The sequence below is a fragment of the Musa acuminata genome, unplaced genomic scaffold (assembly GCF_036884655.1).
Source record: "Musa acuminata AAA Group cultivar baxijiao unplaced genomic scaffold, Cavendish_Baxijiao_AAA HiC_scaffold_1139, whole genome shotgun sequence".
Classification (NCBI taxonomy): domain Eukaryota; kingdom Viridiplantae; phylum Streptophyta; class Magnoliopsida; order Zingiberales; family Musaceae; genus Musa; species Musa acuminata.
Genome location: NW_027021351.1, coordinates 2,986,636 through 3,130,814, shown reverse-complemented (window position 1 = coordinate 3,130,814; position 144,179 = coordinate 2,986,636). Strand labels below are relative to the sequence as shown.

At 40.4% G+C, this 144,179-nt stretch overlaps 7 protein-coding genes across 16 annotated transcripts; 3 read left to right on the top strand and 4 right to left on the bottom strand.

Moving 5' to 3' along the window:
* Window positions 1-5,400: 5,400 nt before the first annotated feature.
* On the top strand, window positions 5,401-7,387 carry LOC135671400 (receptor-like protein EIX2). Its single transcript, XM_065179504.1, has 2 exons — window positions 5,401-7,219; window positions 7,296-7,387. The coding sequence occupies exons 1-2, from the start codon at window positions 5,401-5,403 to the stop codon at window positions 7,385-7,387; spliced, it is 1,911 nt and encodes a 636-aa protein (XP_065035576.1).
* A 35,418-nt stretch (window positions 7,388-42,805) lies between these two features.
* On the bottom strand, window positions 42,806-45,371 carry LOC135671359 (protein IQ-domain 26-like). 2 transcript variants are annotated; one of them, XM_065179420.1, is made up of 4 exons: window positions 45,246-45,371; window positions 43,953-44,405; window positions 43,669-43,854; window positions 42,806-43,589 (listed from the first exon to the last, which is right to left on the bottom strand). In XM_065179420.1, exons 2-4 carry the CDS (start codon window positions 44,325-44,327, stop codon window positions 42,930-42,932), a joined length of 1,221 nt encoding a protein of 406 aa, XP_065035492.1. In that variant the 5' UTR covers window positions 44,328-44,405; window positions 45,246-45,371; the 3' UTR covers window positions 42,806-42,929. The 2 variants fall into 2 exon arrangements, with proteins under 2 accessions (XP_065035492.1, XP_065035493.1); XM_065179421.1 differs by lacking the exon at window positions 45,246-45,371 and adding an exon at window positions 44,593-44,699.
* Window positions 45,372-55,282: 9,911 nt separating this feature from the next.
* LOC103973039 (auxin-responsive protein IAA16) lies at window positions 55,283-59,274 on the bottom strand. Of its 2 annotated transcripts, XR_010512734.1 has the most exons (7): window positions 58,168-58,624; window positions 57,881-58,073; window positions 56,627-56,886; window positions 56,215-56,362; window positions 55,714-55,777; window positions 55,499-55,615; window positions 55,283-55,448 (listed from the first exon to the last, which is right to left on the bottom strand). XR_010512734.1 is itself a non-coding variant. In XM_009387503.3 (6 exons), the coding sequence occupies exons 1-6, from the start codon at window positions 58,451-58,453 to the stop codon at window positions 55,577-55,579; spliced, it is 990 nt and encodes a 329-aa protein (XP_009385778.2). In that variant the 5' UTR covers window positions 58,454-59,274; the 3' UTR covers window positions 55,283-55,576. The 2 variants fall into 2 exon arrangements, 1 of the variants encoding a protein (XP_009385778.2); XM_009387503.3 differs by having other exon boundaries at window positions 55,283-55,615; window positions 58,168-59,274.
* Window positions 59,275-64,542: 5,268 nt separating this feature from the next.
* On the bottom strand, window positions 64,543-69,010 carry LOC135671426 (small ribosomal subunit protein eS24z-like). The gene is made up of 5 exons (XM_065179536.1): window positions 68,854-69,010; window positions 68,707-68,748; window positions 68,426-68,596; window positions 64,994-65,080; window positions 64,543-64,838 (listed from the first exon to the last, which is right to left on the bottom strand). The coding sequence occupies exons 1-5, from the start codon at window positions 68,926-68,928 to the stop codon at window positions 64,797-64,799; spliced, it is 417 nt and encodes a 138-aa protein (XP_065035608.1). The 5' UTR covers window positions 68,929-69,010; the 3' UTR covers window positions 64,543-64,796.
* A 2,532-nt stretch (window positions 69,011-71,542) lies between these two features.
* On the top strand, window positions 71,543-76,008 carry LOC135671382 (transcription factor MYBS3-like). Of its 2 annotated transcripts, XM_065179465.1 has the most exons (4): window positions 71,567-71,854; window positions 71,885-72,011; window positions 75,020-75,228; window positions 75,334-76,008. In XM_065179465.1, exons 1-4 carry the CDS (start codon window positions 71,681-71,683, stop codon window positions 75,856-75,858), a joined length of 1,035 nt encoding a protein of 344 aa, XP_065035537.1. In that variant the 5' UTR covers window positions 71,567-71,680; the 3' UTR covers window positions 75,859-76,008. The 2 variants fall into 2 exon arrangements, with proteins under 2 accessions (XP_065035536.1, XP_065035537.1); XM_065179464.1 differs by having other exon boundaries at window positions 71,543-72,011.
* Window positions 76,009-76,629: 621 nt separating this feature from the next.
* LOC135671381 (probable RNA-dependent RNA polymerase 5) lies at window positions 76,630-115,473 on the bottom strand. 5 transcript variants are annotated; one of them, XM_065179459.1, is made up of 19 exons: window positions 115,061-115,468; window positions 114,785-114,917; window positions 113,104-113,233; window positions 112,478-112,552; window positions 111,078-111,270; window positions 108,378-108,573; window positions 108,141-108,228; window positions 107,896-108,039; window positions 84,183-84,257; window positions 84,012-84,083; window positions 83,473-83,579; window positions 82,620-82,768; window positions 82,153-82,375; window positions 81,769-81,994; window positions 80,195-80,343; window positions 78,729-78,891; window positions 78,003-78,141; window positions 77,108-77,280; window positions 76,630-77,027 (listed from the first exon to the last, which is right to left on the bottom strand). In XM_065179459.1, exons 1-19 carry the CDS (start codon window positions 115,374-115,376, stop codon window positions 76,788-76,790), a joined length of 2,991 nt encoding a protein of 996 aa, XP_065035531.1. In that variant the 5' UTR covers window positions 115,377-115,468; the 3' UTR covers window positions 76,630-76,787. The 5 variants fall into 5 exon arrangements, 4 of the variants coding, with proteins under 4 accessions (XP_065035531.1, XP_065035532.1, XP_065035535.1 ...); XM_065179460.1 differs by having other exon boundaries at window positions 114,785-114,914; window positions 115,061-115,467; XR_010512738.1 differs by lacking the exon at window positions 78,003-78,141 and having other exon boundaries at window positions 76,890-77,027; window positions 115,061-115,473.
* Window positions 115,474-130,012: 14,539 nt separating this feature from the next.
* On the top strand, window positions 130,013-134,545 carry LOC135671356 (receptor-like protein EIX2). Of its 3 annotated transcripts, XR_010512731.1 has the most exons (3): window positions 130,014-130,373; window positions 130,453-132,828; window positions 134,291-134,545. XR_010512731.1 is itself a non-coding variant. In XM_065179414.1 (2 exons), exon 2 carries the CDS (start codon window positions 130,460-130,462, stop codon window positions 132,755-132,757), a length of 2,298 nt encoding a protein of 765 aa, XP_065035486.1. In that variant the 5' UTR covers window positions 130,013-130,373; window positions 130,450-130,459; the 3' UTR covers window positions 132,758-132,961. The 3 variants fall into 3 exon arrangements, 2 of the variants coding, with proteins under 2 accessions (XP_065035486.1, XP_065035485.1); XM_065179414.1 differs by lacking the exon at window positions 134,291-134,545 and having other exon boundaries at window positions 130,013-130,373; window positions 130,450-132,961; XM_065179413.1 differs by lacking the exon at window positions 134,291-134,545 and having other exon boundaries at window positions 130,453-132,961.
* Window positions 134,546-144,179: the final 9,634 nt, after the last annotated feature.

Below are 144,179 nucleotides of genomic sequence, written 5' to 3'. Positions count from 1 at the left end.
AGATGTGTATTGGCTAAACCTTTGGAGATGGTCGGAGGGTACCGAGTGCCCTTCCTCTTAGACTTGTGATTGACTTAAACTATGATAGTCACTCCAGGCAGCTTGTTCTCACGCTTCAAATACGTCTCATAATCAATCAACTTATCATAGAGTTCTTTAAATGATACTGGCGTGTCATGTGCCTGAATTGCAGCTGCCAACTCTTTGTAATTGTCTTCAAGACCATTAAGGGTATAGATGATGATCTCTTCATCACATAGGGAATGACCTATCAAAGCCAAATCATCGATGATAACTTTGGTATTTTGTAAATAATCAGTGATAGTACTTTCCTCTTGTTTTGTCACCATTAGCTTGGACAGAAGATTGAGCTTGCGAGTGTGCGAATGATTTGCCAAGGTAGTTTACAATTTAGACCACACTTCGACAGTAGTCCAACATGAGGATATCAATGGAGCGACTGATCCAGCAACTGAACTGGGTTCTCCGGGGATGTTGATTATGGCTGGCGGATAACTAAAGGAGCCGTCAACATAACTGAGCAAGTTGTATCCAAATAAAATATTAGAAAATTGAGCCCGCCAGGATGCATAGTTGCCACCCTTTAATAACTTGAAAAAGATTAGCGTGGCAGCATTGATGGAGATAAGTCCTATAGGAAAAGTACTATGAGTCCCTGCAGAAATAGTAACTGTAATATCAGAAGAAGATAAGGAAGACATCCCAAACATTTTATCTTTTTGTTTTTATTTTTTTTCTCTCTTTTTTTTTTTTTTTGCTTAAGAGTGATCTTTACAGAAAAGGAGGGAGGGAGGAGGCTTGTGAGAAGCAAGAGTATATCGTTGCTATTATGGTTGCTACTACGCCTACGGCTACTACTGCAGCTACGGTTGCTACTGCTGCTCCGAGCCAACTACAACAACGGGTGGAGTTAGCAGATGGCCAAGACCCGCAGCTCGCTCAACGATGCTAGGTCAGGCCCAGCGAGGTTAATGATTTGGGGTTGGGGTTAGTGGTGCAGGGTGGCACGGCAGGGTCGCGAGCGATGCAGATTAGTTGGCCAATTGAGGATGGCGAGGCAGAACAGTCGCGACCCTTCTAGCTCGAGCGAGATGCGAGAACGAGGAGGAGAGGCCGCTGGCCGGGGAGCAATCGCGAGGCTGCGGCGGCTCTGCTTTTGTAGGAAGCAGCAGAGGAAAGGCAGCAGGAAAGAATGCCGCCGACATAGGGAGGAGAGGAGGGAAGTATAGGCCGTGGCGTGGTGGCCCTTGTTCAACTTCGAAGGAGGCTGATGCCACAATCCTAGAGAACGACTGAACTGCCAATTGTTGAGGGAAGGAGCATCCACCGTTCGTTGTGGAAAACGTCGCAGCAATGAAGATGTCGCCATTGTTGCCACCTGATGGCGACACCGAGTGCGGTCACAGGGGGAGCAGCGACGGAGGGGGGGAGTGGCTACGGTGGAATCATGGTTCACGAGGCAGTAGGAGAAGGGGCCGAGATTTGGTGGAGTCCAGTGGAGAAGCTGGTCCACTTCGAGTTGTTTAGAAGTGGCAAGAAGCTTGTTTGCATTGAAACTGTTCTTTCCCTATTTATACAGGTTAAGAGGGAGGATTTCCCTCAATAGAGTAGAGAGATTTCCTCATACAGTTAGGGAAATCTTATCTGCTATCAGGATATTCCTCTCATAATATAGAGAGTGGATGATTCTCTATTAATAGTCAATTGTCTTCATAAGATTAGTTGTCATTCCCGATAATCGATTGTACCAGATTTGGAACTTCCAAACCTATAAGTTCAACGTTAAAGAATGAAATACTCATACAAGACATTCTTAGTGTCTTAAACCTAAGGACCAAACACACAACCAAAACTACGGAATCGTTGTCTGACGTCAGCTATCATTAACCATCTAGCATTCCATATGTAGATCAATCAATAAACTCATTCTCTAATGAGCACATGCATTGTACCTCTAGTGTCCCTATATGAGCGACTATGAGACGAGCGACCATCATCATATGGATGAGTATACAGTGTATCAGTCTGTCCGGTTATCTCAATGTTCCTTTTGAATAACCTATGATTAGGATTATTTAGGGTCTGTATTTAAAAGTGAATCGGTCTCATTATCGTAAACTTATCATGATCCGATTTTCATTACACAGATCAATAGATATCACAATATATGCAACAGACAACAAAAAAAATATTAATAAATAAGTAAAAAGATTATGCAGTATATTACATGTGTCATCACTCGGGTGATTAACTGACAGAGCACCTATAACTAGCAGGACTCATATTTTATCAAGCCGAGTACATATATATTATTTATTGCTCAAATTTCAACATAGACTCAACTGGTGCTCTTATACACTTATGTTCAAGCAAGTTGTTACCCAACACAATTTGATTACCTGATATATGGCTTGAATTCGAAATCAACCAATGTCCACTTTCAGGATCATCTCATGTTGAGGTATCGGAAAGCAAGAAATTTAGATCGAAACTTTGCAAAAACTATACTAGGGTGAACATGCAAGCCCCCCTCTAATGCTAAAGTTAGAAAGGAGTTCAAAAGATTTAGTAAAGTAATCTTAATTAGAATTGAAGAAAAGAGACAGTTGAGAATACACATACGGGGCCTTTTATATTGTGATGAATGATCGATAGATTGAGGTTTTAATAAATATCGAGATGATTATGCATGTTGTTCGATCATCAACGAGTTATGAGATCGATAAAAAATTTAATATTACATATAAAAATGAGAGTGTGTACATATGTATGGTTTTATGTATACTTAAGATTATTTAATTTCATATTAATTTCGATATTTTTATATTAAAAAAATAATTTTAAAATTCTATAAAATTTTAAATTATTTTTAAATTGAATATGTGATCCGACATTTTTAAGCCAATGACTTAAGGTTTGAATCTTATTATTATTATTATTATTATTATTATTATTATTATTATTATTATTGTCTTGGTTCCATCTTGCTAAGTAGGTGATGGTGCATGTCCGGACTCATGGGTTCTTCTGGTGGAAACATACATGAGTTTATCTTTCGATTTAAATCGTGTATGCTCATCCAAAATGAATAAGCTTATATTTTTTATAATAATTATTATTAATTTTGCTTTTGTCCTCGAGAAGAAGCAACTTTGATGACCCTGACGTGTCCATTGAGGCTGAAACGACTTGGACTTGCAAAGTCTTTGCAAGTCTGATTAGAGGAAGAGGAATCAACCAATGTAGCCAATTTTGAAGCGGAAGTGTATGTTGTTCTGATCGATCATTCAATGACTCTATGTCTATGTTGAAAGTCCAAATTTTTACTAAGTACACTCTTGTAGACTCGACATGAGAAACCCATCGTATACTCTTTCGCATAAGTTGGAAAAAGATTGCTATCTCAATCTTTCTCTAGATTCATCGAGAGAAACTTAGGAGCATCCGAAGATTTAGATCTCTAATATAAATATTATTTTTAATTCATAAAAAATTTGAATCGAATTAAAAACTAAAAAAATTCACCAATCATAATATTCTTGAAGTGTAGACCGGATCGGTTAGTCAAAGTTTTCTTAGCCAACGCCGTATAGACAAGAATGTGAAAATAAAATCCATCGAATGCTATGTCGCCTGTCTTATCGCATTAATTTCTTGGTTGATGTTGTGCGTCGTTGCAGCTTAGGCATGTAACGTTTCTCACCGCTCATCTTCTCTGCACCAATCAAATTCCATGAGAACGAACGTAAGATGATGGGAACAAAGTTGGACTCTCACGTTACATGATGCCATGTTGAAAATTTCATCAAGAGATGGTGATTTCTGTCGTCGAGAACAAATGTTACTATTATTGTTGATGAACCTTTACGATGTAGTCGAGGAATCAATATAGTTTGATCAAGTTCCTGATGTGCAGGGTCGCTCATGTGGATGTTCGGATGGTGAGAACGAGCGTCGAGTCGGATGGAGTTTGGGTTCTAGTTCCATCGTTGAGTTCCTATACATAGGTCGAGATCGAGAGGAAGATTTTTCAATTCGATCCATCCGATACTCTAAATCAAAAAGTAATATATATCTATCCATCCGATACACTAAATAAAAAAGAAGGATTTCTTGACATGACTACTGACCGTCACCTCAGGGGTGGTACCATATCAACTTTGAAAATTTTCTAGGAAAAAGTGACTGGCATCGAAAATTTTCTTAGGAGAAGTGATTGGCATCAACAACTAACGTTACTCTCACGTCACGTAATATTATGTTGAAAATTTTCTTAGGAGAGGTGACTGGCATCGAGAAATAACGTTACTCTCACGTCACCTAATACTATGTTGAAAATATTTCTGAAGAGAAGGTGATTAACATCGAGAACTAATGGAAATTGACAATAGAGAAGAACAAGGCAGAGAGTTTAAAATTCAAAATTATATATTCAATATAAAATTTTCAATAGTTCATCTCTCCATCTCAAATTATATATGTAAATTATTACATAAGCTCTTTATTTATATAGGGTAAACTTAAGTTTTTTATTTTAACTATAGTAAAAACTCTTTATCTTACGTATGATTCCTAACCCAAAATCCTATCTAATCATAAAGTTTATTATTATTCCAATCACGTATATACAGCAATCGAGTGAGCTATGACCGTAACGGGGAATGGCTCAATGTCAAAAGAATAATCAAGAAAATAAATAACAGAACATATACTCAAAATAAATTACATAAAATTTATGTGGTCAGGCATTTTTATTCTTCATTATGCAAAAAAAAAAATGTTTTAAGTGTAAGGAATAAAACTATCTCACGAGTCAATCCAAATATATTTGGTATATCATCTCCAATGGAAATTATTTTCTATTTAGAAATGAAACTCCAAAGAGTCTAATTTTCCAAGTAAATTAGGTACCGAAGAAATTTAATTCTAATTAAGAAATAAAAAAGAAATAATTACTATTTTGCACTTTAGTTATTTCAGTCAGTCAACTGTTTCCGAGTCAAAGTGGTGTAATCTCGATCAATTCTATGCATACTTGGCTTCACGTTCATGACCCGCATGATGCTCTGCATCGTATCCACTGGTTCCGGCCGTCTGAACTCTTACATCTTTCGTCACATACGAACTCTCCGATGGTGAAGGTGACTTGTGTGCTCTCAGTCGAAGTCTTCTTTAGAGAACGAGTCGGTGCAATTAATTCCATGCATGATGTAATGGAGCGGAGAAAGTTAGAGCTTGGAATGGAAGAAGTTGTGTGCATCAGTTGGCTTATAAATTTGTGATTTGGCATAGCGTAGCATGCACCTCCACCTTCGTCCTGTTCTTCTGATTGTGGCGGCTAGGAGTAGGTAGAGAGGGAGGGAGATCAAACTGCGCGCCATGGGTTTCCCTTTACGCTTCTTATCATCATTGTTGTTGTGCCTCTTGGCCCTCCTCCTCCACCGGGCCACGGTGACAAGTGGGTGTTTCAGCATGGAGAGGGAAGCACTGTTGGACTTCAAAGCCGGCATCCACGACACTCATAACCGGCTATCTTCTTGGGTAGGCCAAGACTGCTGCGCATGGGCGGGGGTCATCTGTCGCGCCACCACCGGCCACGTCGTCAAGCTGGACCTCCGGAACACGAATACGCTTGATGGGGCATTACGCGGTGAGAGGATGAACTCGTCATTACTTGCTTTATCTCATCTGAGGCACTTGGATCTTAGCTTCAATGATTTCAGCGGAATCCGCATACCGGAGTTCATCGGCTCCTTCAAGAAACTGAGATACCTCAATCTATCTTCTACATATTTCATGGGAGGAATACCTGCTCGGCTGGGGAACCTTTCGAGCCTCTACGTTCTTGATCTAAGCGATGCTTTATACATCGATGATTATGGCAACGGATATCCCGTCGACAACCTCGACTGGCTCTCCCATCTCACGTCCTTGAAGCACCTGGACTTGAGCGGGTTGAACCTAACCGACGTCCCAGATTGGTTCTCGTCGGTGAACATGCTGTCGTCCCTCCAGGTGTTAAACATGTCTTACGGTGGTCTTAATAGCATCCCGGTTTCTGTTGTCCACGTCAACTTCACCTCCTCTCTTACCGTCCTCGATCTCTCCTTCAATAGTTTCAGCTCCACCTTACCCAAATGGTTGGGGAACGTCAGCGGTCTCACCTCCCTTGACCTTTCCTCTAGTGACTTCCGGGGCACCATTCCCGATGCGATCGGAGACCTGAGCTCTTTGACCTTTCTCAATCTAGGAAATAATTTTCTGCTCGAGGGGATAGTGCCAAGATCCATGGCAAATCTCCGCAGGCTAGAAGAATTAGATATGTCGGTCAATCAATTATCAGGAACTTTGACCGGTTGGCTCGAGCAACTCACAAACCTCATCGTTTTGAACCTCAGCTACAACTTATTCAATGGCTCCGTGCCTAAATCCGTCGGAAAGTTCTCTAATCTCACCGGACTTTATCTCGGTGGGAATTCTCTCGGAGGTGTCATTTCAGAAGCTCATTTTGAGAGTCTCACAAAATTGCGAGTGTTGGACTTGTTCGACAACTCCATCACCGTATCTATTGGCCAGAGTTGGGTCCCACCTTTCCAACTCAGAGTTATATATCTAAGCAATTGTCATCTCGGGCCTCAATTCCCCGAGTGGCTACGGTTCCAAACGCAGACCCAAGAATTGACGATGCACGATTGTAAAATTGCAGCAACGATCCCTAATTGGTTTTGGAACTTTTCATCTTCCACCGTCACACTCGTAGACCTCTCCGACAACCGAATAGGAGGAAGGTTGCCATCTTCTTTGTCGTTCGCCAGGTTGGAAGAATTATATTTGGACTCCAACATATTTGAAGGTCCTTTGCCGGCGATGCTGCCGTCTGCACTCGACACTCTATATCTCTCCAATAATTCTTTTACGGGGCAATTGCCGGCATGGCCGCATGTTAGCTTGGCGTTGCTCTCGAACAACATGCTCGATGGTGACATATCTTCATCGATCTGCCGATGGACGTATCTGCGATACCTTGTCCTCTCCGGCAACAATTTATTTGGTGAAATCCCTTATTGTTTGGGGGAGTCATTGCAAGATCTTTCCATATTGAGTCTGGCCAACAATCATTTTTCCGGTGAAATTCCAAACACGATTGGTTTCTTAACAGAGCTCAAACTATTACAACTGAAAAACAACAGTTTTTCAGGTGAGCTTCCTTTGTCATTGCAAAATTGTACAAATCTACAATTTCTTGATCTTGCTCAAAATAATTTTGTCGGAAGTATTCCGCTTTGGATGGGAGAAAATTTATCGCAATTGGCAGTCCTTCGTCTACGTTCAAATATGTTTTCTGGAGACATCCCTTGGCAACTAGCACAACTTGGACGACTTCAAATATTGGATCTTGCGAATAATAATTTCTCGGGTTCCATTCCCCACAACTTTGGTAATTTTAGTACCATGGCATCAACTTCAGACAATGGTACATTTATTTATGACTTGTTCGATATATCTACGAAGGGACAAGATCTTTTTTATATAAAAGATTTAGATCTTTTGAAAAGTCTAGATCTTTCAAACAATAGACTAATCGGAGAGATCCCTGATGGAATCGGAGACCTTGCAGGACTCAAGAACTTTAATTTGTCAAGAAATCATTTAGAAGGAAAAATCCCCTGGCAGATAGGAGGAATGAAATTATTAGAATCCCTTGATCTATCAATAAATGATCTTTCTGGTAGCATTCCTGAGAGCTTATCGGATTTATATTTCTTGAGCTACTTGAATTTATCGTATAATAATCTTTCGGGAAGGATACCAACTGGTCATCAACTCCAAACCCTCAATGATCCTTCTATTTACATGGGCAATGCCGACTTATGTGGACCACCAACTTCCAAAAGTTGTCCCAACAATAAAATAGCTCAAAATAATATACAAGAGTATGAGAAGGAGATTTCCGAGTGGCTGTGGTTCTATATCAGCATGGTACTAGGATTTATGATGGGATTTTGGACCTTTTGTGGTATTCTCTTCCTCAAAGATGCATGGAGGTATGCTTATTTCCGTATGATTGATGATATGTATGATCGGATTTGGGTGCAATGGCAATTAATTCCTCGACGATTGTTTGAACGTTAATCCTAAACTTGTTACTATGGATGATCAAAAAGGCTCTACAGTAGATGGGAATAAGGTATGTCATCACTCTACTTTTTATTTGTATAGTATTTTGGATTCGTAATGTTTGTTGTGATCAATGAAAAAAGAATTTGTATTGTTGATCTAAGGATGGGCTGCTGTATTATCATAACATAACATCATAACATCTTCTTTTTGAGGCTTGCATTATCATAACATCATACAAAAGTAGGCTCATAGTTTTAAAGCAGAGAGATATTAGAAAAAGAAGAAAACATACACCCAAGTCTTCCACATAAAGATATAGTTTAAAAATATGCTATATTGATTTTAAAGGAACAAACACATTGTATTCAAAATGATAGAACAAACATTATAATTTGACTGCGTGTGGATTGGACACTCAGGAAGAGAGGGGTGGCTTTGGCAAGGAAGAAAAGAGGAAAAAAAAAAAAAGAGGTGTGAGATTTAAGGATGTCGTTTTTATATCAAGAGAGTAAGTTTAAAATTTGAAAGATTACATATACCAATCAGAGAGCAAATAGGACTATAGATTAATTAATCTAAAATCATTGAGTATGTTGTGATGTTAGAGAAAACAATAGTCATTATTAGATAAGAAAGAAAAGATTATGATTGATGATCGGATTGGTTTATATTATTTGAATCATTTAAGAAAAGAAGGAGAGTCTTATCACTATATCAGTTATAATAGTCTAGGATTAAGTTAGGTATCCAATGATTTTATCTAACTTACTTTCAAATTTAGTAATACATATTTGTTAATAATTAAGTTATGTGATTTGCAAATGTTAAATTGGCTTTTGAAAATAAGCTTGTTGATATTGCATTTATTTAAAATAATTAAAATATTTTATTATTATTTTGATTGTTATATTGTTGGACATATTTGAAATGATATGTAAAGAGTTATGCATTGCAAGGATATGTCAATATGTTATTTTAAATGATGTTTAATGGTTCAACCAGTTGGTTTTGATTTGGACTTTACAAATTGGGGTTATAAATTGGTTATAAGTTCATAAGTTATTGATAATCTTTGCATTAAAATGAAATCTATCTACTTATGTTTTATTATGGAAATATATTCAAAGATTATGTTGTCTAATGTGCTTATCATACTAAAAGTTAATGTAAAGTTATTTTTGCTCTTTATATAAGTGTATAGTTTTCTAAACTGCAAATATGGTAAGTTTTGTCAATATATGAGTTTTTGTAAGTTGTGGTTGCTTATATCTTTGCTGTTAAAATTTTGCAGATCCTTGGAAGAAATTGAATTTTGTTATACCTCGAGGTAATAAATTATATTATTTATGGTTTAAACTCTTGAGACTTGTGATGTAATAATCCATTGATGAGATGTCTTTGGTGAACTTATATATTACTGATGTTATATGTGGACATTATGGATGTATCTGTTTTGTATTGTGTCAAGTGTAAGGATTCGGATTTCATTTGTATACAAGTTTAGGCCTTGCAATTCTCATATAAAAACTTATGGAACTATGGTTATAATATTATGACATATATTGTGACGATGAATGATTAAGAGAAGGAGAAGATCTTTACAAGACCTCTGCTATCACCTTAGAAACCCTTATTTTCTCTCGTCTTTAGCTTTATGGAATAATAGTAATGATAACATGTATCGCAACCACAAAACGTAACGTAGCTCTATTGGTTAAGCCTTAACCAATGAGAGCTGTATATAGCGCAGCCAATAGCACGGACAGTGTGCTGTGAATCCTTGAAATAAAACCTGGCCATCAGAGTTGAGGGTGAGCAACGTAGAGATTAATACGCGTATCTAACAGTGAAGTAGTCAAAAGTAACAACAGTAGTTGGCAATCGAGGTGTAAGGACTCTCCTCCTATCATACGTACTTCCACCACCTCTCAATCAACTATTCCTATCCTTTCTATTTTATCTCTTCTTCTTATAAATGATATTGCATTCCACGAATGGTAGAAGGAACAGTAGTTGTCTTATCACACTAACTTGATAAGTGCCTCTGAATCATTCTAAGATGTTACTGAACTTTTTCTTCTCAACTCCTCATTCAACAAACTGCTTGTTACTTGACTCATAGTGACAACACCATCTGGCGCAGAATTACTGAGGGAAACCACTAGTGTCTCCCAACTTTCTGGTAATGAACTGAGAAGTAACATTGCCTGCAACTCATCATTAAGAGACATTTTCATAGAGGATAACTGGTTAGTAATACTCTGTATTTCATTCAAATGCTTAGCAATATAAGCACCCTCTCTATATTTTAGGTTCATAAGTTTTCTGATAAAAAAAGCTTTGTTGCCAACTGTTTTTCTTTCATAGAGACTTTCCAACTTTTTTCAAAGAGAATATGCAGAAATTTGAGTAGAAACATGGTGAAAGACACTATTATCAAGCCACTGTCGAATAAACCCAATTGTTTTTTGATCTAACTTGGTACACTATTATCGTGTAGTCGCTTGTCTTATCACACTAACTTGGTAGTGGTCGTTGAATGTTGTGTGTTCCTTGCAGCTTAGTGACGTAGATTAATCAGTGTTGGCCTTTACGATTGACTCGACTGAGATGGCAGCTGATACAGGAATATCACCGCACCATCGAAGAATGACAGTTGGCAGTCACAGAGTAATCGATATGAAACAATCTGACGTGTGTTCAGTGGGGAGAGAGGCCGACCTGGCAGATGACTCACGATTGACTCTGCATCGCTCAGAATCGTATGGATCAACATCGTGCAGCAAAGGTCCGGACAAGATGACTCAGCTATCGGGAACATACGGGTTGGCTGCTTATACGGTTGCGTCCCACAGGACAATGGCGGTATTAATGATCCATGTACCTTCGGCTTCTCATGTGTATAAATGTCGATCGCAGAAAGGAGACCGAACCTTTTACATCACAAAAGAATTTTTTTTTGTTAATTTAAGCATGGAAATGATCGAGTCAAGAATTTTACCTCAACCTGATGCAGTATAGATGGGACCACTTAAGCTTCACTTCGAGGTCGACCATAATGACGTAGCGGGAGCCCGAAAGCTATCCCCCGACACTATCTCGTTGCTAGTCATGGATGCCCTACAAGCTAATCAAATGAGTAATGATACGTGTGACATGACATACTATCTTTTTAATTATATTATTTAATATTTTATCATTTTATATTACTTGTTGCATAAATATATTGTGATGTGTATGGATCTGTGCAATGAAAATCGGATCGTGATGAGATCATGATAATGAGACCGATTCACCTTTAAAAACTTACTCTAAATAATCCTAGTCATATATTACTCGAGAGGATATCGAGATAACTGAACATACTGGTGTGTTGTATACTCATCCATATGATAGAGGTAGCTGGTCTCACAGTTGTTCGTGTGGGACCATAAGAGATACAGGTGATCATTGGAGAATGAGTTCGCTGATTGATCTGCTCACAGAATGTTGGATGATTAATGATGCCTTATTGTCAAACAGTGATTCCGTCATCCTAATAGTGCATTTGGTCTATGAGAAACTAAGGATGTCCTATATAAGTACTCTGATCTTTAATACCAAACCTATAGGTTTAGAAGTTCTAGATCTAGTACAACAGGTTATTTGGAGTGGCAGCCAACCTTACGAGAGCTATTAAGTATCGATAGAGGATCATCTGCTCTCGGTATCATAAGAGGAATATCATGTGTGTTCTTCCTTAGATAAATCCTTGGCCAAGATCGTTCGGATTGAGAGAAAAAGAGTTCTCCGGGAGAATCCAATTAGAGCGAGACTCGAGGAGAAACCATATGGGTCTGACATTACCATACTAGGTATACGGTTTCTGGGATATTAGATGGATAAGTGACTATAGGTATATAGTAACTGAGGACAGATAGGTCCAAAGGATTGGATTCCCCTGTATCGTCTAGGGACTACAGCATAGTAGCCTAGTACGTTCACAGTCGATGAGTCAAGTGAATTATTATGGAGATAATAATTCACTGAGCCAGAAAGAGTTCTAATAGGTATGACTCATAACAAGCTCGATATTGGGCCTAGAGGGTCACACACATATAGTAGGTGTTGCGACGAGGAGAGGTTCGGATATGAGATATCTACTGGAACCCCTATCTTATTAGATATCCAATAAGCCCCTGAATTATTGGATCCCATGGGTGAGATCCAATAAGAGCTAATAAGAGATTATTGGGTAGAGATCCACTAATCTAAGAGGCTTAGGTAATTAGAAAGGAGGGAACTAAAGGCTTGGAGCTTCTTGGTTGCTACCTCCTATTCTCCTCTCCCATTTTCCTCCTCAAATACAGGCGTAGAGATTTGAGGAGCGTCGTCATAGCCCTACTGTGTGGATTACCGCTAGAGGGGATTCAGGTATTCAGGGATATACGATCTCCCTAGGTAATACAACTATCTCACACGTGATTTTCTGTATCGCAGGTTTTGCATACCAATCTTCGCATGATGATGAACACATTTTGAAAAATTTAGGATTTTTATTTTATGTTCTTCCATTGCGTATATGATGTCACCCCTAGATTTCCCTACAATGGTATCAGAGCCAAGTTGTTCGTGCGAAAGATTGGTTTTGAACTGCGTGTGTTGTGTTTTAGAAAAACTTTTGACATCAAAATTTTTGACGCAAAAGACGAGAGAGGGCAGCAACTATTGCTGCCCTCGTAGGTTGAACAATGGCTACTTGCAGCATTGGCCGAGGCCTAGCCACCTGCGTGTAAGTGGTCGGTAACCTACAGTCAGCTGCCTGCGGTCGGTAGCCTGTGGGCCATAGGCAGGCAACCGCATGGGTGACACCTATTGATGTTGTGCCCGTGGGCAGAACTACCCGCAGGGGCGCCCTCCGACGGGGGTAGCACCGCTTGCGGGTGGTTGTAGCGTCGCCTATGGGTGCTGCGCCCACGGGGGCAACATCGCCTGTGGGCTAAACTGCCCATAAGCGCTACACTCGCAGGCAGAAGTGTTCGTAGGCACTACACTCGCGAGCAGAAGTGCTCGTAGGGGCAGCGACACCTGTGGGCGTTGCGCCCACAGGAGTAGCGCCGCCTGCATGGAGAGGCGGTGCCCCGCTCTCCCCCTTGCAATGGTCGTCACCGGTAGGGTGGCGGTGGCTGCAACGCAGCAAAGGGGAGGGTTAGGGTTTTTTAGGTGAAATGATAGTTTTGCCCCTCGAAATTTATGAAATTCTAGATTTTATCTTTTTATCTAAATTATCAAAATACCCTTCATAATTGAGAAAATTTCTTGTATGTCCCTAATTAAAAAAAATTAGTTAATTAAAATATTTAATTAACTATTATTATTATTATTATTATTATCTAGTAGTCCTACATAATGATATTAACATGTGATGTATGATGTGGACGGATAATCATGGATCGTATGATGTGTGTGTACTTGTGATTATTATTATTATTATTGGAGCTTGCGAGCCTCCATTTTATTTCTCGTTTATTGTCGGGCTTATGTGCCTATGATTAAGTTGTAATCACACAAGGAGGCACAACGGGAGCGTGAAAACGATAGCAGGACCCACGAGGCTGAGACGAACGATCGCGATGCATGGAGATGCACCGAGATGCCGACGGAACCGACGAGGATAAGATGGACGATCACAGGGCATAGAGATGCGTCGCTATACACATAGATCTTGATATGAGTGATTAGGCCTTCTGGCTCGAGCATGATCGTATTAGGTTGTGGTCCATGATCATTTGGTGTGATTGCTCGTGTTATGTGTGATTGATTATGCATATATTAGATATGTATATATATTTGCATGAGATGTAGATATATATTAAATATGTATGTGTGTGACTCGTCATATTAGGAGACCAAATAAAAAATTCTCTCTTTATAATATTAAGTCAGTAAATGTGAGATAATTAGATTAACCCACGTGGCCTTCCATCGTTATAGGTATGGACCGATTCCCAACGTAGGTTGAATTGGTCGAGTCAATCAAGGCTCACCTATTTCACAATTCGCTATCTTGCCAACGACATAAAGATGTTACCAGTGACCTGAGGATATGGTGTACTTGGTCGAGTCACTAGATGGCATATTATCGAATCAGACTCATCTTGTAACGATAGTGATGGCTTAACCAAACACCATGGTTGGTCGAGTCACTCGAGACCATGGTATTTCGGAGGCCGACAAAGACGGGAATCACAAGGAGTTGTGATTAGCAAGAGTTGCCTACTTTCACAGGCTCAGCGTAATTGGTTGAGTCACTCGAGGTTACGTTAAGATGTCAATTAGTTCCCGATCCCCACTAGAGATCTGCCGGGGGTCTCCGATTCACATACCAAAGGGAGTTGTGTGATTTATGAGAAAATAATGGGAGTAGATTAAGATAGAAGTCTGGTAGAACCCTTGCAGATTCTAAGCTTGGGGTTGATCTCTTTAAGGGATCGGCCTCCTTGGAACTCTATAGGGGTTCCTTCCTCCAAGTTGCTGCTCAAAGGCTGCAAAAAAGATTCATCTATTGCTTATCAAAAGAGGATGAATACATGACTATTTATAGGGTTTCTAAACCCTAACTCCTAATAGCACTCCTACTCAAGACTCCTATTTCTTTACAACTCCTAATACTTCTCTAAGAAATAACCTCCTAACCCTAGTCGACCTCTTTACCTCTTTAATAGGGGTCGGCTAAGTAGGTTAACATGAATGCTCCTCTCTATTAGGACTCTCTTAGCTAGAGTCCTAACAGACTCTCTCTCTTCAAATCAGCTTTATCCTCGAGGCTAAGATTCCATAAACTTAAGGAACCTAGTCTTCAGCTCCTTGTATGATTCTCATGTGGCGTCTTCAAGTGGTAAATTATTCCAATGCACTAGTACTTCAGTAGAGAGACGTCAGCGATGCATCATGATCCTGCGATCGAGGATGGCTTGTGGTTGGGCTTGAATAACTCCATCCTCAATGGTGTTGAGCAGGGGGCGACTCTTGTTCTCCCAACTTGGGCTTCAAGCATGACACGTGGAAGATAGGGTGAATTTTGGCATCTTCATGCAATTTAAGTATGTACTCCACGGCTCCAATACGCTCTGTGATATGATAGGGCCCATAAAAACGTAGGGATAGCTTTGTAGAGATGTCAGTCCACATTGAGTCCGGTATAGGTAATGGTTGTAGCTTCCCTGGACTTGCCATTGTTTTACCCTTATATTGTTGACATACATCACATTATGCCATATATTCAGCAATAATTTTTTTTCATCCCTCTCCAATAAAAATTTTGCTTCACTCTTTTGTAGGTTCTTAGGAATCCGGAGTGCCCTGCTAAAGGAGTGGAGTGCATTTCATGCAGGATGATTTTGATGCAAGGGAAGTCAAGTATAAGCACAATGTGACCTTTGTAACGTAGATCCCTCGAATCCCAAGTGTAGTGGGCTATTACACTTGGATCCTCCAATTTTTTTATGATATTGTTGATCTTTGGATCCTTCTTTCATTCTTCCCTAATGTCCTTGAGGAAGCTAGTGGTAGGAAGGGAGATGGCTGAAACCTTAGCTTGCTCAGGTAGCCGTGAGAGTGCATCTACAATAACGTTTTCTTTCCCCTTTTTATAAATAATTTCATAATCAAATCCAAGAAGTTTGGTTACCCATTTTTGCTACTCAGGGATTGATATATTTTGCTCTAAAAAGTACTTAAGGCTTATATGGTCGGTTTTAATTTGAAATCATCGACCGATCAAGTAGGGTCTCCACCTCGTTACTGCGTGTACAATGGCGAGCATCTCCTTATCGTATATTGACATATTTTGATGGGAGGGAGATAATGCCTTTATGGTGTATGTGAGTGGTCAACCATCTTGCATGAGAACAGCTCCAATAATGACTCCAGATGTGTCGGCTTTAATGATGAAGGGTCGATTGAAATTTGGTAGCGCTAGCATTGGCGTCATTGTCATGGCTGCCTTAAGTTTATCGAAGGCAGCGGAGGCTTTGTTCGACCATTGGAAGACATCTTTTTTTAGTAGAGAAGTGAGGGGTGTGCTGATCTTCCCATAGTCCTTAACAAATTTTTCGTAGTAGCCCGTTATCCAAGGAACCCGCATAGTAATTTCACATTTGTAGGTTTCGGCCAGCCTTGCATTGCTTCAATTTTTGTTACGTCTACCGCCACTCCTTCTGATATTATGTGCCCAAGGTACTTTATTTTTTGCTAGAGAAAACTGCACTTTGGTTGCTTAACAAAAAGTGTATTCTCCTGAAGGATCATCAAACCAACCTATAAATGCTGAAAGTGAGTCTCAAGAGAAGGGTTGTAGATGAGAATATCATAAAAAAATACCAGCATAAATTTACGAAGAAAGCTATGAAAAATATCATTCATGAGACTTTGGAAGGTTGAAGGAGCATTAGTGAGTCCAAAAGGTATTACCAAGAATTCATAATGGCCGTTATGTGTGCAAAATGCAGTTTTTGGAATGTCGTCTTCACATACCTGAATTTGGTGGTAATTGGATCGGAGGTCCAACTTCGTGAAGACTCGAGCTCCTTTTAACTCATCAAGAAGTTCATCCACCATTGGTATTAGGTACTTATCCTTGACAGTGATGCCATTTAAAGCTTGGTAGTCGATGCACATCCGTCAAGTTCCGTCCTTCTTGCGTACAAGTAGCACCGGTGAGGAATAGGGGCTGCAACTTGGCCGAACCACCCTTGTTTCAAGCATCTCCTTTATGATCTTTTCAATTTCATCCTTCTAGAGGTGAGGATATCGGTACGACTGAGTGTTCACTGGTGGTTTGCCCGGAAGGATTAGAATATAATGGTCATGTTGCCGCGTAGGAGGAAGACCGTGCGGCTCAACAAAAATGTCGACAAATTCAGCAAGCAATTGGGTGATATTTTGATCTTCAATTTCTATTTTCTTCCCCTCTAGTTACTACTGGAGGTGCATCAAAAAACTACTATTTATCTTGTGTAAAACTTTCTCCATTCGTTGAGTCGAAATGGTGGTTACATTACTTCCGCGCTTTCTTCGTAGGATGATCTGTTTGCTTTTGTAATAGAATTTCATAATTAATTTGGAGAAGTTCCAAGAGACATCACCTAGCGTCGTCAGCCATTCTATGCTAAGCATGGCCTCATAGTCATCAATTAGTAGGAGGAAGAAGTCGATTATAATATATTGGTCTTACAATAATAGTTTCACCTGCGGACATCTTTGGTCGCACTTTAGGATTCTTCCGTTGGCGACCTTTACATTGAACTTGCTGCAACCTTCGATGTCGAGTACCTATAGTATCATAAGAGGAATATCCAGTGTATTATTGCTTAGATAAATCCTTAGCCAAGGTCATTCGGACTGAGAGAGAAAGAGTTCTCCGGGAGAATCTAATTAGAGCGAGACTCGAGGAGAAACCATCTGGGCCTGACAGCACCATGCCTGGTATATGATTTCTAGGATATTAGATGGATAAGGGACTATAGGTACACGATAACTGATGATAGATAGGTCCAAAGAATTAGATTCTCCTATATCACTTGGGGACTACGACGTAGTGGCCTAGTATGTCCGCAATCGATAAGTCAAATGAATTATTATGGAAATAATAATTTACTGAGCCAGAAAGAGTTATGATAGGTATGACTCATTGCCAGCTCGATATTGGGCCTAGAGGGTCATACACATATGATAGATGTTGCGAAGAGTAGAGGTTCAGATATGGGATATCCACTAGAGCCCCTATCTTATTGGATATCCAATAAGCCCATGAATTATTAGATCTAATGGATGAGATCCAATAAGAGCTAATAAGATATTATTGGGTAGAGGCCCACTAATCTAAGAGGCTTAAGTAATTGGATGGAGATCTAGTACCCAATAGGGCAGGATCCATTAGGGTTAACTTGGGGCCTCTATAAATAGGAGGGGACTAAAGGCCCATAGGCTAGGTCTTCTTGGTTGTCACCTCCTATTCTCCTCTCTCATTCTCCTCCTCAGATAGTAGGTGTGGATCACCGCTAGAGAGGAGGATGCTTAACCTCCTTCATCCTCTCCTACAGATCTATAGGGATTCAGGGATATATGATCTCCCTTTATAACACAACTATCTTACACGTGGATCTCTATATCATGGGTTTTACGCACCAATCTTCGTACAATGATGAACACTTTTTGAAAAATTTAGGATTTTTATTTTATGTTCTTCCACTGCACATGTGATGTTGCCCCTAGATTTCCCTACACTCGCTTTCCCGTCTTCCTCGCCCCAAGGACCCATATGGACGCCCTCACTCGTTCGGATAAGACCATGCTATATTGGCTCTCGGGACATGACATAAAAGTTTATAATATTTTTGACGTTAGAAGGAGGGTCGAATGTCACAAGAGCATCCATTGATGAATCCACTCAATGAGTGCTCTAGCAAAGAGGCTCTGCCCATGCACAACGCAGTTGTGACTGGTGAACCAGCACCTTGACGAGGTATAGTAGGAGTTTCAACAGTCAAAGTGTGAGGATAATGACCACACCTCGGGCAGCTCCCCCTTTGTCCAAGATATTCAGGAGGAGCTGCTCTCAACTAACTTTTATCTCCTAAGCAGGAAGCTTTTGATGGCAGTTCTGACCCAAGAGAGCACATGGCAACCTTCCAAGCTCAGATGGCATTGTACGATATGTCGGACGCTCTAATATGCCATGCATTCCTGACCAGACTAAGGGGGGCAGCTTGGGAATGGTATAGTCACTTAAAGCACCTCTTAGTGTTGTCCTTTGCCTAGTTAGCGAAGGAATTCGAGCTTCACTTTTTTGCGAACATGCACCCAAAACCCTCAGTAGCAATGCGACTTAGCCTAAAGTAGAAGGAGGATGAGCCCCTCTCCCATTTTGTCACTCGATTCGCTAGTGAGATTCGGGGAGTTCCTGATGCTCACCCCTCACTAGTCATCCAAGCTTTCAGGATGGACCTAAAGCCCTCTCAATTCTTCTGGTCATTGGTCGAAAGGCCACCAACGACCATTCCCGAGGCTTTCCAAAGGGCCAACCAGTATGTGGTAGCCAAGGTGATGATTTTGAGCCACCGAGAAGAATCGCATAAAATGCCTTGTTAGGAGCCACCCTGAGTCCAATCCTATGACTCACCTCGAGGAAGGCCCAACTGACCTGAGCCGTCGAATATGAGATCTGGCCCCCCTCCCCTTAACATGACAAGAATAAAAATCTTCCAAATGATCCGGGAGAAGGGGTATCTGAAAGGCTTTTTGGTAGATAGGAGGAAGATATGTCTTTGCTCTACCTTTATTTATATGGTGATAGTGTCATGAGTACTATCGACTAATGAGTCAGCACGGTTAGTCCACTACCGAAGGTGCAGGCTTATCCAGGTGCCTTTTCCTAGCTGACGTGGGAGACTTGGTAAGGTGAGATTGAATAAGCTGCTCGGTCGAAAGCCATTCGTGAGGACCCAGTTTAGGATGGCCAAGTAGCCGGACTGAGATCTTCCTAGTTGCAAGGTCCCTCCCTTGGGGCTAGGTCGTCTGGGTGTCTTCAAGCGACCGACGATCCTATTGTTAAATCTCGGATTTTGATGATGAAACCAATTGATAGTATTTATCTTATTTGTGTTTTGAGTAATGCAGGAAGCTTCGATCAGGGAGAGACAATTAAGACAGGAAGAATCATATTAGGCCAGAGTTAAACATGTCAGAAGATTAGATGTCAAGCCAGAGGATCGGTCGACATAAGGCCTTAGGCCATGGGATCGGGCATCGGGCCAAGAAGAGCAAAAATTACGCCAAGGAAATCAGGGTTGTAGAGGTCAACTGGCCGATTGGGCAATAGGCCGCAAGAGAGTACGATGCGCCGAAAAATCGGACGAGGCGTCAATGAATCAATGACATGCCAGACAACATTTGATTAGCTTTGTAATAATTATTTAGATCGAAGTAGGTTTTAGGTGTAATTGGATTGGAATTGGGCTAACTCAATTATGAGCCAATTGGGCCTAAGTTTAGGCTATGTTGGGCCAAGTGAAAGACCCAAATAGTGACCCAAACTAGTGAAAACGTCGGTGACATAGTCTCTGAGACTATGTTAGGCAGTGGTACCGCTAGTTTGGGCGGTGGTACCGCCCAGTGGCAAGGTGTCAAGCGGTGGTACCGCAAGACAGGGTGGTAGTACCGCCTAGTGTTAGTGCTGCAAGCGATGGTATCGCCCAACATAGGCGGTGGTACCTCCAGTATCCCAAGTTTGAATCCACTTGAGGCATATAAATATCCCTCTCATCTTTGGTTAATATACACAAGCACAAAAGGCTTAAAAGTGGGAAAATACTGTAGCAATCACTTGAGAGATCCCCTCCTCTAGTTTTAAGTTTAGAATTCTATTTAGGGAGGAGTGAGTGCTTGTAAAAGGTTGTCTCCTAAACTTATGAAAAGGAGAAGAGAGGTGTAAAAGGGTAGTTGATCTTTGCCTGTTGAAAGAAGATCATTAGTGGATGCCGGTGGCCTCGACGGAAGAGGAATCGATGGAGTGAATATAGGTCACGACGACCGAACCACTATAAAAATCTAATTTGCATTTACTTCTTGCTACTTTTATTGCAAACTGAATTCTTACTTTCACTAAGCTTTCGTACGCTTTCAAGTTAAGCATTTTTTGTATCGATTTTCATCGAACGAACATATTTTAAAAGCTGACGTTTTTATCCGCTGCACTAATTCACACCCCCCCCTCTTAGTGTTAACTTGATCCTAATAGTTTGTATTAGAGCCACGTTTTTTGTTTTTCTCATTTGGTTTAACACCCAAGAAAAATAGCTCTTTTCGGTTTTCAAGAGGGTCACTCTATCATTCGTCTTCCCATGTTCAATAGGACAGACTACACATATTGGAAAACTCGAATGAGAGTTTTCTTACTTTCATTGAATCTCGATTTATGGAATATAATCAAATTTGGTTTTCAAAAGTCTTCTCTTCTAATGAACGATTGGAATGTGTTGGAGAAGAAGACTTTCTCTTTAAATGCAAAGGCTATGAATGCCTTATTTTATGCTTTAGATAAAAATGAGTTCAATCAAGTGTTTATTTATGAAACGGCTTTTGATATTTGGTACACACTCGAAATCACACACGAAGGCATAAGTAGGGTAAAAGATTCTAAAGTTAAACTTTTGATGCATAATTTTGAGTTATTTTGTATGAAGCCAAGTGAAACCATTGGAGACATGTATACCCATTTTACGGATGCCGTCAATGGTTTAAAAGCACTTGGTAAAAGTTTTTCGAATCTTGAACTTGTTAATAAAGTTTTACGATATCTTTCTAAAAAGTAGGATTCGAAAGTAATGGCAATATAAGAATCAAAAGACTTGAATCTTTTTCTAATTAAAGAACTTATCGGGTCTTTGATGACCTATGAAATGACTTGTATTGAATTTGAGAACTACCTTCCAAAGAACATGAAGGATTTGGCACTTTGAACAATAGGATACTACTTGAGTGATGACTCAAGTGATGATGATGATGATGACCTTGAACTCCCCATAATAAAGCTTAAAAAATTCTTAAAACAAGAATCAAATAACAAAAATGAACCTAAAAAGAAGAAAACACTCAATGTGGCTTGGGACGAATCAAGTTCATCCGAAGATGAAGAACAAACCAACAATGGCGAGATGGCAAACTACGCTTTAATGACTTTCGACGATAAGGTAACCAAAACCTCTTTGCTTTATTTTGAATTTACTTGATGCATTTCATGAGTTATTTTTAAATTAGTTTAAAAAAATTATATGTAAATTATTTAAAAAAATGGGAATCATGCTTATCCTTCTAGTAATTTTGAAAATGATCATGAAAATTACATGTTTTATGATAAAGGAATAAAATGTTAGACCTAAATCTAATGCTTAAGATAAATCCTATGTATGTTTTAAAGAAGAAATAATGTGTATCTTGATGATTTCCGTATTGTTTTAGATTCAAGATGGTTTATGTTTAATGAAACCATACTTGATGATGTAATAATGTAATGATGATTTGAAGCATTAATGATTTGAAATCATGTTTAATGAGCTTATATTTCGAAATTATGTGTAATGATGTAAGACGTTAAAATTTTTGATACCATGCTTGATGATTTTATGCTATGCATGAGAATTTGAAGTAATAATGATTTTTTTATTATACTATTGATCTTTGTTGTGATGAACTTTGTTTTTAAATGATGATGTATATTTTTATTTGGCATATTTGGTATAAAGACAAAAGAATGTTTGCATGAAATAAAAAGAGAATACATTTTTCTTGAAAACTTCTCAATCCCTATCTTATCGAGTTTTCAAAAAGAGATTGATGAATCTATTTGTATTAATCTCTTGGACTATGAAAAAAAATTTGATGATTTGATTATTTAAATCTAAATGAGATTTTTCTAATTGAATCATGAACTTTCTCTTGAGATATCTTCTATTTTATGTGAATCAAGATCTCTTCTTTGTTCTTCTATGTTTCTTCTTACCATTTACTAAAGAGGAGATTTTCTATATAAATCATAAGATTTCTTATGCATAAATTGAAATCTTTTTCTCATATGTTTCTTTTTATAATTTACTAAAGAGAATATCTTTTTTGGAATTCATGACTTAAAATTTCTTTTGAAGATCTTTTACTATTTAATCTTCTAATATTTTCTTTTGATTATTTATGAGAAGATTTGTCAAAATGAATTATGTCTTTTGGTATTCATATGATCTTTGATATTATCTTTCATGACATGATGTGTAATTCCTTTATATTTATGGTTGTAAACCTTAGGTTATAAGTAGAGCATTGATCTAAAAAATTGTACCATTGTATTCTTCCACTCTACTTCTTCCTTATTTACAATGATAAAGGGGGAGAAAATAAATGATGAATATTTGGTATCATGATCAAAATGTTGATTTAATGTATGAAGTGATATATGCTTAAAAATTTTAATGTCTTATCATCATGAATGCTTGAGTATCATATATGATATGCCCATAGAGATGATTGATTTATTATTGGTATCATGCATAAAGTAAGGATGAAATATAAGGTTTTGAAATTGTATATGTTCTAATTTGAAACTATAGATGCACAAACATATTGAATTAAGAATGATATTTTATCTTTGTCATGATTTAAAGATTGAAGTAAAGGGAAAAGAATTACAACATTGTATTCTTCCCTTTTTTTTTACAATGACAAAGGGGGAGAAAAATTGCTAGCTTATACATTTCAAGGAGAAAAACTTGCTGTGAAACAAAAGTTCTATCTTGCACATCTCAAGAGAGGCAATACTCATGATGCATGAACATATCAAATTATTGCTAGCTTGCATGTTGTAAAATGATGTAAAATTTTGCTAGCTTGCACTTTACCAAGGAAGCAAAAAATTACACTTCTCAAAAGAGAAGAAAGAAAATTACTAGCTTGATGATAAAACTTGATATTATGTTTATAATGTAATGATTTGAAATTATATATCAAAAACTTGATAGTTGTACCTCTCCTTTTTTTTTATGACAAAGGGGGAGAAGTTATGATGACAATCATACATAGAATGATGTATTGAAATTTTGATTATGTATGATTTTATAATGACATGTTGCTTGGATTCATGATTAAATTTGCTTTGACTTGAATTCAATTTGAATTCAAGGTTCTATCAATATGACATATTGATAGGGGGAGTTTAGTTAAACTTCGTCATTAATTGGTTATCATCATCAAAAAGGGAGAGATTGTTGAATCTCGGATTTTGATGATGAAACCAATTGATAGTATTTATTTGATTTGTGTTTTGAGTGACGTTAGAAGCTTCAATCATGGAGAGACAATTAAGGCAGGAAGAATCATGTTGGGTCGGAGTGGAACATGTCAGAAGATTGGACATCAAGTCAAAGGATCGATCGACATATTGATAGAAGGCCTCAGGCCATGGGATTGGACATCGGGCCAAGAAGAGCGGAAACTATGCCAAGGAAATCAGAGTTGCGGAGGTCAACTGGCCAATTGGCAATAGGCCGTAAGAGAGGACGATACGCTGAAGAATCGAACGAGGTATCGATGAACCAATGACATGTTGGACAACATTTGATTAGCTTTATAATAATTGTCTAGATCAAATTAGGTTTTAGGCGTAATTGGGTTGGAATTGGGCTAACTCAATTAGAAGCCAATTGGGCCCAAGTTTGGGCTATGCTGGGCCAAGTGAAAGGCCTAAACAGTGACCCAAACTGGTGGAATCGTCGGTGGCATAGTCTCCGAGACTATGTTAGGCGGTGGTACCGTTAGTCTAGGCGATGGTACCATCCAAACTCAATCTCCAAGAGACTATCAGGCGGTAGTACCACCAGATTGGGTGGTGGTACCGCCTAATGTCAATACTGCAGGCGAGGGTACCACCCAGAATAGACAGTGGTACCACCAGTACCCGGATAACCAAGGATGAGATATTTTTAGGCTCCAAGTTTGAATCCACTTGAGGCCTATAAATACCCCTCTCATCACTGGTTAACATACACAAGCACAAAGAGCTTAAAAGTGGGAAAATGTTATAGCAATCACTTGAAAGATCCCCCCCTCTAGTTCTAAGTTTAGAATTCTGTTTAGGGAGGAGTGAGTGCTTGTAAAAGGTTGTCTCCAAAACCTGTGAAAAGGAGAAGAGGGGTGTAAAAAGGTAGTTGATCTTCGCTTGTTGAAAGAAGATCATTAGTGGATGCCGGTGGCCCCGACGGAAGAGGAATCGGCGGAGTGGATATAGGTCACGATGACAGAACTACTATAAAAATTCAGTTTGCATTTACTTCTTGCTATTTACCTTTATTGCAAACTAAATTCTTACTTTCACTAAGCTTATGCATGCTTTCAAGTTAAGCATTTCCGATATCGATTTTCATCAAATGAAAAGAATTTCAAAACTAACATTTTTTATCCGCTACACTAATTCACACCCCCCCCCCCCTCTTAGTACTAACTCGATCCTAACATCTATATGATAGGCTGACACTAGGGGTTGCCCGACATGATCCCTCCGATGGTTAAGTCAGTAAAGGAGAAAAGATAGTAATATAAGCTGTATGATTTAGTTAGTGTATAAAGAGCCCCCCATTCAACATGTGCTCGGGGGTAGTTTTTATACCTCTCCGGTGATCTACTATATGTAGGTTATTTGTTCTCGGGGGTAGTTTTTAAGCTAGTGGTTCATTTGTTCTAGGGCGATTATTCTGATCTCGTGTTGTATGGGGCTATCCCCCCACTTTCGAGTGCCGCTTTATGTGATTTCGAGTGGTGTAGATTATGTTTTGCATTGCTTCTAAGCCAAGCGATGTCACTTTAGGACATAGCTGTTTTTGAGTCGGGCTGTGTATGCATGACTCCGGTTGGAGTGGCACTATGTGTGATATGAGGTGGCTGCCAATTGGGTGATACAAAAGTATCCTCTATCATTTTCTCCCTCCCACAGACATGTACCTCATGTTTCTTGTAGGGGGCTGAGAGGTGCGTCGTTTGTGTGTTTTTCTTGATGGCTTCCTTGCTATCCAAAAAACATGTTAGCTCAACCGAGGTGTAGACCTCAGTTCTTCATGCCAAGTGCATGGCTAGAGAGTGCGTAGGCTCGATCGAGGTACAGGCCTCGGGTCTTTACACTAAGTGTATGGCTAGGGAACATGTAAGCTCAGCCTAGGCGCAACCCTTGCGTCTTCATGCCGAGTGCACGACTAGGGAGCATATAAGCTTAGCCTAGGTGCATTCTCGGGTCTTCTTGTCGAGTGCATGGCTAGGAAGCATGTGAGCTCCACCGAGGTGTAGCCCTCAGGGTTTCATGCTAAGGTATATGGCTCGAGAGCGAATCCTTTTTAACTCTTACTCATCGAGGTGCAGGCCTCGGGTCTTCAAGTCGAATGTATGACTAGGGAGCATGTAAGCTTAGCCTAGGTGCAACCTCGGGTCTTCATGTCGAGTGCACAGCTAGGGAGCATATAAGCTCGACCTAGGTGCAACCTTCGGGTCTTCTTGTCGAGTGTACGGTTAGGAAGCATGTAAGCTCAGCCTAGGTGCAACCCTTGGGGCTTCTTGTCAAGGTGCATGGCTCAGGAGCGAGTCCTTTTTAACTCTTACTCATCCGAGGTGCAGGTCTCAGGTCTTCATGCCGAGTGCACGGCTAGGGAGTATGTAAGTTTGGCCTAAGTGCATCCCTCGGGTCTTCATGCTAAGGTACATAGCTAGGGAGTGTGTAGCCTCAGCCTAGGTGCAGCCCTTAGGACTTCTTGTCAAGGTACATGGCTAGGGAGCACATAGGCTTAGCCTATGTGCATCCCTCGAGTCTTCATACTGAGGTGCATGACTCGGGAGCAAGTTCTTTTTAACTCTTACTCATCCGAGGTGCATGACTCAGGAGCAAGTATTTTTTAACTCTTACTCATCCAAGGTTCAACCCTCGAGTCTTCATGCTGAGGTTTATGGCTAGGAAGCACGTAGGCTCGGCCTAGGTGCAGCCATCGGGTCTTTATGCCGAGGTGCACGGCTAGGGAGTGCATAGGCTTAGCCTAAATGTAGCCCTCGGGTATTCATGTCGAGGTGCATAGCTAGGGAGTGTGTGGACTCGGCCTAAGTGCAGCCCTCGAGACTTCTCACCGAGGTGCACAGCTAAGGAGAGCATATGCTTGGCCTAGGTGCAGCCTTCGGGGTGCTGAGCTTGATCGCATTGAGGCTAAGGATTGGGCTCGTCCAGGGTCAGACTCAACCGCATTGAAGTGGGGGTCCGGACCCATCCAGAGGTTCGGCTCAACCACATTAAGGTGGGAGACTGGATCTGTCTGAGGTCGAACTTAGTCGTATTAAAGCGGGGTCCGGAACCATCTAGAGGTTCAGCAAGAGATTGGATCTACTAAGGGATTTGACCGCATTGGAGCAGTGGATTGGACCCACCAAGGGGTTTGACCACGTTGAAGCGATAAGTTGGACCTGCCATCATACCTGACCAATGGTGGTGGATGATGCTATGACGAGTGGCATTTGTCACTGCTAAGGCACTTTTCCCAAGATGTGATGAGTCATCTTGCCCTTAGGATTTCTATTACCTATGGTACTTATTTACGGGGGAGCTTTCTGTTACCTTAAGGTTTGATGTGCTTAGGGGGTCATGCTCCTCTTTAGGTTCCACTAGCGTGCGGTGATTAGAGGTGCAGCTTCTATGGCGAGTCTGAATTTGGCCACCATAGGCTGGGGAATGGATCTACCTGAGTGACTTCTGCTATGGCATTTTGCCAATGGTGGATGCTAGGGTGCAGTGCTGCCGAGGTTCAGGCTGCTGAGCTACTCCTAGTGCTACAAGCAAAGGAAGCCAAGCAGAAGCTTGCAGAGGCCCGAAGGAAGTTACCGAGGATGAGACAAAGGCACAAGGTTATTGAGGCCTAGCAAAGGAGGTCGAGCAGAGGCTCAAGGAGGCCCGATGGGCACTGTCAAGGATGAGGCAAAGGCGTAAGGCTGGTGAAGCTTAGTTCCTAGGGCAATCCTTAGCATTGTCGAGGACGAGGTAGAGGCGTAAGGCTGCTGAAGCTTGGTTCTTTAGGTCATCCTTGGCACTGTCGAGGACGAGGCGGAGGCACTGGGCTGCTGAGGCATAGTTCTTGGGCTATCCTTGGTGTTGTCGAGGACGAGGCAGAGGCATTGGGCTGCTAAGGCCTGGTTCTTGTGCTATCCTTGGCATTGCTAAGGACGAGGCAAAAGCAGAGTTGACCTTTCATCGAGGGTTCCCAAGAGTCATCAGACGAGGCCTCAGACTCTAACATGGCTATGACACATCTTAATGGTATGCTACACTCCACCATCGGAAAGTGTAGCGCTAGGCCACTTGTCCCTCTTGTTGAATCTCGGATTTTGATGATGAAGTCAATTGTCATTTGTTGTCTAATGTATGTGTTGAGATAAGTGTGCAGGATTAACTACGATGAAAGTAAGACATGCAGTAGGAGTTGCGTCGGAGTCATGACAATGATCACGTTGGGAGTTCGAGAGCTCGACGGAAGTTCGGACAGTCGTCAGAGGTTCTGCGGGAACAAATCCGAGAAGTCCAGAAGCTTGCCAAAGGAGCTCGTCGGAACTTGCCAAGTGGATCATCGCAGTCCAGGAGTTTGCCGGAAGTCCGCAGGAGCATCACCGAGGGTTCATCGGATGATCGATGGAAGTTCGCCGGAAACTCGCCGGAAGAAGCGAGTGACGCACCGAAGCAAGTTACAGAATATGTCTTAGGAAATAATCGTAGTTAGCACTTTGATTAAGTTAGAAATGGGAGGTGATCCCATTAGCTTAATCCTGGGGCAATTGGGCCCCTGAAGAACTCAAATTGGGTCGAATGGTTCAGCCCATTCGGACCTAGGTTTCTGTGGGAGGTGCAACCGCCCAAGCAGGGAGGTAGCACCGCCCAGGCTATGTCTCCCAGCGAGACTGGGCGGTGCAACCGCCCCAGCCAAGAGGTGCAACCGCCCAGGGCTCAGTCTCCGAGCGAGACTGGGCGGTGCAATCTCCTCTGTCAGGAGGTAGCACCGCTAGAGCTCAAGTTTCGAGCTCTGCCAGGCGGTGCAACCTCTCCAGTCAGGTGGTGCAACCGCCTGAGCTCGGTCTTCGAGCTCTGGCAGAGAGGTGCAACCGCCCCTGACAGAGGTGGCACCGCCTAGAGGCTCAGTCTTCGAGCTCTGCCAGGCGGTGCAACCTCTCCAATCAGGAGGTGCAACCGCCTGATCTCGGAATTCCGGGATTTGATCGTTTTGAGCTCTAAATTTGAACTGGGTTGGGGCCTATAAATACCCCACCCATTCAGCACTGAAAAGATACAGACCTACACCGAATTCTTGATCTTTTCTGTGATTCTAAGAGCTTAAATATTGTGTAAAAGTCCAAAAGTTCTCCTCTTTCTGTTCTTCAAGTCTTGAGTTGTAAAGAGAGGAGAGAAAGGTTCTGTAAGGGTTGTCTCCTGAGCCCGTCAAAAGGAGTGAAACTGTAAAAGGGCAGTTGGCCTTCGCCTATTGAAGGAAGGCCTCTAGTTGACGTCGGTGACCTCGTCGGTGGAGGAAGCCAAAAGTGGAGTAGGTCAAGACTGACCGAACCACTCTAAATCTCTGGTTTGCTTTTATTTTGAGTACTTTATCATTACTGCAAACCTCCTACATAGCTACTGCTCTCTGCGCTTTTACAAACAAGTTTCTAAGTTCTGATCTTTCCGAATCTGCATTCAGACGTAAATCGGTGTTTTCGTACGATCTTTACATTGCAGTTTACATTTACGTTTTGATTCTATTTATAACTGCAAACTGTCTTCTGCGCTTTTACGAACGAGTTTCAACGTTCAGACGTAAATCTGCGTTTAGACGTAAATCTACGTTTAGACGTAAATCTGCCTTTTCGTATGATCATCATATTGCAGATTGCGTCTACGTTTTGAGCTTTACCATAACTGCACACTGCCTTTACACACCTGCTTAAACTGCGTCTTATCTAATCAAGCGATTTACGAATCAGCATTTAGACGTAAATCAGTTTCTTGGTACGAACGTTGGATTTCAGTTTGCGCCGATATTCTGGTTTTCATCATAACTGCAAACTGCCTGCATAGATTGACTTTAACCTTGCTTAGTTTCAACTTTCATACAGAAGTTGTTTTTATCGTTCGAACGCAGCTTTCAATTTTAATCGCAGAAAGTTTTCCGCTGCACTAATTCACCCCCACCCCCCCCCCCCCCCCCCCCCCTCTTAGTGTTCTCGATCCTAACAATTGGTATGAGAGACTTAGTTCTTTTCTTATTGAAAATAATTTCATAAAAGGCAAGGTAGATACTACATTATTCATCAACAACTTTGAAAATAATTTTCTCATTGTTCAAATTTATGTTGATGATATTATATTTGGTTCTACGAATGAATCTCTTTGTGAATCCTTTGCTAAAACAATGAGTCTTGAATTCGAAATGAGTCTAATGGGAGAGTTAACATTCTTCTTAGGTCTACAAATCAAACAACTAAGCAATGGCATCTTTATTAGTCAAACTAAATATGCTATGAGTTTACTAAAGAAGTTTAATATGAATAACTCAAAAGCTATTAACACTCCTATGAGCACCTCCACTAAGTTAGAAATTGATGAAAGTGGAGAAAGCTTCGATCAAAAAACCTATAGGGGTATGATAGGAAGTTTACTTTACCTCACTGCAACTAGACTAGACATAATGTTCAGTGTAGGACTTTGTGCTAGATTTCAATCAAACCCTAAGATATCTCATCTCAAAGCAGTTAAAAGAATACTCAGATATCTTAATGGTACCACAAATCTAGGATTATGGTACCCAAAATCAGAGAAGCTTGAGTTAATTGCTTATGCTGATGCGGACTTCGCTGGCTGTAGATTAGATAGAAAAAGCACATCAGGAACATGTCAATTCTTAGGACATGCCCTTGTTTCCTGGTCATCTAAGAAACAAAACTCGGTTGCACTATCAACAACCGAAGCTGAATATATTGCAGCAAGTGCATGCTGTGCACAAGTTGTTTGGATGAAAAATACTTTAGAAGATTATAAAGTTCATCTTACAAATGTTCCCATTAAATGTGATAACACAAGTGCAATATGCCTAACAAAAAACCCTATACAACACTCAAGAACAAAACATATTGACATCAGACATCACTTTATACGAGATCATGTTACGAATCATGATGTAATCATAGAATTCATTGATACGAAACATCAACTAGCTGATATCTTTACAAAACCTCTAAGTGAAGAACAATTTGATTTCATAAGAAGAGAATTAGGAATGTTAATGTGTCCGAATACTTAAACTAGTTAAAATTATTTCTCGGAAGTTATTGGTTACTATTGCATGCCTTGGTATCACTTGATCAAATAACATGTTGGAAATTATGTGACAAATGTTTTTGAAAATCAGTAGCTTACTCATATCCGAATGCATGTAAGAGTTCATCTTATTTTCGGTTTGAATGCTAAAAATAGGATTTTCCTGTACACTCTTATGAAAACTTTTTGAAAAAAGAGTTTCCTCCTTCAAGCAACGAACTATAACATAACAAGGAGAAGAGATATTCAAAGTATTATATGTGTCATGCCTTCCTTTATGTGATCAAATAAACTGCTTATATGTTCTCTTGGAATCACATCTACCATGCTTTTTGATAATGCTATCATGCTTTTTGTTGATGACAAAGGGGGAGAAAAATATGAATTGATATGGTTGCTATTACTGATGCTATGATTAGGCCATACCTGCTATCACTGATAATGATATGGTTGCTATTATTGATGTTGATATGGTTGCTATCACTGATGCTATGATTAGGCCATACTTGCATCACCAAGAAATATATGATTGCCATATGCCCTGTATCAAGATATCAAACAAAAATTTGCATCGTACGAACTGATATCTTACCATGTGATGCAATGCCACACTTGCTAAAATATTCGAAATGTGTACATCATGTAATGATATCAAAATCTTGCTTCACAGCTTTACATGTCAATATCTTACAATATGATGAATTGCTACAATAACCATCATTCAAACTTGTTATATTTGAAAATGTATGTCAAGCCTTGACATCATCTTCAAAGAGATACATTATGATAGGAATCATGATGGGAATATGTCTCTTGAATTTATAAAGTTTTTTAAATTCAAGAAGTATGGCATATAGACAGGGGGAGTTAAGGTTAACTCCATTATCAATCGATTGTCATCATCAAAAAGGGGGAGATTGTTGAATCTCGGATTTTGATGATGAAGTCAATTGTCATTTGTTGTCTAATGTATGTGTTGAGATAAGTGTGCAGGATTAACTACGATGAAAGTAAGACATGCAGCAGGAGTTGCGCCGGAGTCATGACAATGATCACGTTGGGAGTTCGAGAGCTCGACGGAAGTTCGGACAGTCGTCGGAGGTTCTGCGGGAACAAATCCGAGAAGTCCAGAAGCTTGCCAAAGGAGCTTGTCGGAACTTGCCAAGTGGATCGTCGCAGTCCAGGAGTTTGCCGAAAGTCCGCAGGAGCATCACCGAGGGTTCATCGGATGATCGACGGAAGTTCGCCGGACACTCGCCGGAAGAAGCGAGTGACGCACCGAAGCAAGCTGCAGAATATGTCTTAGGAAATAATCATAGTTAGCACTTTGATTAAGTTAGAAATGGGAGGTGATCCCATTAGCTTAATCCTGGGGCAATTGGGCCCCTGAAGAACTCAAATTGGGTCGAATGGTTCAGCCCATTCGGACCCAGGTTGCTGTGGGAGGTGCAACCGCCCAGGCAGGGAGGTAGCACCGCCCAGGCTATGTCTCCCAGCGAGACTGGGCGGTGCAACCACCCCAGCCAAGAGGTACAACCGCCCAGGGCTCAGTCTCCGAGCGAGACTGGGCGGTGCAGCCTCCTCTGTCAGGAGGTAGCACCGCCAGAGCTCAAGTTTCGAGCTCTGCCAGGCGGTGCAACCTCTCCAGTCAGGCAGTGCAACCGCCTGAGCTCGGTCTTCGAGCTCTGGCAGAGAGGTGCAACCGCCCCTGACAGAGGTGGCACCGCCCAGAGGCTCAGTCTTCGAGCTCTGCCAGGCGGTGCAACCTCTCCAGTGAGGAGGTGCAACCGCCTGATCCCGAAATTCCGGGATTTGATCGTTTTAAGCTCCAAATTTGAACTGGGTTGGGGCCTATAAAAACCCCACCCATTCAGCACTGAAAAGATACAGACCTACACCGAATTCTTGATCTTTTCTGTGATTCTAAGAGCTCAAATATTGTGTAAAAGTCCAAAAGTTCTCCTCTTTCTGTTCTTCAAGTCTTGAGTTGTAAAGAGAGGAGAGAAAGGTTCTGTAAGGGTTGTCTCCTGAGCCCGTCAAAAGGAGTGAAACTGTAAAAGGGCAGTTGGCCTTCGCCTATTGAAGGAAGGCCTCTAGTTGACGTCGGTGACCTCGTCGGTGGAGGAAGCCAAAAGTGGAGTAGGTCAAGACTGACCGAACCACTCTAAATCTCTGGTTTGCTTTTATTTTGAGCACTTTATCATTACTGCAAACCTCCTACATAGCTACTGCTCTCTGCGCTTTTACGAACAAGTTTCTAAGTTCTGATCTTTCCGAATCTACATTCAGACGTAAATCGATGTTTTCGTACGATCTTTACATTGCAGTTTACATTTACGTTTTGATTCTATTTATAACTGCAAACTGTCTTCTGCGCTTTTACGAACGAGTTTCAACGTTCAGACGTAAATCTGCGTTTAGACGTAAATCTGCGTTTAGACGTAAATCGGCTTTCCTCATACAATCATCATATTTCAGTTTACATTTACGTTTTGATTTCAATCATAACTGCTTACTGCCTTCTGTGATTTTACGAATGAGTTTCAAACGTAAATCTGCGTTTAGACGTAAATCTGCGTTTAGACGTAAATCTGCCTTTTCGTATGATCATCATATTGCATATTGCGTCTACATTTTGAGCTTTACCATAACTGCACACTGCCTTTACACACCTACTTAAACTGCGTCTTATCTAATCAAGCGATTTACGAATCAGCATTTAGACGTAAATCAGTTTTTGGTACGAACGTTGGATTTCAGTTTGCGCCGATATTCTGGTTTTCATCATAACTGCAAACTGCCTGCATAGATTGACTTTAACCTTGCTTAGTTTCAACTTTCATACAGAAGTTGTTTTTATCGTTCTAAAGCAGCTTTCGATTTTAATCGCAGAAAGTTTTCCGCTGCACTAATTCACCCCCCCCCCCCCCCCCCCCCCCCCCCTCTTAGTGCTCTCGATCCTAACACCTCTTGGCTGAAAAGGTCCTTGGAAGATGAGGTGTGGTCTCCCCGATTTGACTTTGGAAAGAAGAGGTGTAGTTGGCGATCCGAGGGTAACCCATTGCACTAGGATTACCGACTAAGTCAACTGAGGGAGAAGTGGGGTGATAGTTTATATCATGCTGGTAAGAGTCTATACTCGCTGAGTGAGGCTCAGGAATACTTCTGATGGGACGAGCAAGGATCTTGTCTCTAGTCTTGGGGGGGGGGGGGGGGGGGGGAGCCTTGGATCGTTGAGTAGGTGCTAGTTGGGCCCTGGTGCCTCAGTTGAGGCAGAGGCATCGTTTTGTTGAAATGGGGTATGTGCCTTCTCTTCTCGAGGGAGCTTGGGACTAGAGGTAACGTCTCTTCGCTCGAACATTCATTTGGAGGAGTAACAAAAGGATATGCCTGCAACGTTCGACCCTCCTTCTAGTACTAGAATGATGGTGTCATGAGTACCGTTGATTGATGAGTCGACATGATTCGTCCACTATTGAAGGGATAGGATCATCCAGGTGCCTCTTCCTAACTGACATGGGAGACTTTATGAGGTGAGACCGCATAGGTTGTTCGGTCGAAAGCCATTCTATTGGTGAGGACCCAATTCAAGATGGCCGGGTAGGCGAACTAAGATCTTCTTGGTTGTAAGGTCCCTCCCTAGGGGTTGGGTCATCCGGGTGTCTTCGAGTGGCTGACGATCCTACATGACAGGCCAACGCCGGGGGTTGTCAATCATGACCCCTCCGATGCTTAAGTCAGCAAAGAGAAAAATATATTAATATAAGCTTTATAACTGAGTTAGTGTGTAGATAGCTCCCCCTTTAGCGTGTGCTTAGGGTTAGTTTTTATATCTTTCTAGTGATCTACTATCTATAGGTTGTTAGCGCCCATCGATATTTCAGGCAGACGGTTCATTTGTTATGGGGTGATTGTTCTAATCCCGTGCTATGCGGGGCTGTCCCCCCACTTTCGGGTGCTGCTTTGTGCGATTTCAAGCAACGTGGATTATGTTTTGCATTGCTTCTGAGCTGGGCGAAATCACTTCGGAACGCAACCGTTTCTGAGTCGGGCTATGTATGTGTGACTCCAACTGGATGTTGGGCTAACAGCCCATAGTGGGTTCAGCCCATAGCCCACACCCCTTTGACCTAACCCTAGATCAATATAAAGGGGTGTGGTGGCTGTGTTTTGAGGAGCAGGTGGCTGCGTTTTTGGGAGAAAAACTGCAGCAACGTAGAGATCCTTGTAGCAGCAAAGAGGACAAGAAAAAGGCAAAAAAATAAGAGAAAGAAAGGAAAGAAAATAAGGACAACACAAAGAGACTGTTCTCAATCATCTAGCAGTGTTCTCATCTCAAGTTAGATCAAATTTACAGTAGACTCTTGTTGTGATTACTTGGGCAGTTTTAGATATTGTGGACAGTGACGTGATCCTTGTATCCTAGTTATTCTCTTATGATTGTTGCTAGGGTTTAGGGTAATAGATTGAGATTTGTATATTCATTATTCTTATAGTGGATTATCTCTAATTTGCTCCATGGTTTTTACCCTTCACATTGAAGGGGTTTTCCACGTATATCTTGGTGTTCTATTTGATTGTGATTTCATTTAATTCCGCTGCGTATTATGGTCTTCTAGTACTTGTTCATATACAAAGGTTATTCCACTTTATATCCCATCAACTGGTATCAGAGCAGGATTTTGATGATTTAATTTTGTATTTGAACATGGAGGCTAATAATGTTTCTCGCATGATTAGTTTGAATGGAAACAATTGGATGATATGAAAACCAAGAATGGAAGATCTCTTATATTGTAAAAATTTGTATGGATCTTTGTAGGGGGATAGTGCAAAACCCATAACTATGACAGATGATGAGTGGAAGTGGTTAGATCAAAAAACAATTGGGTTTATTCGACAGTGGCTTGATAATAGTGTCTTTCACCATGTTTCTACTCAAATTTCTGCATATTTTCTTTGAAAAAAGTTGGAAAGTCTCTATGAAAGAAAAACAGTTGGCAACAAAGCTTTTTTTATCAGAAAACTTATAAACCTAAAATATAGAGAGGGTGCTTATATTGCTAAGCATTTGAATGAAATGCAAAGTATTACTAACCAGTTATCCTCTATGAAAATGTCTCTTAATGATGAGTTGCAGGCATTATTACTTCTCAGTTCATTACCAGAAAGTTGGGAGACACTAGTGGTTTCCCTCAGTAATTCTGCGCCAGATGGTGTTGTCACTTTGAGTCAAGTAACAAGCAGTTTGTTGAATGAGGAGTTGAGAAGAAAGAGTTCAGTAACATCTTAGAATGATTCACAGGCACTTATCTCAGAGAATAAAGGAAGGTCAAAGTCTAGAAGCAGTTCACGCATGAGTAGAAGCAAGTCAAGATCAAGAAAAGATATTGTTTGCTATAACTATGGTGAGAAAGGATATTACAAGAACCAATATAAGCAACCTAAGAAGAGCAAGAAAAAGGGAAAAGAAGTGGAGTCTATAGAGTCAAAAGATAATATCACAACTACAATGCAGGGTGGTGATTATTTGATTTTGTCTCCTTCTGATGACATTTTTTCTTGTATGTGTTAGGATCTTGAGTAGGTGATTAATACAGGTGCTTCTTATCATGCTACACCACGGAGGGAGTCTTTTGCTACCTATAGGTCTAAAAATTTTAGTATTGTCAAGATGGATAACTATGGCACAGCAGACATCATTAGCATGGGTGATATCCATTTAAAGACCAACCTTGGCTGCAAGTTGGTGCTTAAGGATGTGAGGCATGTGGTTGACTTGAGGCTGAATTTAATTTCAATTGGAAGGCTATATGATGAAGACTATGATAGCAAATTTTACGGAGGGCAATGGAAGCTCAGTAAGGGTTCTCTTGTTATAGCTAGTGGAAAGAAATGTCATACTTTGTACAGGTTGCAGGCTAAAGCTTATGGTGAGTAGTTAAATGCTACAAAAAAAGACTTCAACTTGGAGTTGTAGCATAGACGACTGGGACACTTGAGCGAGAAGGGGCTGCAAGCTCTTTCAAAGAGAGAGGTATTGCCAGATTTCAGAGGTATATATCTGAACCCTTGTATTGATTATTTGGCTGGTAAACAACATAGAGTTTCATTTGCTAGTCCTGCTTTGTCTAGAAAAATGCATGCCTTAGACCGTGTTTATACAGATGTATATGGTCCTTTGAGGACAAAAACTTCCGGTGGATCTGTTGATGTTCTTGGTATAAGTAGTGCACTTTATTTTGTCACTTTTATAGATAATTTTTTCAGGAAAGTTTGGGCCTATGCTTTGAAGACCAAAGATCAGATTATTAATGTCTTCAAAGAGTTTCATGCCAGGGTTCAAAGGGAGACAGAAAGTCAATTGAAATGCATAAGATCATATAATAGTGGTGAGTATATAGGATTATTTAATGATTATTGTAGGTCACATGACATCCAACATGAGATGACAGTTCCTAGTACACCTCAGCATAATGCAATTGTAGAGAAGATGAACCGTACCATCATGGAAAAGATCAGATGTATGCTTTCACAGGCCAAGCTATTCAAAAGGTTTTGGGATGAGGCTCTGAGGACTGCAGTTGATGTGATCAACTTATCACCATGTACAGTCCTAGATGGTGATGTTGCAGAGCATGTATGGATAGGGAAAGATGTTTCCTACAAGCATTTGAGAGTGTTTGGTTGTCGTGCATTTGCATATATTCTAGACAATGAAAGTTCCAAGCTAGATGGTAATTCTAAAGAATGTATTTTTCTTGGTTACTCATATGATCAGTTTGGTTATAGCCTTTGGGATCCAGAAAAGCAGAAGGTGTTCAGAAGTAGAGATGTAGTCTTCTTTGAGGATCAAACCTTTGAAGATTTAAAGAAGAAGACACCGGCCAAGACTTTTGCAGAAGGATTAGCAAATTATAACCCAGTTACTCCTTCAATATATCAGGGTGATGAGAGAGATGTGCAGGAAGATGGTGTAGAGCCTGATGTTGATCTACCTGCAGGACATGTTGAGCAAGAAGAAGTTGGAGAGCAACTTCCCGTAGAACCTCAATTAAGAAGATCTTCTAGACAACGTCAACCTTCCAGAAGATACTTTATATATGAGTATGTGATGCTTACTGATGCAGGTGAACCAGAGAATTACCAGGAAGCAGTTGAAAGTGAGCAAAAAGAGAAGTTGTTAGTTGCTGTGCAGGAAGAGATTGATGCTCTTCAAAAGAACCACACTTATGATTTGGTGCTACTACCAAATGGAATGAAGGCCTTAAAGAACAAGTGGGTTTTCAGGTTGTAGACTCAAGAATATTGTTCTCAACCAAAGTACTAAACTAGATTGATTGTGAAAGGCTTTGGTCAAAAGAAATGTATTGACTTTGAAGAGATTTTTTCTCCTGTTATTAAAATGTCTTATATTCGTGTTGCTCTTGGTATTGCAGCTAGCCAGGACTTGGAGGTTGAACAGTTAGATGTGAAGACAGCTTTCCTTCATGGGAATTTGGAGGAGGAAATTTATATGAAACAACCAGAATGCTTCAAAGTCAAAGGTAAAGAGCTTGTATGGGCTAAAGCAAGCTCCAAGACAGTGGTACAGAAAGTTTGATTCATTTATGATAGAAAATGGATACAAAAGAATGGCTTCAAATCATTGTGTGTACATCAAATGGTTTGGTGAGGATTTTATTATTCTCTTACTTTATGTTGATGACATACTTATTCTTGGGAAAGATATGTCTAAAATTACATATTAAAGAAGGAACTGAGTGAGTCTTTTGCAATGAAGGACATGAGGCCAGTAAAGCAAAAACTAGGTATGCAGATTTTCCGTAACAGGAAAAATAAGAAGATTTGGTTGTCACAGGAGAAATACATCGAGAAGGTATTGGAAAGATTTAGTATGAGCAATGCAAAACCAGTTGGTTCTCCTCTTGCAGGTTACTTCAAGTTGTGCTCAGAACAGAGTCCATCAAGTGATGAGGAGAAGGAGAAAATGCTTCAGGTTCCTTATGCTTCATCAGTTGGGAGTTTAATGTATGCAATGGTATATACGAGGCCAGACATCGCATATGCAGTTGGTGTTACTAGCAGATTTCTTGCAAATCTAAGCAAAGAGCATTGGGCAGTAGTGAAGTGGATTTTTAGATATCTCAGAGGGAGCTCTAAGGTTTGTTTAAGCTTTGGAGGTGGACCACATGTGTTGACATGTTACACAAATGCAGATATGGCAAGAGATATAAATACGAGGAAGTCTACTTCAGGTTATGTACTTACTTTTGCAGGGGGAGCTGTGTCATGGCAATCCAGGTTGCAAAGGTGTATTTCTCTCTCCACCACAGAAGTAGAATATATTGCTGCTACATAGGTATGCAAAGAAATGTTATGGATGAAAGAATTTTTACAAGAATTGGAGCTGAAACAGGAAAATTATGTGGTGTATTGTGACAGCCAGAGTGTCATCTATTTGTGTAAGAACTCAATATTTCATTCCAAGTCAAAGTATATAGATGTCAGATACCACTGGATTCGAAATGTATTTGAAGAAAAGCAGTTGCAGCTTCAGAAAATTCACACAGATGACAACGGAGCATACATGTTGACAAAGACATTACCTAAAGAAAGACATGAGATATGCCGACAACTTGTCGGCATGGCTTCACATTGAGGAGTCATAGGACAGCCTCCCTTATGGGCTGAAGGGGGAGGTTGTTGGGCTGATAACCCATAGTGGGTTCAGCCCATGGTGGGCTTTATCAGCCCACAGCCCATACCCCTTTGACCTAACCCTAGATCAATATAAGGGGGGTGTGGTGGCTACATTTTAAGAAGCAGGTGGTTGCGTTTTTAGGAGAAAAACTGCAGCAACATAGAGATCCTTGCAGCAGCAAAGAGGAGAAGAAAAAGGCAGAAAAATAAGAGAAAGAAGGGAAGAAAACAAGGACAACACAGAGAGACTGTTCTCAATCATCTAACAGTGTTCTCATCTCAAGTTAGATCAAATCTACAGTGGACTCTTGCTGTGATTACTTGGGGAAGTTTTAGATATTGTGGACAGTGACGTGATCCTTGTATCCTAATTATTCTATTGTGATTGTTGCTAGGGTTTAGGGCAAGAGATTAAAATTTGTATATTCATTATTCTTATAGTGGATTATCTCTAGTTTGCCCCGTGGTTTTTACCAAGGGATTTTTCACGTATATCTTGGTGTTCTATTTGATTATGATTTCATTTAATTAGAGTGGTATCATGTGTGATTTGAAGTGGCTGCCAGCGGGATGATATCAAAATATCCACTATTATATGATATTTTGGATATGCAGATGGCTTTGGTCGATGCATTCGCATCGAAAGATCTCTTGTTTATTGCCGCCCATTGCCCCCAGTGCTGTACATCATTCTTAATGCAGAGGTTGACTTGAATCCGCTGTCCTACAATTCAGTAAATGTCTGACTGAAATCAAGTATCGGTACCTAAAAACACCATTGAATTGTGTTGTCTTCATGCATCTGAAGACACACAGCTCAGACCCTCCAACTTGTAAATCCATGGACCATACCACAGAGAGGACCCAACTCTATTCCACCGGAATTCTTCGTAGCTTCACCGTGCTGACTGAACTCTAGAAGAGTCGTACTATTTCATTCAATATCATATTGCATGGATCGATTTTGTCAATGGCAATTGAATGCATAATAGCAATATATCATACAGTTTTCTGTATTGCATACATCATTTTTGGTTTAGGAAAATGTAGCCAGTTGATTGCAGCTGTACTCACTGGAAATAACTATTATGATACAGAATATTCAACGGAGTCCAAAACATCTCTTGAAGATATGAGAATATTCCTATGAAGTAGTAGCATCTCAGTCGAAGAGCTGAGGCAGTGTGATGCAGCATTTTGGGGAAAGAAGCAATTGACGTGACAAAGTGTGGGAAAGAAAAGATGAAGTGTATGGAATTATTCCATCAGAATGAAACCCTAATAATTGCTGCAAAAGAAACTGGAAAGAGATCCTTGTGGGCTTCATGCATCAGCATCAAGCTGCTGCCCTCACACTGGTCTTCTGCGTTCCTGACCTCCCCCCCACATGATCTCTGCCTGTCATCGGCGCCACAGCTGCCCCACTCGGCCAACAAAAGCCGATGTTTTCTTCTGTCTTCCTTGTCACCAAAGAGCCATTGGTCGAGGATGTGTTGCTGTCAAAGCAGAACCCTAGGACTGAGAACCGAGAACCAGAAGTGCAAGTGATGAGTCACCGGTATGGAAGATAGTGCAAACAGGAGTCGGTCATCGACCGACTGCAGTAAAGATTTTGCTAAATCTCTCTCTACCTTATGGGAAATAACTGCAACTTCAAACGCCAGTCTCATGGGAAGAAGCACAAAGCTAAGCTCACCATCCGTGTCAGTGCCACTGACATCGTCCCACGACCTGTGCAGCCTTATCTTCCTGCAACACAACATTATTCCATTCCTTTCCCACCTTATGTTCAAGTATCCAATTGTATTGTAAGCCAATAATGATTGATGATTTCATCATGTTATATTTTCACCATTCTAAAGCCAAAGAAGAGGAGAGTTGAATCTTGTTTATGTTCTCGTTTGAGGTGTCGATAGATTAATTACCGGACATCATTGGGATGCATGATGGGAGAACCATAATTAGACTGGCACGAGTTCCAAAACAAAAAGGCTAAATTCATGGTGAAATCTTTTTAATGCTTTATGTTTGAATCATAGATAACATAATCCCAATGGTGTAAGTCTCGTTGCCCGAGACTTGGAATCTTACTATTGTCTAATGGATCCTTCACATGGTCGTGTTGTCAGTAAGTCAACTCCGCTTATGGAATAGGATTCTATAGCTAGAATGTCAGAGAGAGTGAGGAGGCAATCTATACACGCATGACATGCATCTAAATGAAGACTAATATGCAGCAATTTCTTATCGAATATAGAACGAACAATAATACATTCGAAACAGTTTTGATGATGATCACGAATAAAGCAAGTCAGTCTCTCTTGTTCTCATTCGTCCAGCTTTGTTGTTTTCCCTTGCTATGTAGTACGAATGGCTCAAGACGTACCCCCGACACAGAGATTTGTCATATGTGTTCTTGTCGGTCTTGATAACATGAGGCACATGATAGAATCATTAGATGACTAGAAGGAGGACTGGATGTGATCAGTTCCTCCCATCAGTACAAAGAATGCTTCAAGCTGTTCTTGTCACCCTCCAAAACACACATTGTTCGAAATGAAAACCAAATGATTGGTGAGCAGCACACTGAAATCAAGGGAGAGAGATAGATGTTGATTCCATATCGATCCATCGAGTTCGAGGAATCAACCATAGGGGATACATGAACTCAGATCCAGAACAGAGATAATAATACTACACAAGTGTACCAACAAAACAATCTAGAGATGAAGTGCATCATTTCCTGTTATTATACGGATCCAGCTATGGTCAGCTGTTCCTATTCAAATGATGCTCGGCCAACCACTGTTAACAGGTGCAAACAGGGACTCTCGATCTCCACCAATGATGTGGCAGCCAAAGATTGGCCACGGCAGTGGGTCCACTGCCTGACAGTCAACTCCATTTAAATGAAGAGTGGGTGGTGGGATATCCATCGGTCCCATGGTTGGCAGCTGCATCATCAACATGGATCCCTGTCAGTGCAGGACGCAACAGGGAGATGAGCACTGAAAACAAGAACAACACATCCTTAAAACCTCTTGAAAGATTCAAATCGAGTAATGTTCTGAAGCTCCACTTCGCACCATTCGATGAAGAATCTCATACAACATGCTCACACGAACAGGAAAACAGAACAGATCACCAGAGGGGAGAAAATAATCACTGGGTTTCCTCCATTGCATTACCACCTTCTGTGGGAGTAAGCCTCCCTGTCTGCCTCCTTCGTCATCAGCTCCGAGGACCTATCGAGCCTCCCGATCACTGTTTTCTTGAAGTTGAAAGCCTCTTGAGCTTGAGGGCGTGGTTTCTTCGTTGCGATGCCAGCTACATTAGCCCTGGCCTCCACGTTTACCTCGCTCAACGGCTGCCTCCTCCTCGTCTCTGCCGGATCCGGCGGCTGCTTTGCGGCGCTCTGTGACCTTAGCTTTGCCTTGGATGACTGCGTCTTCGCCATGTAGGTGGGAGAGTTCGATACGCTCAACGATTGCCGGAGCACGGGAGTCGCAGCTACATCGCAGGACAAATTCACGTATCTGGGTGTGCTCTGTGCGGTGACTGAGCACCGGCACCTGTCGCCGTTGATGCAGTACCAGTCGTTCTCTTCGAAGTTTCGCCGGCTGGGTACAGAGATTCGTGCTGGAATCTGAGAGGAGAATCCACGCAGAGGTATGTCGTCCGCTGGATCTGTGAAAGAGGCAGCAGTCGGGCGAGAAGAACTCAGCTTCTTCGGGTAGGACGCATCGATCTCGACCATCTTTGGGCTCCTGTCGATGATGGTGCTATCGAGGCTTGTCGGGAGCCTCCATCTCTGGAACGACGACATGAGATCTTTCGACCTCTCCTGAAACCAAGCAAAACGATAACGCTGAGTGCTGATCGCTTCAGGAGAATTTGAGGTGCATTTTGGAACCGCGACATACTAAGGATCTCCGATGGCGGATTTCCGGTCGAAGGTTTCGAGCTCTTTGAGCTCGGACGGTGGCCTGAGCTCTCACCAGAGCTTGCATGCTGTGAAGAGTCTTGGCGGCTTGCTTGCGAACAAGATATCCTCGAACCAGTGCTTGCAATTTGACTAGTGCTCTGAGAGCTCTGAGTGCTTTCCTCGCCTTCAAAACATTAAAACACCGAACGACTCAAGAACATTTACGTGGAGCAGGAAAGATGCATCTCTATCTCAACAACAGTTAGTGAGGATTTCCGATACCAAGAAGCCTCTGAATGCAGTTTGGATCTTCACCGCCGCCAGCTGATCGCGAGCGCCCGCTCCATGGCTGGTGAGCCGCGCCATGGCCACCGCTGCATCGGCCGCAGCAGCTGTGGCCGCGGCCACGGCGATGGCGTGCTTGCTGTGCTCCTTCTCGCTTTCAGCATAGAAACACTTGAACCACGCCGCCTCGATTGCCGCCGCCGTGGAAGCGTTCTGGCCCGGCGCTACATCGCCGGAGGTCCTTGACTTCCTAAAGCTCCATCTTTTCTTCTCCGTCCTAGCCTCGCCACCGTAACTGGAGCAGTCCTTCGTCTCCTTGTTCTCCTTGTCGCCGCCCCAAAGGTTCCGCAGCCACCGAGTCGCCCGACCCATCTCTCAGCCGCCGGTATCCGATGAAGTCCTGCAGGAAAACTAATACATTTCGGCGACGACGCTTACCGTCTCCATGTCCTACACAGAAAGAACGAGAGGGAAAGGTGTGGGAATCAAAGCAACCTCTTTGAGGTGGCAAGGAAGATAACAAGTATGAGGCCTGCATTAGAAGACAAAGGAGTAGACAGAAGCAATCCCCACCACCCGAACCCATTGATCTAATAGATATCAGAGGTATGTCAGAGATATTGCTCGATGAACTCACGATTCAAACGAAGGCTTTGTTCGACCACTTGATACCCGCAGCTGATTTAGAAGTAACACACGAAACTACTCATGTTTCTATATATCCTCTACGCTCCGAACCTCCCGCAGAAAAGACGGAGAGAGATCGAGGAAAGGGGCAAGGAAACCACCTTAAACATGGCGAAAGAATGGATTTTTCCTGCTCTGCTTTGTAACTTACCAACAAGACAAAGAAAAAGGCAGCAAACAAGACGCCATCTGCTGGGCTCTACCTATGTGTAGACTACGTGACATGCCCGAAAACCACGGCCGTCGCACGACGACGACGAAGCAAGAGAGAGACAGAGACAGAACGAAGAAGAAGGAAACTGACCGACCTCGAAAGTTCAAAAAGCTCCCTGTTTTGCTCCACCAAAACCTTCGCAAACCATTCTATAGCTATGATCTCTACAGTGGCACTCCTACTTCTCATTAGAGTTGCTGACACTCTCGTGAATCAATCTGAATTCTACATTTACTACACATGCAGATTACTCTCCAACCATATCATTCAAAGGGCTGTTATGATAGGAGTACGAATCTTACGAGCGAGAAGAAAAGAAACCACACTGAGCATTCATCTGTATCCATTCATTGCATCAGCATCACTAAAGAAGAACAATGAAAGCTTACTCTTTTCTCGCTGCTCCTCTACGACGACGCTGTTTCCTCCCCTGTTTGCAGAAAAGATCTCAACTCGGAGTACGATCTCAGATTGGAGATGCGAGAAGGCTTATATACACCCGAGTTATGGATTTGAAATCCGAATCTTTAGTACTAACCTTGCGATTCTTCTCCAACGATCTCATTTATGAACGGCGATCTTAATTACGTGAAACTCCCTGTCATACTGCTTATTATTTACTTAATATACCGACAAGACGAGGGCGAATTGGTAATTTATTGTTGCTCGGAATCTTCGGCAGACATCACCCTGATTAAAGCCTTTAATTAATAATCCTTGGATCTGCGGAAATATATTTGTTTTCAGAGGATCAGATATATATATATATATATATATATATATGGGTTAATTTAATTACTTTTAATGGGCCTACTTTTGGGCTTTCTGTCAACACAGGGCTTCAGACAATAGGCCCAACAAGATCATGGGTCAAGTCTGGTTTTGGATAGCCCATTAACTGAGTTATTAGTATGGGATCAAACCCAATAATTGGGAATCGGCCCATTAGTTGATCTGTTCTAGTCCACTTATGTCATCATAGTTGATCGGCTCATTAGTTTGTTCGATCCATTAACATATGCTTAAATTATTATTTTTTTAAAATATATTATATTTAATTTTCTATAAAAGGTATATCTAATACATCTGCAAAATTTGGAGAAGATCATTGTACATAATCCTAACTTTAAATATTCAAATATAATATTCTTATGACTCAAATATCAATCGAGCAATCTTATCATTGTGTCGAAGCCTATTATGTTTGATTGATCACTTCTCGATTTAAGTCTAATACCTATAAACTTAAAATGTGTTAACATATAGAGATCGTTGACTAGTGAGTCAGCTCGGTTGATTTAGTACCGAAAGTGTGGGTCCCTTCTTATGACTCCTCTTGGCAAACATGACAAGCAAGCATTGCAGGAAGGATGAATGATTCTATAGGGAGAGGAGATTCACCGGGAGCAGCCTTGTCTTTGAGCGACGATGCTTAGTTTCAAAGTGGGGCGATCCCCTCTACTAGGTAGGCTCCTAACCGTGCCTCTGGGCGATATCGATAATCCTATATAATAGGCCTACACCGAGGACATTCCGGCTTGACCCATTCGATACTTAAGTTAGAAAAACGAAGAGGAAGGTTAATAATGTAAGTAAGAGAGTAAAGAGCTCTTACCCGCTTGCCCCTATTTGACCTGAGGTTCAACTTTTATACTTGAGCACCTGGTGGCATGGACTGGTGCTCGTGAAGGTCCCCTCCCTTACCTCGCATGGTGGAGGCATTTAATAAGGAAGGCTTGCTAGCATATACCCTAGGGGCTTCGCTTAGGGTGGACTATCGGGGTGGCTCCTCCAGTCTGACCCCCTTGCTCTTTTGGGTTAGGCAAGGTGTGGTCCCTCTACTAATCATTCCAAAGGGAAGGTTCATTAAGTCGAACCATGCCATCAGCCGTTAATGAGGAGGCGTGGTACCCTTCTCGATTATGGTGCTAGGATAAGGTCTTGTGGACCCATTTTGGGATGTCAGGACAAGCATCATGGCCTCCTACTAGCAGTTGTGGGGAGCAGGTAGCTCCCATGCTAGTGCTTATGTATTGCTTCCTTGGCCGATGTGGTGAGGAGGGAGCTGGCAGTGCCAAGATTATCCCTATCATTCATCACTCCCCCGAAACAGCATTCTTTGAAGCTTCAAATAGAGGTATCAAAAGATGTTGTTTTTCCTGTATCCTTATGTGTTTACACGAGTGTTGTTTTGGCGACTGGTTTATTGCTGAGGTTGCGATGGTTGACGAGAGATCTTGTGGGGTGGATTCCACTCTCTTGCTAGGGTGATCTCTGCTTTATCGGTAGACATATGCTATCCTAAGGGACCCTCTCTATCTTCGTTCTCCCTCTCTCATTTTTTGTCCTCCCCCTTTTTTTCTCATGAGGTTTTCCCTCCTCCTTCCACACAAGAGGTTGGGTCTTCTTTTGGGCCTGCCCATTCTTTCACTTCTGAAGGTAGGTACTCGATTGCTTGGGCGGGAGTGTAGGTCTGCAATAGTGAGTGTTGGCTCGATCGCATAAGTGGGAGGATTGATATTAATCCACCATAGTGGCTTCCGTTATAACGGGTCTTGATTCGAGCATCGTAGGTGGGAGTATCAGTATCAGTCTTTCGTAGTAGCTTCCACCGTAGCGGGTCTTGATTCGATCGCCATGGGTGGGAGTATCGGTATCAGTCCACCGTAGCATGTCTTGATTCGACCATCGTGGGCTGGAGTATCGATATTAGTCTATCGTAGCGGGTCTTGATTTGGCCGCTGTGGGTGAGAGTATCAATATCAATCCATCATAGCAAGTCTTGATTCAATCGCCATGGGTAAGAGAAGGGACCCATCGTGGCAGGTCTTGGCTCGACCATGTCAATGAGAGAAGGGACTCGTTATAACAAGTCTTAGCTTAACCGCATCAGCAGGAGGAAGGACCTATCGTGGTAGGTTTTGGCTCGATCGCATGAGCGGGAGGAAGGGACCCATCATGGCAAGTATTGGCTCGACCGCATGAGCAAGAGAAGGGACCCATCATGGAGGTCATGGCTCGACCGCATTAACAGGAGAAAGGACCCATCGTGGTGGGTCTTAGCTCGACTGCATTAGCAAGGACCTATCATGGTGGGTCTTGGCTCAATTGCATCAGCGAGAGGAAGGACCCGTTATGGCAGGTCTTGGCTCGATCATATCAGTAAGAGAAGGGACCTTTCATGGTGGGTTTTGGCTCAACAACATGAGCAGGAGGAAGGGACCCATTATGGTGAGTCTTGGCTCGACCACATGAGAGGAAGAAGAGACCCATCGTGGGAGGTCTTGGCTTAACCGCATCAGTGGGAGTAGGGACCCATTATGGAGGGTCTTAGCTTGACCACGTAGGCAAGAGAAGGGACCTGTTGTGGCGGATCTTGGCTCAACCGTGTGGGCAGGAGAAGGGACCCGTCATGGTGGGTCATAGCTCGACCACGTCAGTGGGAGGAATGGACCCATTATAGTGGGTGGCTAATAGCTGTGGGTGATGCTACGATGAGTGGTGTTATTGCTGTTGGGGCGTCTTGCCCATGGTGCACATCGAGTTGCAACATGCCTTCTCATCCTTAGGATTTGTATCGCCTACGACTTTAAATTATAGAGGGGTCTTCCACTACTTTGAGGTTTGATCTACTTAGGGAGTTGTGCCCCATTTTCAAGCCTTACTATCATGCAGTGATTGGAGGCACATCTTCCGTGGCGGTTTCATCTTGTTGAATTTCACATCATCCCTAGATGGATTTGTACAAGCATTGCCTTGTGGAAGATGAGTCATTTCTAACATCCACCAACCTTATTCTAAGGTCTTTATATGGTTGGGCTTCATCTTGGTATCACCAAATTTCAAAGCTTCATTTTGTTATTGTCTGTTAAGACTCTTCATGCCCACAGGAGGGTGTCCCTTCGTTGTTGGAGCTATCAAGCTCATGAAAGGTGATTTAGAGAATCCCAATGGGGTTGACCCAAAGCCATCTACGAAATCTTCCACTAGACCGGTCCCGTCATAACGGTCGGCTCTTTCGACATGTGGGGACATCCCATTGTGGGTCCACAAAAAGCCCAAGCGCACTACAAGGAGTTTTCCAGGACTATGTGGCCCTTCTCCGTTAAAGGAGGGCATGGAGAGCTGCTCCTTCCTGATGGAGGTAGGCTTGGAACTTCCAACGCATCCTGGCCCATCACAGCGATTGGGACACAGGCCCCTCTGCCAACTGTGTTCCTAAACCCCCCCTTCCCTCGATGATTACATGGTCTTTGAGATGACCAACTATCCTCTTGTGACCCCCAAGGCTCTCCTACAAACCAGGTGGGAGGGTTTGACGTAGGACACGAGGCTATGGGAGAGTAGAGCAGTCATGAACGAGTATTACCACGGGTCGCTTAGCCTAGTTCTAGGAAATCTGATATACCAGACATCCAATAAAAACCTCAAATATTTCTTAAAGCAAAAGATTTCTTCTTTAGAACAGTAGAAATGTGTCACCAAGCTATTAGGATTTGATTATGAGATTATTTATAAAAAGGAGAGCGAGAATCTAGTTGCAGATGTACTCTCACGCCTTTCAAAACAAGCTGAACTAGTACCTATCTCTATTCCTACTTGCGAGATTTTAGAAGTTATTAAGAGGGAATGGTCAAATGATCTTGAGATCCAGAATATTATTAAAAGATTAGAAGAAGCTTCGGGTTCTATCCTAAATTATAGTTAGGATTCGATGGACTTGTGTTATAAAGGCCGAATAGTTGTAAATAGTTGTAGCACAACATTCTTTTTGCTAAACGATAATTCTGAAGGAGTTCCATTCATTACCAATTGCTGGTCATTCTGGATATCTTCGCACTTATATGTGAGTATGATAATTTTTTTATTGGAAAGGTATGAAAAAATTTATCCAGAAATTTATTGTTGAATGTGATGTTTGTCAATGCCACGAAAGTGAAACAATAGCCACCCCAGGTTTATTTCAGCCCCTCCCTATTCCTGATGTTGCTTGGATCAATATATCCATGGTCTTCATTGACGGACTCTCTGTTAGGACCGTGACGACACTAAGATATGGGGGGTGAATTAGTGCTTATATAAAAATTACATAGATTTGAAAGTCTCGTTCAATGAAACTTGTATCGAAAAGATGTTTACTTGAAAACACGTTCATAGGCATAGTGAAACTAAGAAATCAATTTGCAATAAAAATGAAAAACTTAAAGTAAATACAAACTAGTGGTTCGATCATCGAGACCTACATCCACTCTTGATTCCTCTTCACTCAAGACTACTGGCTTCCACTACCGATCTTCTTTTAACATGCAAAGATAAACTATTCTTACAACTCTTTCTCCATTTCACAGGCTTAGGAGAGAACTTTTACACCTCTCTTTTAGACCTCACTCCTCCCTTGGAAAACTTCTAACTCTAGGAGGAAAAGACTCTAAATCCTAAGAGAGTTTTCATTTTTTTTCAAGTATTCTTTGCCTTTTTTGCTCAAATTTGTGCCTAACTAAGCAGAAATAGCTGGGGTATTTATATACCCAAAATAGCTTCAAAAATGGAGTCAAAAAAGGTCTCATCCTGGGTTTCCCAAGTCTTGGCGGTACCACCGCCATTACTAGATGGTACCACCACCTGATAGACTGAAAACTGATGGTACACCACTTGTTAGTCTGACACTAGGTGGTACCACCGCTCACTTTGACACTAACACAGTTTGGGAGACTATGTTTGGGCGGTACCATCGCCAGACCCTGCGATAGGTCATTGAATGGGCCAAACAATAGGCTCAATTCAGCCCTAATTCATGCCCAATTGACCACTAATTAAGAGGAACATCGAGATAACCGGATAGACTAGTGTGCTGTATACCTGTCTATATGATGGAGGCAACTGGTCTCATAGTTTCTTGTATGAGGATACTAGAGCTACAGTGTATGGCTCATTGGAGAATGAGTTCACTGATTAATCTGCTCACAGAATGTTGGATGATTGATGATACCTCATTGTTAGACAACGATTTCATCATCCCAGTGGTGTACCTAGTCCTTAGACTTGAGATAACAAGGATGTCCTATATGAGTATTCCACTCTTTGATACTAGACTTATAGGTTTGAAAGTTCTAAATCTAGCACAACTAGTCATCGGGAGTAACAGCCAACCTTACAAGAGCTATTGAGTGTTGATAGAGGATCATCTACTCTCAATATCATGAGAGGAATATTTTATGTGTTCTTGCTCAGACAAATCCTTGGTCAAGGTCATTCGGATTGAGAGAAAAAGATTTATCCGGGAGAATCCGATTACAGCGACACTCGAGAAGAAACCGTATGAGCCTGACAATACCATGCCCAGTATACGATCTCTAGGATATTAAATGGATAAGGGACTATAGGTACATGATAATTAAGGATAGATAGGTCCAAAGGATTGGATTCCCTTGTATCATCTAGGGACTACGGCGTAGTAGCCTAGTACATATATAATCGATAAGTCGAGTAAATTATTATAGAGATAATAATTCACTGAGCTAGAAGGAGTTCTGACAGGTATAACTCATGACCAGCTCGATATTGGGCCCAAAGGGTCACACACATATGGTAGGTGTTGCAACGAGTAGAGGTTCAGATATGAGATATCCATCGGAGCCCCTATCTTATTGGATATCTATTAAGCCCCTTTGGTAATTTGGCTTTTAGTGAGGAGTCATGGAAGAATGTTCATGCATTATTTGACCCTCCTTCTAGCACCAATCTGATAAGTCACTTAGTTGACGAAGGGCAAATAAGCATACCCACACGATTTTGTCCTTTCAGAGTTGTGGGCTCCAAAAAGCACCTTTAAAGGTAAAGGAGACCTAGGGGACTTATGAGCCCTTAGTTCTCCTACTCCTCAACCGATGTGGGACTATATGACCTTATCGGTGCTCCCTCCTAGAAGAGAGCCAAGGGCTAAGGGGCCCTTCTTTTAACGCCAAAATGTTAACATACAGAGATCGTCAACTAGTGAGTCAACTCAATTGGTTCACTACCAAAAGTGTGGGTCCCTTCTGATGACTCCTTTTGGCTGACGTGGCAAGCAAGCTTTGTGAGAAGGATGAAGGAATCTGTAAGGAGAGGAGATTCACTAGGAGCGACCTCGTCTTCAAGCGACAATACTTGGATTGGGAGCAAGGCGATCCCCTCTACTTGGTAGCCTCCTGGTTGTGCCTCTAGTTGACGTCGACAATCCTACACAACATGCCTACACGGGGGGCATCCCGACTCGACCCCTCCGATACTTAAGTCAAGAAAATGGAGAGGGAAGTTAATAATATAAGTAAGAGAGTGAAGAGCTCTTGCCTGCTTGCCCCTATTTGGCCCGGGATTCGACTTTTATACTTGAGCACTTGGTGGCATAAACGGGTGCTCATAAAGGCCCCCTCCCTTACCCTACATAGTGAAGGTGTTGAATCTCAAATTTTGATGATGAAACCGATTAATAAGTGTTTATGATTTATTCTGCATTTTGAGTGACGCAGGAAGCTTCGATAAGGAAAGACACTTAAAGTGGAAAGAATCATGCTGGGCCGGAGGAAAACATGTCAGAAGATTGGACGTCGAGCCGAAGGATCGGTCGACATATCCACATAAGGCTTCGGGCCATGGATTTGGGCATCGGGCCAAGAAAAGCAAAAAATGTGCCAAGGAAATCGGAGTTGTGGAGGTAAACTGGCCAATTGGGCAATATGCCACAAGAGAGGATGATGCACTGAAGAATCGAACGAAGCGTCGATGAACCAATAACATGTCAGACAATTTTGATTCAAGCTTTATAATAATTGTCTAGATTGAAGTAGGTTTTTAAGTGTGCATGATTAACTATGATAGTAAGGCATAAAGCAAAATGAAGTCCTGGAGTTAAGAACGAGATTTCGTTGGGAGTTCGAGAGTTCATCAGAAGTTCTGCTAGAATTGATTGAGAAGTCTAGGAGCTTGCCAAAGAAGCTCATCGGAACTCGCCAAGAAGATCGTCGTGATCGGCAATATCCAAATAAGTCAAGAAGATCATCGGAACTTGCCAAAGTCGAGAGTAAGTTGGAACATTGCCGAGAGATCATCGGAAGTTCGCCGGAAGATCGCTGGAAGAAACCTAGAGATCGTCGGACTTATTTAGCTTAGTGTATGCCTTAAAAATCATAGTTAGCACATAATTGGGTTGGAATTGGGCCAACTCAATTAGGAGCCAATTGGGCCTAAATTTGGAGTGATTTGGGCTCATTGGGAGGCCCATTCAATGACCCAAATGTTCAGCCAAGCGGTGGCACCGCCAAAACAAGCGATAGAACTGCTTGTGAGTTGGAAAACTTGAAAAACTCAGTCTTCGAGGCTATCAGGTAGTGGTACCGCCCAATGACAGTGTGTCAGGCAATGGTACCGCCCGGTGTCAGGTTGCAGGCAATGGTATCACCTAGTGTAGGCGATGGTACCACCCGTACCCGAAAGACCCGGAAGTTTAAATTTTTAGCTCTATTTTTTAAACCATTTGCGGCCTATAAATACCGCACTTTGGCAATAAGAATTCTAGAGGAAAAAACTAAGAAAACTTTGTCAAAACCTTGACTTCATTCCTCCTAGTGCTTAGAGTTAGTCCTAAGAGAGGTGTGTGAGGGAAAACTTGTAAAAGAGTGACTTGTAAATGTTATCTCCTAAACCTGTAAAAAGGAGAAAGTGTCGTAAGAGTGTAGTTGGTCTTCACCCATTGAAGAAAGACCGATAGTGGATGCCGATGGCCTCAACGGAGGAGGAATCGGGAGTGGATGTAGGTCACGATGACCGAACCACTATAAACTTTTGTTTATGTTTTGCTCCTTCCTTTAATTACAAACTATCATATTTCCTTATTACTTTTGTTTCACACTCTTTCGTATGCTTTTAAAGTCAAGCACTTTCCGAAATCAGTTTTCGATGAACGAAATATTTTACAAACCGATGATTTTCTCTTATTGTGGGTGGCTTGCTAGTGTGTGCCTCCGAGCGCGTCGCCTGGGGCAGATTATTGAGGTAGTGCCTCCGGGCACGTCGCCTGAGGCAGATTATTGAGGTAGTTCCTCCGACATAACCGTTTTCTCTTTTGGGTTAGGTAAGACATGATTCATCTATCGATCATATGAAAGAGAAGACTCGTCAAGCCGAGCCATGTCGTTAGTCGTTAATAAGGGATTGTGGCCCTTTTTTCGACTATGGTGTCGGAAGAGGATATTGTGAGCCTCTTTTGGGAGGTCAAGACAGGCATTGTGACCTCCTAACGGTGATTGTGAAAATTAGATGACGCCTATCCTGACCTCCTAATGGTGATTGTGAAAAATAGATGACTCTCGTACTGATGCTTAGGTGTTACTTTCTTAACTAATGTAGGGGAGAGAGACTTAATAGAAACAGGGGAGAGAGACTTAATAGTAACAGGATTATCCATATTCGATGGTGAGTCGGCCTCTGTAGCTCCTTAAAACATGGCCTCTCTTTACGTAGACTTAATACCTGCTCAAGAGCTTGGATCTCCACCAAAGAGTATATACAGCTCTTGTGTAGACTTAAAACAAATGGCTCGTGAGCAGCTTGATGGTTTGCCCCAAGTGAATCGTTCGACATTGGTCACCGTGAACCAGCATCGTCACGTTGCGGTGGTGGTGGTGGTGCAGGTCATGTCGAGCGAGGTGCAAAAGATGATGGCGCTGCAGTTGATGCAGTGCGGAGAAGAAGGCACACGAACAAGGGGAACAAAGCAGCCAACCCGACAAAGGATCAAGTCATTATGCCGAACACCTGCCAGATTCTTCCGTGTTGGAACACAATACCTTTGCAGCTTGATTGACCGGAGTTAGGCGTGCCCGGTGAACGACAATGACGCCTCATCTGTCCCCCACCACCAACCCAAACAAGGATATGACAATGCCTCCGCCATCCAATCACTCACATCCATCGACGCCACATGAACCCCCTTCTCCTCTTCCTCCTACGTTTTCCAACTCGATCATTAGTTTAATGCTTCGTGCTGTCCCTCGTGACGAGGACAGAATTAGGTGCAATGGCCAGTTTAGCTTCAGCTTCAGCTGGCGACTGGTGGTTTGGAGAGACACGTTGAGAGTTCAAAGTACTGGTTTCCTTAAGATGGAGAAAGACAGCAGTCAGAGAGGGAAGTTTGGCAGGTGCAGTCTCTTCTTCTCAGCTTGCGACTTGCGCATGGGTTGGTTTCAGGTGTCTGGGGAAGGCTGACATTGTTAAGGTATCACCCTCAGGAATTAGCAGGAAAAGACTGGCCTCATGCAGTGAGGGGTTAATGTTCATCAAGATACCATAAGCTAAGGGCAAGGAGAAACGATCAAAGTGTTCCATCCGATATCAATCTGGCCTACACACCAACACCAACCACATGCAGTAGCTGCAAACAGAGAGGAAGAAAAAGAAGCTTAGAGTTGGTGGTTTCATATGATTTAGCACTAGATATTAATATTTCAGACTGTAGATTTACAGATTGTATACAGATAGATAGATCTGTATCAACATCATGTCCCGTCAACTCTATTTCTGCAAACCCATGAAGGCAAATTAGGCAGTAAGGAAGCATCCCAAGCTTCCAGGGATAATGCAAGAAAATAAAAAGGGGGAAGGAAGCCATCCCTTTCAGGTTACAAACCAAAAAGAAGCAAACATTCAAATGACAGACTTAATGACAGAGTGCTCCATTCTTATCTCATGAGTTGCTTGTTCTTTTCCTGCCGACTGCTCTCAGCTGGAGAAACAAAGAGGGTGAAGGTGAAGTTATTATATGACTGATGATGGTTACGATAGCAGTATTGGAGTGGACAATTAAAAGAAAAAAGAACTTACAGATGATGCAGAAAGATCGGAGCTCTTCAACACACGCAGCCTCTTGGCCATGGAAACAAACATGCTGCAAGCGGTTAAAGGTAGAAGCAATATAAGAACATTCCAAAATACAAGCTAGAAAAGCATTATTAGGTTGAGCAACATATATGTGGTGTTTTCAATATGAATCCCCAACAATGATTTGATTTTTTTCTCCCTTTAGAGAGGAAGAACTACAAAGTGATCACAGGTGAATTATTTCTGATAAAAGAGTTTTTTTTCTGTTACTTGACCTTTAAGTTTTTATTTGTTTATATCGGATGGATAACATTTCTGTTCCAGATTGTAGTGCTAACTCAAAATTTTGAAGTTGCTGAAGAATATTCAGCCATGCCGAAAAGGTAAACAATCACTAGCTTATTTAAACATAGAGGTAAGTATTCGTGCAGATATTGAGTTGAATTTGGTGAGCTCGATATCAATCACTAATCACGGAAGACCATTTAGTATGACAAGACTTACTCCCATGGAACATCACCAACCAGCATCCTGTCCCCTTCATCATCTTCATAAACCAGAGTGTATTCACCGCTTCCATCCAATAAGCCGATAAGCACATGCTTTTCTTCAGAGTTCTTCCGTATACTAGGAGCAAGAGGATCCGCTTGAGCTAAATATTGAGCAAGACAAACATCCTCGGGTTAGTATAAGTTGTATGGCAATGGCCGAGAAGACGAAAAAAATCGAAATGTGGTTTGTACAAAAGCCTCTGCTGGTAACATGCGAATTGAAAATTTTGACTATAATTGCATGAATATGAAAGGAAACGTATCGAGTTATGATGGTGATACAGCTGCAATATCTTCGGGTAATTGGGAAAGGCATGTAAAATTAAGATGACCAGATAAACTTAACAAAGAAATTTGCAGAGCACCTGCCATAAGGCCTCGGAAGAGTTCATCTACAGCTAAAGAGAGCTTATCGTAGCTATCATAGGCCTTCAGGTCTACTTTTCTTCCGATCGGTATGCCATCCATGTTAATTTTCACAAACAAGCTCTTCCTATCATTCTCGAGCTTTTTTGCAACCTCTGAGCTCCCATTGTGAGATTCTGCTGATGCCTTAGCGGTGCCAGCAAGATTCATTCTGAATGATCGAACAGGAGGCCAACCAACAACAGGTGTAGCGGCAGCTCTGCTTTCATAGAGACAGACCGTTACAAAAGAATTTTTCCGACAATAATAACATAGTACTAACCATGAAGTGCTTTGACAACAAGAGCACACGCAAGTTTGACCATCGAAACAATTAATAAAACAGCTAATTAACAAACCTAGAGGTATGCAACTGTGCAATCTAAAGTGATAAACAGGGGAAAAAGATATTGTGAAAATCCCACACAAAATATATCATATACCTAAAATCACACACAGAAATCATATCACCAGCCACCCAAGGTAGTGAACAAGTTATACAGCACTTTTAGATTTTCTGGTTCATGCACAAAATGAAGGAAAACAACTTCTACATACACAGTAACAAGAACAGAAAATTAATTTCTGGATTAATCTTCCTATTTTTTCTTCTATTAAGAACTAAAACGATCGCAAATATGAAGCAAAAGAAGTGAACCACGGTGTCAATCTTGCGGAAATATCGCAAGTTTTCACAGAATACAAATGAAAGATTTTTTCTCCAATTCATATATATTTACTTTGCAGTTTAACAAGACAATTTAGATTCCTAAGTATATTTTGCCTGTTAATAAGCTCCACCTTGCGGCAGATAGACAACAAGTCGGTCACATACAACAGGATATATACCATATTACAACAAGTCAGTGACATAACGATAGCTTCTTCTAGCAGATGTTGGAGATAACAATGTTCATGCATTAGGTAAACAACTATGAACAAGAACCAAATTCCTAACATTACAAATCAAAACAGTCAAACCATCAAGCTTCATGTCCACAAGTTTGTGACAAGAATAAGCAAACAAGAAATAGATTTGCACCTAACCACATAAAAATGGAAAATAGAACCTAGTGAACAGAGGAGCAAGCAGGAGTTGGAGGCCAACATCAAGAGTAGAACAGAAACATAAAAGAGGAGATAGCAACCAACATAAATTTCCTTTGCAAGAGAGGAGATCAACATGGAAATTGCAGCAGGATATGATTACTAACCGTGATTGAGAGGCGGTGTGTGCTACTGCTGCATTCTTGGTGGAAGATGCATGTGCCGCATGAGGACCACACCCCTTCCCCTCGAGGCTCTGCTGCTCTGCGCTCCCACTTGTCTTCTGTAATGATTCCTTTCCTTTAGCCTGCAACTGGAGAAACCCAAGCTGTTGCTGCTGCAGCTGCTGCTGTTGGAAAGCTGAAGGAAGAGACAAACAAATGGTCAAGAACTCATGGAATATGGGAAGAAGATTACGGGTACAGAATTAAACTCATGTTATCGATCAAAATACCTTCTGTTTTAGGTTCGACTTGAACCAAGAAGCCTCTTTTGGAGCTAGAGGAAGCATTAACGTTGGTGCTCTTGCGGACCTTGGAGATGTGATCGAGAGATAGAGGAGACTCGACCGGGTGTTCTCTCTTCTCCTGCCCAGCTGACCAATCTTCTCCTCCAGGGAGGCCGAGGCGCAGTTCCAGCTTTTTCTCCTCCGCCGCGGCATAGCTGCCCCAGTCTCTCCCATTGGGAATGAGGTCGAGCAACCGAGGCCGGCCTTCTCCTCGTGTAAATTCTTCCTCCATGTCTTTTCTTTTCCACCAGGAGAACAAGAAAGGAAGCCGAACAGATGAAAAAGATCACGCTTTTATCCTTGTGCGACCTCCTCCGCAGGGGAGAAAGAACGAGGAGCTTTAACGAGAGCGGTAACAGCAAAAGATCCAGAAAGATCACAAGAACGCAAAGAAACCGAGAAGAATTCTGAGGCCTCCAACAGATCAACAGAAGCCTTCTCAAACGACAAGGCAAAAAAGCACTGAAACGGAACAGGGACGAGTGCTCTTCCTTTTGCTTTCCCGCTCACCAACGCTTGCTCAATCTCCCAGGAACCCCAACCTCAAGCCACAAGATCTTAAACCCGCATGTGAAACCACCATTATTAACCATCCAAATCCTCGAAATGAGATATTGTTGACAGGGAGAGAAGAAAGGCCTCCTCCTTTTTTATCTCTCTCTCTCTCTCTCTCTCTCTCTCTCTGATCACTACTATGCTCTGTTCGCCGTGCACTCTGTTTCCTTTTGCTTGCCTTTCTTTCTCTCTTTCCGCCTTCGCACTGTGCGGGATCAGAAAGGGAATGAGAACAGCGGAACAGCAACAGATTCCATGGCTGGAACGAGGCCGGAAAAGGGAATGAGAGCGTCGCTCACGCAAGGTCGGACAGCGGGAGTAAGGCGTGCTCAGACGACAACAGCACGCCTACCGAAGCCGCCCACGGCAGGGAGAGAGACAGAGATGTGCGTGGCGTGGCGAGTGTGTCGCAGTGTCTACTTCCCACTCCTCCCTCTCCCTCCTCATCCCTCTTTATTGAAGGAATCAAAAGGTGCTTTAGAGCTGCATTAATCATGCCTCATAAAACTAGGCTTAACCAGAGCTTATCATGTAATTTGACCCTCTATGACGGATGACTGTGAAGTCGTGAACGGACATACGCACAGCTGACGGACCGCCAATATCTTAATCGGTCTTTAACGTTTAATGCACCCTCAAGTCGGAGATGACGAAGCCCGGAAGAGATAAACCTAAGCTCTCCAGTGTTACGTGGGTTTTTAGTGGGCGGCAGACAAGCAGCGAGACGTGAATATTCTTCGGAGAAGGAAGGGTACTTCCGGTACCACGTTGCTTTTAGGAGCAGCCCAATGAAACACCGAGGATTAAAGTGGGAGGGGAATAGGAATTCCGCCCTGCCGTTCGACATCATGTTCGTAGCTTTGTTTCCTGACCACCTCCCTGGGAAAAGATGGTGGAAGGTAGCAGAATATAAGCTCTTTTCTTATCCCAGTGCTGGGCTCAAGAAAGTTCTTCTTCTAATGGCTGAATTGCCCTCGAGTACGAGCACGGGGTGGATGATGTTGATCAACTCCGAAGCTTCAAAACAATCTCGTTAAGTATGTTGATCGAATCATAAGACCAGTCGGCGGAGTCGGAAATCAGATCTATTGGATGTTCTACCGCATGGGGAATCCATCCACCACAAGCCTTTGATGTCCCTGTCCACGACAAATCTGGTCGACGAACGCCTCCTTTTTAGGTTGGAAACCTGCTTTACTCATTTTCTGCAAACTTTTCTGCGGCCATCGTTCTGCACAAGTCACCGGCTGAATTCATCAAACAGTTCCCATTTCGGATTTGCTGGCCAACTCTGCCAGGAAAGGCCAACAACAAACTCACTCGAAGAAGACGAAGGGTCGACGAACCCATCCGTCTCACGTGATCAGGTTGAAGCTTCACGTTGACGTTACATCTCTTGTTAGATATTGGCACGTAATGACACGACCATTTTAGTAAGTATCCGAGGAGTTGCATCGCGGTTTCTCAAGTCAAAGAAGAGTCGGCGTGCGCTCCTCACCCTCCGCTGGCTGTTACATCGGTGATCCTGAGAGGGAAGACGATGGAGACCACACGTGCATGGCTCGACGTCGATCTCGAATCGGATCTGAACCCTTCGTTCTCCGGTCGACAGAGATCTCGACCGTGCATTCATGATAACGCACCCGGGACGGAGACGAGAAGGCGAGAATGACTGATCCCCGCCGCCTGCTCTGACCTTGGTCGGTCGACGTCGACGCCCGGCCCCGACGACCTCCTCCTCCTCCCTCGCCCCCTCTGCGGTCAAACCTGGTGAGTCATGCGATGGGAGCTCGAAACGTGCGTCGATTCCCCGCGGGGCCCGCTCGCGCCGAACAATGGCCCCCCCGAGATCGTAATCCCGCGTGTCGCCTTCGGGCCGCGCGCACTCCTCCCCGACGAGAAGATTCCGCGCATGAAGTCGCTGTTCGCCGTTCATCATCGACAACTACTGCAACACGAGAAGCTATATTCCTCATGGAGTCTCTGCTGTTGCAGAAAGCTTTTCTTCCTTTTGTCGATGCTGATCAAGGTTAACAGCTACTACAGGATAACGAGTTTGGTGGCCACATGAAATCCCAGCGAGCATGGAACGAGGTAGAAATACGTCGCTAGCCGTATGTCATACTCCACACAGCCGTATGGATTCAGCATTCCTCCCCGTGTCCGGTGGATGCTCGAAGGCCACAAAGCAAATGGAGTCATGGGGTCATCTGTCATCCGTTACGCATAGCATTCACTTTCGAAGGTCTTCACGATGATGATGTTGAGGTACTCCACTGGTAAAGTTGCGCTTCCATTTCCATGGATGGGATGAGGAGGAATCGAATGATTGAGATAGCAACCGAGTTGCATTCCTGGCAATGGGTCCCTGCATTAGCAGTCGAGTGGAGTGCATAGGCATCACCTTCGTCGGCTTAGGGTTTGGTTCCACATATATGAACGGGGTCCTCATGTACGGTTTGGACGTGCATGCAAAGTTTATGTTCTTATGAAAGACAGTCGAAAATATGTTATGAGATTAAGCAGATGGAGTTTGTAGTTAGCAGTCACCGATCTGCACTGAGAGGAGAAGTTGGGTAGGTAAATCGACAATGCCACGGCCATGTTCTGGGCTTCTTCTTTTCTTCCATAAAGAGAAGAAAGAACCTGAGAACGCTTTCTCTGCGTGTGAGAGAGAGAGACTGGGGTGGCCGATATCATGGCCACTTTGCGACCACTTTATCTCTCTCATTGCAGAGAAACTTCGAAGTCCCACTCGATGATAACAAGATCCTGCAGCCATCCTCAGCCATCATGATGACCTCCCAATCCATGATGACCACCAACAGGCGTCAAAGCCAAATCCATGCTTTCGTATGGACCACCGGCGCCACATAGCCTGGACAAAACGGAAACAAGAACAAACTACAAGATGCATGTCAGCGTCTCATCTCTTTCGTGGCAATGGGTTTGCGAGGGAGGCTGCTGCGCTTGTGGCGTCGTCGCGTGCTCTTTTGGAGGGATAACACAGCACGTTTTAAAGGAAAAGGTGGGTGAGAGCGGTTCAATGAACGCATGTAGGGTTTTGTTCTTCCGTCCTGTTTCGGGGGTCCCCTTCGTGGCCGCTCGCCATGCGAAGATATGGTTCACACTCACAGCCCCCCTTCTCTCCACACCTGCAAAAGCAGAGCCCCATATGTCAATGATCATGAACATCACACACACCCTGCCAAGACTCCACGAATGACATCTCTGAAATGGACCCTTTAACCCTTGGCCTCACATCTCTCTCTCTCTCTCTCTCTCTCTCTCTCTCTCTCTCTGCAGAATTTTACTTTAGAACACTCATTGTACCACAGTCTTTTATCACATAGATAAAACACTTACCATAGGAGAGAGACTATTAAGCAAATCACCTTAATATCAGTATATGTATCTCTTGGTGTTCTTTCCATAATATTGTTGACAAAATATAACTTTATATTACTAGAAAAATAGTAGGGCTATAATTTTCAAATTTATTTTATAGATCTCAATAACGATAAAAAAATTATGTTGTTATATAACACGAATTTAATGCTTAAGCTTTTGAATTGGATTAGTGTTCGATATGAATGTTTTTAATTGTTTATAGGGTTCGAGGAGAAAACCGTATATTTTTAACTTCTAATTTCCATTTTGAAAGTTAAAGAACATAATAATTGATAAAAAAAATTTATTAGATTATTATATATCGTGAGAAACGAAACAAAACGATGATGATCAGACTATTTTAAGATGATATCAAAACGAAAGGTCCTATATATGTATTCTAATAAATTCAAGTTTCGCATGTTAAGTCTACGCATAAGCGTCGAAAATATAGATAATGTGGAAGAAGCTTTCGGTATAATAAAAAAAAATAAAGATAAATAAATTAGAGAATATATATCATGATCCACTTACACTTGCAACTTTATTTGATCCATCAGGTGTGCAGTGGACAATGCAATGACAAGTTAGAGAATATATGTAGATATCATGACCCACTTTACCACTCTGGTTTGATCCAGCAGGTGTGATTGCTTCTTTTCACCCCTCCATGCCTGCATGAATTGGATGATGCAAGAATCATTTGTCTAATGAAAGGGGCCTATGTTGCTTGGCTAACACAAAGCCCTCAGCAACCCCACCTTGTCCATCCTTTCCCTGGAATGGATATAAACAAGTGGTAGGTAGCATCTAATGGTGTATGTTTAGCTCATCAGAGAGCGTCAAGTGTCCCATGCGGAGAGATGCTTTACCAAAGCAAAGATGGTTCCTTTGCACACCAACAGCTAACACAAGATTTGATTTGTTGTGATGTCCATCATGTTCGTGGCCCCACTTTTCTCCCTCCTCCTCCTTTTATTGCTTTCATTCCCTCGGCAGCTCATCAAAGAATGAGAGGAATTTATGCAGACAAAAAGGAGTACAAACCTTTACTGGTCCTCTTCACCTTTTACCCACTCTCTCTCTCTCTCTCTCTCTCTCTCTCTGTGTGCAAACAAGCGAGGTGGAATAGCGGCAGCCATGGCGCTTTGTCATCATCTCCAAATCAGCCATGGTGGTGAAAGAGAAGAGACTTTGTGAGGACTCCATCAGCAGCAGAAAGAAGAACGGTGTAGGATCTCCACTTTGAGCTGTCTCCATATGCTGCCGATATCAGCTTGTTAGGTAGTACGCGTGTGTCTAACTCGGCAACTTTGATTCTGCTTCTTTGTAGGTAAAGTGCTTCGATTGATGTCAGTAAAATAAGCTTAAATTGCTCCAACCAGATAACTTTAAGTATCCCTCCCTGAATCGGACGGGGACGTCTCCATCCAACCTCGTAAACAAATCTAGCAGAGAAGCCACCATTATCTGCACTTCGATAACAAAGCAGCAGATGGCCAATTCTTGGCCTGGCTTTATTGTTGGAACATGTGCTTGACAGTGATTTCATTACCATTAAACCGAGGATACGTATCTGCAGAAATGGCAGGGTTTATGCTCGGATCCACGACCTGTCCGTGAACAGATGATATGCACGAAGAAGAGGCATGGCGAGCTCGAAGAGGATGATGTTACACAACCCAGGAGCATGAAAAGATGGAAAAGATGGTTAAGGTAGACCATCTTTTGTAGGGTTTAGGGTGCAGATGACCGACAAAAGAAACACTATATCCATACAGTGATACTGATTGCTCGGCTCGAGAAAGTTGCACATCCTCGCAGCTCGAAGCACTGCCAAAGGGAATTTTCTGTGGCAATCCTGTGGCACAGTTCATGTCAGATTTGTGTTTCCACTGTGGATAGATATATCATCGACCCCAGCCACACCCCGGTTTCATGATGATATGAAGGTAAGGTGGGCTGCTATGAGCAGTCTCCACCATGAACGTTATGCAAACAGAGGTTCTTTGATGGAGCAGAACCACTTGAACCCAATGCTGTTGCCATGTTTACATGAAACAATGATTGTTGAATCCGAGTCATCGAGGTATATCAACAAGACCATAATCACATCACTGCTGACTGAAGCTTTCCAGCTATTTCGAATCAATATCACTACATATAATTGTATTTATTTCCTTAATTTTAAACACATAAGTTGAAAGCTTAAGTTGACTTACAAACAATGAGTTTTGATGTCTTCATTTTACAATTTTTTGATAACCACAGTATGCTACAAGTCTTTGATCTTTCAACAGACCGGAAAAATCATGAAAACTCAATACATATCACCACCAGTTGATCAATCAAGCCTACCCAAGGAAGAACAGGATATAATCAAAACTCCCAAATTTAAATTATGCCCATGGACATGGTGCTGCAAGCCTGATGACAAGGAACTGATGATGAACAGGAACATCCTAAGAAAGCACAGAACTTGTCATGTTTCTGAAGTCCAGACCTTTGGAGAAAAATCTCACAACTCTAATTTAAGAGAACATAAATGTAGAGCACGTAATGAATGTCCATTTGCTATCCCAAGCCAAAAATTGAAGTGAACGATAAGTCTGAAATATGGAGGAGCTGCTTCATTTCTTCTTTCCTGCCTTCGCAGCATCGCCGGCCTTTGTCTGGACAAGACAAAATGAAGAGTAAGCATTTTTCTAGTGCATCAAAATCAGCTCAAGAACAATTGGCAAAAAGAACAAGACAGTCATTTGCTATCCAAATATAAACAAGCACAAATCCGTTTGCCTTGGTTAAATTGTGAAGATGTTTAGCTCACCTTCTTGACTCCGCGAACTTTCTTTGCCCTGTTCTTCCTTTCTTTCATCTGTTTTCTTGATTTCTCAACCTTTGTAGCAAGCCCATTCTGCCAAAGAAAATGGAGATCAGTAACAACCTTTTGTCCAAAGACACTAGTGTCCAAGCAGATCATTTGATTCAGCAGTGCATATTTCCAAGCAAGAGTCTGTGATAGCTACCAAAAGCATAAGCTTGTTTGCAATATCCTAAAGTTGTAGGTGTACATTAGATCCGACATATCAGGTCTGAGTTATCCCATCTTCAGTTAATATGATCCATGCATCTAATGGTGATGCATGCAATCACTAGGTGCATCCAGTCGTGCCTCGATGCTAACAGTACTTGTTGCTAAAAAAAGTTTTCGGTCCCTACACTCGAAAGGAATTAGCAAGTCTTCATGATTATCTAATTAAATAATTGACATAAAAGATGCAGTTATTCTTTTGTTCATTCACGACAGACCACAAAGTTATACAAATGATATTCAAGGTTAATAACATTTATCAATCATGTAGTTATTCACAGTAATTGTATATCTTGTACAATGGAGTTCAAGTTACTTGTGAGATTCCTACTCGTCAGTTATTAACAGCATAATTTTACATGAAGACAAGCAAGGCCCCTTGTGTCACTATCCCTTTTGTCACAAGGTTATACAAATGGTATTCAAGATTCCTAACATTTATCAATCATGTAGTTGTTCGCGTTCAAGTGACCAATTAGATTCCCACTTGACAGTTACCACAGAAAAAATTTAACATGAAGGTATGCACCGCAACCCCTTCCGTCACTGTCCCTTTGGACCTTCACTTTCTGTTGTTTCTCTATCTAATTTCTGGTATTTCATCACCAAGCCCCGATTTCCTGTTAGATTTTTACTCCCTGCAACTTCTTTTCAATGCTATAGCACAACCATAGTCTCTTTTGCTACTAGTTTTGGTTGTTTCTCCGTTTGTTTTCTGACATTTCGTCTCCAAACCTAGATTTTCTTTCAAAATAATTAGTTCATACACATTACTTGTACTGGTACAGCACAGCAGAAGTATGTTTTGCTATTAGTTTTCTCAACCACAACCTCCATATCTGCGTAAGTAATGATAATACAGATGTATAAATCCATTTGTAGCTTGAGAGTAACTGATCAGATCCTGATAATATAGATGTATAAAGCCATTTGTAGCTTGAAGGTAATTGATCAGCTCCTGAAATTTTGTATCATATAACAGCCTCAAACGACCCTGGGATACCAACGGCGGAATCAACAGCCTCCACCCCATTACTTCTTTCGGAGTATAATTCTAATTAAAAAATCACAAAGCATACAAAGTAAAATTCGACCCAGAAATTTAAGATTTAATTAACATGACGTAGTGTGGAAGCAAACTTTCTGATGCGACAGAATAAACTTCATTATGATTGTATTAGTGACAGTTGACAAATTAACTAATTCAACAAAAACTGAGACAGTTGAAGATGACATCTCCTCTTAATTGCATAGTTTAGTAGACAGATCAGATTCCACAAATACAAGCAAAAAACAGTGAAAACCACAATACAAGGCAAACACAATGGTCCCCACAACCAGGCAGTACAAGGCTGAAAGAGATCTTTCGGACCAAAATTTTGTACTTCAGAAATGATGAATCCATTGAGCAGGAGCACTAATTTGTTGTACTTAAATCCGAAGGATAGATTGGTGATTATTGAAATCAAGCAAAAATGACTCATCCAGCCACATTATGCTAGTTTACTCATCTTATCAAGAGATGATTAATGCCCTAATTGCAATTATAACTAGAAGAACAAGATTTATAAGTTTCAACCCATGGCACTGTGCGAGTGCATCGCAAGCTTGGGTTACTGCTTATAGATGGTTGAAAGAATGGCCATATACCTCGTCAAAGATAAAAGAAACACCCCTATCATGTGAAGCAGACTGTCAAAAGCCAACAAAAGATCAGACCCACAGGGAATGTTTATTGCTAATCTTGAACCAAGCATTGTCATTTGACTATACACTGGATTTATATGAAAAGGATGAAACAGTTTATGCAATCAAATTCTTCAATTGGACTAAAAGAACAGGGGTTTAAGAAGCTGATCATTCCATTATAGCCAAATATGACAAAAGGTAGCTGAGAGGCTTGCGATAGAGAGTGCTTCATAAGGCACAACAAGCTGCCACTCCAATGGAAGACAAGCTGAATGAGAATAAAGAAAAGCAAGTGGAAGACCATGTTTTAGTCTCAAGTTAATAATACTGCGGTCAGGATACAAGGATCACTCCAAGAAATCCTATAAAAAGATCCAAGAGGATGCAACAGAAAAATAAATGTCCTGCTTAGGGGATAAACATGTGAAAGACTTGTTAAACAGAAAGCATGCTCCTAACACAATAGAAACAAGGTGAGATAAAAGGTGCATTTTAATTTAATAAAATAAGAAGATGATGGACAAACTTTGTTCAGATAACTTGTAAACTTAAAAGGCAGAGAAAGGAAAGTTAGATAAAGAAATCAACTTTGCACCAAATAAAGAGCAGGAGATAAATGACAAAGTTACCATCTCGGCTCAGCTGAGTTTGATTGATTATATTCCCTAGGTATCGATCAATCCTAATATAATCACAATTAAACTTCATAGGAGTATAGTGGATTTCAGTATATTTAGAGCCGAACCCAAGCAATAACAACAGATTTTAAACTGTGACTGATATATAAACAAATTCTGGAACATCCTGCCCAACCTAGCTTGGTTCTGAAATTCCATAATGAGATTTCAATTTAATTGACCTTATGCCCTGAAACAATTTAAAGCTTATGCCTATAAAAGGTCTGAATAAAAACTGAATCCATGTTTAGTTAAGGCTTCAGTTCATTCATAGAAACAGTTAGGTTAAGGTTTTCATCATCATAGTCAAGTAAAAGGCCAGTCATCTATGACATCTTGTAAAATTTTCCGGGTCATCATAGTCGATGTTCCTTTAAATTTTGTTGGCCCAAAAATATTTATTTGGTTCTTAATAAAATTATACCATTTCCTAGTGGTCAGTTGATGTGACTAGAAAAAGGATAAGGCTGTTATCATAAGACCTGTTTAATGCCACTTCTGAATCTCTTATTCAACTTTCCCATGCAAATGAACATAATTCCTTTTTTTTATCAAGAGCCATCAAAATAGCGCCAGATGATGCCTGATTGCAAGTTCCTACCACAATGACTTTAGCAATTTCAAAACCAGTTAACATCCAAGAACAAATTTTGATACAATGAAACAAGACCAAAGAACACATATCAGGCGTTACCGACTAACGTAAAAGTGAAAATTAAACTGCAGAATGAAAAGATCACGATAGCATTGGATCAAGCAAGCACTAGCAAAAGAAGGGACGGGAGCTGGTATGAATGCATACCCTGATGAGCCGGTACTTGGGCTCATACTTCTTTGCATTCTCCACCGAATCATAGATCAAGCCAAATCCAGTCGACTTCCCTCCTCCGAAGTGCGTTCTGAACTTAAACACGAAGATCGTGTTCAGATCCCTCACCTCGTATAGATTCGCCAGCTTCTCCTTCAGTTCCGCCTTCGCCACAACCGAATCACACAAACAGTAGAAACCTAACTCAGATATCCATATAGAGCAACAACAAACAAATGCAACCAATCCCAAAACCCAAAGGCACGCGAACCGACCTTCGAGACATTGGCTCTTCCCGGGTGAAGCACATCAATGACCTAGAAGCAAATACATACAGAACCATAAAAAAAAAATCCTTTTTTTTTCCTCCTTTTACATCAAAACGCACTCTGAGGAGAACAAGAAAGAGTTCAAAAACTAACGAATTGCTTCCTGGAGAGGAGACGATTGGTCATAAACTTCCTGGTCCGGATCGTGACCGCCTTAGCATCCGCCATTCTCGTTTCCTTCTTCCCTGAGAAAGAGGCGGCCACCGACGCTGGCAAGCAGGAGAGAGAGGGAGGGAAGCGGCAGGTGTTCGCGAACGGTATATCTAAACCCTAACCCTAGCCATCGGCCGTTCTTGATATGGGCTTTCGTTGTGGATCGGCCCAACAATTTTATAAATGGGCTATCGGATTTGGAAAGAATGGATCGGATCGCTATTTGGGCTATCGGATCTTAAATTCGAGCGGTATCCAATTTGGCGTGGAGAATCTCTCATTAAAATAGCACGTGAAATCAAGCGTGAAGGTTTCGCATCATTACATAAATTCTTTATCCTAAAATATTTGAGCATATTTGGTATCAAAATAGATGACTACAAGGTTTGTAATATCGTATCGTACCGATATTTCGACCTGGGTTCGGTACCAGTACGATACGGTATACCGAGCGGTACACCCAGGTGTACCGAACGATACACTCAGATGTGCAAAGTATTGTAGCACTGCTACAGTGCTACAATGCACTCGGACCGGTAACAGGCGGTCCGTATACCGACAACCTGTCGGACCGGTACGTACCGCCCGTACCGGACGATACGGTTCGGTACGGTAGACCCTGGATGACTATTCTTTATTTTATTTTTTCGTCGGAGATAAACCTAATTATTTATTAATAAAAATATCTTTATTTTTTCCTATTAATTCATCACAGTCGCCTCAATAAATGTTTTTATCGGAGTAAAAATATAAGATAAATAGATTATATGAGTGGATGGTGAAAGAGTTGGCAATAGGAATATTTCAGTCCTTCTTCAACCATCCATACATTTTAGAAGAAGACATGGGGATGACTATCTCTTATTCTCTTCTCATGAAACTAAGAAGCCTTTGAAGTCAAAGGTGCCATCTTATTCTAGAAAAATGCCAGGGAATATCTTCCATCCATTTAGCCATTGATTTTAGAAAAATAAATTCAGCACAATATATATATATATATATATATATATATATATATATATATATATATATATATATATTCTATCTTCTTCCTTTGTCTAAGACATTAAATAAAGCACAAATAGCAATATTAATGATGATTTGTTACAATGCCCTAATTATTTGAGATTGATGATGTATATTTCTTTTTCAATATTAAGCATTGTATCAAACAGTATTTTTTATTAAATCAAAAATATGTCACATATATGTTAGGTCTATTGCTTATTATTAACCTACTTTTGCACGAGAGCATAAAGTATTCAGAGTTTTTATATTCGTTCCGTTGAGTTAGTTACGATAATTCGTTTACTTATTATCATCGAATTTAATTTTATGAAATATAAAAAGTTTTATCAAAAAGAGTAAAGTTTTGTTTCAATTTGAAATAAATCTTTAATAGTTTTGATCGTCATACTTATTCCTTTGAATGAAAAATGTTACTGTTTATTGAATACACTTGCATCGATCCGAAATTTTTTATTTTTTATTTTTTATGAGAAATATATTGATAATGATCTTACGAAGTTTTATATTTATGATTAAAGATTTTTATTTAATATTAAGCAATGTATAGAGTGCTATTTTTGATTAAATAATAAATATATCGTATGTTATGTCAGTTCTCTCATGTAATTTAATCTTTACAATTAACACTATTCCTATGTTAACTATCTTTTTTAGGTTATGCCTATGCTCTCAAATTAACTTTTTATTAATAAAATTATTAAAAATAAAAGATATTAAAATTAATTTTTATCCATCATTTATATATAGCATATGGTGTCAGTGTTTTTCTTTAATATAGTTGAGAGCATTAGGATAGATAAGAATATTTTATTTTATTTTTTAAAAATTATAAAAAAATAATATATATATATATATATAATTATAAAAAATTATAAAAATAAAAAATAAAATATAAGAGATAATATTGTAATTAGTCCTTCTACTCCACATCCTGTTTACATAGAACCAGTTGACCCCAAAGAAGTAAACACCCTTTCCTTCCATCCCCCTCTGGAAGCATCTCCGTACGGACACCCACCACCGTGGCGTTCCCGTTATTTCGTCCAACTCCGGCGACACGATCCTCCTGACCGACCACGTGTTTGCTGTGGCTTCCGCACACGTGTAACGACCGCCTTGCGCGACGACAAAGTTGCGGTCGGGCGTACCCCCAACGAGCATCACGTGATCATTCACGTGGCGCCAGTGTCAGGGATTCAACGGCTGCGATCGGTTCTCCTCTCGAAGTCCACCAAATGGTGTGTCGCGCCGAACGCGTGGTCCGCCATGTGGCTGCCACGTCATCTAAATCCTTTATGGGTAAGATTGTAACTTCACTCGGTCATTTACATGAGACAAAGCCGTGATAGATCCGTTGACGAGCACCATCGTCACTAAACCAAACGTTACTCGATTCCGTACCTGTCCCGTAGGACCGGGACCCACAGAGGACGAGACGGGCAAGTGATAAAGGGTAGGAAAACGGGTACGCGAAAGACACCGTCGAGCCGGGCGATAGGGCTCGCGAGGCAATGAACGGTAAAGATGATCCCCGCGACGGACGGTGGCCCTGTTCTCTTGTCGCCATCCAAGGGCATTATCGTAATTACGGTGGAAGGGCGTGGGGGGTCACGGAAGTCGGCGCCTTGATACCGAAATGTCCCGCCGCCTCCGTCGCGGACGCAGCTCTCTCCGCGGAGAGGGAGAGGTCGACGCGGGGAGGGCGTGAGCACGGGGAAAGGCGGCGGCGGAGGCGGAGATGACGAGGCGGTGCTCGCACTGCAGCAACAACGGCCACAACTCCCGGACGTGTCCGGCGCGGGGAGGGGGCGTGCGGCTCTTCGGGGTGCGGCTGACGGAGGGGGTGGCGGCCATGAAGAAGAGCGCGAGCATGGGGTGCCTTCCTTCCTCCTCCACCTCCGCCGCCGCGTGCACCGCGTCGTCCTCCCCCGCCGCCGGTGCCGCCGCGTCGCCATACGGCGATCCGCTTGTCGACCACCACCACTCCGCCTCCGCCGCCTCCGGTTACGCTTCCGATGACCCCGCCCGTGCCTCCTGTTCTTCTAATTGCCGCAGCGAGCGCAAGAAAGGTCCGCCCTTTTCCCCCTTCAAGTTCACATCGATCCATGGTCGAAGGATCGGCCTTTCTTGCTTTTCCCTAATGATCTCCATCCGGTCAATCTATTCCCTTTCTCCATTCATCTATTTTGTTCAAAAAGATGGTTTCTTTCATCGTTGTGCACTTGGGATCGTCTTTTTATGTCTCGTTTTCCTTGTGATCTTTGTTGGTTTTCTCTGAGTGTTGCTTAGATTTTGATCTTGATGTTTCCTTTGGACCCAATAAACTTTACATACCAAAGATGAACTCATGTTTCACTTGTTAAATAATATCTTTTTTTTCGGGGAGGAACTTCTAAGAAACCTTATCATTTCTTCTGTTTTTTCGTGATTTGTAGTCACTCTGGTTTCTTCCTTCTACACTGTAATCAATGGAATGCATGTTTATATAGTTTGGAGTGGCTACTTTTTCTTACCTCTTTAATCGATTCCCTATTCTTAGTGTTCCTTCTTTACTCGTCTGTGTGGGCGGCTCGGAACCGTCCAATGTGTTCAACACCTCGAGGCAAGGCCCATATAATAATATCCAATGGGTTTAGCACGTAATTTTGTGACCACAATTGAAAGCGATGGTCCATAAAATATAGTTTCTGCGTTTGCGCTTTGCAGGCCATAATATGGTTAGTCTGGTCGTGTGATTGTTTCATGGTCTCGATCAAGGGGCCACGGGGTTCATATTAGGTGTTCTTCTGTATGCCTTCATTATTTTACTCTAATATTTGAGTCTTTTCATAGCCTATGTTTTGTACGCCTTCATTTGTCTATTGTTTTCCTTCTTAGAGACCAATTTCTTAGCGATCGATTGTTCATTTGTTGTGAAAGTTTTTCTTACACCATTCTGAACTTTCTATGCCACTAGGATGATGTATATGATTGATTGCATATGTGGCATGTCATCATCAAGTATAAGTCTATTCCAGTTTTCTTTTCTTAGTTCAAATAGTTTTTTATGAGAACTTCGATTGGAAAAAAGAAAATACTCTGTTGTGCATAGAAAATATACTTCGTTTCTGCTTCAACAGAGATTGGCAGTTGCTGCCTAGCTGGTTGCCTAGCAATTGTGAATCTCTAATGCACAAGTTCTAAATTTGGGTCTAGTTTTGGAAATTCCAGAATCATGCAATGTTTGACGTGCCAAAGCGTACTGCTTGATATGGACTGTGTGTACCGGTCCGACTAGTATGGGTGATACATTGGTATACTTTGGTATGCTCAGCATAACTCGGTATGTACCGTATCGCAAGCTGGTTGGTATACCGGTAATGCGAACCATGGAATCATGTCCACTATGAGTCTTGATAATTGTAGAAAGATAATAGTCAAACCTGAAACCCATCTCGACCTGCATTATTCGTCACCTGCAACACGAGATTGTATGCCTTATCCTGGAAAATTCACCTAACTAATCGTCTCAGCCTGTGCTAAAAAGTTGATCTGCTGGAGGTACACAGTATGCCTTATCATTGGTTGGTTCCTTCTCATCCATGTCTCCATAAATTTTTCTTGTTTATGAGGATTATTGACTTCTTTCTCTACTGCTGTTTTGCATGCGAGTTGATGTAACTTGGATGTAATTTCCTGTGACATTCTCGGATATTTATCTTTGTTCTCACTAGTTTATTATGCTCTATTGTATTCTGTAAACCCATGATGGCTATTCTTTCACTTAAGAATCTCATGTTGCTTGCCAAATGATCTTGTTGGGTGTTTCTTTTTTTTGCTTGAGATCTCTGATTTCTTCAATTCTGTTGACAAAGAAATTAAAGGTAGAAATGTGTGTGCTTTTTCTGGATCAAGAACTATGTTCTGTCTTTTCGGTCATTCTCTATTTGCTGATTCTCATCTTCAGAGAACAGTGATGAGGTAAGAGCTTCTATCACATTAGGCCATGTTATTTTCCCATTGCCAGATCAACCAAGTCAGTCAAAAATGCTGGCATCATCCATGAGACTCCCAAAAATGCACAGTCCACGGAGGGGGTGCATATGCAGCCTTACCCGCAAATAGAGAGAGATTATTTAAATCAATTGTGGCTGTATTTAAGTACCATGTCAGCAATCAAGCAACTTTAGCCTGTGTTGCATGCCATGATTTCTGGTTATGTTAGGTTCTCAGCTTCCTGCACTATAATTCACTAACTCATAGCTGAAAGAGAACAAGATGAGACATTCTAGACCAAAAGGAAATGCTACCCTTGTGAGCTTCACATGTTTTGAGGGCTTTGTGAAATTTTTTGTTGATTTGACTAGTTGATGATCAATATCAGTTTTCCTTGTTTAAAGGAATCCAACTCATTGCATAATAACATAAAGACCCAGTACACACAATGGATACTTTGTAGGCTCCTTTATTTTCAGACTTCATTCTTGACACAATTAAGGATGAATTAATCACCTCAATTGTGGTTTGACAGTGGTTCCACTTGGTTTTGCAAGCCTTTCCAAGTTTGTGTTCCAAGCTGTTAGACTTTTGGTAACTTATTTTGGCACCGTCACATAACTATTCTGATGTATACGTTCGGTAATGGAGAAGTTAGCATAACATAGAATAATAGATTACTTATATGCTTTAATGGACTCTTCTGATCGATGAGCTCCAGAACCATATCTGATATTTTTTGTAGGATAAATTCCTGAAGGACATCTTATATCAAATTACTTGATGGCGATCTGATAATTCTATTATTTGTTTTATGAATATTTAGAGCAATATTGTTTTATGTTTACATCTTTAACTACAAGCAAGACTTCCTGGAAATGAACTTCAATTTTTAGTCGTTGACGTACCATGTAAATTTTTAGCTTTTCCCTGTATGTTTGTGTGAAGGTTTAGGTTACGTGTCTCATCTATTTCGTGGTCCTTCTAAATTGTGATAAACTGTGGAACATTTCTTCTGTTTAAAATTTAGGTTTAGATTTCGTTGTTGAAGACTCGCAGTAAATTCAGAGAACCAATATTCTAATAGTGCACCGTTTAGCAGGTGTCCCTTGGACCGAAGATGAGCATCGGATGTTCTTGATGGGCCTTCAGAAACTGGGAAAAGGTGACTGGCGTGGAATAGCTCGGAACTTTGTTGTGTCTAGGACCCCAACACAAGTTGCAAGCCACGCACAAAAATATTTCATCCGACAGAGCAATGCCTCAAGAAGAAAGAGACGCTCCAGCTTGTTTGACATGGTCCCTGAAATGGTTCAGCTTCTTTGTCACTTTATCTTCATTCTTTCTATGTTCTGCAGTACTACATGGATATATAAACATTTCCTTTTTTTGTTCTTTGTCTGAATGTTCGTGCAGCCAATTGACCATGGCCCTCCACATGAAGAACAGTTGTTGCCCAATTCTCCTATTGAAGTCGAGACCACCAATAAATTGCCAGCTTTGCATCTTGGTCTACAAGGACCCAAGCCTATCGAACCCTCAACAACCGAGCATGTTGTGGAACCGAGAGAAAGTATCCCACATGAGAATCATCCGGTAATGATGCTACCAATGTTCTACCCGACCTTCATACCAGTGCCTGTGCCATTCTTGCCTTCGGATTTGGCCGCCACTGCTAAAGATGATACGATGGGGGAAGCCCACGAGGTTGTAAAGCCAACTCCTGTTGTCCGAAAGGAGCCAGTGAACATGGATGAGGTCATCAGCATGTCGAAGCTCCGCATCGGCGAGGGTGTAGCCAGGAGCATAGAGCCATCTGCTCTCTCCTTCAAACTGTTGGGTTCCTCCTCTGCTTCAAGGCAGTCCGCCTTTCACATCAACCCCTCCATTGCCATGCCTGATCTGAACCAAAGCAGCGGCAGCCCTATCCATGCAGTTTGAGACAACATTGTCTCTTGTTCTCCGACACCGGTATCCTAATATCTGCGTCAGGTTATATAGTACATCAGATTCTTGCCCTAGTGTGAATTAAACTGAAGTTCTTGTCATAATTGAACTGCAGTTCTCAATGAATAAGGCCTTTTATTGTCAGTATCATCCAGCCAAAGCTGCCTTCTATGGTAGTTTCAGTCATACTACTATGAAGAAGAAATCACATGAAGTAGGGGATTCTTATTTCTACAAACAGTATTTTGAATTTACAATAGTTATGTGCAAATATTTCTTTTTCTGTGATCCATAAATATGTGCATAAACACATTTACAATGCCATCACCCGTGATCAATTTATTCTACTTTGTTTTCTACAAAAACTACGTCTTTCCTTTCTTAGTGTTGCTTATATCTCGACAATCCATCATAAACAATGCAACTCAAAAGAGGGCAGAAGGAGAGCCATTACCTTTTTGACTTCCAGCTACTAAGCCTTCAGAAGAACAAAGCTGAATCAACGAAAAGGCATATTGATCTCCTATGCAATCCACAAGCATCTCAAATCTCAACATATCAATTGATTGAGGCAGCATATCACATGAGCTACAAGTTGAAGCTTGAATTGGTTAGAGATACAAATTGCACCATACACCATATAGGGGAGCAAGAAGATAAATCCAAATGCAATGATGTCTCCCATCCACAAATGTCTTAAATCGATGACAGGAAGCACATCCAGAACCATGAACACCGATTTTAAATGATGAAAAGTAAAGTATATAACATACAGATACAAAATAACATCTATAATTACACAATCTTGTACTTTATCTTACACGATACTATCGACAGAACAAATAGCATCAACTAATAAAATGTAATACATGCATTACATGATTCTAAAAGAGCTACATTAGATGATTTTTACAACATCTGTTTTATCGAAGAATTTCTTTTAGTGCAGTTATCGAACAAGGGATCGTACATTTTTCCCCTTGTCTTGAAGCATGCAGCATGCATAATGCTCGTCCTGCGATTTTCCAGGCAAAGCTGCATCTGCCAACAGCCTGACACCTCTCTGCATAGTCGTAAGCATTGTTGTAGATGGCAAGAGCTTCATCCCAGATATCTTCCAGCTTCCTAGGGCTTTCTTCAAATTCGGCAGCTCCATATAACAACTAAGATTTGTCCAATAAATGAGAACCTTTTGAACGAAAAATTATATAGTTGTCTTTCAATAAAATTATGGTACACTTACCAACTTATATTTCTGTATTATTTCATCTGCCATTTCATTTTTGGAATCTTTAGTTTCGTGCTTCATTTCCATGACCTGCTTCATTTCTTTCAGATAGTTGCTGTACCTTTGGCTCCACAATAACAGGCAAGACTGAGACGGCTCTTCCGTAAAACAAGGAAGTTTCGATATACCTGCAGCCCAAATTGTAAATCCTTGAGCACTGGAGTTGAAAGGGTGTAGGGACCAGACCGCTCGGGAAGGAATGGTCTTGGTGACGAGTGATCATCTATAACAGTGCAAGATATACAATGTTTTTGGTTCCAAGTAAAACAAAGTTGTTCATGCTTACACAACGAATGCATTGGTCTGTTACAATTTTATTATTGCATGCTTTTCAGACTTCATAGCTAAAAAGAACTCCATCTAATATGATCTACATAGAAATCTTAGTTCAAAAGAACTGCAGATAATAACATATCATAAAATAATATTAAACATGTTTTATTTAATTAAATCTATATCATTAGCAATATATGGCCTTTCAGGCGACGATCTGTGTTCATCAGGCCTTTCTAAGGAGTTATTGCTTACGACCATGCATGCTGACAACTTTGATATAAAGTTGTCATCATTCATCATTCCAGTTTAGCTGCACAGACAGGCTGCTAGTTTTTTAATGGTGCATAGAATTTGATTACATACCATCAGGGAGAAAAAAAAAGGGGGGGTGGGGGGGGGGGGGGTGGGGGGGCGGGTGCATGCTGCACATCACAAAAGCTAGTTAGGGTACTGACTTATGCTTTATGCAAATGCACATATAGTTTATGCTGGGCACCTGGATCGATTACTTAGTGAGCAACCAGGTTTTCATAATTGTGCATCACATACAAAGTCCAGGAACAGAAGTACTCGCCATTAGATGGAGGATCTTCAGTTTGCACTGAACTCACTTTATCAAAGATCAATCCCAGGATGGACATCGAAGTATAAGAATTTGACCTTTCCATGTAATGTGGATACTTCTCAGCCTTGAGCTCAATTGGAACTTCTACCTAGTTTACGAAATGGTAGATTAGTAAAGCAAACTCACCTTGTGAATGATAGATTAACCAGAAACACAACTCATTAGAGATCACCATGTGCCTGTAAAGAAGCATAAAATTTATTGAAGCACAAAGAAAAAGTGACATGGCATCCGTAGAACCCTTTCAAGATAGCTACTTAAGATAGATATTACCACTATGAAAGCACAGCAAAAATGACAGCGTTGCCACTTTCATAGGAAAGATCTTGTCAAGCCATGCTAGTGTTACTAGGAGCAATAGGGTGAGATGAATAGTTGTGTCATGTAAAATGATAGACAACATAAACTAGTCTCAACTAGCTACAAACATCCAGTGAATGAGAGTAGAGATAAACATCCAACGAACCATAGAACCTTAAACATTAAGAAATAAAAAAAAATATTTAGTAAAAAAGAACAAGGGCATGACTGCTTGAAACAGCTTTCTGCCAGAGCACCAAAAATTGAGTATGACAAAAGTGTCTTTCGGAAAAGAAACTGTCAGTTTTAACAGATTAAAAGAAGATTAAGAAACCTGACTTTGAACAACTAGTCAACTAGTACTCAGAAACTGACCTTCACTCCACTTTTTGGTGCATCCAATGCATCATAATATATATTAACTAACTGAAGAATTTTTTCTTTCAGACATTCCTTTTCCTCTGCGCATTCATCACCCAGAGTTAGCAGCCTATCCATATAGGACAGCCAGCAATCAGATGCCATGCTAACTGTGTTACTGGAAGAAGGATATCAAATTCCATGTGTGAGTATGCTGGAGAAATAATAAGAAAACAAATGGGCAACACTATAATGCAAGAATGCCTAGAGGTGTTTTTGAGCATACGAGAACTTGTTTTTGTTTTGTAAATGTAACCAGGAAGATAGCTTCTTGTAAGAAAGATAATATTATGAGAGTACATGTGATAAAAAATTCCAAGCATGGGGTGAGAGTATAATAAGAATAAGACTGAGCAAGAGCACATCAGAATTTGTAAATCTGATCTGGAGCTAGGAGAACTTGTTCTAGGTGTATCTGTTTATGATTGTATCTAGGAAAATTAGCTTTCCATAAGAAAGTAAAAACCAATATAGTACTGTATTAAAGCAAATTGGAAGATGAACTAAAAAAAAAGACATACATAATATGAATCACTAGCTACGAAAATTGTAAAGTAAATCAATGCTTATTTGCTACCTTTGCATGTAGGTTTTCCATTTTTCTTATTACGTGCCACAAAGACAATTGCCAACCTTTTGGCATGGCCATACCGAAGACAAATCACATACCCTCGTGCTATGTAACACTTATCACTAGTAACTATTATCAATGGTTGGCTATATGATCAAATAATACAGCCATAACAATAGGATAATTCCTTTCCTTTTATGCGATTATTTTTTCCAACATACTTATGGATCTTAGCAAACAATTATTGACATGACCAAAACTGCACCCTTTTTGGGCCCCACTCCTGCTAAATCCTGGTTCTGCGCTCAGAAACAACCACAATAAACTACAGTGTTGTGACCTGAGAGGAAGCAATGAAGCACCTCACAGATCCATTATTTTGCAAAGCATACCTGTCGTAGAGTAATAAAGTGCAACAATCTCTATCTTGTTCTATATAAAATTTTCAAAAAAGAAGCCAAGTCTTAGTTTTGGCATATTCATCATCCTCTAGAATATGTACTAACACATTTCCTTCCTACCCAACTTTCACTTTTGCAAAAGTGAAAAATGAATGACTGACCAACCTTTTTAGTTTTGACAGCTTTTGAATTTCTTATAGAGTGGACTTGAGCTTGAAAATTTGGATCATAATATGATAAATCTATTCTTGATCAGTCAAGTGACTCATAGGAAAACCTAGACAAGGTACAGGAACAACTGAAGATGCTAGTTTGTCAGGCTAAAAATTCACTTCCATCTTTAAAACAATGTTGCAATTCTACTTGTTTGCAGATGGTGTCTAAGTGAATAGACATAGTTCTGACTCCATAATTAGTGAGTTCATATGAAATGATACACATGAAAATACCTTGGCTTGAATCTGTTGATCAAGAATTGTTGGAAGAGTTCCCTTTCCAATTCTTTACTAGAAAACTCAATAGGTTTTTTTTGTTGAATGCCTCTCATATTTGAAGGTGTCGGAGTCCATGGCATGCTACTCCTAAAATATTGCAACAACTGAACAAAGAAGGATAATGCATGATTAATCAGGTAGTATAAAATGTTCCAAGTGTAAAAGCAGTAGCATAAACTTGATATAATATTATAATCTAGGAGAATGTCCAACCATAATTGTACAAATTATGGAATCTACAGCAAACAAGGAGAGAACTAAGCCATGTCTTCCAAGATGCATTGTAATTTGTAGATTACTTGAGAAGCACCAAAGATTTACCATATCCGGTGCATCTGATGGTTTTGCAGAAATTAGTTAAAACTAGGAATAGGATCTGAAACAGAAAAATAACGAGCAATGAAGGATAACAACAAGAAATTATTTGCATAGATTGCCTAAAGAACATGGTGAGCTACTGCTTAATACCAAGTAAATTATTAAATCATAAAACATAGAAATTGCATTAGCAACGAACGGTAACACCAAGAAACTTCTTACATACTTCACCTCAAAAAACATGGTTGCCATACTTAATAGTTAATACCATGTAGATTATTAAATCATAAAATAAAGGAGCACACATCTGTAGTCCCATGTGCTAGACACAAGACAGAGGACAATGACTGCTCATTTCAGATATGACTATACATAAACACCACAACCAACTTATCACAGTTAAAAGATAAGAGATGTTACAGATAGTATAAAAACTCCAAAAACAATTTTATATGTGTACCATCCAAATGACAAAAGTTTCAGTGTTACAACTCAAGTTCAGAAGAAAAGGACAGTATTTACTTGATTTCAATTTATTTCTTTAACCATAGTAGAGAAAACTGAAGTTCCAGTAGCTTCTCATAGAATAATGTAAACAATTGTTGGGCCTAAATAAGGTCATTTTGGCTCTAATCAAATCATCTTAAGCTCTAAACTAGTCACTCTCCAACTTTCAATACCTGAAACTTTTTTCTCCTATTAAGTAAATTTATCAACCACAGCAACTCAAAAATTTTATTGTAAATCATAGCAAGTTTACAAATACCGGATGAACTAGTATGTATTGACCGTTATTTGCTGGTCCAAACAAAGACCAATACTAGAACATATATACTGGTACAGATTGGATTTGGTTCTTTATTAATTTTTTCCAATGATAACAAGCGATGCAAGTTGGTATACCACCTAATACACTGCTATCATACCAGTCCAACCAGTTTTTAATACATAGGACCAAACAATTAAAAATAAAGGCAACCTTATGTTTTCTCATTCAGTTAATAGGAAACAGAAATGAATGTTGCACTCATTTATGATAAAAAATCATTATATATCAATGCTTACTACTCGTATCTGTGTCAGGCATGTGGAACACTGGAGCAAATGGCCAAAACCTAAGCACGAACAGAACAATTCTACATGATATGTTCCAGGATGAAATACATTTATTAAGAATATAGAAAATGTCTAATAAAAAGAAAAATACTAGCCTGTGAGTTTCTGGAGACCCAGTACATATCACCATCAAAATCACTGTTTGCCATCTCATCAGCTAAAGACCGTGGCCCTTTAGTTGGGAAGAAAATAGCATATTTAGAATATCCTACAAACTTCTCTAAGTCCTTATTGTAGGTTGCAGTCAGAACATGTACGTCACCGAAGTGCAACCCTGGATGCTTATAAACAAGAACATCTCCAGAAACTTGCCCATTTTCACTGCACGAGACCAAATTTTTAAGCATTACGGACTGTTAAGTTTAGAATATTACTGAAGATTCATGCAAGCAAGAAATGACAAACTGGAAAAATAATGGGATAAATATCTATTAAAATAGTTGAAGAGTCCTGAGCAAACTTCACTAGGCAATACATACAGTATAACACAAACTTCATTAGGTTTCAACAACCCTGTGGGGTCTACAGTCCCCATTAGATAATAACAATCCATCACTGGAAGCTTTCCTGTCTTCAAACTCTTCCTTTCTTCTCTCATTAGAATTGAAAGACGAAACTGCAGATATGGCTCATCAAGTGGCATTCCACAAAGTATCATTCGGGACACAAGGAAATCATCCATATCCCCATACTTCAGTGCAACTACAAAACAAAGAAAAGCAGGAAAGTTCAAAAAGCTACCAAATGACACCTCTGGTAAGAAAATTATGAACCAAAGCCATGAAACATAGACACTCTCTTTATCTGACCAGGGATGTCCAGAGACTCAAAATAAATTTATCCAATTGCTGCAGAGTCAATTATCACTTAAATGTCAAAAATAACAAAATAGTAGAGTATGAACCCACCAAGAGATCCAACTATGTATTTTCATCTTAAAAATTACCTCGAAGTGCTGCCTGTTTGCTGTACCTAGCATTTTGGGCATCATCCAGAGAATTCATCAAAAGTTCCAAAAAGAATTCTTTGGGAACTCCTCCGTAATGAAGCAACACAATCAAGTGCCTTGATAAGCAAGTCCGCTTTGGTTGATTGCTGAGATAATGTGAAAACAAAATCTTGATAAACAATTTCTGATACCAGAAGTACAAGCTGCACTTGCAAATTACCAGCAATAGGAAACATGTCTTTAACACACAAAAAAAGTTACCAATAGACAAGTAGGCAGACCAAATAATAAACAATCTTGATTTATCCTTATGTATACAAATTCATACTTCCCATTCATTTTGTTTCCACTAGATACATCGACTAAAAAGCCATGAAATTTTTATTATGTGAATTTTGGTTTCCAGGAACTTTAGATCCTGTGGACCAGTTTAGTAGTGTCTATATCATACACAATGCCTTGTCAGCTATTTTTCACATCAACACAACTCATGTTGGTTAATTCTTATATACTAATGAACATGTAGTTATTGTTCGCTTCTTTACAGAAAATGCATATGAAAAAAAAAGCTACGAAAAAAGTGAAGGAAACGAACTTTGTTTCTAGAAATTTTGATGCCATAGATTGTCTGACAGTATTGATATTAAATGAGGCACCTTGTCAACAGATTCCTATGTAAAATTAATTAAAAGAAATCGACTAAGAAAAGTAACATATCTACAGCCAACAAGCCCCACAGCAACAAGAATGGTCATGGCTAAAAGGAAAAGCAATTCTACAACAAAAAATCAGACCAAACCCAATGTTAGCATAATCACCAGAATCTTCATTTTATGTCATGCATACATACCTTGTGGCAACAATCTCTATGGAGTTGCAAGATTGAATATATGAAATATTTGGGTCTGATTTAACCTTTATCATGGAACGCCGTACCTGTATAGTTTCCGGAGGAAGCTACATAGACACATGCACAGTATAAATTAATCATACATCTACTGTTTTCAACAAAACAAAAAGTTAAAACTATAAACATGTGTTTAAGGTTTCAAAGTTATTCCCAAACAATTTCTTTATTAGCTAAGAACATATAGCAGGACCATCACCAATTCCAAATATAAGAATCACAAAAGTTGATAACCTAGTAAGTTATCCAATAGTCAACCACAAAAAGGCCAAACCTTAAATGGAAAATTAACTACAAGTTTCCAAAAATTCATTCTAATAAATGCATGAATAGTTAAGTGCCCTTGTGTTGGGCCATATTTCAGGTTCGATACCATTGAATCTTCTATAAATCACAATGAAATTGAGAGTGAATGACAACTTCAACAATGACATAACTAGTAAATATTAAAATAGTGAACTTGCAAATTTATTTAAGCTTACAAGTTTATTTAGAAGAAGAGTTCCCTTAACAGCTCTTCCGTTGTTGAACATGCGGAACTGGATAAGCAAAGGCTGGTACAAAATGAAGAAGAAGCACATGAATTGTATACAATATTTTGTAGATGGCAAGAAATCAGAATAAGAGCATCATTCACTCCTCTGCCTGCATACCACTTCAGAAGTAAGAGATCTACATTGTGCAGTGCCTAAAAGCCTTTCTAAAGCTTCAGCTCCACCTAAGCATTTCTGAAACACAGAAATTTGAATACAGAACCATGAAGAGAAGAAAAAAATATAATGTAAATAAACCATAAAACAAACATAGATAAGAATAGGCTAGAAATGTAAACACTTTTAAGAATAGAATATAAAAGGAGATGCCTTGGAAACCTAGATGAGGATAACATTAATATTACTTGAACTATGATGGCTAATAAGATTAGGAGTTTAACAAAGAAGATTTTTAATGAAACTAAAGGTAGAGGTGTAACCTTAAGAAAGTGTTAATGGTGGTGCGAGAAAATTAAAAAAGCAATTTTTACTAAAGGATTATGTTTTAAAGATGGGTAAAATTATAAAAATAAGGAAAACTTAAAAGATATAAAGAATCTAAAAAAAGACTAAAAAATGATTAGTATGGCAAGATATAAAGCTTATAATAATTTTTATAATAAATTAGGTACTAAAGATAATAAAAAATATATATATCCAATTGCTAAATCATGGGAAAGATAGTGAAAGGATTTAGATAATATTAGATGCATTAAAGGCATAGATTAAAGAATACCTGTTAATGATAACGAGATTAAGGAAAGATGAAAAAAATTATTTTTATAAATTATTTAATGAATATTTTACATAGGACTTAGATTTAACAATAAATAATAATGGTAGATTTAATAATCATAGATTTGTTCATAAAATTAGAGCTAATGAAGTAAAAGACATATTAAAGAAGATAAAAATAACTAAAAGTATGGGGCTTGATGATATCCCTATTGAGGTATGAAATAGTATAAGAGAGAATAGATTGATTAACTAGCTTATTTAACAAAATCATGAGATTTGGAAGAATGTATGATGAATGAAGAAAGAGTTTTTTAGTACCAATTTATAAAAATAAGGATGACATACAAAATTATTCAAATTATAAAGAAATTAAAATTATGAGGCATACTATGAAACTTTGAGAAAAAGTTATCGAAAGTAGGATAAAACTTGAAACAAATATCTCTAAAAATTAATTTGGTTTTATGCTTGGAAGATCACCCATAAAAGCTATTTATTTATTAAGACAACTAATGAAAAAGTATAAGGAGAAAACCAAAGATTTGCATATGATTTTTATTAGCTTAGAAAAAGCCTATAATAGGGTTCCTAGAGATTTATTATAGTGAGTTTTAGAAAAGAAAGGTGTATTCACTAATTATATTAATGTTATTAAAGATATGTATGACATTATAGCTACTAGTGTTAGAACTATAGAGAGTGTGTCTAGTGAGTTTCCTATTAGCATAGGATTACATCAAGGATCCGCCATTAAGTCCCTACATTTTCACATTGATAATGGATGAACTCACTAGTCACTTTGTATGTTATTTGTTAATGAAATTGTCTTAGTTGATAAGAGTATAAGTGGAATTAATTATAAACATGAGCTATGGAGGCAAGACTTAGAAAATAAATGTTTTAGATTAAGTAAGAGTGTAAGACTAAAATTGAATATATAAAATGTAATTTTAGTGATTCTAGAAATAGATAGGATAATATAGTTAAGTTGGATGAACAATATGTTCCTTTAAGTAAAAGCTTTAGGTATCTTGGATCAATTATTCAACAAGTCAAAGAGATCGATGAATATATTATTTATAGAGTAAAAATAAGATGATTAAAATGGCGAGGCACTGTCACGAACGGTCATCGCGCACTCACAACAACTCCGTTCAACGAATCGTTCGTCGCACTCATCTACATGTACAGCTGCTTGGTAGCATGTTTTGTCTTGGTTTCAAGTCATTTTGCTTGTAAAAATGTAAGTTCGAACAAGTTATAGCGCTACAAAGCGACCGCTCACCGAATCAAGCAAAACAGCCCCAAAACAGCTCCGTTTTCGTGGGCCACGGGCTGTTTTCTGCAGTCCGCTTCCGCTCACCAAAACGTCAGCCATCTCAGCCCCTTTCAACCCCCCGGGTGGCACAAGGCTGGATGGGGCTTCGGTATAATGTCAGGCGTTGAACAACCTTTCGCAAGTTCACACGTTACCTTGACGGGAACTTGTTGTCGCGCCCGGCACCCGGTGAGCAGTTGTTTGTGGACTTGCAATTGTTCGTTCAACCCTCTAAAGTCCTTGTTTTCCCCCTCTCCCTCTTTTCTCTTGTGCACGCAAGGTGCTCGCTGAATTGCTTGTAAAGCTTCCCCCTTTCGCGAGACTTCGGGACTTGTCCGTCGCTCGTTCTTTCGAACTAATCAACTTTCTCTTTTACAAGTCCTTAGGGACCTGCGAGAGGTTGCAAGTGGGCTGATCTTTGCGGAGCAATATCGCAAGGGCGAAGCACGACTTAGGTAAGGCAAACTAAGTTCGCGTCTTTGCCGCAAGGGTGCCTCGCGACTTAGGCAACGCAAGCTAAGTCTGCGTCTTGGCCGCAAGGGTGCCTCACGCCTTAGACAATTCCAGCTAAGGTCGTGACATTGTGGTATCAGAGCGGGTAAGGACTTCGAGCGAGCAACGAAGGAACTTCGCAACTTCGCCATGGTAAAGCATCGTGGCGAATCAAGCAAGACGGGGCAAGCCGGACCCTTGCCCCAAGCAGCCATAGGTGGGCTGTATGTGCATACTCGCTCTCATGCTATTGGAGCCGCTCAAGAGGAGCGCGGCAACGAACATGATGAGCGAGAAGTTGGCTACTCTCCACGAGCGGAGGAGGCGCAATCTAGAGTGTCAACTGGAAAAAAGAGTCACAAGGAGAGACTCACAACGGCGGAAACCCGCTTGGATATTCTTGAAGCGAGCATGGAGGAACTCTACCATGGCCAACAAAGGCTTGTTGGGGTAGAGAGCTCGCAAGAGGAAGCGGAGTCCAGGATCGACAAGGTCGAGGCCATAGTCGACCGACTGTCTGATGACACCAAAGACTCTGTGCAACACTTGCAGGATGTTGTGGCAGAATTCACTTCAAGGGTGGCCATGCTCACAAGAGCACTAAATGCGGGAGGAAGCAACACCCGCGTTTCACCACCACAAAACTTGAGGGCACCCGAGCCTCATGGTTATGGAGGGGTCAGAGATGCCAAAGAGCTCGAGAATTTTCTGTTCGACATGGAACAATACTTTCGAGCTACGAGGCCCGATTATGAAGATACCAAAGTTTCTATAGCAACAATGTATCTGAACGGAGATGCGAAACTTTGGTGGCGAACCCGTTGGGAGGAGATCCAACAAGGTCGATGTCGGGTTGACACTTGGGAGGACTTGAAGCGAGAGTTGAGAACTCAGTTCCTACCGGAGAACACAGAGTTCGTCGCAAGAAGAAAGTTGAGACAACTCCACCAGAGTACTTCCATCCGAGACTACGTGAAACAATTTTCTGTGCTAATGCTGGATATACAGGACATGTCCGAGAAGGACAAGCTGTCCAGCTTCCTCGATGGTTTGAAGCCATGGGCTCAACAAGAACTAAATCGAAGGAATGTCACCGATGTGGTCGGGGCAATTGCTGCTGCAGAAAGGCTCACCAACTTTGTTTCCTCTGAAGACCCGGGAAGAAGGAAACAATCTTCAGGCAATTGCCCTCTAAAGTATTATCAAGGGAATGAGCTCGGGGGCGAACAAAAGAAAAAGAGTTCCCACAAAGGGCCAAGCCCGAAGGGCAAGGCCTCGAAACCTGGCGGATACTTCTTGTGCGGAGGGCCGCACATGGTGAGGGAGTGCCCACAAAAGCAGGCACTCAATGCTTTAACAGCTTCCATCCACCCCCCTCGGTCAGAAAAGGGCAAAGCTGTTGCTCTTAGTTTGAGCAGTTTTGAATTCAGCAGCGATGACAAGGAGTCGCAAGGACCCCGAATGGGAGCAATGCATTTGTTGAACGCCATGCAGGGTCAAGTGGGGGAGAACACGAAGACAAAGCTACAAAAAGCAGGAAGTGGTGAGCTGATGTACGTAGACATCAAGCTAAATGGCCAAACGACCCGTGTAATGGTGGACACGGGTGTTACCCATAACTTCATAGCCGATCGAGAAACAAAGCGACTTGGGTTGATCTTGGAGAAGAGCCCAAGTCGAATGAAGGCGGTGAACTTGGAGGCCAAGCGAATCTCCGGGTTAGCAAAGGGAGTTCCCATCAAGATCAGAAAATGAAGCGGGAACACCAACATGATGGCAGTGCCATTGGACGACTTCCAAGTGATTCTTGGAATGGAGTTTATGCATGCGGCGAAGTTGGTGCCTATGTCGTTCCTAAACTCCTTGTGTATGATGGGAGGTGACGACCCCTACGTGGTTCCCGTCTCTCGGAGAGGAACTAAGGAACCCCAACATATATCGGTATTGCAACTGAAGAAAGGGATGCGAAAAGGTGAATTAACCTTCGTGGCTGCTACGAAGCTAGAGTAACTCGACGAGAAGGCCATTCAAGAACCTGCTGTGGTGGCAAATGTCCTGAAAGTATCCCATCCCACTCATCGCGAACTTGTTCGACCAGTTGGGCAAAGCCAAGTATTTCTCAAAACTCGACCTTCGGTCGGGGTATTGGCAGGTGCGCATTGCTAAAGGCAATGAAGCGAAGACTACCTGTGTGACCAGGTATGAAGCGTTTGAGTTCTTGGTGATGCCTTTCGGCTTAACCAACGCTCCGGCCACGTTTTGCACTCTCATGAACCAACTATTCAAGGAGTATTTAGACAAGTTCGTGGTCGTCTACTTGGACGATATCATCGTCTATAGTCAAACGCTCGAGGAGCATGTCCTGCACCTTCGGACAATTTTTAAGGTTCTCAGGGAGAACACTTTGTTCGTGAAAAGGGAGAAATGCTACTTTGCCCAAACGGATATCTTATTCTTGGGGCATCGAATCGGTGATGGCTCCATTCGTATGGACAAATCAAAAGTGCAAGCGATTGCGGAATGACGAACTCCAAAGAACGTGCCAGAGTTTAGATCCTTCCTTGGTTTCGTCAACTACTATCGACGCTTCATAGCGGGGTTCTCGAAGCGTGCAACTCCACTGACGGAGTTGCTTAATAAGGACCAGCCTTGGAAGTGGTCGAACAAGTGTGAAATAGCATTTCAAGATATGAAGGCTGCTGTTATAGAAGAACCGGTGCTCAAATTGCCAGACTATGGGGAGCCTTTTGAAGTCCATACAGATGCTTCAGATTTCGTTATTGGGGGAGTACTCATGCACAGTGATTGCAAAAGGCGCTCGGGCGCTCGCCTAGGCGCTCGGGCAAGGCGAGGCGAGGCCCGAGCGCCTCGCTAATGTCCCAGGCGGAGCGCTTCAAACAGGCGCCGCCTGGGCGCTTCGGGCGAGCGCCTGGGTAAACCAAGGCGACCGAACCAGAATTTTAGGTCTGGTTCGGTCCTGGTTCGGTTGTTAGTTGGTTCAATCGAACCAACTAAACCGATATAACCCCAACCCTAACCCTAACCCTAACCCAACACTAACCTGCTGCCGCTGCCGCTCTCGATCCCGATCACGATCTCGTCGCTCGCTGCCGCTGCTCCCACTGCCGCTGTCGCTGCTCGCGCCTCCCTCGAGCCTTCCCGCTGCTCGCGGCTCCCGCGAGCCCTCTCGCTGCTCGCGCCTCCTGCGAGCCCTCCCGCTGCTCGCGCCTCCTGCGAGCCTTCCCGCTGCTCGCGCCTCCCTCGAGCCCTCCCGCTGCTCACGCCTCCCGCGAGCCCTCCCGCGAGCCTTCCCGCTGCTTGCGCCTCCCTCGAGGCCTCCCGCTGCTCGCGCCTTCCGCTCCCTTTCCCTTTCCCGCTGCCGCCGCTCGCCGCTGCTGCTGCTGCTGCCGCTACCGCCGCTCTGACACGGACTTAGCTGGATTTGCCTAAGTCGTGCGGCACCCTCGCGCGTCCGTCCGCAAAGGTCAGCCTCCCCGAAGCCTCCCATTGTCCCTTAGGACCACCAAAAGAGAGAACGGGTTAGAGAGAACGCCTCAAACGGGATCCACAAGCAAACATCTCCGAAAAACACTTCATAGACAATGCAAATTACAAACAGACTATTACAAGCTCTGAACAGTGGCACAACAAAGGGTAAAATGGTCCATTACAGACCGAAAAGCTCTCGAGCGTGTCCACATGACACAACCTTTATTTACAAGCCTAAAGAGGCCACCAACCCAACTAAAATGGGACTATTAAGCCTTCGGCCGCCCCTTTACATTCTGTACAAGGCATGAACATGCCAAACGACACGGACATACATAAGCATTACATCAAACACCTTGTTTAGAAGTTTGTCCGTGACATTCTCCCCCACTTATCCCTTCGACGTCCTCGTCGAAGCCTTTGTGAACACTGCAACTCTTCGCCTTTGCTAAGTCTTCAATCTTCTGCTCCAGCTGCAATGCGCCTCCTGGCTCCCAGCTGCTCTCCGCTGCTATTTTTGAGTAGTCGAACCTTTGATCCGCCATGCTGCTTCAACTCGCCAATGACTCTGACTCTGGTGTGGGGTTGGCTGAGTTGTGTTGATCCTCGTTGATTCCTGCGGATCCACCAAATGAAGGAAAAGACCATTCTTACCGCGCCAGTTTCTCAAAATTTCCACATGCTGCTTGAACTGGGTGGATGCTTGTTGGAGCTTTAACGAGCATCGCCTCGCAAACTTCTGAAGTTTTGGGTCCTTCCTCCACAAAATCTGCTCATTGACTCTTCTTTCAGTTAGTTGTCACATCCAAGTAGGTTCGCATCACTTCCGCTTTCGATTGGCATTTCGTTAGGAAATGAAGCGGACAATCTACTCTCAGTAGCACTGATCACCGTTGGTGAGGATTTGACAACTATTGTCTTCCATTATCTTCGAAAGGTCTTTGAACTTGTGCAGAGCTCCTCTGCTGGATAGATAAGAGAACTGGGGTACTCGGTTTCGCCCATTCTCTTAAGAGTTGAGAAGGCAAAGGTTACTTGACTTCGCCCGCCTCCTCGAGGTTGTACTTCATGCATCGAGCTGGTTACTGGCCTTCGCCTGCTCTTTGCTCACACTTCTGAAGCACTTGAAGTGTTTGCACTCCTTGCGTTGAGTTAGCTACTGTGATTCACCTTCTCAATGCCATTGAACTTCTGGAATGCAGGAAGTTTTCACCCCAACTTGGAGTAATTCTCTGATAGATGAGGTCGCCTCTGGGATTGTACCGTCTTCTCCATCAACCCTGCCGCCTACTCCACTAAGTAGCAAAGGTACAGCACCACGTACTGCCTGCTTCGTTCCTTGGTCGTGCACTCTTGCATGACCCGAAGTCCTTCACTTACGGCTATCTTGATGAGAAACTTGTTGACACCGGTCTTACGAAGTTTCTTGGCCTCTGCCCTTCAGCCTTGTCTCAGTACTTGGAGATTGCCTCTGCATGCTCCACCTCCTCGGCCCCTTTCACGACCAAGCGCTCTCCCTCCGTGAGAGCAAGGGATCAATGACTTTGACGGAAGTCCCGCCTCTGCGGTACCATGGCGCTGCCATGCCCATGGCCCTACTATCCGTCGCCTCGCATCTGCATCCCTTTTCTTCATGATCAATAGATATGTCTCCGTGGCACTCCTCTGAGTCCACCTCCATTCTAACTGATGCTTGATTTTGGGTAGCTAAGTCCCTCTGGACTCGTCGTCGCTTCCTCGCCCCTTTCGACCCCCTGCTTCAACACCTCTGTGTTCTCCAAGCAGTCTGTTTGGTCGATGGAAAGACAGACTGCAACTCCCATGCATGGCCTCTGCCATCGCGTTGTAGGGTTTGCACCAATTCTGTTCTCCTTAGCTTCCTTGGTAGCAACGTTCGCTTACTCGACCTTGTCCTCTGACTTGTCGGGCTCCCTTAAGCGAATATGAGCTCTGGAGCAGTCCAACTCTCCAGCTGCTTCGATCATACCTCTGCATGATCAAGTCCCTCCCATGGGACTCACTGGTACTTGCATTCGAACTTTTCCCTTGGTGAAACCCAGCCCCCATATGCTGATGACCAAGGTTTTCATCCGATGCAAAATTCGATGCACGCCCGAAAGACCCGCCTCTGCGGTACCATGGCCTTCACTCCTTGAATCCATAGCCCTTCTTGCCGTCGTGTTGTTCACCAAAGCGGAGCTCCCAGTAGCTCCCGATCATACCTCCATATGATCTCATCCCTCACGGGACTATGTCGTGTGTGTCGCATTGCCACGAACTGTTCCACCACGATCCGCTGCACCATGTCGCCTCCTGGTGACATCTCCATTGCATTCTGAACCTTGTGGAATAAACTCGAATTTTGAACCCTCCATGTGTGGCCTCTGCCAATACATCGCAGGGTCTCCTCCACCTTCGATTTTGTTCGCTCCTTTGGCAATCGACCTTCATCCACCCACTCTTGGGTCACACCTAGATGAAGCACCGCTCTAGGACAGTCCGTCGCCTAGTAGCTCCCGAAGTCCACCGACTTCACTGTAATTTGTGTACCATTGTCTGGATCCTGGGCCTCTGCCCCTACCAGCACAATCTCCGCTGCACACCGCTTCCTTCATAGCAACTCGAATGGCAACACTGTGGCATATTCTTCAAGAGTACCTGCCTCTGCGTCCTCTTGCCCCGTGCTAAGGCCTTCTGAACCCAACTTCGCCTCCGCAAATTGAGTCGCCTTAGTTCCTCCATCAAATGCTCCTCCGAGATAAGGTGCATGTGCCCAGAAGCTCCCTTCGTCTTTGGCACCATGCAAGATGAGTCCGCTCCGTCAGAACGAAGGACCCACGGAACAACATGATCCTACTCTTGCCTCTGCAAGAGTTCATGTCTTTGACCTCTGTCTAAGGAAAGCACTGTGCTTCTGCTCCATGTTCCAACTTCTCTGCTGGCTCCCTTCATGCGGCTTGGGTACTTCGCCAAGTTACACCCAAGTTGCTCCGCTCCTCGTTTTTGCATTGAGTCGATGGTGGCCCTCGCGCCCACCATTCCACGGGTCAGCCCTCCCTTGAGTCCGATCTCCATATCGACTCTAAGTGTGCCTTCATTTAAGTTGCTTCATGTCGCTCCCCCACTTGATCTCGCAATGCATCCACCCATGCATTCTCTCGAGCGAGATCATGTGACAACTCCTCGCTGCTTGCTCGGTCCATTGAGCTTCGTGGAGTTGTTGTTTGTGAGGTACTCCTCCTCAACATGTGAAGTCCATCTCACATGATTCTCCCTCTGGAGAGCCGAGACTTATCCCTCCTGGATAACTGTCCCATTGGAGCAACATCTCTCTTCGTTTCGAAGACCACCATCCCCTTGGACTACTCCGATCTGCTGAATAAACTGTGCGTTGTTCTGCCTCCTGCAAACGCACTTGCTAGATTGCGCCTCCACGTCAATACAGCCACCACTGCACCCCTCAAGGCCTAGCAACATGCTGAACTCGTTGCACACTTCAGCCTCCTCCGGACGTATCCTTCGCATGCCAAAGAGAAAGTTTCAATGCTCCATAGCGCCGAGTCTCGGTCGCCTTGGGATGGCCACGAACAATCCATCGTCCGCATACAAGCCCATGCATGAGTACCGAATTCTTCGAGTTAGCAATTCCCCTCACCTCTGTGAGCTTTGCACAACTCTTTCGGTCGCTGAGCAACTCATTCCACTTTGCATGGTCTCGTCCTTTGCCAAGCGCCTCGCTTGCCTTGAGCACCATCAAGTAAAGTTGTCAACGTTGAGCCGTAGCTCAAACTCAGCCATCCCAACCTTTGTGCGCTCCGCATTCTTCCAAGCTTGCCTGTTCTCGTGGTGCCTCTTGCGCGAAGGGTTGGCCATTCCTCTGAATGCCAATGTCAGATGCTCGCTCCTCTGAGCGACTCTTTTCCCTACATCTCCATGCCCGTTTTCCCTCAAACGGTCGCGCGTGTGCTGACTGCCCTCCATGCAGCCCCACTAGGTCCCCCACGTTTGCATGTCAAGTGTTTCTATGAGTGCTTGTCCCGCTCTGATACCATATGACACGGACTTAGCTGGATTTGCCTAAGTCGTGCGGCACCCTCGCGCGTCCGTCCGCAAAGGTCAGCCTCCCCGAAGCCTCCCATTGTCCCTTAGGACCACCAAAAGAGAGAACGGGTTAGAGAGAACGCCTCAAACGGGATCCACAAGCAAACATCTCCGAAAAACACTTCATAGACAATGCAAATTACAAACAGACTATTACAAGCTCTGAACAGTGGCACAACAAAGGGTAAAATGGTCCATTACAGACCGAGAAGCTCTCGAGCGTGTCCACATGACACAACCTTTATTTACAAGCCTAAAGAGGCCACCAACCCAACTAAAATGGGACTATTAAGCCTTCGGCCGCCCCTTTACATTCTGTACAAGGCATGAACATGCCAAACGACACGGACATACATAAGCATTACATCAAACACCTTGTTTAGAAGTTTGTCCGTGACAGCTCGCCGCTGCTGCCGCCGCCGCTCGCCGCTGCTTCCTCGTTTCTCCATCAGGCTTAGTATACTCTTAATATTAAGTTTATTTAAATTTTGAAATGATTAATTTTCTGTTAATAGATTAATAATATATTATTTTGATTTTAATGTTGTTAATTTTTATTTATTTGAAATTATTGTTAGGTTTCAACATAAATGGCAAGTGTAGAGAGCAACTCAATAGAGTCTCCAATGGTATCAAAAAAAGATCCTGCATGGAAGTATAATTATTTGAAGGATCTGAAAGATCCTAATGCAGTGACTTGCATATTCTGCGATAAGACTACCAGAGGTGGTATTTTTCGTGCAAAACAACATCTAGTAGGAAATTTCAAGAATGCAGCAGCTTGCAAAAAATGTCCACCTGAGGTAAAAGAAGAGTTGCTGAATTATATGAATGAAAAGAAGACACAAAAGAATGAATCTTATGGGAATTTACCAGAAGACAATGTTGAACATCTCAGGGATAAAGAAGAAGATTATTCTGCGAGTATTAACCCAAGTGAAAAAAGAGTATACGACAAAAAGGGAAAAGAAGTTATGAGTACTAAGAAAGGTAGAAAAGGACCGATGGATCTATATATGCTTCAAGGATCCCAGAAACAACAAGGGCAAGCAGGAGGCTCAAAATTGAGACAAACAAATATAAGTGATGCTTGTGATAAAGAAATAAGAGGAAGAACAATTCAGCACATTGCTCGCTTCTTCTATCAGGCTGGTCTTCCCCTTAGTACAACTCGTTTAGACAGTTTTAAGGATATGATTGAAGCTATTGGAAGATATGGTGCAGGATTAAAACCTCCAAGTTATTATGAGATGCGAGTTCCATTGCTGCAAAAAGAGTTGAATTATACAAATGACTTACTAAAGGGTCATAAAGAATCATGGGCAACACATGGTTGCTCTATTATGTCAGATGTTTGGACTGACAGGAGGCGCAGGAGTATAATTAATTTTATGGTTAATTGTTCTTTAGGGACTATGTTTGTGAAGTCAATAGATGCTTTATCTTTTGTAAAATCTGGAGACAAGATATATGATTTACTTGACAACTTCGTGGAAGAAATTTGAGAACAAAATATCGTTCAAATCATAACCGACAATGGAAGCAACTATGTTTTAGCTCGTAATATTCATCTTTTGATTTTGTTAATTATTTTATCTTCAATTAAGTGTGTTAAACTCTTAAGTCTTATCATTTTTGTTATCCTTTGTCTCAGGTAAATTGCTTGAATAAAAAAGACAACACTTGTATTGGACTCCATGTGCAGCACATTGTATTGATTTAATGTTGGAAGATATTGGAAAGATCTTAGAAATCAAGAAAACCTTATAAAGGGCAATTTTTGTTGTTGGATTTCTTTATAATCACATTGGGGCTTTGAATATGATGAGAGAATTTACAGGGAATAAAGAATTAGTGAGACATGGTGTTACCCGATTTGCTACTTCATTCTTGACATTACAGTGCGTGCATCGTCAAAAACATACTCTGAGAAATATGTTTACCTCTGAGAAATGGGTGACAAGCAAATGGGCAAAAGAAGCAAAAGGCAAGAGGGCTGCTGATATCATCTTAATGTCATCCTTTTGGAATCATGTAGTTTATATATTAAAGGTAATGGGCCCTCTTGTTCGAGTCCTTCGGTTGGTGGATAATGAAAATAAGCCTGCAATGGGATATATTTATGAGGCTATGAATAGAGCAAAGGAGACGATTAAAAGATCTTTTAATGAAAATGAAGAAAAATATGAGAAAATTTTTACAATCATTGACGAAAGATGGAATTGTCAACTTCATCGTCCCTTACATGCAGTAGGATATTATTTGAACCCTGAATTCTTTTATAAGATTAAATCTATTGGATTTGATGCAGAAGTTTTGGGTGGGTTATATCAGTGTGTTGCAAGATTAGTTCCCAGCATTGAGGTTCAAGATAAGATTATTCATGAATTATCTTTATATAAAAATGCTGAAGGTCTTTTTGGAATTCCAATTGTCGTTCGATCCAGGACAACTACCTCTCCAAGTATTAATAATTTGATATAATTAATTTCATATATATTATGTTACTATGTTATTGCTAATAATAACATAAATTTTGCAGCTGAATGATGGAGTCTATTTGGAAATTCCACCCCGAACTTACAGAAATTTGCTATCAAAGTACTTAGTTTGACATGTAGTGCTTCGGGTTGTGAGCAAAACTGGAGTGTCTTTGAGCATATAAGTATTACTAAATATTTTTATTTTAATTTATTTATTTATTTAGATATATGTATTAATATATTTTTAAATTTTATGACATGATAGATTCACTCGAAGAGAAGAAATCGGTTAGAACATCAACGATTGCACGATCTTGTTTACATAAAGTATAATCAAGCTTTGAAGACTCGTCATGATTTGAAAAATAGATTTGATTCAATCTCATTGTAAGATATTGATGATTCAAATGAGTGGTTAGTAGGAGAAATGGGTGCTAACTTGCAAGATGTTGAAGACGAGCTTGTATTTGAAGATGATAGATTGACGTGGGGAGATGTGGCAAGAGCTTCAGGTGCTGGAGAATTACAAACATATACAAGACAGATGTCAAAGAGAAAAATGAGTGCAAAAGCATCAAGCTCGGCTCCTGCTATTGTTGAAGACATAGAGAATGAAACATATCTTGATGAAGAGGAAGGAATCGAAGAACAAAAGGAAGAAGACGAATTCAATGAAGATGATTTGTGTGAAAATGACGATAATATTGATTATGATGAATGACTTTGATGTAAAATTTTAATGTTTTGAATTTTGAAACTTTTTGTTAATGTGACATTGTGATTTTGTATCTTAGATTTTCTTAATTTAATAGCATATTTTTATTTAAAATTTTAAATAATTATATTTATTAATTATATTATATATTTTTATATTTTAGCGCCTCGCTTCGCTCGGGCGAGCGCCTAGCGCCTCGGGCGTTTTTGGACCTTGGCGCCTAGCGCTTTTTAAATCACTGTTCATGCAGGAGGGTTATGCGGTGGCCTACGAGAGCCACAAGCTCAACGAGACCGAGCGGCAGTATCTGGTGCACAAGAAGGAGATGACAGCGGTGATCCACTGTCTACGAGTTTGGCGACACTATCTTCTCGGATCGCGATTCGTGCCAAGGACAGACAACATCGCCCTGAGCTATTTCCAAATACAGAAGAAACTTTCCCCAAAGCAAGCACGATGGCAGGACTTCTTGGCTGAATTTGATATGACAATAGAGTATAAGCCTGGAAAGGCAAATGTCGTGGCCGATGCATTGAGTCGGAAAGTGGAGCGTGTGAATGCCGTACAATTGGAGGGCGGAGGCCAAGCAAGTCAATTGCACTCCAACTTCCTTTCCAGGATTAGGGATGGACTGTATAGTGACCCCCAGGCAGTTATCCTGATGCAGCTCATCAAAGAAGGCAAGGCACGACGATTTTGGATCCAGGAGGGACTCGTTTACACAAAAGGGAATAGGGTTTATGTTCCCCGAGTAGACAATTTGAGGCGTGAACTCTTAAAAGAGTGTCACGATTCCCTTTGGGCTGGACACCTAGGCATTCACAGAACGTTAGCTCTCGTGGAGAGGGCCTTTTACTGGCCGAAGATGGGGACTGATGTGGAGGAATATGTTCGAACATGCCTTACTTGCCAACAAGACAAGGTGGAGCAACGAAAGCCGGTGGGACTTTTGGAGCCGTTGCCCGTACCAGAAAGGCCGTGGGAGAGCATTTCCTTGGATTTCATATCAAGCTTGCCACTTGTGGGGAGACTTGGATCGATACTCATGGTGGTCGATCGGTTTTCAAAGTATGCAACTTTCATTGCTGCTCCCCTACACTGTTCAGCAGAGGAGGCGGCCAAGCTGATGATGAAGGATGTGGTGAAGTATTGGGGAGTCCCACACAATATCATTAGTGATCGAGATGCTCAGTTCCTGGGACGATTCTGGACCGAGTTATTCAAATTGTTGGGGTCGAAGTTATACTTCTCTACAAGCCTCCACCCCCAAACGGATGGCCAGACTAAAAGGATAAACTCGTTCCTGGAGCAATATCTCCAGCACTACCTGAGTGCCAACCAACGAGATTGGGTGAAGCTGTTGGACATTGCCCAATTCTCCTACAACTTGCAGCGGAGCTCTGCATCCAATAAGAGCCCCTTCGAGATCATCACAGGACAACAACCGTCGACTCCGCACACCATGGCAATGGGGTATACTGGGAGTAGTCCATCAGCCTATCATTTCGCAAAGGAGTGGCATCGAAATGCAGATATTGTGCGGGCTTACTTGGAGAAGGCGACAAAAAGGATGAAGAAGTGGGCAGACTTGGGAAGGCGACCGCAAGAGTTCAAAGTTGGCGATTTGGTGTTGGTCAAGCTCCAACCAGTATCACTCCAATTCTTTAGGAACAAAGTCCACAAAGGATTGGTGCACAAGTATGAAGGGCCCTTCCCAATTATCAGTAAGGTAGGCAACGTCTCCTACAAGTTGCAACTGCCGGCGTGGTTCAAAATTCACAACGTTCTTCACGCCAGCAACCTAAAAGCCTACCACTCGGATCCGCAAGATGCTTCCCGAAGTGTTCCAACTCGGCTATCTCCCACCACAACCTCCTACGAGAAGCGAGTTGAAACCATTCTGGCGGACCGCAAGATAAAGCTACCCAATGGAACTGAGCAGACAGAGTACATGGTGAAGTGGCGAAAGCTTCCCCGAACTGAAGCCAGTTGGGAGCCCGAAGACGCCCTGTGACATGAAGGAACAATTATCGACAACTACCAACAAGTGTCGACGAGGGCGTTGACAGTTTAAGTGGGGGAGAATGTCACGAACGGTCGTCGCGCACCCGCAACAACTCCGTTCAACGAACCGTTCGTCGCACTCATCTACATATACAATTGCTTGGCAGCATGTTTTGTCTTGGTTTTGAGTCATTTTGCTTGTAAAAATGTAAGTTCGAACAAGTTGCAGCACTACAAAGCGATCGCTCACCGAACCGAGCAAAACAACCTAAAACAGCTCCGTTTTTGTGTGCCACGGGCTGTTTTCTGCAGTCCGCTTCCGCTCACCAAAACGTCAACCATCTCAGCCCTTTTGAACCCCCCGGGTGGCACAAGGCTGGATGGGACTTCGGTATAGTGTCGGGCGTTGAACAACCTTTCGCAAGTTCGCACGTTACCTTGATGGGAACTTGTTGTCGCGACCGACACCCGGTGAGCAGCTGTTTGTGGACTTGCAGTTGTTCGATCAACCCTCTAAAGTCCTTGTTTCCCCCTCTCCCTCTTTTCTCTTGTGCACACAAGGTGCTCGCTGAATTGCTTGTCAAGCTTCCCCCTTTCGCGAGACGTCGGGACTTGTCTGTCGCTCGTTCTTTCAAACTAATCAACTTTCTCTTTTACAGGTCCTTCGGGACCTGCGAGAGATTGCAAGTGGGCTGATCTTTACGGAGCAATATCGCAAGGGCGAAGCACAACTTAGGTAAGGCAAGCTAAGTTCGCGTCTTTGCCACAAGTGTCACGGACTTAGCTGGTTTTGCCTAAGTCGTGCGGCACCCTTGCGTGTCCGTCCGCAAAGGTCAACCTCCCCGAAGCCTCCCATTGTCCCTTAGGACCAACAATAGAGAGAACGGGTTAGAGAGAATGCCTCACTCGGGATCCACAAGCAAATATCTCCGAAAACACTTCATAGACAATGCAAATTACAAACAGACTTTACAAGCTCTGAACAGTTACACAACAAAGGGTAAAATGGTCCGTTATAGACCGAAAATCTCTCACACGTGTCCACATGACACAACCTTTATTTATAAGCCTAAAGCGGCTACCAACCTAACTAAAATGGGACTATTAAGCCTTCGGCTATCCCTCTACATGTTGTACAAAGCATGAACATATCAAAAGACACGAACATACATAAGCATTACATCAAACATCCTGTTTAGAAGTTTGTCCGTCACATTCTCCTCCACTTATTCCTTCGACGTCCTCGTCGAAGCCTTTGTGAACACTGCAACTCCTCGCCTTTGCTGAGTCTTCAATTTTCCGCTCCAACTGCAATGCGCCTCTTGGCTCCCAGCTACTCTCCGCTGTTGTTTTTTAGTAGTCGAACCTTTGATCCGCCATGCTGCTTCAACTCGCCAATGACTCTGACTCTAGTGTGGGGTTGGCTGAGTTGTGTTGATCCTTGTTGGTTCCTGCGGATCCTCTAGATGAAGGAAAAGACCATCCTTACTGCGCCAGTCTCTCAAATGCCTCATGCTGCTTGAACTGGGTGGATGCTTGTTGGAGCTTTAACGAGCATCATCTCGTAAACTTCTAAAGTTTTGGATCCTTCCTCCACAAAATTTATCCATTGACTCTTCTTTAACTTAGTTGTCACTTCCAAGTAGGTTCGCATCACTTCCGCTTTCGATTGGCATTTCGTTGGGAAATGAAACGGACAATCTACTCTCAGTAGCACTGATCACCGTTGGGGAGGATTTGACAACTATTGTCTTCCATTATCTTCGAAGAGTCTTTGAACATGTGCAGAGCTCCTCTGTTGGATAGATAAGAGAATTGGGGTACTCGGTTTCGCCCATTCTCTTAAGAATTGAGAAGGCAAAGTTTACTTAACTTCGCCCGCCTCCTCGAGGTTGTACTCCATGCATCGAGCTGGTTATTAGCCTTCGTCTGCTCTTTGCTCACACTTCTGAAGCACTTGAAGTGTTTGCACTCCTTGCGTTGAGTTAGTTACTGTGATTCACCTTCTCAATGCCATCGAACTTCTGGAATGCAAGAAGTTTTCACCCCAACTTGGAGGGATTCTCTCATAGGTTTGGTCGCCTCTGGGATTGTACCGTCTTCTCCATCAACCCTACCGCCTACTCCACTGAGTAGCAAAGGTACAACACCGCGTACTGCCTGCTTCGTTCCTTGGTTATGCACTCTTGCATGATCCGAAGTCCTTCACTTTCGGCTATCTTGATAAGAAACTCATTGACACCGGTCTTACGAAGTTCCTTGACCTCTGCCATTCAGCCTTGTCTCGATACTTGGAGTTTGCCTCTGCATGCTCCACCTCCTCGGCCCCTTTCACGACCAAGCGCTCTCCCTCCATGAGAGCAAGGGATCAATGACTTTCACGGAAGTCCCGCCTCTACGGTACCATGGCGCTGCCATGCCCATGGCCCTACTATCCGTCGCCTCGCATCTGCATCCCTTTTCTTCATGATCAGTAGATATGTCTCTGTGGCACTCCTCTGAGTCCAGCTCCATTCTAACTGATGCTTGATTTTGGGTAGTTAAGTCCCTCTGGACTCGTCGTCGCTTCCTCACCCCTTTCGACCCCCTGCTTCAACATCTCTGTGTTATCCAAACAGCTCCCTTTGGTCAATGGAAAGACAGACTGCAACTCTCTTGCATGGCCTCTGCCATCATATTGTAGGGTTTGCACCGATTCTGTTCTCCTTAGCTTCCTTGGTAGCAACGTTCGCTTACTCGACCTTGTCCTCTGACTTGTCGGGCACCCTTAAGCGAATATGAGCTCTGGAGTAGTCCAACTCTCCAGCTACTTCGATCATACCTCTGTATGATCAAGTCCCACCCATGGGACTCACTGGTACTTGCATTCGAACTTTTCCCTTGGTGGAACACAACCCCCATATGCTGATGACCAAGGCTTTCATCCGATGCAAAATTCGATACACGCACGGAAGACCCGCCTCTGCGGTACCATGGCCTTCACTCCTTGAATCCACAGCCCTTCTTGCCGTCGTGTTTGTTCACCGAAGTGGAGCTTCCAGTAGCTCCCGATCATGCCTCCGTATGATCTAGTCCCTCACGGGACTATATCGTGTGTATCGCATTGCCATGAACTGTTCCACCACGATCCGCTGCACTATGTCGCCTCCTGGTGACATCTCTATTGCAATCTGATCCATGTGGGATGAACTCGAATTGTGGTCCCTCCATGTGTGGCCTCTACCAATACATCGCAGGGTCTCTTCCACCTTCGATTTTGTTCGCTCCTTTGGCAATCGACCTTCATCCACCCACTCTTGGGTCACACCTAGATGAAGCACCGTTCTAGGACAGTCCGTCGCCTAGTAGCTCCCGAAGTCCCCCGACTTCGCTGTAATTCGTGCACCATTGTCTGGATCCTGGGCCCTGCCCCTACCAGCACAATCTTCACTGCGCACCGCTTCCTTCATGGCAACTTGAATGGCAACACTGTGGCATATTCTTCAAGAGTACCCGCCTCTGCGTCCTCTTGCCCCGTGCTAAGGCCTTCTGAACCCAACTTCGCCTCCGCAAATTTGAGTCGCCCTAGTTCCTCCATCACATGCTTTTCCGAGATAAGGTGCATATGCCCAGAAGCTCCCTTCGTCTTTGGCACCATGCAAGATGAGTCCGCTCCGTCAGAATGAAGGACCCATAGAACAACATGATCGTACTCTTGCTTCTACAAGAGTTCATGTCCTTGACCTCTGTCCAAGGAAAGCACTGTGCCTCCGCTCCATGTTCCATCTTCTATACTAGCTCCCTTCATGCGGCTTGGGTACTTTGCCAAGTTACACCCAAGTTGCTCTGCTCCTCGTTTTTGCATTGAGTTGATGGTGGCCCTCGCGCCCACCATTCCATGGGTCAGCCCTCCCTTGAGTCCGATCTCATATCGACTCCAAATGTGCCTTCATTTGTGTTGCTTTGGGTCGCTCCCCTACTTGATCTCACAATGCATCTACCAATGCATTCTCTCGAGCGAGATCATGCGACGACTCCTCGCCGCTTGCTCATTCCATTGAGCTTCGTGGAGTTGTTGTTTGTTGAGGTACTCCTCCTCAACTTGTGAGGTCCGTCCCACATGATTCTCCCTTTGGAGAGCCGAGACTTATCCCTCTTGGATAACTGTCTCATTGGAGCAACATCTCTCTTCGTCTCGGAGACCACCATCCCCTTGGACTACTCCGATCTGCTGAACAAACTGTGCATTGTTCTGCCTCTTGCAAACGCACTTGCTAGATTGCGACTCCACGTCAATACAGCCCCCGCTGCACCACTCAAGGCCTAGCAACATGCTGAACTCGTTGCACACTTCAACCTCCTACGGACGTATCCTTTACATGCCGAAGAGAAAGTTTCAATGCTCTATGGCGCCGAGTTTCGGTCGTCTTGGGATGGCCGCGAACATTCCATCATCCACATACAAGCCCATGTATGAGTACTGAATTCTTTGAGTTAGCAATTCCCCTCACCTCTGTGAGCTTTGCACAACTCTTACGGTCGCTGAGCAACTCATTCCACCTTGCATGGTCTCATCCTTTACCAAGTGTCTCGCTTGCCTTGAGCACCATCAAGTATAGTTATCAACGTTGAGCCGTAGCTCAAACTCAACCATCCCAACCTTTGTGCGCTCCGCATTCTTCCAGGCTTGCCTATTCTCGTGGTGCCTCTTGCGCGAAGGGTTGGCCATTCCTCTGAATGCCAATCTCAGATGTCCGCTCCTCCGAACGACTCCTTTTCCCTACATCTCCATGCCCGTTTCCCCCCCCCCCCCCCGCCAAACGATCGCGCGTGTGCTGACTGCCCTCAACGCAGTCCCGCAAAGTCCCCCACATTTGCATGCTAAGTGTTTCTATGAGTGCTTGTCCCGCTCTGATACCATCTGTCACGGACTTAGCTGGTTTTGCCTAAGTCGTGCGGCACCCTTGCGTGTACGTCCGTAAAGGTCAGCCTCCCCGAAGCCTCTCATTGTCCCTTAGGACCAACAAAAGAGAGAACGGGTTAGAGAGAACGCCTCACTCGGGATCCACAAGCAAATATTTCCGAAAATACTTCATAGACAATGCAAATTACAAACAGACTTTACAAGCTCTGAACAGTTGCACAACAAAGGGTAAATTGGTCCATTATAGACCGAAAATCTCTCACACGTGTCCACATGACACAACCTTTATTTATAAGCCTAAAGCGGCTACCAACCTAACTAAAATGGGACTATTAAGCCTTCGGTTGTCCCTCTACATACTGTACAAAGCATGAACATATCAAAAGACACGGATATACATAAGCATTACATCAAACATCCTGTTTAGAAGTTTGTCCGTGACACAAGGGTGCCTCACGACTTAGGCAACACAAGCTAAATCCGCGTCTTGGCCGCAAGGGTGCCTCACGCCTTAGGCAATTCCAGCTAAGGTCGTGATAGCGCGTTAGAAGTCTTGTATAATCCTCAAAGACCTTTGAGATCAAAAGAAAAATTTTATAACACGATTGTGAGACCAACAATATTTTATGGATCTGAATGTTCGACAACTGAAAAACAATATATACAAAAGGTTTGTGTTGCTGAGATGAAAATGTTGATATGGATATATAAAGTTACTAGGAAAGATAGGAAAAGTAATATTTTTATTTGTGAATAACTAGGTATCGCTTCGATAGAGGATAAGATGAGAGCAAATTGTTTAAGATGATATGGGCATATGCTTAGGAGACATCCGAATGCGGTAATCAGAAAAGATGAAATGATTAATGTTAGTAATACGAGGAAAGGTAAAGGAAGACCTAAAAAGACTTTAATAGAAACAATTCTGAATTTAACTAAACATATGGCTTATGGTTTTGTTGTTGTAAATAAGAATAGGAAGGTGGAATCATGAAAATGAAATTTTCTTACTGTAATCCAAACAAAAGCTGAAAACTTATTAGTTAATGAAACATAAAAAAGGCTAATAAGCAAAGTTTCTATTGGTAAGCAAATCAAAGAATCATTAGTATGTAAAACTTTTAACAAAACAATGCCTTACATCAGATATTTATATTGGAGACCCAACAAGAATTGAATGTGATCTAATGCATAACTGTACACGAAGGCAATACCACCCAGCCAGCATATGCTAAAAACCATCTAAGTGTCACCATATAAGTGAACCCTCTAAGCATGCTGGCCACTGTTTTTTTGTTTCCTATTATTTCAAGTGACTCGAATCTAAAAAAGAAAACAGTAGAGTATAACACCATAATTGTAACATCCCATTAGTCCCACATCGGAAGTGGGCAATGTGTATGATTAGCTTATATGGGGCTGATGAGTATACTACGTTAACTCCCGCTTAAGCAATTTGGTTCGTGGTTGCATTTGGGCAGGGTGAGAGGGCTCAAGTAGGAAAAGGCTACCCGTGGATGGAGTCGAGAACTCATCACGGCGTGGAGCCACCACTGAGTTAAACCTCACATGCACTATGCTAGGGTTCGATCTGGGTTATGTCGGGCCTTGACGAGGATGTCAAGCTAATTGAGTTGGGGATATTGTAACATCCAATTAGTCCCACATCGGAAGTGGGTAATGTGTATGATTAGCTTATATGGGGTTGATGAGTGTACTACGTTAACTCTCGCTTTTGGTCCGTGGTTGAAGGACCAAAATGGAGTTATTGGCCAGTTGCCTTGACGAGGACGTCAAGCTAATTGAGTTGGGGATATTGTAACATCACATTAGTCCCACATCGGAAGTGGGCAATGTGTATGATTAGCTTATATAGGGCTGATGAGTGTACTACATTAACTCTCACTTTTGGTCCGTGGTTGAAGGACCAAAATGAAGTTATTGGCCTGTTGGCTCATCAGACTCGGGTCGTGACAATAATCACCTAACCTTGACTCTCTCTTGCAACATATATGACATAAAATTCAATACATTTGATGAATATCCCTCCTAGATTTTATATTTTTTTCTTTTTAAGAGAGCCTCATAGCATTGAGCTTATATTCAAGCAAAGCATTTAGATAATTACAAACTAATTCTTCTAGCAGAATATGTGATCCTGATCTCGGGGAAGCAAAAGCCATAGGAAGACTTGAACTAGAGCAATTTAATTCCATACAGTTTTGGCCCAAATTTTTAGTTGATATTTCCATGGTCAATGATAGTTAATTTTATTTGTCCATATTGTCGTATACCTTAACATGCTAGCACTTTCAGCACTATCAATATTTTACCTACTTCATGCATATGTGCTAAATGATAAGACATTTTTATTTCTTATATCAAGAAAACATCAGTGAAGTAAATTATAACTGATACAGCAGCCCTCAATTACTTGGTCTATTATTTATTTCAACTACCTTAATAGTCTCTATGAGATGCATGAAATTGAACTCTAGCCTAAATTACATAAACAGCATTGCAATACATGAAACATGGAATGTACATGCTACAAGTATTTTGTATGGCAGTTGGTTAATACTTAATACAACCAGAAATCATCAGAGATCAATCCACGTATGCCTGAAAGTCAATCAGAATGGGGGGATACAAAAATTGGCAGATGAAACCAAATGCAAACCAGACACAATTATCCGGGACAGATTGAATCCAACTAAGTGCCACTTAAGTCATGGTGCTTCCAATGAAAACCTACTGATTCTGAAGTTTCTCATGATAAAACCTAAAAGATCTTGCCCCATATCAGGTCAACCGCAACACTGGAGAAAGAACAGGGTGACAGCCAGGAAGAGGGTCATCTTGGCAATCTGCGTATCATGTTACAGTTCATATTGTTTGACTCCTACGTGGACAGAATCCACAGATTTCTGCATAATACAAGGCACAAACCCATCTACCACCCCAACATCAAAATCTAGTAGAGTTGCAAGGTCAACCTTTTCTGTAGCAAATTTTAGATCAATATTGGTCAAGATTCTTGGAACTTTGTTTTCCTATCTAAATCAGATTTCTAATGTTACATAATTGGTTATTACAGCATGTGCTACGCTTTTCTAATTAAAGTCAGGTGCCGTACGTATACATGAAATTTCTAATGTCAGTGCAGCAGACCAGACTAATGATGAAATTTATTATGGATCCTTATTGTTTCTTTTTCTGTTTTCCCTCAGGGAACAAGGCTTGAGGCGGCTGGCCCATGTCATGCAACCTCTGTCATTCATGGACATCTATCTTGATGCTTAAAACAAACGATTCATAGATAAATGTATGATAGAATGACTTTTTTTTTTTCCTGACACTTGATAAAGTAATCTAGTATGATAATGCAAGCTCCACAAACCAATTCACTGTGAAATAATGCAATCATCTTTTAATAGTTAAATACAAAGAAAATGAATGCACAATGATATTCAAGGAGGTCATCGTAATTCATAAGTACATGGAGGAGTTACAGAAGAATAGCAATCAACATCGGCACATATCACAGAGAAACATATCAAGCTGAAAGGGAAAATTAAGCTATCAAAAACCTGGATATCTGTTGGTATCGAACATTTCCCTCTATAGATATGCTGGGGGCATTTCATAGCCAAGTCTTCTGAAATAAATCCAGTTCCATCTGTATGGATCATTGGATCACCATTTTCACCACATAAGATGTTTCCATTGTCATCCTACAAGAATGAAAGAGCACTATCCAAATAAGCCACAGAATCAGGACATAGGCAACAGATTGAAATTTGATTAAAAATCTTCCAATGAAACATAAGTATACCACACAAGGTATGTCCTCAATCACTTCCACATGAATAGATGAAAGATCGATATCTAACTTGATGGTCTTGGACAAGATCAAAGAAAACCTGCATTTATGTTCTATTCAACTAATGACACCATATGCTAACAACTGTATCGCCATAAAAAACAGACAATGTTCAACATAGTTGGCTATGCCCACAAACTAGACATACAATGTGCAGAAAGACATTACATATCCAGCAGAAAGTTCAACCTGGCCATGTATTTGGACAAACTTGAAACTGTATGAATGTGCATGAAAACAGTTCTTGCTTCATGTATAAACTTGTCAGATAAAATATAAGCTTTTTCCTGGTCCACACCCCAATTGGATTCCATGCGAACAAAATAGCATTTTACAGGAGAGCTAGTTGGGCTTTTCTTCTTCTCTTTGCCACCATCCTTGAAAACTGATCACACAAAAGAAGACAGGTCAGAAAGCATTTTGATTTATAACAGTAAGAATTTTTCCATGGCTTTAAGGAGCATGCTTAAAAAACACCATAAGAAACTGCAGGACTTGAGTAGAAAATGGACTTAGCAATTAACTCTTAAGATAACCAACAAAGGACATAAATAGTAAACAAAGTAACAACAATAGATAATTCCACAACAATATGGTCTGCAGTGTCATAGTGATAATTCGATTTTTCTCCGATTTCTGGGAGCAATGACAATGACAAATAGGAAATAAAATCCTATTAGTTAGGAAGAATTGTTGAAGAGTAAGGAATGAAAGTAGACAATGAAAGTCCAAAACCATAAAACTCCTTAGTGACCACACTTGTCTAACTTGTCGTATATGTGCTGAGCAGCTTAGGAAAGCTCAACCAGCTAGTGTCTTGCATCTGGGAGCGGGAGCAATGACAATGATGAACAGGAAAAAAGATCATATTTGTCAGAAAGAATTGTAGAAGAGAGAATATGAAAATAGCTGAACTGAAAGTCTGAAACCATAAAACTCAGTTTCCTAACTTGTATGATAAGCACAGAGAAGTAGGAAGGTTCAACTAACTGGTGTCTTGCATCTGGATTGGGCAAGCACAATTTCTGTAATGTTCAAGGCTCAGTGCGAACCCTTTTTCCTCAAGGATAGTGTAAAATCAAATTGTTACTTGACAATTCAAACCAACCAAACCAGCTGAACTGATTTGTTGTACAGGTTTACTAAGGTTTGTCATCTCTCACCGACCAGGCATATCAGTCCCAGACCAGACTGGTATGTACCAGTCGGTATGACACACCGGTACGTATTGAAGACTCAAAGAGGGAGAAGAAGAAGAAGAAGAAGAAGAAGAAGAAGAAGAACAGGAAGGATCAAATGGCAGTGGAGGAAGAGGAAGAGGAAGAGGAAGGAGAAGGAAGAAGAGAAGATGGTGGAGGAAGAAAAGGCGGGAGGAGGAAGAAGACAAAAGAACAAAAGGAGGCAATGGAGCAAGAGGAGAAAGGAGGAGGAAGGAAGAAGAGGACCTGGTGAACCAAGAGGAGGAAGAAGAGGAGGAGGTGGACGAACAAAGAAAAGGAAAAGGAGGAGGAAGAGAAGAAGAGAAAGAATTCTACCCAAAATTGACAACAAGCGATGGATGGCAGCAAAGGCTCACAGGCTGTGTGTGTATGGGGAAGAGGGCTCACAAACACAAGACCTAAACCAGTGAGATAGATTTTTTCTTTTTTTTTTATTGGTCGGACTGGACCGCCCAAATCAGGGGTAGTCTCTGTACTGGTTCAATGGATGGGTACAACTGCCCATTTTGTACCGGTCCGGGCAAAACAGCAGTCCATGTCTTACACAGTTGAGCTCTGGTTGGTCTGATCAACTTCAGGACAGCCCAATAGAATCGAACAGCCCAACCCCTGACCAGAAGAAAAGATGACTGTTTGCCCCTTCGAACAAAGAGTTCAATTAAAATGGACATAGAAAATATTGAAGCACTATTTAAATATACATAAACCAAATGTACCATGAAAAAAGGCAAAAGATAGCATGAGAAGCCAGATACATCATTTTTTCAGGAAAAACTTTTTGTATACTTTCATCAAATACCTGAAAGATACTAGAGATGTGACTCAGCAATGGCACTACAGCATCCAATCTGAGGTACTCATTTAAATGTATTCTCATAAATTCAGGAAAACACTTCACTGGACAATTTCTATGTATTTAAAAGAGTAATAAGAATAAATCACTTCTCAGAACAAGCATCATAAAGCATATCAAATGGTCTGAAATCAGCTTAAATCTCATGGAAACACTCATGCTAATTTTCAATTCCTAATCCATTTTCTTTAATTGGTATGTGTATTTTATGAAAGCACTCAAGTATCTTATATCACTTCCCAAAAAGTCCCATTGAACAAGAAGACCCATGTAAATGCAAAATTACTAGAACCCAAGGCTAGAACATCATATAAATCAAAACTAAAGCATGCAAGAGTTAGGATCCTTTTCCTATCCGTAATTACATTTATTTTTCAGTGATAGAAGTATACTTCAGTCTTAATTGCATCTTTTGCAACACAATTATAAGAAGGTACTGAATATAATGTACGGGAGAATTAGACCTTTCTTTTCAACATAGCTTTTCACACCAAATGATGAAAAGCTAACGAGTCCAAAAATACAAATGCTGATCAAGCACAAACCAATTGTTAGCTCATTCCCAAATATGTCAGAACATATTAAATCAGTAAAGGCAGACTAAAAATTTGATTATTTTTTTTTCCAAAATAACCCTTAGGCATCAAATAATTGCCAGTCGCAATCATGTTAAATCACTAGAAAGTTCTAAAATATTAAGCAAGTATAGATTTATCAATCCACTCTCACTCCCAAAACTGATGAGACCAGACTTATCGCAAACATTAAGCTGCAACAAAGAATTATGACAAAGAAAGTTAAAGAAAATAACCTTACCAAAAAATTGATACCATCGTAAACCCACAAAAATCCCCTCTTCAGCAACTTTGTGGTATACTGAGTTAGATATTTGAAAACTACAAGATGATCTTTTTTCTCCACTCATTTCATCAGTGAATTTTACCAACAAGACATTGTCATCACCTAAGATCCGCTGCAGATGAGTTCTCTGAAGTTGAAGATAGGGACCCTGAACATGTACTTGCATAACTAAATTTTGTGATACAAAACAAAAAGACTAGAGTGCTCATGAATTCATATCCCATCTCTGAATATTAGGAGAAGAAGACGACCATGAAATTTGACAAAGAGAATGTCAGTTATGAAGAGCAGAATATAAACAACAATTTAAAATACGGTGCATATTTCACCAATAAAAAAATCGGCTGACTTTTTTTTTTGTTAAGGATGGGGTGGTTTTGTACTTTCACTTAGACCTCCTTTTCCGTTGAATGCTATTGTTATTCTCCTAAATACTTACTTTCTTTTTCCCACTCGTATCAACACAGGTCCTTGTCTTCATCAGGAGTTATGTGCCCAGCACATCTTCTGAACTAAATATTTTCCAAACTTATTATACAAAAGAATGAAACAAGATAAATCTGACTGAACAGTAAGTAAGGCAGTACTCTACAGATTTTGCATACATACATATGTAGTATTGTCACAGTTTAGTCAATTTATCCTTGTTTTCCCCACAAAGCAACCAGCTCACTATAAACTTTTCTTTTTGTGTTCATATTTTAAAATACTATGAATTTAAAATCCAATAACAAGGTGATGTTTTGGAAAGCAGAAGCTATTGCTTATACTAATTGAAAGCCCTGGCATGACAAAAAATTGATTCAAGAAGTCTAATAGTAGCTCAAATAAGCTAAATGAACTCCGATTGCCAAATGATCAATACTGTAAATCATGTGCCGCTGACAACATAACCTAGCTCAATGAATAAAAGAACAGAATGGGGAATTTGAATCTTCTACATACCCAAAAAGACTGTAAATCAAGAAGTCTATTTGGGAAAGCAGAATTTAAAAGCAGAAGTCTATTTGGGAAAGTAGAAGACTGTAAATCTTCTACATCCCCACAAAGCAACCAGCTCACTATAAACTTTTCTTTTTGTGTTCATATTTTAAAATACTATGAATTTAAAATCCAATAACAAGGTGATGTTTTGGAAAGCAGAAGCTATTACTTATACTAATTGAAAGCCCTGGCATGACAAAAAATTGATTCAAGAAGTCTAATAGTAGCTCAAATAAGCTAAATGAACTCCGATTGCCAAATGATCAATACTGTAAATCATGTGCCGCTGACAACAAAACCTAGCTCAATGAATAAAAGAACAGAATGGGGAATTTGAATCTTCTACATACCCAAAAAGACTAGTAACATACCTTAAATGTAAAATTTCTCTCTAAGTCAACGTGACAATGGTATACATGAGCCTTACCGGAATCCCAGTCCATATTCTGCAAGCCAGAGAAAGAAAAATCATTAGGTGTAGACATGGAAGGCTTTCTCATGCATGCGACAACACGACAAACATGAATGTTATTCCTTTCCCAAATTCTGAAAAACCAAATTCGGTTGAGGAGAATAGGTCCAGCGTTGAGATCTTTCCCAAATTATTTCCCAGTACAAAAGTCTCAAGCTTCAAGGGCAGGCGTGGAGTATTAGAAATTAAGCACAAGTTATTTCCTGGTTCAAAAGTCTCAAGCTTTAAAGGCAAATGATTCTTAAAGAATTATGGAAATGAACAATGGAAGTAACCAGAATGGTTAAGACACTTCAAAAAAACAAATACAGAACAAACTATATGAAACTCCAACACTTAAATTATATTAGTCAATTCCACTAAAGAAGTTCATCAAGATGGCCCCCTTCAAACTTTCCCTACATTTTACTAATATATTTTCAAAAGATATTTCAAAGAATGTGCCAAATTGAGGAATTATTTTGGTGAATATGAACTTAAGAACAACTATATTTTTATAGAGTAGTTGTGAATGGTAAGTTTTACCTTTCTCCTATCTAGCTCAGAAATGCACTTAGACCCAACTTCTTTCCAAACTTCCAACTCGAATTGCTTCATCGGCCATAATTGTATTTTCTCAATAAAATCAACTGATATCAACTCTTCTAGTTTATTCCTGGGAAAGCAAAAGAAAATCGGTATCAGCTAGTTAAGCCAAAACTGTTTCAGATGTATTCAACTTGCTAAGTGCCACTCCCATCCTGAACGAACTAAAAATTGTAACCAACACAATGCAACCAGCTATAGGGGCTTCAGGTCCTCAATGACCTACCATTTACAAATTGTTCATCTAGGTATCCTCAGACATACATTGCATGATGAAAACAAGTTTATGACAGAATGTTATCTTCCCACCCACTATGACAAAGAAAATGAAGATTCCTTGAACGAATAAGGAATCATCAACTTTATTATTTCTCCAAACATAATCACTCATCGTGCAGCAACACTTTCCAGCACATAAGTCATAAACTGAAAGGTTGACCAGGAAATTATAAATTTTTATGATGAGGAGCAAAATTTGTCTGTGCACGTCTGTACCTTAATGGTTGACATTGTCCACAATTAGCTGTAAATTGAGGACAAAACAAAAGGCTAATCAGCCAGTAAGCTCCTCCGCACTCCAAAAGCCTAGATATAAGATGCGCCCCCTTTTTTCCTCTCAAGAAGGGTTAATGATGAGGAAAGTTCAACATTACTTAATAAATAAACCTGAATCGATAATTTCAGATCAGGTAATGTATCAACTGAAGTTTCAGCATGGAAGTGTCCCAGCCTCTCAGGTCATCAAGCTTTTTGGCATTGCATGACCATTTTCAAGAGGAATTGGAAGGACGTATCATCTAAAATGCTTTCTTCTTTTAATAGATTGCTTCACTTATGCTCCCTTGCACAAAGGGCCCAGGCAAGACAAAAGATATATGATACACTCCCTAGTCTTCATTCAGACAATTCAACACTCGGAAGAATGCTCAATGACATTTTAATCTGTGCCAGAACAAATAAAAACCAGATGGATCAGGCCCATATTTGTTTGGTATGGGAAACACTGTGTTGACACCAAAATAACAGCATTTCTTTGAACATATACAAATTGGCTACCGCAGAGACAAAATTGCAAATTGAGAATTTAAACTCGCAAGGCAGTCAGCAAAACTTGGCATTTAATCTGCCAAGTTTGCAAGATGAAGTTACATGATGCGGACAACAATAAAATAAATTTCAAACAATAGAATCTTTAATGCTTCCACATATCTGGTGATGAATATAATTGCAGGTAAAACGTATTCACAGGTAAAAATCAGAAGTTCATATTCGTATGGCATTCAGATGTGCTTTCAAGAAGCAACTTAGAGCCGAATGATTGCTCATGTTGCTACAGAAACTGAAAAGGCAGAAAGACAGTTTGACAATTTCTGGCTCGAAGGTGCGTAGGATGTTAAAAATATTGAAGTGTTCTCTATGACTCGATTTTATATACTTCACAAACATTTCGTATTCAAAATTGATCTTCCGAAAAGGGTAAAATAAGTATCTCGTTGTCTTTCTTGCATAACCCAAAAGATCACCTCAGGACCTCCTAATGTACCTCCACATGGCCATTTAGCATTTCCTTGAGCTATCAGGAAATCAAGAACATTAAACCAAAAGTAGCGCCATCACTGACCTTCCGATATAACTAAGGATCAAGAAAGCCTTTCTAAATTCGAGCCTGCCCAAAGCCACGAGCTGCGGACTTGCCATCTGCCCCGATGGCAAACTCCCCTCAAATCTTGGCGTGCACGCATGTGGTTCTTCTGCTACGGAAGCAAAAGCGAAACGGTAGTCGATAGTTCAACGAAGACCCAAAGCCGAGTTTGTAAAAGACAAACAGGCTCTATCTTTTCTAACGAAAAAAGGAATTTTTTTGTTTAAACTAAAGCAAGAAAACGTAGTTTCCCACCTGCAACCGAGTTAGGGCCAGAGGACGGGGAATGGGGAAAGCAGGCGCTCGCATGGGTGGAGGCCTGGGCGGCGTTCGGTCGGCTAGCCATGTACATGATCAGCGCGGACAAATTCTTGATTCTGCGGGAGGACACCTTCCGCAGGATGTCCAAGGCAGCGGCCTCCCCTAGGTCGGCGAGGGCCTTCCTCGCTACGGGGTCCGGTGGGAGTAGCGACTTCTCCCGGCAGATCCGCTCGATCAGGTCCTCCGCAGCGCTCGGTAGCCGGAGTTGGGGACCGATCCCCGCAAGCAGCGACAAAGGAGGGTGCCCCATCGATGGATCCCGCGGAAGAGGAATTCGTGTCCGGAGGGGGGATGCTTCGACGATGCTATTCCTTCCTTAGGAAGGAAGCAGCAGCGGCAGCAGAACCGAGCGCACAACGGCCTTTTCGAAAAAATAAACGTGAGAGATCCACTTCAAAAGCTAGTATATTTGTTCTCTTACACTCTCACATCTCGATTCTCCACGGATGCAAGTCCTACGCATCAACCGTTGGATGGCATTCGCTTCATGGTAGACGGATGCTATGGTACTTGGAGAGCATCCTAATCTTTTCTTTCCGTACGAAACTGGTTTGTCGCTTTGGACAGCTGCGTTGAAAGCAGACGTACGGAAAGGAGGAAGTTTATTTTAATAATAATAATAATAATAATAATAATAGTAGAGATTAATATTTACGATCACTTAAAATATTTTTTTAAATTATTTTTTTATGAATTAATATATATATACATATAATTTATAATTTAATTCTAATAAAATTTGTTTATTTCTCACTTCTTCTTTTTTTTCTTTCTTCTTCTCCTCTCCTCTTGCGGTAGCTACACCAGGCGATAGAGAGCTAGAGGGAAGGGTGTTACGAGCAAAAGGTGGTAGTGCAAGATCGATCGATGATGGTTGACAAATACTAACGACCTCAGGCGACAGGGAAGGAGAGGGAAGGGGTGAGGGAGCCACGGTCCGATATAAAGAGAAATAAATTTTTATATAATAATAAATAATAGCAAGTCGTAACACGTAACAAAATTAAATGGAATTACAATCAAATAAAACACTATGATTTACGTGAAAAATCCCTCCAATATGAAGGGTAAAAACTATAGGGTAAACTAGAGATAATCCACTATAAAATTAATGAATATACAAATCTCAATCTCTTGCATAAAATCATAGCAACAATCACAAGATAATAACTATGATACAAAGATCACGTCACTGTGCACAATATCCAAATTCTCCCCAAGTAATCACAACAAGAATCTACTGTAGATCTGATCTAACCTGAGATAAGAACACTACATGATTGAGAACAGCCTCTCTACATTATCCTTGTTTTCTTCCCTTTCAGTGTATGGAGATCAATAATGGATCTCGGTACAATACCCTCGAGTCGATTGCCTCCTAGATCAAGAAAAGTGAGTCTAAGTCTCTAATTGCAGTAAGAATAATGCCATGGAACTCGGAATTAAAAATATCAAGATATGTAAGACTACTAATATTCTCCAACCATTTGGATAAGACGGTAAAAGAGATGGTAAAGATGACATGGACGATAGAAGCTGGGATGCTATTGAGACCAACGAAAGACATACTTAACACTTGGAGGGACAATGGTTAGGTCTAACCGACTGAGCTTCAAGGAGGTAAGATGAGAGAGACAATCGAGGTTGTCAAGAAGGGGGTGCAAAGACATAAAGCAACTCTTAGATTAAGAACGTAGATGCTTTTGAAAGGTTCCCCACCCGAGTAGGTATTCCTCCCATGAAATATGTATGAGATAGATTAGGTTATTTTAGTTTCTTGAAGGAGCCAATGAATCCCAGGATCCAGATTCCTCTGAAATCATTGGAGCTAAGATCCAAGTGCTTCAGGTGAGATAAAGCAAGTAATGATGAGTTTATCCTCTCACCGCGTAATGCCCAATCATTTGTATTTGTGCTCCGAAGGTCCAACTTGACGATATGGCCAGTGGGGGTGTGGCAAATGACGTAACGGTCTTAGCCTACCCAAGAAGATAGCTAGTTATAGGCATCAAGGATGCCGACCTTCAAGTCCAAAGGAAGAGTAGTCTAGTTCAACTATATCTTCCATTACTAGATAGAAAAAATATATAAGATTATCACGAGTAGAACAAGATAAAATATTATATCTTTCACTTAAAATTTTTTATAACTTTAAAAATTTTATATTTCATTACCCGATATATAGGAGTTTTATAGTCATACATTACATTAATTATATTTAAAATAAATCATTTAAAAAATATTTTTTTTTTTCAAGAATCAAAAGCCAATTTAGTTTGTTAATTTATTTCTCCTCTTGATGCAATGAACCTCTTTCTCTTAATACACTGAACCTTTTTATGATACTTTAATAAGTTAAATTTTAACATTCACCTCCCTTGAACTTATTCCATCTAACATACAAAGTTTCTTTCAAAGTTGTTAAGATATTTCAAATTTGAGAGATTGTATAAATATATTAGTCACTTATTAATTTGTCTTGATATAAACTAGTTTTATTTTTTTATTTTTGACATGATCTCTTATAAAATAAAATCTTATATCGATGTGCTTCGATTTTTCATGATAGACTGGATTCTTGGCTAAGACAATAACTAATTTATTACTAATATAAATCTTGATTAACTTATTCTGCGGTATATGAAGTTCTTGAAATAATCTTCTTAACTATATTGCATGACAAACACAAGAAGATACTACTATATATTCTGCTTCATATGTTATTTTTTTTAAGACCATGTGAATGTAGTTTTACTAAAATAAAATATAAATCCAATTGTACTCTTTCGATTATCGTAACTTTGGACGTAATCACTATCATTATATCAAATAAGCTCTAACCTTTTAGATGATGAATAGAATATTTCATACTCGATTATCCCTTTAACATATAGTAAATTTTTTTTGGAAATATTTAAATGAGATATCTTAGGAGCTTCTATGTATCTACTTATTAAACCAACTCTAAATAATATATCAGGTCGAGTGCATGTCAAATATCTTAAACATCCAACTAAATTTTTATAATAAGTTGGATTAATATATTTACCTTCACCTTCCTTGTTTAACTTGGTGCCATATTCCATAAGTATATTTGTAGAGTGACAATCTTCCGTGAAAAATTTCTTTAGAACCTCCTTTGTATAATTTTCTTATGAGATGAAAATTCTTTCATTATCTTGTACAACTTCAATACTGATAAAATAAGTTATTAGGCCTAAGTTGGTCATCTCAAACTCTTTCTTCATAAAGTGCTTAAAGTCTTTAATTATGAAGATATTATTACTTATAAAAATTAAATCATCTACAAACATGCATATAAATAAGATATCTTTATCAGAGTTAAATTTCATATAGAAAGCATGTTCATATGGATATTTAGAAAATTTATTTTGAATAAAATAAGTATATATTCAAGAATTCCATGCTCATGGAGCTTGTTTAAGCCCATAAAGCACTCTTTTAACTTGTATACCTTATCTTGTTATTCATGAATATTAAAACCACGGGTTATTGAATATATATCTCTTCTTCAAAAGCTCCATTAAGAAAAATATTGATTTCACATCCATTTATAAAATTTTTTATTTCATTTGAGCTGTTAAGGAAATAAATAATCTCATTGTCTCCAATCGAATAATTGGTTCAAATACTTCTTCATAGTCAATCTCATATTCTTATTTGTAGTCCTCCGTAACCAATCATGCTTTGTATTTCTACACCTCTTCTTGTGCATTTCTTTTTGTTTTTAAAATCTATTTTACACCAATTGCTTAGTGATCTTCTAGAAGTGTAGTAAGTTCCCATGTATTATTTTTGTTAATAGCACAAATCTTCTTGTTCATAGTTTGTCACTATTTTTTTTCTCTACAAACTTATTTGAAGGTTGATGGATTATATCGTATAAAAAGATAAAAAAAAGAAAGCTCATCATTGTTAGTATTGATCATTCAAGTAACATCATATAGCTCCTAAGTTATTTTTATCCTTAAAATCGGACTTCTTGAATCATGTGACCTAGCCAATCTAGGTGATGATTCAAGTAAAGACTTTTCGGTGCTTGTTTGTATTATATCATCCTCTTCTAAATATATAGTTTTCTTATGTTGCTCATCACTTTTCCGGTTTCAAATCCATTATTTCTCAAACTCAATATCTCTTAGCATCACAACTTTGTTTGCGATATGATTATAGAGTTTGTAACCATTAGAATTCTTAGCATAACCTAACAAGATGCATTTTTAATTTTTATTCTTAAGTTTTGTTCTCTTTTCTTCTGGTATCTTAGCTAATATAACACTTCCGTAAAATTCTCAAATGATTTAACTCTTGGTTTATGTAAGCTTCAACTTCTTTTAGTGTTATATTACCAATTCTCTTTGTCGAAAAAAAAAATGTTAAGCAAATAAAATGATCTCCCCAAAATTCTTTAGGAATTCTTTAGCTAATTAAGCCAAAATTGTTTCAGATGCATTCAACTTGCTAAGTGCCACTCCCATCCTGAACGAACTAAAAATTGTAACCAACACAATGCAACCAGCTATAGGGGCTTCAGGTCCTCAATGACCTACCAGTTACAAATTGTTCATCTATGTATCCTCAGACATACATTGCATGATGAAAACACGTATGTGACAGAATGTTATCTTCCCACCTGCTATGACAAAGAAAATGAAGATTCCTTGTACGAATAATGAATCATCAACTTTACTATTTCTCCAAACACAATCACTCATCGTGCAGCAACACTTTCTAGCACATAAGTCGTAAAATTCGTCTGTGCATGTCTGTACCTTAATGATTGACATTGTCCACACAGTTAGCTGTAAATTGAGTACAGTAAGATAATCAGCCAGTAAGCTCCATTTTTTCCTCTGAAGAAGGGTTAATGACGAGGAAAGTTCAACATGACTTAATAACTAAACCTGAATCGATAATTTCATATCAGGTAATGTATCAACTGAAGTTTCACCATGAAAGTTGATGAGGATAGTAATTATGATAAGACTCGGCTGACGTCAGTCGACGCCTCACGCCTCGATCGACGCGACTGCACTCAGTCAACCGAACCGGAACACCGACCGAGGCGCATTAATGCCTACTCAGGCGCGGTTCTTCATGCCACGCCAGCACCCATGTCAGACGCTATCAGCCTGCCTCTTACAGGCGGGCACATCAAACAGCAGTAAGCTTCCCTATAAATACCCTCTCGTTCATCAGAGAAAGGGGACGGACAGTGACACATACAAACACTTCATCTTCTGAAACCCCCTCCACATCTTCTGCTAACTTGATCGTCGAATGGGTCGGGTCGTACCTCCCGACCCGACCTTTGTGCAGGAGCGAAGACGAGGGTCCCCGCCGGCCGCGCGGACGACGAGCCCCTGCTCGGAGGAGACGACGACCCGTCTCGATCGGACACCGCCCCCGACCTCCTCAGCGGGCTCGAGGAACGCCCCCAGGGAAATCCCCGTCTTCCGGATCCGAACCGAGCCGCGTCGGCCCCGAGGTCATGGCTCTCAAAGTTGTTTCCCGCAACAGAAGTGTCCCAGCCTCTCATGTCATCAATCTTTTCGGCATCGCATGACCATTTTCAAGAGGAATTGGAAGGACGTATCATCTAAAATGCTTTCTTCTTTTAATAGATTGCTTCACTTGTGCTCCCTTGCACAAAGGGCCCAGGCAAGACAAAAGATATATGATACACTCCCTGGTCTTCATTCGAGCCTGCCCAAAGCCACGAGCTGCGGACTTGCCATCTGCCCCGATGGCAAACTCCCCTCAAATCTTGGCGTGCACGCATGTGGTTCTTCTGCTACGGAAGCAAAAGCGAAACGGTAGTCGATAGTTCAACGAAGACCCCAAAGCCCAGTTTGTAAAAGACAAACAAGCTCTATCTTTTCTTACGAAAAAAGGAATTTTTTTGTTTAAACTAAAGCAAGAAAACGTAGTTTCCCACCTGCAACCGAGTTAGGGCCAGAGGACGGGGAATGGGGAAAGCAGGCGCTCGCATGGGTGGAGGCCTGGGCGGCGTCCGGTCGGCTAGCCATGTACATGATCGGCGCAGACAAATTCTTGGTTCTGCGGGAGGACACCTTCCGCACGACGTCCAAGGCAGCGGCCTCCCCTAGGCCGGCGAGGGCCTTCCTCGCTACGGGGTCCGGTGTGATAGAAGATAAGATTTTCCCACTATATGAGGAAATCTTGGGTGTAACTTGGCGAAGTACCCAAGCCGTATGAAGGGAGCCAGCAGAGAAGTTGGAACATGGAGCAGAGGCACAGTGTTTTTCTTAGACAGAGGTCAAGGACATGAGCTCTTGCAGAGGCAAGAGCAGGATCATGTTGTTCCATGGGTCCTTCATTCTGACGGAGTGGACTCATCTTGCATGGTGCCAAAGACGAAGGGAGCTTCGGGGCACATGCACCTTATCTCGGAGGAGCATTTGATGAAGGAACTAAGGCGACTCAATTTGCGGAGGTGAAGTTGAGTTCAGAAGGCCTTAGCATGGGGCAAGAGGACGCAGAGGCGGGTACTCTTGAAGAATATGCCACAGTGTTGCCATTCGAGTTGCTATGAAGGAAGCGGTGCGCAGCGGAGATTGTGCTGGTAGGGGCAGAGGCCCAGGATCCAGACAATGGTGCACAAATTACAGTGAAGTCGGTGGACTTCGGGAGCTACTAGGCGACGGACTGTCCTAGAGCAGTGCTTCATCTAGGTGTGACCCAAGAGTGGGTGGATGAAGGTCGATTGCCAAAGGAGCGAACAAAATCGAAGGTGGAGGAGACCCTGCGATGTATTGGCAGAGGCCACACATGGAGGGTTCACAATTCGAGTTTATTCCCCAAGGATCAGAATGCAATGGAGATGTCACCAGGAGGCGACATGGTGCAGCGGATCGTGGTGGAACAGTTCGTGGCAATGCGATACACACGATAGTGCGTCCCGTGAGGGATGAGATCATATGGAGGTATGATCGGGAGCTACTGGGAGCTCCGCTTCGGTGAACAACACGACGGCAAGAAGGGCTATGGATTCAAGGAGTGAAGGCCATGGTACCGCAGAGGCGGGTCTTCCGGGCGTGCACCGAATTTTGCATTGGATGAAAACCTTGGTCATCAGCATATGGGGGCTGGGTTCCACCAAGGGAAAATCTTATCTTCTATCATGCCCCCGCAAGATGGTGCTCCTGACAAGGATACCAATCTTGGATCATCTTCTATCACGGTGGGAGTAGCGACTTCTCCCGCCAGATCCGCTCGATCAGGTCCTCCGCAGCGCTCGGTAGCCGGAGTTGGGGACCGTTCCCCGCAAGCAGCGACAAAGGAGGGTGCCCCATCGATGGATCCCGCGGAAGAGGAATTCGTGTCCGGAGGGGGGATGCTTCGATGATGCCATTCCTTCCTTAGGAAGGAAGCAGCAGCGGCAGCAGAACCGAGCGCACGACGGCCTTTTCGAAAAAATAAACGTGAGAGATCCGCTTCAAAAGCTAGTATATTTGTTCTCTTACACTCTCACATCTCGATTCTCCACGGATGCAAGTCCCACGCATCAACCGTTGGATGGCAATCGCTTCATGGTAGACGGACGCTACAGTAATTGGAGAGCATCCTAATCTTTTCGTTCCGTACGAAACTGGTTTGTCGCTTTTGAGAGCTGCGTTGAAAGCAGACGTACGGAAAGAGGAAGTTTTATTTTAATAATAATAATAATAATAGTAGAGATTAATATTTACGATCACTTTAAATATTTTAAATTATTTTTTTTTATAAATTAATATATATATATATATAAGGTTTTATAATATATTTCAGTTGAGAGTTTTTAAGACTTTTAATATATTTTAAAATAAAGGATATACTTCCCCCCTTTTTTTACATAATCTTAAGCTTATAATTAAAAAAATCTTATAATATCTATATTATTTATTTAAAAGAATGATAATAAGAAACATTCTCACTTATAATATTTTTTTAATTAACTTACAGTGTTTTTGTCATCTACTCTTTTTTCCTTCTCAAAAGTTATTAACATGAGGTTATAAATAACAAAAAAAGGGGGGGATTGTAAATAGTATTCTCCAAAAAAATAAATACAAAAGAAAAAGGAAAATTCGAAATCACAAAATTACCCTCCACCCACGAATTATGGGCCATATGTCGATGGGTGTGAGCCCTAATTGGAAGCCGGAAACCTTATTGGGCCGGCCGGCCGGTCCATCGTTTGAGACAGCGCACGTGGTCTAACCAAACGGTAAACGGTAACAACTACATAACGCACTGCCAGTCGCCACCACCTATCACCACACACGCGATCGCGGAGCGGAAATGGCGCCGCTGCTCTTCGCCGTGGGATTCCTCCTCAGCCCCTCCGCTCTCTTCATCCCACCCACCAGAAACCTGGCGCTCTTCCTCCTCCGGCTGCACCGCTTCGCGAGCTCCAGCTTCCGTCGCCTTCGTCTCGAACTCGCCGACCTCCGTCGCTGATCGCTCCCACCCTCCTCCCTCTTCACATGATCTGGCGGCCGTCATCATGTAGCATCGATCTCCTGCGCCGCCATAATTATGCTCGGCTCCAGTATACGACTATGTTCCGATGATACGACTTCCCATATATATGTACGTATATCGATCGTAAAGATGTTTATGATGCAATGGCCAAACTATGAGTGTGTGCCTCTTTCTTTATGGTGATATCTTTGCCACTGTTCTTCATTTGTTACCGTCGGTGATTGTAACGAAGAAGAGCAAGGCAGAGAGAATTGTAATAACCCATCCAAAATGATCAAAAATGGCCAAAATATAGCTCGGTTATGTCATGCGAGTGTGCATATTTGGGATCAGATTTCTGATTAATCCAAACTTAAAAAGATCAAGTCGACGGTAGGTTATGTTGAGTATAGTGAGTGTGTAGCATTTCGATTAGTCCTACATTAAAAATGAATAAGGTTAAAATTAATCTATAAAGATCAGATGAGTATATTATTAAATATTTTAACTTAAGAGAGCCAACATAATATTTGAATATGAAAGGACTCGATTAGGAAGAGACTATATATGAATAAAGTCAAATGACTAGTCATAACGTGGAATTATTATTGGTGCACCTTATATGTATTATGCTAGGATTTAAGCTTAAATAGGGTTTAAGTATTTTGATTAGTGGTTTAGGTTAAGTAAAATTGATACGCCAAACCTATCAAATTCGGATCGTGACAAAATCTTTTCGAGAAAAGAATTTTATCTCATAAAAATATTCTCTTTTGTATATATTTATATTTTTTAGAAAAACAAACTATATTATAAAAAAAAAGAGTACAATGAATGAAGTGAGAATAATCAAACAAAGGCCAATAATTTTGGCTAATAGTCCTTCAAAGTAAGATAGTACCTCACAAAATTAGTTAATCAAATTAAACATCCATTTCCTTCTCTCTATAAACATGTAAGTTCTTATATTTGTTTGTGGAAATACGAAACAAACATTAATATGGTTCGATATCCTTTATCTACATTTATGAAAATTCTTCCTATACACTCTCTCACATAATTCTTGGCTCTCATAAGATTTAACAAACTCGAAAGCGAGTCACATTGGCAATAATAATCGCATCCACCTCGATTTCAATTCGCTCCAACACATCTATCTTAGCAAGAAATCAGCCCCTCACTCCTCAATACGTTCCTTACTTTCCTTTCTGTTAAGAGCAGAGAATTAAGCTCGATATTGATGTTGTTCATGTGGAAAATATTGAGAGAAGGAAAGACTTTTGACTCTTTGTTAGATGCATACATGATTTCCCCGATAATACGACACCAGCCCACCATCACCACCACCTGCACACCATGCAATTAGAGAGCTCTTTGTTTAGGTCATTGTTTGCCCTTGTTTTCCATGGCCAACACCATAATCTCATGTGACATGGGGTGGTGTGCCAATGGAGATTTAAAGTTCATGTCCCACCAAAATCATTGGTTTATGCATTAGTTGCTATAATGACTTGTCTTCAGATATGCTGATGAAAATTAAGAAATAGTCACATGCATGCAACAACGACAAAACATTGTTACTAGCAATAGTCACCGCCAGCCCTTGCGGGCCCGTAGGCGCCGCCCGCTCTCGCGGAAACTGCTGCAGGCAGCCTGCCGACAGCCAGCCAAACGCCTTTGCGAGGGCAGCAACAGTTGCTGCCATTTCTTACCTTTCTGCGTAACAATTTTGATGTGAAAAGTATTGCTAAAACATAATATTTAAAACTAATCTATTACATAAATAACCTGGTTCTGATATCATTGTAGAGAAATCTAGGAGTGACATCACATACACAGTAGAAAAACATAAAATAAAAAATTCTAAATTTTCCAAAAGGTGTTCATCATCGTGTGAAGATTGATGCACGAAAATCGCTACACAGAAAACCAAGTGTGAGATAGTTATGTTACTTAGGGAGATCGTATATCCCTGAATCCTTATAGATCTGTAGGAGAGGATGAAGGAGGTCAAGTGTCCTCCTCTCTAACGGTGATCCATACAGCAAGACTGTGACAACGCTCCTCAAATCTTCATGCCTACTATATGAGGAGAAGAAGGAGAGAGGAGAATAAGAGGTGACAACTAGAAAGCCCCAGCCTATGAGTCTTTAGTTTCCTCCGATTTATAGAGGTCCCTAGTTAACCCTAATGGATCATGCCCTATTAGGTATTGGATCTCCATCCAACTACCCAGCCTATTAGATTACTGAATCTCTATCCAACAATCTCTCATTGACTCTTATTGGATCTCATGTATAGAATCCAATAATTCATAGGCTTATTGGATATTCAATAAGATAGGGGCTCCAGTGGATATCTCATATCCGAACCTCTACTCATCGCAACACCTACCATATGTGTGTGACTCTCTAGACCCAATATCGAGCTGACCATAAGTCATACCTATCAAAACTCATTATGGTTCAGTGAATTATTATCTCTATAATAATTCACTCGAATCATCGACTACGGATGTACTACACCACTACTTCGCAATCCTCAAACGATATAGGGGAATCCAATCCTTTGGACTTATTTATCGTCAGTTACTATGTACCTATAGTCCCTCATTCATCTAATATCTCAGAGATCATATATCGGGCAAGGTCCTGTTAAGCCCATATAGTTTCTCCTTAAGTCTCGCTCTAATCGGATTCTCCCAGAAAACTATTTTTCTCTCAATCTGAATGACCTTCGCCAAGGATTTGTTTGAGCAAGAATACACAGGATATTCCTCTCATGATACCGAGAGCAGATGATCCTCTATCGAAACTCAATAGCCCTTGTAAGATTGGTTACCACTCCCAATAACCAACTATACTATATTTGAAACTTCCAAACCTATAAGTCTGATATCAAATAGTAGAGTACTTATATAGAACATCCTTGGTGTCTCAAGTCTAAAGACTAGATACACTATTAAGACTACAGAATTGCTGTCTGACAATAAGGCATCATCAACCATCCAGTATTCCGTAAGTAGATCAATCAATGAACTCATTCTCTAATGAGTACCTACATTGTATCTTTAGTGTCCCCATACAAGCAGCTATGAGGCCAGTTGCATCCATCATATGGATGGGTATATAGCACACTAGTCCGTTCGATTATCTCGATGTCCCTCTCGAGTAACCTATAATCGGAATTAAAATGATAAAATACCAAATATATAATAAGCAAAAAGATCACGTGTCAAGTCATACGTGCCATCACTCATGTGATTAGCTTACAGGGCACCTATGACTAGCACTATAAACTCAGTTTGTATTTACTTTTTGATTTTCATTGTCATTACTTATTGATTCAATTGTTTAGTACTCTCACTTGCTCTCTAAGTTTAAACGTATTTCTGATACGATTTCATTGAACGAAAATTTTCAAACTGAGGTTTTTACGAAAGCACTAATTCAACCCCCACTTTTAGTGCCGATAAAGTCCTAACAGCTATAACCTTAAGACAAGCTTGATCGATACTTCAAAATAAATTTCAAGGTTCATTGAAAGTGATTATAATAAAACTTTAGACCCTTCATAATTTAAAATTTTATTCATGAAAAATAATGAATCGATGTAAGAATTTCTTTCCCGAGTGATTTAAATTATTACTCAAATAAAATCTTATGATAAATATCTTAATGATTATATTATTATTGTAAAAGTTATGAGAAGCTTAACTCTAAAATTTGATCCTGTTGTTGCTACAATTAATGAGTCAAAAAATTTATCTATATTTTTTATTTGATGAACTAATAGGTTCCTTGTAAGCACATGAAGCAAGTTTGAACAAGTCATTTAAAAAAAGTAAAGAAAAGGTATTTTAAACTATGAAGAAGTCTTCTACTTCAAAAAAAAAAAGAGAATAAAATTGAACAAGAATAGGACATGATAAAAGAGATTTTTATGGTAGAGGAAGAGAATGATGATACATTGATGGATACGATGAACAAAAACAATCAAATTATGATAAAAAAAAACTACAAGAGTGGAATTTAATGTCACTATTATAAAAGTTTGGTCACATAGAAGCATATTGTTAGAAAAAGAAAAGTAAATAAGCTATACGGAGGAAAAGCAATAAGTTGTTTATGACTCATTCATAAGTTAATGATGCTTCAAATAATATTTGATTTTTAAATAGTGGATGTCCTATTCATATGTTATTTTTAAATCAAATAACATTTGATTTTTAAATAATTTTGGATAGAAGCAATTGCAATAATAGTTTATTTGTTAAATACTTCATCAATAATTGTTATGAATCAAACTCATTTGATGCTTAGTATGGTTTGAATTCAAGTGTAAATCATCTAAGAATTTTTGGTTATAATGCTTATGTTTTGATAAATTCATAAAACCATCATAAGCTTCATAAAAAAATATAAAAAATATATTTTAATTGGTTATCCTTTACGATCCAAAAATATCGATCGCATAATCCTATTCGTGGTAAAGTTATTATTAACAAAAATATTATGTTTGATGAAAAGATAAGTTAAAATTAGGAGAACAATGAAGGTGAAAAACAAATTTAGTTTCCAGTAAAACTAGACACTCCATAGAATTAAGTGATAGATTTTGTTTCAACAAGTTCATCATCAACCTCACATAGTAGCAATTCATATTCATCAAATGATTTCTCAATAGAATATCGTATAGTCCTCGACATATTGGTATTCCTTACAATAAGTTCATCAAGTTTGCTATTTTCTATAGACAAGAAGGCATCGAGAGAGTTTATAATGTTGTATAGTCCTTAACAGATTAGTATAAGTGAATGAATAAGACTTTGGCAAGAACTAAAGGATTACCGGGTATTACAAGTCCTAAGTCCGACCAAGTTATTTTGGGTTGAAATAGTAAGAATCGCTTGTTATGTTATTAATCAATCTCTCTCGATCGCGATTAACCTAAAGACGCCTGTGAAGATGTGGATTGATAAGCCAGTTGATTATTCTTCCTTATCAGGTCACATGGTATCTATGTCTTTTGATTATTCAATTTTCATGTGTTGGACTCATATCTTATTAGGCCAAGTACATATATATATTATTTATTCCTAAAGTTTCAAGATAGACTCAACTACCTTGATTTGTTGCTCTTACATATGCATGTTCAAGCAAGTTTGTTGCCCAACACAATCTTGATTATTGTTCTTTGTTAAATTAGAATTTGATTACCTAATATATGGATTGGATTCAAAGGCAACCAATGTCCATTTCCGAAAGAATTTTTATCTTAATCCTTTTTAAATCTACTAAGAGAAATTTAAGAACACCCAAATGTGTATCTCTCTCATCGACATCTTAGATTTATGGTACATGTATCGAAATAAATTCTAATTGATTAAATTTTTTTTTTTTTTTTTTAGATCTCTAATCTAAATTCTAGTTTACCGCAAGTCAAAGTCTTCTTGGCCAACGACGTGTAGAAAAAGAATCCATGGAATGCAGCTTAGGGATGTGAGGTTTCTCACCGCTCATCTTCGTCTGTCAAACAGTGCTTATCCCACTGATTGAGAACGATGCTATCGGTTTCCAAAATTCTATCTAATCATAAAGTTTAATTTATTATTCCAACCACACATATATTTCATGCCCAATTTATATATCATGGATAATGGGTACCAATTTATATATTTCAAAAGAGCAATCAAGAGAATTAATAACGGAATAAAATTATCTCACGAGTCAATCCAAATATATTTGGTATATCATCTCCAATGGACCTTCAAGAAATTATTTTCTATTTCTATTTAGAAATGAAACTCCAAAGAGTCTACTTTTCCAAGTAAATTAGGTACCGAAGAAATTTAATTCTAATCAAGAAATAAAAAAATAAAAAGAAATACTGACTATTTTGCACCCAAGTTATTTCGGTCAGTCAACTGTTTCTGAGTCAAAGTGGTGTAGTCTCGATCAATTCTATGCATTTATACTTGGCTTCACGTTCATGATCCACATGATGCTCTGCATCATAACCACTGGTTCCGTCCGTCCGAACTCTTACCCCTTTCGTCACATATGAAGGTGACTTGTGTGCTCTCAGTCGAAGTCTTCTTTAGAGAGCGAGTCGGTACAATTAATTCCATGCATGAGTATATATTTAATATAAAAACTTTAATCTATTTTAATTCATCTCTCATCTCAAATTTTATACCTAAAGTATTACTTTACATGAGCTCTTATTTTATAAAGGGTAAACTTAAGGTTTCAATTTTAATTATATCTTGGATAGAATTCATAAATCAAAATTCTATCTAACCATAAAGTTTAATTTATTATTCCAACCACACATAGCAAGCAAGCTGAGTGAGCTATGCCCAATTTATATATCATGGATAATGGGTGCCACACATAGCATGCACCTCCACCTTCATCCTGTTCTTCTGACTGTGGCGGCTTGGAGTAGGTAGTTAGGTAAGGGAGGGATATCAAACTGCGCGCCATGGGTTTCCCTTTACGCTTCTTATCATCATTGTCGTTGTGCCTCTTGGCCCTCCTCCTCCACCGGGCCACGGTGACAAGTGGGTGTTTCAGCATGGAGAGGGAGGCACTGTTGGACTTCAAAGCTGGTGTCCGAGACACCCGCAACCGGCTATCTTCTTGGACGGGCCACCACTGTTGCACATGGAAGGGAGTGACCTGCGACACCACCACTGGCCACGTCGTCATGCTGGACCTCCGAAACACAAATTTTACAGATGATCGGGCATTACGCGGTGAGAGGATGATGAACTCGTCATTGCTTGCTTTATCTCATTTGAAGCACTTGGATCTTAGCGTCAATGATTTCAGCAGGATCCGCATGCCGGAATTCATCGGCTCCTTCAAGAAACTGAGATACCTCAATCTATCTTTTACATATTTCATGGGAGGAATACCTGCTCGGCTGGGGAACCTTTCGAGCCTCTACGTTCTTGATCTAAACGATGCTTTAGATTTTGCATACCATGTTGACAACCTCGACTGGCTCTCCCATCTTACCTCCCTGAAGAACCTGGACTTGAGCTGGTTGAAGCTAACCGGTGCCCCAGATTGGTTCTCATCCGTGAACACGCTGCCATCCCTCCAAGTGTTAAGTATGTCTTATGTTGGTCTCGATACCATCCCAGCATCTGTTGTCCACGTCAACTTCACCTCCTCTCTTACCGTCCTTGATCTCTCCTTGAATAATTTCGACTCCACCTTACCCAAATGGTTGTGGAATATTAGTGGTCTTACCCATCTTGATCTTCATGAATCTGGGTTCTATGGGGTTATTCCTGATGCAATTGGAGACTTGGGCAGACTGAAAGAATTATATATGTCGGACAACCAATTGACAGGAAATTTGAGCGGTTGGCTGGAGCAAATGACGAATCTCATCATTTTGGATCTCAGCTATAATTTATTCAACGGTTCCATGCCTTCCTCCTCCGTTGGTAAGTTGTCTAATCTCACTGAATTGTATCTCGATGGAAATTGTCTGGGAGGTGTCATTTCAGAAGTTCATTTTGAGAATCTTACGAGATTGCAAGTATTAGACTTGTATGACAACTCCATCACCATATCAATTGGCCAAAGTTGGGTCCCCCCTTTCCAACTCAGATTAGTAGGTTTAGCCAAATGTCAGTTGGGACCTCAATTTCCAGAATGGTTGCAGTTTCAAACACAGATCGAAGAATTATATTTGGCAGACTGTAAAATTGCAGGGACAATGCCCGCTTGGTTTTGGAATATTTCATCTTCTACCATCATATTTTTAGACCTTTCCAACAACCAAATAGGAGGCAAGCTGCCATCTTCTTTAAAGTTCACCAAGTTGGAAAGATTACAGTTGGATTCCAACAGATTTGAAGGTCCATTGCCAACGATGCTACCGTCTACACTCGATACTCTATTCCTCTCCAATAATTCCTTTACAGGGCAATTGCCGATATGGCCCCATGTTTACTCAGTGGCACTCTCTGATAACATGCTTGATGGTGGCTTATCTTCATCAATCTGCCAATGGACATTTCTCGTATACCTTGACCTTTCGAACAACAAATTACTTGGTGAGATCCCTTATTGTCTGGGAAAATCATTACAAATCCTTAAATTCTTGATTTTGGACAACAATCACATCTCGGGTGAAATTCCACACACGATCGGTTTTTTAAGTGAGCTTCAGCTATTGCAATTGAAAAATAACAGTTTTTCGGGTGAGGTTCCTTTGTCATTGAAAAATTGTACAAAGTTACAGTTTCTTGATCTGGCTCAAAATAATCTTGTTGGAAGTATAATGCTATGGATGGGAGAAAATCTACGACAACTGGTAGTACTTCGTCTACGTTCAAATATGTTTTCTGGAGTTATTCCTTGGCAACTTGCTCGATTTGAACAGCTTCAAATATTGGATCTTGCTAATAACAATTTCTCTGGATCAATACCTCACAACATTGGTAATTTAAATACCATGAGATCGACAACACTTTATAATGAATCTTGTGATTATGAATCAGATGTCTTTACAAAGGGACAAGATCTTTATTATTTACAATGCAGCATGCGACGTATGAAAAGTTTAGATTTTTCAAACAATCATCTAACCGGAGAGATACCAAAAGGAATTGGAGACCTTGCAGGACTCAAGAACTTAAATTTGTCAAGAAATCATTTACAAGGGAAAATCCCTTGGGAGATAGAAGGAATGAAATCATTAGAATCTCTTGATCTATCGATAAATGATCTTTCTGGTAGCATTCCTGAGAGCTTATCGGCTTTATATTCTTTGAGCTATTTGAATTTGTCATATAATAATCTTTCGGGAAGGATACCAACTGGTTATCAACTCCAAACACTCAATGATCCATCCATTTACATGGGCAATGCCGACTTATGTGGACCACCAACTTTCAAAAGTTGTTTTAATAATAAAACAACTCAAAATGATATACAAGAGTACAAGAAGGAGATTCCCGAGTGGCTATGGTTTTATATCAGCATGGTACTAGGATATGTGATGGGATTTTGGACCTTTTGTGGTATACTCTTCCTGAAAGATGCATGGAGGCATGCTTATTTTCGTACGATTGATGATATATATGATCGGTTCTGGGTGCAATGGCATTTAATCTTTTGACGATTGTTTAAACTTTAATCCTAAAATTTCTAGTGTGGATGATCCAAGGCTGTACCGTAGATGGGGACAAGGTATGTCATCACTCTACTTTTTATTTATATGGTATTTTGGATTCCTAGATGCTGGCTGTGATCAATGAAAGAAGAATTTGTATTGTTGATCTAAGAAAGGATGGGCTGCTATATTTATGGTGTTTGAGATCAATTTCTATGTAATGTGGTTGTTTACGGTCTTCTTCTATTTGATGTTTGCATAATTATAACATCATGCAAGAGTTGACGTTTGCATAATTACAACATCATGCAAGAGTTGGCTCATAGTTTTAAAGTAAAGAAATATTACAAAAAGAAGAGAACTACAACCAAGTCTTTCGTATGAAGATATAGTTTAAATATATGCTATATTGATTTTAAAGGAACAAACACATTACTTTCTAAATAATAATAAATTAGAGGAAGAGAGGGGTGGCTTTGGTAGGGGAAGAAAAGAGGAGAAAAAAATAAAATAGGTGTGAGATTTAATAAGGATGTTGTTTTTGTTTCAAGAGAGTAAGTTTTAAATTTGAAAGAGTATATATATGTATGATTTTGAATTCCTATTCATTCCCTACTAATCAGAGAGTAAATAGAGCTATAGATTAATTATTTTAAAATTATTAACTATGTTGTGATTTTAGAGAAAAAAATAGTCATTCTCAGATAAGAAAGAAAATATTATGATTTTTTATTGGATTGGTTTATATTATTTGAATGATTTGGAAAAGAAAGAGAGTTTTGATCACCATATCAGTTATAATAATTTATGATTAACGTAAGTATCGAATGATTATGTCTAACTTGTTTTCTAATTTAATAATATATTTGTTAATAATGAAATTATGTGATTTGCAAATGTTAAATTGGCTTTTGAAAATAAACTTTTCGATATTGCATTTGTTTAAATAATTAAAATATTTAATTAGTATATTTTCCAATGCTATATTGTTGAACATATTTCAAATAAGGTGTTAATATGTTAATTTAGATGATGGTTAATTGTTCTCAATTAGTTGGTTTTGATTTAGACTTTATCAATTGTTGTTGTACATTGGTCTGAGATAGAGATAAATGTATTACCTATATCATGGAGATTAAATATGATTTTGATCCTTGTCACAAGGATACGATATGGTCATAGCCATTAGCACTTCTGACTTCTTTTAATACATGCCCTTTGTTATAATCATGACTATGGATGAATTTAGATATGAAGGCTTAGTTATACTTATATTGATTCATGATTGATTAATAATAATCTTGGCATTAAAATGAAATCTATCCACTTAAGTTTTGTTATGCAAATGTATTAAAAAATTATGGTGTCTTACGTGCTTATTAAGCTAAAAAGTTGTGATTTGAAAAGCATGTAAAGATATGTTTGCTCTTTATATAAGTGTATAGTTTTATAAAATGCATTCATGAGAAGTTTTGCTAATACATGAGATTTGGTGTTTACTAAGTTGTGGTTGCTCATATCCTTGTTAAAATTTTTCAGATGCCTGCGAGTAGATTGAATTTGGTTATGTATCAAGGCAACAAATTATATTGTTTATGGTTCAAACTTTTGAGACTTGTGATGTAATAATTCATTAGTGGGATGTCTTTGGTGAACTTATTTGTGTTTGAGAGTTCAATATATCGCTGCCGTATATTATGGACGTATCTGTTTTGTATTGTGTCAAGTGCATGTATTTGGATTTAAGTTGCGTACAAGTTTAAGCCTTGCAATTCTCATATGAAAACTTATGGAACCGTGGTTATTATATTATGACATATGTTGTGATGATGAATGATTAAGAGAGCGAGATGTTGACAACAACTCTGCCAGGTTTATGTAATTGGAGGTGATGGATCTAAAAAAGGTGCCTATGCAATATTTAGGGGTAATTATAAAATAAAAACCCTTTAACATGTGTTTTTGTTGGTATCTGTTTACTTTCTAAGTTCAATGCATCGCGACGACAAATTTTTGTACTTCTCCTCTTGATGATTAATTCCTCCTCCTTGAATTATCTAATGTGTTTCAGGAAATCTAAAGGTTTGGCTAAAATTTTCTATTGTTGGTATTACAAAATATTATAGATAATAACATTTTAGAATTATTATATGATAGTTCAGTTTTTTTCTAATAAACCTGTAATCATCATTTTTTCTATTTAAAATGATTTGGTAACTTTCGTCTATCCGAAGAAAATTAAAATTTTCATTATGTGAGATCAATTAAAGATTTGGATTATCCTCACTCAAGCACAATTATCTTTATATATCTTCTCCTATTAACATCAAATAATTTATATCTTTCTTTCAAGAGGAATCAAAGTATTTTTCACATCTTGTTCTCACTTAAAATCTAAAGATATATAGAATATCTATAAAAGAAATAAACCTCTTCGATAAGACTCCTAAGATAATAGCACTCTAACCCGTTTAATGCTACTCCAATTTAATGGTAAGATCAGCTACAAAACTTCAGATACGTTGTGAAAGAGTAATTACTGTGGATCGAAAAGAGTTGATGCTTAAATCAAATCAAACTTTTTCTCATTAGCTAGACTTGCATGAATTAATAGCCAGTCACAAATTAGTGAACATATAATAGAAGTTGAAAACCAATTTATGGTTTGAAACTAGAGATCAGTATAGAATCATTTATACATCTACATTGATCACTAGAGTTTGGATCCACATGGAATTATAAATTGTGTCAAGCCTACTCATAGATCACAATAGTTAGGCAAGTTAGATGAATAGGTCTCTTAACATGTAGAATTATCCTCTTTATAAGAAATATTAAATATATATATATATATATATATATATATATATATAGTAAAACCCTTAATTATAAATATTAAAATATATTTATCTTTTTTTCGTTGGGTCACTTTCAATGATTAAGAGGAGGAGAATGAGAAGAATAAAAAAAGAAAGGAAAAAAAGAGGTAAGGAGTGAAGAAGATTTTATTAGAATCAGTTATAAATTAAAGATGTATATGTCTATTTATAAAGAGATAAATTAGGAATATTAAAAGTTATTAACATGAGGTTATAAATAATAAAAGAAAAAGGAGGGATTATAAAGAGTGTTCTCCAAAAGAAAATTCTAAAGAAAAAAAAAATCACAAAATTACCCTCCACCCATGAATTATGGGCCACATGTCGATGGGTATGAGCGCTAATTGGGAGCCGAAAAACGTATTGGGCCGGTCGATCGGTCCATTGTTTGAGATAGCACACGAGGTCAAACCAAACGGTAAGCGGTAACAACTACATAACACACTACCAACCGTCACCACCTCTCATCACACACACGCGATCGCGGAGCAGAAATGGCATCACTGCTCTTCGTCGTGGGGTTCCTCCTCAGCCCCTCCGCTCTCTTCATCCCACCCACTAGAAACTTGACGCTCTTCCTCCTCCAGCTGCATCGCTTCGTGAGCTCCAACTTCCGCTGTTAACATAAAAATCTGTAATATGCTATATTAAATGATCTTTTATGCTAGGATTGAAATTAAAGATAATTAGATCTAGTTTTACGATGCGTATCTTTTGATACCATCTGAAAAAGATATCTCTGTTTTGATCTGCAAGGGTATCATCTTTAGATCCAAGATCATTGTCAATCTGCAAGAGAATTAGAATCATCTATGAGATACGTAACCTCTCTTCTTTTGCAGTACTTAGAGGTCTTGTTTATTTATAGGTGAAAGTAGAAGGTCTAGGATAAGTAATTAGAAGAGTTCCTCCGGCATCTCCTAAGGAATCCTACTGGATCTTTTTTTTATTGACTAATATATATCATTAAGATCTAATTAGTTATATTATATATATATATATCTTATTTAATTATAAAGGGCCACAAAATCTAACATTCTCCCACTTGGCTCGTTAATTAATAAGATATAAAAAGTATTCAAAATCATAATAAATAAAATAAAATTTATTTAAAAATAATTTTACCTAATTGGATTCCAAAAAATTTTGAAAAGTATTTTATATATGGTCATGAATTTTAAAACAAGTCAATAAGTCTAATAAACACAATAATACTATATTACGTCCAACTATCAATGTGAGTCATAGTGATTGTATATCATCAATTCAATGTCATACTCTTTTCTATATACTATAACATTATTAGTTTTTCCTAATATAATCCATAATGACTCTTGTAATTTGTCTTATTAAGATAATCCTGTTATTATAACTATAATATGTATAAACATAAATTAAACAGGATAGAAGAAATAAATAACTTTAATTAAGCAAGAAAAATATCAATAATAGTATTCACTTAAATATGGATCACCATATCTTTTATGACTTGCTCACAAGCCTCATTCTAAGAAATGTTCTTTAAATATTTTATACTATAAAACTTTTGTCAATTGATCAACAATCATCATAGTGGTACTCAGGTTCTCAATTAATATTTATTGTTTCTGGACTCTTTCTCTAACCACCAAGTATTTTATCTCAATATACTTGAAACCACTAGAGTACTTGTCATTCTTAGAGAAGAAAATTATTGTGGTGTTATCATAAAATATCTTCAATGGCCTGACAATTGAGTCGACCACACCAAGTCCTAAAATGAAATTTCACAGCCATAAAGCTTGATTTGTGGCCTCAAAGCATATCACAAATTCAGCTTCCATTATTGATGATACAATAAGCGATTGCTTTGCACCTTTCCAAGGGATTGTCCCACCAGCTAACTTGAATATAAATCCTGAAGTGGACTTCCTACTATTGAGGCAATTTGCAAAATCAGTATTTGAATATCTTATCACTTCAAGCTGATCTGATCTCCTGTATATGAGTATATAATCTTTCATCCCCTATAGATATCTCATTACTTTCTTTACAACTTTCCAATGTTCCATTCCTGTGTTTCTTTGGTATCTTCCCAACATTACAACTACAAAACGGATATCTAGTCTTGTACAGGTTTGTGCATATAATAGACTTTCAACTACACACCCATAAGGAATATTCTTCATTTAATTCTTTTTTAAGTCATTTTTCGAGTACTGGTTTTAGCTAAATTTTTCACCTCTAGTAATAGGTATATCATTGGTTAAGCAAAGCTGTATATTAAAACTCTCTAAGATACAATTAATATATCCTTTCTGAGATAATCCTAATAATCCTTGAGATCTATCCCTGAATATCTCAATGCCAATAACATAGATTGCCTCATTCATATCAACCATCTTAAAATTCTTATTAAGAAATATCTTAATTTCGTGCAATAAACCAAGATCACTATTGGCAAGTAAAATAACATCAATATATAAGACTAATATAATAAATTTGCTCTTACTTATCTTTAAATATATACATTGATTAATAGTATTTTATTTAAATTCAAAGAAAGTAATGGTATTATGAAACTTTATATATCATTGTCTAGAAGCTTGTTTAAGGTTATAAATGGATTTCTTAAGTTTATAAGTCCAACTTTCTTTTCCTATTTTCTATGAATCCTTCATATTATTCTATATAAATTTTCTCATCTAGATCCTCATTCAGAAATATTATTTTCATATCCATCTAATGTAACTCAAGATCATAATGAGCTACTAATGTTATGATGATTCTCAACAAGTCCTTTCTAGAAACTAAAGAAAAAGTCTCATTATAGTCGATGCCTTCTTTTTGAAAAAAACCTTTGGCCATAAGTTTGGCTTTATATCGTTCAATATTGCCCGTTGAGTCATGTTTTGTATTAAAGACCTATTTACAACCAACTTTTTTATAATTATTAGGTAATTCAACGAGTTCCTAAACACCATTCTAAACCATCTAATTGTCTCTCGACCTTATTTGTGTATACTTCAAGAGTGTTAATGGCCTGAGACTTTTTACATATTAGATAAACATAGTCATATCTAGACATGTCATCTATAAATATGATGAAATACCTTTCTTCACTAAAACAAGAAATATGGAGTGGTATGTAGATATCAGTATGAATAATCTCAAGGAGTTCTTTACTTCTTATGGCATTTTTCTTTATATGTTTAATTTGTTTTCTCTTAATGCAATATATACAAACATCAAAATCAGTAAAGTCTAAATATTCCAAAATATTATCCTTCACTAATCTTTTAATTATTTCCTTGGAGATATACCACAATTGTTTATGCCACAATATAGAAGATCTTTCATTATTGAAACTACATTTCAATCCAACACTTAGATTGTAGGATCAATAATGTCTTTGCAAACTCAAGATTCAAATTAATTCTATACAAACCATCACATAGAATTTCAGAACCAACTTTTATTGAATCATAAAATATACTGAGTTTACCATTACCAAAAGAAAGGCAATATCCTAACTCATCAATTCTATATAGGGCAACTAAATTTCTAGAAATAGTAAGAACATAACATGTATCAACAGGATCCATCAGATGACACGTCTCTATGCGTAGATAATAAGTCTCCACTGATATCACTTTCGCTTTGAGATGATTTCCCAATATGATGAATCTTTCATGTTTTTTTGATTTTTGGATTGAAAAAAATTCCTACATATTATTGGTAACATGAGTTGAAGCACCAAAATCAATCCACCAAGTGTTAAAATGAACTTTTGTAATGTTTGATTCGAAACATATAAAGGTTGAGTTAATACCTTTCTTTTTTAACCAAATCTTGCATTTAATACAATCCTTTTTCACATGTCCTTTCTTGCCACAAAAGAAATGTTGGGAAATCATTGGGGGGCAACATCATATGCGCAGCGGAAGAACAAGAAAACAAAATCCCCGATTCCCAAAAAGATGTTCGTCGTCGTGCGAAGATTGGTGCGCAAAAATCCGCAAAACACAAAACTGCGTATAGAGATTGTGTTACCTAGGGAAATCGTATATCCCTGTTTCCTCGCAGATCCTTAGGAGAGGGTGAAGGAGGTCAAGCATCCTCCTCTCTAGCGGTGATCCACACAGCAGGGTTGCGACGACGCTCCTCAAAACTCCAGGCCTACTCTGAGGTGGAGAGGGAGAGGAGAATAGGAAAGGCAAACAAAGACTCTAGCCTATGAGGCTGTGAATCCCTCCTATTTATAGAGATCCCGTGTCAAACCCTAATGGGTCCTTCCCTAGTGGGTATTGGATCTGCATCCAATAAGACAAGGGCTCCGTCGGATATCTCATATCCGAACCTCTACTCATCGCAATGCCTACCATATGTGTGTGACCCTCTAGGCCCAATATCGAGCTGGCCGTGAGTCATACCTGTCAGAACTCCTTCTAACTCAGTGAATTATTATCTCTGTAATAATTCACTCGACTCATCGACTACGGACGTACTAGGCCACTACGCCGTAGTCCCCAGACGATACAGGGGAATCCAATCCATTGGACTTGTCTGTCCTCAGTTACCATGTACCTATAGTCCCTCATCCATCTAATATCCCAGAGACCGTATATCGAGCATGGTGCTGTCAGACTCATACGGTTTCTACTCGAGTCTCGCTCTAATCGGATTCTCCCGGAGAACTCTTTCTCTCTCAACCCGAATGACCCTGGCCAGGGATTTGTCTGAGCAAGAACACATAGGATATTCCTCTCATGACGCCGAGAGTGGATGATCCTCTATTGACACTCAATAGCCCTCGTAAGGTCGACTACCACTCCCAATGACCAGCTGTACTAGATCTGGGGACAGCCAAACCTATAAGTCTGGTATCAAAGAGTGGAGCACTCATACAGGACATCCTTGGTGTTTCAAGTCTAAGGACCAGATACACCACTAGGACTACGGAATCGTTGTCTGACAATAAGGCATCATCAACCATCCAGCATTCCGTAAGCGGATCAATCAGTGAACTCATTCTCCAATGAGCACCTGTACTGTATCCCTAGTGTCCCTACACGAGCAGCTATGAGACCAGCTGCATCCATCATATGGACGGGTATACAGCACACCAGTCTATCCGGTTATCACGATGTCCTTCTCGAGTAACCTATGACCGGGATTATTTAGGATATGTGTTTAAAGGTGAATCGATCTTATTATCGTGATCTCATCACGATCCGATTCCCATTGCACAAATCCAAGGACATCACAATATATATATGCACATATGCAATTGTTATAAAGTGATATACGCCAAAATATAATAAGCAAAAAGATTATGTATCAAGTCACACGTGCCATCACTCACGTGATTGGCTTGCTGGGCACCTATGACTAGCAAGAAATACTTTACTGTAAATGTTTTTTTTCATTATTCTGTTTAACATTTTCAAACCTGGCAAATTTCTTTGATGGATGATCTTTCAATTTTCTTTTCTTGTTACCAGCTCCTTGAGTAGCAGTCATGACATTATATAAACTTTCCTACTTTAATCTCAATTCTTCCTGAACACATACTAGTTAACTCATTCAAATCTTACTTATCCTTATTTGTATTATAATGAATCTTAAATGGACTAAACTGAGAAGAAAATGAATTGAGAATGAACTGCATGTGAAAAGACTTATTAATATTCATGCCTAATGCTTTAAGTTTTACAGCTTTATCAGCTATATTGAGGATGTGATCCTAAATTCCTCAAATGCCATCATATTGAGTCGTAATCAGTTCTTTCATTAGTGTGTCAACCAATGACTTATCAATATATTTAAATATGTCTTCAATAACCTTTAAATATTTCTATGCGCTAGTTGCAATCGATAATGAAATCTTTTTGTTATTTGCAATCGTTATTATTATGAACATTAAACTAAGTCTATCATATCTTTCCCAAGCCTTTATTCTATTAACTTATTCAATAGTACTTTCATCAATCAAGTCTGTAAACTTTTCAATAAGTAATGCTAAATCAAGATCTAATATGTGAAATAACATTAATGCTTTGAGGTTTTCAAAATTTTGATGAACTATTGAAATAATCTATATTACACATTTGGGTAAAATAATAACATATCTAGTGTTCACTCAGGATTATCTATGGAAGACTGATACCATCCTTGTGAAATAGTATTATTGTCTTTAGGTATACAACCCTAAATTGCAAGGATATCTAAAATAGTATCATCCTACTCCATCACATAATTATTTGAAGTAGATTCTCCTTTGAGATTATCTAAATCTCCTAATTATGTGTCATTATGAATATTATTTCCTTAATGTCATTTATGACTGATTCCTTAATGTTATTTTATAAGTTATTGGTCTATGTCACTTTAGTGGCTACAAGACCAATACAATAATATAAAATATAGTTTAAAATATCTTATAAATAATAATTTTTTTATTATAATTCACATAATAAAAATCTATCATCCTAGGCCACTTTGACAACAACGAGTCACATAAAACTTAGGGAGATGAGTTACAAATAATATTCATCAAATTTCTTTAATTTAATTTATGCTAAGCAGTTCAATAATAGAATAACAATCATAATAATTATTAAACATTAATTAGAAAAAAAAACTCATATAATAATCATAATAATATATAAATCATGCGAAAGATGAATATTATTATACAATTTCAAATATATACATGTGAATAACCAAATGAATATCCAAGAATAATAATTAGATTTTATTTACCATATGTAAAAATATAATCAATAATTCACATGAGAAAACTATAAAAGTAAACTATAATTTATAGTTTTCTTAATTAAAATTAAATCCAATCAAATAATCAAAATATAGTTATGATTAAATTCAATCATAATTATAATAAATCATATTTATTAATTTTATAATTGAGAATATAAATTAGAAATTCTCAATTTCATAAGAGTAAAATAGTAAATATTTGACAGGATATAAATTATAATTATGAGATTTGTAAAGAGCAGAACTATAAAAAGAATTAAAGGATATTGATAAAATACAAAAGGGCAAATTTATAATTTAACCAAAGGGAAACCCTAGGGCAAAACTATAATTTTTGCTAAAAATCTGATATGCAACACCCCCATCGCCTTTGCGGCTATCGTCGGTGTGGCCTGCGCTTGTGCATGGCTGTCGCCACCACGGTATGTGTCCGCCGATGCGGCCAACCTACTGATGCACGATTGTCGCCCATGTGTGGCCTGTGCTCACGAGTGGCTACGCTGTCGCGGCTGTCGTTGCATGCGCACAGCCGCCACTTGGGCGTGGCTTACCCATGCGCGACCGCCATCGCTTGGGTGCAGCCTATGCCTGTGCACGGTTGTTGTATCGGTGCAGCCCCTGCTGAGGCTATCTACCTTCGTGCAGCCACCACATGGACGCGAGTTTTGCCCACATGCGACCGTCGCATGGGTGCAGGGCTGCCCACATACAGTTGTCGCTTGCTATGCTAGCTAGCGCAGCCTCTGCTGCCTATAGATTTGCTGGCTATACGCAACAAGGTCGATGGCGACCATTGCTACTTTGTGATCATTCATGCATTATAAATAAAAATAAAAAATCTAATATATTTGATTTCAAGAACCTAGGCTCTAAGATCAATTATTAGTATAAAAATATGTAATATGCTATATTAATTGTGGAAACGATCTTTTATGCCAAGATTGAAATCAAATATAATTAGATATGGCTTTATGATATGTACCTTTTGATGCCATCTGAAAAAGATATCTTTGTTTTGATTTGTAAGGGCACCGTCTTTAGATCCAAGATCACTATCAATCTTAAAGAGAATTAGATCCTTCTCCTCTCTTCCTATTCTTTCACAGGACCACCTATTGATGATTAGAGAGAAGAGTTGAGAGAGAGATTGTAATCCCTCAATTGAATCCTCCATGAGATATATAATCTCTCTTCTTGTGCAGTCCCTAGATATCTTGTCTATTTATATGTGAGAGCAGAGGATTTAGGATAAATAATTAGGAGAGTTCCTCCCATCAAGGGCATACGACTTCCCATGTATGTACGGATCGTGAAGATGTTTACGATGCAATGGCCAAACTATGTGTGTGTCTTTTTTTTATGGTGATCTCTTTGCTACTGTTCTCCATTTGTTACGATGCAATGGTCAAACTATGTTTACGATCCATTTGTTACGATGCAATGGCCAAACTATGGTGATCCCATGTATGTACGGATCGTGAAGAGCAAAGGATTTAGGATAAATAATTAGGAGAGTTCCTCCCATCAAGGGCATACGACTTCCCAGTGATTGTAACGAAGAAGAGCAAGGCAGAGAGAATTGTATTAACCCATCCGAAATGATAAAAAATGGCCAAAATATAGCTCGGTTATGTCATGTGAGAGTGCAGATTTGGGATCAGATTTCTGATTGATCCAAACTTAAAAGATCAAGTCACCGGTAGGTTATGTTGAGTACTGTGAGTATGTAATATTTCGATTAGTCATATATTAAAAATTAATTTATAAAAATTTGATGAGTATATTATTAA

Excerpts from the sequence above, each read along its gene's own strand:
- LOC135671400 (XM_065179504.1), top strand. The coding sequence starts at position 5,401 with ATGGGTTTCCCTTTACGCTTCTTATCATCATTGTTGTTGTGCCTCTTG. Across the intron at positions 7,220-7,295 it reads GAAAAACAACAGTTTTTCAG|TATTCCGCTTTGGATGGGAG; the intron begins GTGAGCTTCCTT and ends TTTTGTCGGAAG.
- LOC135671359 (XM_065179420.1), bottom strand. The coding sequence starts at position 44,327 with ATGGGTCGGGCGACTCGGTGGCTGCGGAACCTTTGGGGCGGCGACAAG. Across the intron at positions 43,855-43,952 it reads CTGCATTCAGAGGCTTCTTG|GCGAGGAAAGCACTCAGAGC; the intron begins GTATCGGAAATC and ends AATGTTTTGAAG. Across the intron at positions 43,590-43,668 it reads TCCGCCATCGGAGATCCTTA|GAGAGGTCGAAAGATCTCAT; the intron begins GTATGTCGCGGT and ends GCTTGGTTTCAG.
- LOC103973039 (XM_009387503.3), bottom strand. The coding sequence starts at position 58,453 with ATGGAGGAAGAATTTACACGAGGAGAAGGCCGGCCTCGGTTGCTCGAC. Across the intron at positions 56,363-56,626 it reads CTTCCGAGGCCTTATGGCAG|CTCAAGCGGATCCTCTTGCT; the intron begins GTGCTCTGCAAA and ends CTCAATATTTAG. Across the intron at positions 55,778-56,214 it reads GTTGGTGATGTTCCATGGGA|CATGTTTGTTTCCATGGCCA; the intron begins GTAAGTCTTGTC and ends AACCGCTTGCAG.
- LOC135671426 (XM_065179536.1), bottom strand. The coding sequence starts at position 68,928 with ATGGCGGATGCTAAGGCGGTCACGATCCGGACCAGGAAGTTTATGACC. Across the intron at positions 68,749-68,853 it reads TCCTCTCCAGGAAGCAATTC|GTCATTGATGTGCTTCACCC; the intron begins GTTAGTTTTTGA and ends ATTTGCTTCTAG. Across the intron at positions 64,839-64,993 it reads AAGTTCGCGGAGTCAAGAAG|ACAAAGGCCGGCGATGCTGC; the intron begins GTGAGCTAAACA and ends TGTCTTGTCCAG.
- LOC135671382 (XM_065179464.1), top strand. The coding sequence starts at position 71,681 with ATGACGAGGCGGTGCTCGCACTGCAGCAACAACGGCCACAACTCCCGG. Across the intron at positions 72,012-75,019 it reads CCGCAGCGAGCGCAAGAAAG|GTGTCCCTTGGACCGAAGAT; the intron begins GTCCGCCCTTTT and ends ACCGTTTAGCAG. Across the intron at positions 75,229-75,333 it reads TTGACATGGTCCCTGAAATG|CCAATTGACCATGGCCCTCC; the intron begins GTTCAGCTTCTT and ends ATGTTCGTGCAG.
- LOC135671381 (XM_065179459.1), bottom strand. The coding sequence starts at position 115,376 with ATGGGGCACCCTCCTTTGTCGCTGCTTGCGGGGATCGGTCCCCAACTC. Across the intron at positions 112,553-113,103 it reads CTGAGCTAGATAGGAGAAAG|AATATGGACTGGGATTCCGG; the intron begins GTAAAACTTACC and ends TCTGGCTTGCAG. Across the intron at positions 111,271-112,477 it reads AGAGAAATTTTACATTTAAG|GGTCCCTATCTTCAACTTCA; the intron begins GTATGTTACTAG and ends GTACATGTTCAG.
- LOC135671356 (XM_065179414.1), top strand. The coding sequence starts at position 130,460 with ATGCCGGAATTCATCGGCTCCTTCAAGAAACTGAGATACCTCAATCTA.